General features: G+C 37.1%; 1 protein-coding gene across 1 annotated transcript; it reads left to right on the top strand.

Moving 5' to 3' along the window:
* The first annotated feature begins 3,678 nt into the window (after positions 1–3,678).
* On the top strand, positions 3,679–101,344 carry LOC111158920 (DTW domain containing 2). Its single transcript, XM_022521251.1, has 6 exons — positions 3,679–3,911; positions 24,238–24,328; positions 30,575–30,669; positions 33,322–33,514; positions 94,928–95,056; positions 101,009–101,344. Exons 1-6 carry the CDS (start codon positions 3,679–3,681, stop codon positions 101,177–101,179), a joined length of 912 nt encoding a protein of 303 aa, XP_022376959.1. The 3' UTR covers positions 101,180–101,344.
* The last annotated feature ends 42,835 nt before the right edge of the window (positions 101,345–144,179 follow it).

Here is a 144,179-nt window from a genome sequence, read left to right on the forward strand (position 1 = left end):
GGACAGGAAATTGAGATCAAGAGAAGTCTATACAAACCATCCTTGTTAAAATAATTCTGATCTTGCTTCAGCCTGCCCACATAGTTGAGTCACTTTTCCACAATTGGCCTTTCTTTGTTCAACCTAATGTAAAAGCAACTTCTTTGGGTCCTTGTCCCTTAGGAAGGCTCCCTGGTCATGAAAATTTTTTTTTTTTTTTTAGATTTTTTTTTTTTAATTGGATAGACAGAGATCACAAGTAGGCAGCGAGGCAGACAGAGAGAGAGGAGGAAGCAAGCTCCCCGCTGAGCAGAGAGCCTGATGCAGGGCTTGATCTCAGGACCTTGGGACCACGGCCCGAGCGGAAGGCAGAGGCTCAACCCACTGAGCCAGCCAGGCACCCCGAAAATCTTTTTTTAAGTAAATATGAATGCTTTTCTCCCATTGATCTGTCTTGCTGATTTCATTTTCTAAACCTATGAGATGTAGTAAAGGTAACCAACCATTTGCTTCTCCTACAAGTCAAAGAATATGGGTGACATCAAAAAGTTGATAGCCAGGAAGAAAATGACAACCACATGGAATTGAATCCTGCCAATATCCTGAATGATGAGCAAGGAAAGAGAGTCTCCTTTAGAGCCTCCAAAGGAAATGCAGCCTTCCCCCATGTAGATTTTAGCCCTATGAGATCTCTGTCAGATTTCTAATATACAAACATGTAAGATAATAAATGCGTATTGTTATAAGCCACAAAGTTTATGGTAATCTGTTACAGCATTGATAGAAAGCAAATAATGGCAGGAAATGCAGTTTTATTTCATTGACTGATGGATTGATTTATAGAAAGTGCACAGGAGTGGGGAGGAGTGAAGGGACAGAAAGAGGGAGGGAGAGAGAATCCTAAGCAGGCTCCATGTTAGCCCAGAGCCTGTATTAGGTCTCAACCCCAAGATCCTGAGATCACGACCCTGAGCTGAAATCAAGAGTTGGACACTCACCTGGCTGGGCCACCCAGGTGCCCTATCTTTATTTCACTTAAATCCAAGTTTATTCAATGCTGGATCTTCATCCTACTGCACTGGCAAGGTATTCAATCCCAGACATTACTGACACCCTTTCCCTTATCAGTAACATTTAAGGTCTCAAGGATCTTGTGTGGAAACCTCAGGGAGGCCCCTGGAAATTTTGTCCTCATTTGCTACCAGTGAGATGCCACTGTTCTTGTCTTCTTGGCCCCAAGTATTCTGGTGGTGGCAGCAGGATAGTTACAAGGCTGGAAATGGTTCATTCCCTCAAGGCACGCATGAAGTCATTCCCTTATTCCTCCTATCTGGATGTTGCCTCATCTCCTGGGAACCATGTGGGAGTGGGCGTGGGACTTTAGTTTTTGCTTTTACCAAAAGGACACTTACCATCCTTAACAACCTGCCCACACCCCCACCCCATGGCCTGATATTGTGATGTCTCTAATCAGTTTTTACCACTCACTGTTCTGAGGCCAACAACCCAGGTTACCTACTAGGAGCTGGGAGATAAACGATATATAAACTAACATATTAATAGATTATCTTGCAACAGTCTTGCTCTCATAAATCAGTAGTATACCTTAAAGGAACTTTTGCTCCCCTTCTTGATGTCTTGGCATTTCTTAGATGTTGGATCACTGATGTCTATTCTGACTCGAGTCTACCCCAGGATGGTGATCTCACATTAAGTAGCAGCTGCTTGGTAGGTGATACATCTCTTTGGGCTTCTCAAGGTCAGGGTTAACAAACCTGGATATTGGGTGAATATCTTGCTTTCCAGAGGACAGATGACTCTTTTCGCCTAACTCTGGCTGCATCCCTGCTACGTGGGAGTTTTCTTTGATTCTGGTCAACCTCAGGGAGAACAGATTTATCAGAGAAGCAAGGAGAGAGCAAGAGACCATTTATGTGTCTATAGCAATACCCTATGCAAGAAATGATGGGGGCTTAAACAAGGGCAGAAGTAGTAAAAGAGATAAATGATTGGATTTTGCCTACTTTGAAGTGTACAGCCAGTAATCTGATTAGTGGGAGTTAAAGGGAAAGTCAAATATAAGTAGGCTGTCAGGACTGATTTGCCCTCACACACCTCACAGTTGGGAGGAACTTTAAATGACTTAAGAGAACATTTCATGTCTTGAAACTAGAGAAAAGTGTCTAAAGGTTGTCACATGAGAATTTAGTTTTGGCAGTTAAAGAATTGGTTCTCCATCCCAAATCTGCAGCCAGTATTTCTTTATTTTCTGATTCACCTCTCTTTCTACAGTCTCTGGATTTTCATTATTTCCCAGTTTCAGCTGGCCTGTGTGTCAGTTCTTTCTTCCATCCTCCATCCCTCGCCCGGTAGGTCTTTCAGCTTTTTTCTATCTCTTTATAGTACTCCAAAAGAAAGGACAGGTGCTGTTTCCAGCAGAAAAGAATGCAAAATAATTAAAAACAATAGCTCTGTATTCTATTCATCAGCTTGGTTTTAAGATGGCTGAAAACCTAATATTGAAATAAGTACTTTGTTTTAAGAACTACAATACTGCTCTATTACTGTTAGTGTTGAACCTGCTTTGTTTTGTGTTTAATCCTTCATGGCTCTGGGATCGAATAATTATGACTGCAAAACTTAGATAACTGATGAAAACTAAGTTTTTTTTTAAATGCTCAACAGTGGTAGAAGTCACATACAGTATTAATAAATGAAAAGCATCACAGCCCAATTTTGGGCAAGTACTATTTCTGCCTTCATTCTAAGGCGGACTTCACTTTGGCTTTTCAAAACGCTCTAGGCTATATTGCTGTCATCCAGGAGCTGCAAATACTGGGGCAAAGTAGTTTTCTTCTTTCCTTTCCATTTCCTTCCTTCCTCTCTCTCTCTTTCCTAAAGTAGTTATCTTCTTTCTTCTTTTTTTAAAGTAGTTATCTTTTGATGGCTTCCCCCCCGCCCCGCCCCCATCCACCGTATCTCAGCCCTCCGACTGCTTCCTGATCTTAGGGGCCTCAGATAACTTAAAAACCGCATTTAAGAAACATTTGGAACACTGAGAAAATAAAATAAAATAAAATATTTGGTGTCTAGTGTAAAATGTATGCTTGATGCCAAGGAGGAATGCCAAGATATAAAAGACACAGGACAGAGCTCCCTGCCTGTCTAGAGAAGAGTTTGCATGAAACGGACCAGCTGCGAATCCAGCTGTCAGTCCGTACAGGCTCTCCTTTGCTGGCCTTTAGCGATCAACCGCATCGCTGCTCCAACTGTGGTATGCACGGAACCAGTTTAATTCTCAAAAGTGCCGTCCTAAGGTGGAAAATGCAGAATTCCATTTAACTGTCACTTTTAAAGGGGACACATTAAAGAAGGCGCGTTCGGGTTTGCTCCTGAGGGGTCCGCTGAGGGGTTTCCTATTTTCTGTCCCTGAGAAGCTTATCTATTCGCATCTGCTCCCCGGGACCAGCCACACTTCCCTTCCTGGTTCCCAGGTATAATGGCCCACCGAGCACCGACCAATAGGCTCGTCCCAATTCCGCAGCGGGGCGGGACCTCGAGCCTGGGCTTCGGGGACCCGCCCCCCCGTACGTGGCCTGCGTGCGTGACGCCGCGCGGCGCGAGGCGGTTTCTCCCAGCGTGTGGCGCCCCCCTGCGGCAGCGAGGGCTCAATGTGACAGCAGGACCTGGGTGCCGGCCATGGAGCCGCAAAAAGAGGCGCGAACACCCGGGGACCCCGTCGCGCGGTCGTCGGGGCCCTCAAGGTCTCAGACGCCTAAAGACGAGGAGCGGCGGGAGGGCGACACAGCGCCGGCGGAGGCTTCCCTGGACGCGGAGGCGGACGGCGCCTTGGCTGACAGCGCCTTTGCGGACGCACTGTGGGAGCTGCCGGTGGAGCCCGCAGAGCGGAGGCCCGAGTGCAGCCGCTGCAGGTGACCGCGGAACTGGGGGGCGGGGACTAAGGCCGGGGCCGCCTTTGGAGGAGGCTGCAGCGCCCCCTGCCGGGAAGGCGCCGGCTTCGCCGAGGGGATAGCTGCCTCTAGGGTCGTGGACCTTGGGTTGGCTGGTGACCTTGGGATCACTCTGTGGAAATTGCTGTCACAGCCCTTTAGTAAGATGCCGTTGATCCAGGTTCATGAGTATTTAGCCTGACTTCCTGCGAGACCCCGAGCGTGTCGCGGGATGAGCAGGCACGCGTTCGCTGTCAGGAATCTTGAGTCTGAAGGTGGAAGCCAGGTGTAATGACAATAATACTTAAAGTAACGAATCCTATTATGCCCAAGTGACGTAGTCATCGTACAGTTAAAAAAAAAAAAGTAAAAGTAATTAGAGAACAGAGATAACCAGTATTATTTCTGTTACGATTGCCTTTTGAATTCTGACTTCGTTTGGATTTATTGAGCACCTACATTGTGCCAGACATCTGTATGGGTGCTGGGAACGCCGGCATGGATCAAACACATGGTCTCTGCCCTCACTGGGGCACTTAGAGTCTTCACTTAGGTGAAGAGACAGTCTGTTAAACAGGCAACCATAGCTAACACTGAATGCTCGCAGTATGCCTAGTTGTTGCAGTGACTTTCGGGATGACCTCATGGTGTTGGGGTACTTCAGGATGTGGAGGATTGTTTTCCCTGCCTGTTTGCATCTCATACTGTTAGATAAACTGTTCTCTTTACCTTGTGGGTGTTCAGGAGTTACTGAATGTCTCCATCTATCACCCATCTTTCTGTTGCCTTCCACAGTTTTTTTTTTTTTTTTTTAAAGATTTTGACAGCAAGAGACACAGCGAGAGAGGGAGTACAAACAGGGGGAATGGAAGAGGGGGAAGCAGGCTCCTGCTGAGCAGAGGGCCCGATGTGGGGCTCGATCCCAGGACCCTGAGATCATGACCTGAGCTGAAGGCAGAGGCTTAACCCACTGAGCCACCCAGGCACCCCGCCTTCCACAGTTTTAACCCTTAGATAGTGCCTCTGCTTCCTCATCTGGGCATAGTTGTGCAGTTTGTCATCCCATCCTACACTCCCAGTAACCTCCCTGCGATGAAACCCAGTGGATCCTTTTCTGTTCACTTTTCACTAGACCTCTTGGCAGCATTCTGCATTTGAATACTGACTTTTTAAAAAAAATATTTTATTTATTTATTTGACAGAGATCACAAGTAGGCAGAGAGGCAGGCAGAGAGAGGGGGAGGCAGACTCTCTGCTGAGCAGAGAGCCCAATGCGGGGCTCCATCCCAGGACCCTGGGATCATGACCTGAGTCAAAGGCAGAGGCTTAACCCAATGAGTCACCCAGGCGCCCCTGAATACTGACTTCTTTTTTAAAAATGTATTCTTTTTTTTTTTTTTTTTTAAGATTTTGTTTATTTGAGAGAGAATGTGAGGGAGTGAGAGCACAAACGGGGAGAGGCAGAGAGGGAGAAGCAGACTCCCTGCTGAGCAGGGACCACCAACAAGGTGTTCAATCCTAGGACACTGGGATCATGACCTGAGCCAAAGGCAGAGGTTTAAACAACCCCAGCTCTCCTGCCCCCTTTTTAGAAGATTTTACTTATTTGACCAAGAGAGTAAGAGAACACAAGCAGGGGGAGGGAATACTAAGTTCTTGGAACACTGTGTATCTCCGGCTTCCTGATGGTTTATCTGACTAGTCTGTCCTAGTCTTTGCCTGTTCTACTCAAACTCTGAATGTTTGGGCTTCCTCAGTTCTTGATTCTAGATTCTCTTCTCTTAGAACCCCACACATTTTCGACAGGCGATCTTACCAGTTTTCATGGGTAAATTATCATCTCTACCCCAATACTTCTAGCCCAGCCCTTTGTCCCGAGCCCCAGACCTGTGCATTCATTTAACCAGTGTTTATTGAATGCTTTGCAAATTCTTGGTAATACAGTGGAGTGTGCACCTGCCTGGGATATTCAGTCTGTTACTGGCTGCAGATTATAAACCAGCAACCAAATATGCAATTACAGAATGGAAAATGAACAACAAACCAGCAGTGAAGCAAAGGAGTGGGACGTTGTGACAGAAAATCACAGGATGGTGTCAGGAAATATTTCTGAGGTGGTAGCATTTATACTGAGATTTGAAAGATGAGAAGGATCCAGTCAGGAGAAAGGCATTCTGTGAAGGAAAAGACGGACAGCCTGGTTTCGTGTGTTTACCACTTGATTACTTGGAGTATCCTTCCTTGGACGTTTTGATCTTTTCCCAGGATTGGATTGTAAGATCTCAGAGGAAGGGATCTTGAGTGTAAGAATCTTTTTATATCTCCCAAATGTCCTATTGAAAGTAGACACTCCGTTTAGACTTTTGAGGAGGATAAGTAATTTGTGTCTGTAAGGGACTGCATATATGAACAGAAGGGGTGTGTGAGTACATTTTATTTAAACACACTCCCTAGAGGTGTTAGGAGATAACACTTAACAATGCTGCAAAGAGGTCTCAATAGGGTACTGATAAATCCAAGGCTGAATTATTGTGCTAGCTTTGTCATGTAGTTTCTAGTTGATTCAGACCTGCTAATTATAAATGCTGTATACATTTTTTTTTTTTAAAGAAAATGAGTCTACTACATTTAGCAACGATTTGTAGTTTTTCTGATCTGCTCCCCCCTCCACTTAATAGACTTTATTTATTTATTTTTTTTAAAGATTTTGTTTATTTATTTGTCAGAGAGAGAGAGCAAGCACAGGCAGACAGAGTGGCAGGCAGAGGCAGAGGGAGAAGCAGGCTCCCCGCCGAGCAAGGAGCCCGATGCGGGACTCGATCCCAGGACGCTGGGATCATGACCTGAGCCGAAGGCAGCTGCTTAACCAACTGAGCCACCCAGGCGTCCCTAGACTTTATTTTTTAGAGAAATCTTAGATTCATGGCAAAATTGAGTGGAAGGAGAGGAGACCTCCTCTGTATCCTCACCCCCACCTGCTTCCCCCCCTTATCAGCATCCCCTGCCAGAGTAGTACATTTGCTAAATTAGATGAACATCATCATAATTCGGTGTCCACAGTTTTACATTAGGGGTTTACTCTTGGTGTTGTATATGTTTTGCTTTTGGATTACTTTATAATAATATATATCTCCACTATTATAGTATATCGTGGAGTATTTTCACTGCCATAAAAATTCTCTTTGCTCTGTCTTTTTATCCCTCTTTACACCCTAATCTAATCTGCTTTCTAAAAAATAAAAATGACTTGGATTTATAATTGTTTTCAATTATATTTAGTTAATATTTTAGGATTATGATTCATTCCAGTGTTTCTGCACTTGGCATTTTCTTTTTTTTTTTTTTTTTTAAGATTATTTATTTATTTATTTGAAAGACAGAGATCACAGGTGGGCAGAGAGGCAGGCGGGTGAGGGGGGGAGCAGGATCCCCGCCGAGCAGAGAGCCCAATGTGGGGCTCCATCCCAGGACCCTGGGATCATGACCTGAGCTGAAGGCAGAGGCTTTAACCCACTGGGCCACCCAGGTGCCCCAGCACTTTGCATTTTCTAGTGAAATTTTGTACCTTTAAAGCTGTTCTCACCCTTGGCATAGTATGCATTTTATTTATTCTAATAGGTTATATTACAGTTCTAGAAATATGGAGAGTATTTAGGTGTTATTAGTAATATATAAGCTAGTTGATACATCTTTATATTCTATTTCATTAAGCTTTTGGAGTTTTATTAGTTCCGTGGGTGAATATCTACATTTAGGCTTGTAATAGTTATACGTTAAAATTTTTTTTAAGATTTTTATTTCTTTATTTGACAGAGATCACAAGTAGGCAGAGAGGCAGGCAGAGAGAGAGAGGAGGAAGCAGGCTCCCCGCCGAGCAGAGAGCCCAATGCGGGGCTCGATCTCAGGACCCCGAGGTCATGACCTGAGCCAAAGGCAGAGGCTCAACCCACTGAGCCACCCAGGCGCCCTAATAGCTATTAAAACAAAAATGCATTCATTGAGTTGAGTGATCAGCAAGTTATAATTATTTGGCCATTTACTTAAAACCATATTTATTTCTCTAAACATACTACTATAATTGTCATAGCCTAGTGAGTTCCAAAAATTGGTTTTATTTAGGCAGTACAAACTCAGGTTAACTTCAGAACAGACTCTTACTAGTTGGAAATACAAGCTCTCATAAACATGAACAGGATATTTTTTAAAAGATCCCAAACTGATTTGTTGTTATTACTGGATACCTATTTCATTAGCAGTGTGTTCTGTTGAGGCACAGGGTAGAGAGAGGAGTATATTTGGAGAATGTGGTGGAAAGGAGGGAGAGGAGAGAGCTGTAGAGATTAATATTGGTTGTACTGAGAAGGGCCAGGTAAGTTATGTTAGGGAGGTTAAGAGGAATTCAGCCTAATGTACTTGGATCCAACACACCAAGCACTGGAATATTTTTTTATTTGGATGGTTGTCATAAGTGTGACTTCACTAGGTAACTTTTAGCTGTAATAATTTATATTCTGTTTTATTAAAAATTGCAGATGATTGGTGATACAATGTTAAAAGTCTTGACTGGGAAGAATTGGAACCTCATTCTAGTAAAGATGCTAGGATCTTAATTATACTCTCATGTCTTCTAGAGATGCTGCCATGAGCCTGAGGGTAAGAGTTAGAAACCACTGAGATATCACTGGTCCTTAGAATAATGGAATAATGTCAAAACATGCAGTATTTTTTAATTGAGGGAGGGAAACAGCAGCAGGGGCATGTACACAGACTGACACAGATAAGCTCTGAGATAGAATTTTTTTCCCTTCAATGCTTTCTTCTTTAATACATTTAGAAAATGTAGTACAATTAACACTGGCAGCTTGGGATGCGTAATTATTCTATCTTTTTTTCTGGTGAAAAGATTTACGATCTAGTCTCTTAGAAAATTTGAAGTGTTCCAGGTTTCTATCTTTTAACAACATCTAGCTCCTTTGTTCCATGGCTTAAGCTTTCTTTATTCTTTAGGTTTGCATATTTTGGAGAAACAACTGGTGGGGATAAAAATCAGGAGAGAGGGAAGGTGGGAAACTACAGGTGTTTAAGAAGAATGCAAGAGCCACACATGGGCAGCCAACAGATGTTTGTTTTGAACTAGTATTTTGTGTTTTTAAATTAGTTCTAACAGGTAAAAGTCCAGATGTTTTATTTTAAAAAATGCAGATTTCTGGCTTTTGTCAGGACAGGAAGACCTAGCAGGTCAGGGACCACCTTTTGGAGCAGTAGCTGGTTGAGCTGAGCACTGATCATGACGTTGGGTTGGGTGTGATCTGTTCAGGGCACCACAGCTCCTAGCTCCATTGCTTTTTCATTCTAGGTCTCATGTACAGCATTATGGCTGATCTGCTTAAACAGCAGGGTAAATCAGCCTACAAGTATGGTAGGTACAAGTGAAAAATGGTGATTCCCAAGGCAGTTAGTTTAGAATATATTAAGGGCGCCTGCATGGCTCTGTTGGTTAACAAACTTCCTTCGGCTCAGTTCATGATCTTGGGGTCCCAGGACCAAGTCCCACATTGGGCTCCCTGCTCAGTGAGGAGTCTATTTCTCCCTCTGACCTCTCCCATCTCATGCTCTCTCTCTCTAATAAATAAAATCTTTAAAAAAATAGAATATATTAAAAATGTTGAATTGGGGGGCGCCTGGGTGGCTCAGTGGGTTAAGCCGCTGCCTTCGGCTCAGGTCATGATCTCGGAGTCCTGGGATCGAGCCCCGCATCGGCCTCTCTGCTCAGCAGGGAGTCTGCTTCCTCCTCTCTCTCTGCCTGCCTCTCTGCCTGCTTGTGATCTCTCTGTCAAATAAATAAATAAAATCTTTAAAAAAAAATGTTGAATTGGTATCAACCCTTAGGTTTAGAAAACAGACTACTTTGGTAAATTTAAAATCAACTAGATTCTTCATGATGATTTTTAGAGTAAAAACGTAGATAGTTTGAAATTTTAATTCTTTGTTTGTATCAAAAGTATCATGTTCCCAAGAGAAAAGTATTAAGTTAATTTGTTCTTTCCTGTTGGTATAGAAAATATGTTTATTCTTTGAAGTCGTTCATTTGTAATATATGTGGAAAGCTAACTGATTTACAAATTACTGTGCTGGCTAATCTTGTGTTCAAAGTTGAACAAAGATGATATATGTCAAGAGGGAATTTTTTTTCTTAATCTTAATTAAGTCTCCAAAGAGGAGTGACCAATTTTAAAAAAGCACATTAGAGCTTTCTAAATGTTTGATTTATTTTCCCCAAGAAAGAAAAATAAGAATTATATCATTACCCTCTGATGGATAGTTGTTTTCTTCAAAGAACATCAAAGCACATTAATTTTTAAAGTACATTTGCCCAAAATTAATAATTCATTGTTCTGTTCATGCTTATATATAGAGAGAAAATATTCAGAAATAGTCTTGTCTAAAATTTGGTATTATTTAAAAAGGGCCCACAGGTTACAAAGTGCTTTTACGTGTGCATTTTTATTTAATACACGAGAGACAACTTTGTGATTTAAATAGTTATTCCTTTTTATAGACCCTGAAGGTGAGGGGACTAGTAAGAGGCAGACTGCGTTAGCTTTCATACTTCTGTTACTATACCACATAATAAAGGATTGTATTGAAGTGAACAGTATGACTACCCTTGTTTTCCTGCTACATATAAAAATACTTCCAGGGAGGTGTTTCTTTGTGGGTTTCGAATCCATAGATTCTGTTCTTTTCCCTTTTTCTTGGCTATTGTTAGTTATTTTGGGATGAGGGCTTTTTAATTCCTGTCTTTTTTAAGGTCGAGCTTTTATTTCTTGAATCCTTTACCTGGCTAAGTTCAGCTTCTTACTTCTGTTGGGAAGTCCTCATTTTTCAGTCACAAAGACAAATTTGAAGATGTTACTGATAGGAATTTATTTTGTTTTCCCCTGTTGAGTTTTTTGTTTGTTTACTTGTCTTCTGGTTTTCTCTACTGGAAGCCTCATGGGAAGGCTGTGGGGAAAAAGGCAGCAGTGAAGTGAAGTAACAAGTCTTCTAGAGTTACTCAAGGGAGAAAAATAAAAAGATAGAGAATGAGTCTCAGGACTTTGCAAAGGTTAAGAGGGATTATCCTGTGGATAAGGAATATCTGACCTGTTGTCTATGTAGACATGTTACTTGGCAGGCTGTCTTTCTTTCTTTCCTTTTTTAAAAAATACTTGTGCTAATATAGACATAATATTTAAAATTTTAATGGTTTTTAACTGTATAACTCAGAGTCATGACATATATTCATAATGTTGTGTAACCATCACTGCTATCTATACACCAGACTCTTTCATCATCTTTGGCATTAACTGTATACCCACTAAATAACCACTTCCCATCTCCCATCCCCCACTGCCCAGCCCCTGGTAACTTCTCTTCTAATCTCTATTTTTATGACTTTGCTTATTTCAGATCCTTCATATAACATACAATATTTATCCTTCTGTTTCTAACATTTTACTTAGAATAATGTTTTCAAGTTCCATCCATATTGTAGCCTATCAATATTTCTTCCCTTTCTATGGCTGAATTGTATGTGTATATCACTTTTGTTTATCCATTATTCATTTTCTTTGCTTCTCTATTACCCACTCACTTGTTGATGGACACTTGTGAATAGTACTGCTATGAACATTGCTACACCAGTATCTGTTCTAGTTACTGTTCTTAATTTTGGGGGGTATATATTCCTAAGAGTGGAATTTCTGGGTCATATGGTAGTTCTCTGTTTACCATTCTGAGGAATTTCCAAATTGTTTTCTAACTTCTTTTCCAACAGAGGTCATTCGATTTCTAACATCTGGGTGTGCTCCTGATATTCCTTTCCTGGAGACCTTCCATGCTCGTATTTCAGGTAGAGAACGGAGTCCCGGCTCCAGTGTGGTTTCCAAAGCCTGGTGTATCTCTTCCTCCACTATACCCATCCCATACCCTCTTCTCCAGCTACCTGGAACTAGTCCCCTTAAAACAGGTGCTTTTTATGTTCTGCTTTATGCCTTTGTTCTGTTATTCCCTTTGTATTAAGTGTTCTTCCCTCATGCCTGCTGTCTGAGATGCTACTCTGTTTCATGGTCCAGCTCAAATACTGTCTTACCTGTCTTTAAAGTTTGAATTGTTTGTTCTTTTGACTTAAGTCTGTTTCTCCATGGTTCTACTAGCTTCTTGTGGCTTGGCCTTTTCCTGCTCCTTGTGTCTAACCATATATCCTTAATTACTGTAGACATTTTGTACTGGAGAATTTAAAAAATTTTTGGTTTTGGTTTTTACCTTTTGCTTCTTGGTCATCTCTTTCAGACTCTTAGGTTTATTTGTTTATCACCAAGTGTCTTAATGCTAGCGCTAGGCCTTCTGGGGCTAGGGAAACTAGGTCCAATTATGTAGTATAACTTCATTGATCATTAAATGCTTATGTGGGATCCACAAAAACGGATTGCTTGAAGAGTATGCATTTTGGAATTAGAACTCTGTTTTCTTAAGAAGCTACTTAACCTTTCTAAGCCTTGCTTTTACCGCCTGTAAATTAGAACAATAATGCGACGCATCTTTGACAGGTTTTTGAGATTGAATGAAGGTATTTAGCATAGTGCTTGTAACTTAAAAGTGTGCAATTAACAACAAATTCTTCCTCCTTAGGGGGTGCCAGGGTGGTTCGGTCGGAGAGTCCAACTCTGGATTTCAGCTCAGGTCATGATCTCAGGGTCCTGAGATTGAGCCTGAGGTTGTGCTCTGTGCTCAGTGTGGAGTCTGCTTGAGATTCCCCACTCCCGGCCCACCCACCCCCTTACTTACGTGCATGCGCTCTCGCACTCTCTCTCAAATTACAAATCTTTAAGAAATAATTCTTCCTCTCTACTTTTCTCATTTGTTCTTTTATTTCTTTTTTGTCCTTTCTCCTCCTCTCTCTTCTCCTTCCCCCTTTTCCCTATTCCCCTCTTTTCTCTCTTTCTTTTCCTCCTCCATGAAATAATCATTATTATTTATGAAATTGGTCTCTTTTGCTTTAGTTAACTTTTTCCAGGTTAGAGTAGTTTTTCTAGATTCAGAGATTAAGGGGAAGTAAATAATTTTACATGTATTGTGCTGTAGGTCACCATAAATAAATTGCCTCATGATGGAGATTTTGTCGTCCTGGGGCTTTCAAAAGTATTCATTTTCCAGCTACAGATAAATGTTACATTGATGACAAGCACTCTTTGAATTATATCAAAATCAGTGGCTTATTCCATAACATCATTATATTCTCTTAAATATTTAAGTATTAAGTATTTAAGTAAATATTTAAGTTAAACCTGATATTTTCTCTTTCATATCAAAGAAAATTCTCTGGGGTACCTGGGTGGCTCAGTTGTTAAGCATCTGCCTTCGGCTCAGGTCATGATCCCAGGGTCCTGGGATCGAGCTCCGCATCGGGCTCCCTGCTTGGTGGAGAGCCTGCTTCTCTCTCTCCCTCTGCTACTCCCCACTGTTCTCTTTTTCTCTCTCTCTCTCTCAAATAAATAAATAAAATCTTTAAAAAAAAATTCTCAGGTCTCTTGAGAATTTATACAAAATTTTTATTTGTATAAAATTTTGAGGAATACTTCCTTATTGAATCAGCTACATAAAAATCTGTATTTTAAAATACAGTTTTTAGGAATGGAAAGGAGAGGAAAGAATAAACAAAATGGAAATGTTTCCTAGTAAAATGGGCTCTTAAGTCTATGCTATGCTTTGTAAAATTTCTCTAATGAGGATAGCTGGTCCTTGGGACCACTTTAGTGTTTGATTCCTTGCTTGTCAGGATGGACATTCATGCAATTCTCTTTCCTTCGTTAGTGGATAAGAAACAGGATTCTGATACACACAGACTTTGAGGCTTACTTTGATAAATCATGTGGATATTCTTTGTTCATTCAGTTATTATTCGTTCAATACCCAATTTCCAATAAATGCATAGCTTGGGCCATAGGAAATGATTGAGAAATTGTTTCCTCTAAAATTTCTAGTGAACTGAGTGTGAGAGCAAATTTATCTAACTAATATTTAAGAGAGATTATGAAAGTATAAAATAAAAGTTTGCAGAGGGAAGAGTGACGTAATTTGCTACTAAGAAAGATGTTTTGCTATTTTTTGGTAACAATTTATATTTCTGTAGGACAGGAGAAAGTGGAAAGTAAATAATAGGACAATTGAATATAGATGATTACTTTATGATTACTGTAAGGGCCTATTCAGCCAGAGCAGCCCCACCCCCGTCGAACTGCCATTTTGCTGTAAAACTTAAATTGACCTTGTCCCCCCCAGGGGAACTTATTTAAAAGCAAGTCCGGGAAACCAGTCCCAGGTAACAAAGTCCAAATACAAGGTGGGTCAGGCCAGGTGGAGGTATTCAATCAGTGGGGGGCGCATACTGTCTCCCTAGTTACCAAGGAGTATGGGCCCCGCCCTTTGGGCCCCTTTTGGGCACCAATTCTGAACTAGGCGATATGCTGGTTCAAATGTCTACTAGAGTAAATTGTAATTCAGTTGGTCACCTAGCATCACTGTGGAGTTTCCTGTGTGTGTTAAAAATCTCATTGGCCATCTGTGTGTGGCCAGGCCCAGCCACATGGCCTTTGCTCTATAAAAGTTAGTCTGGAAAGCAGGGAGGGGTCATCCTCTCTGGAGGGGTGCCCTGACCGGTCTGTTTGACGATCGGTCTGATTCCTGATGCTTGGTGCGAAATAAAGCTTTGCTTGACCTTCGCTTTGTATCAGTCTCGCTCCTTTAATCACGGAACCATTATTGGGGGACCCAATTTTGGGGGACCCAACAATTACTTAAGATTCTCAGTCTTAGTTGATCTGTCACTTTGCATTGCAATTTTAGTAGGAGCTTTATATAGCTGATGTATATAGTCATTTCTCTGAGTGTAAGGCTTCGTTGTCCTGACATCTGGCTCCTCTTAAGCCTTCTTTAATTGTAATGAAATTTACTAAAAATTTTTTTGATTATAGTTCCTATCGTTGGAACAAGTTTATTTCTAGGCCATTGATTCCTGAATTAGTTTGGTTATGTACCACAGTTAGTTAAAAAATTTAGGATGAAATTCTAGTAGCCAGACACATTTATCTATGTTTATTTGTACTTATTATATAATAATGTATGGGGTGCCCCATAAAACACACACACAGAAAAAGATTTTAAAAAGGAAGAGGCAATCGTGAATTAAACCACTTAAAAATGTTTCGCTTACTGTGATGAAGTCATGCTACCATTATCCATTATTTTGAGGCATAAGGCATGTGTTTGGTGAAGTTGTTAAAGATAGTAAGATGTGAATCCACAGTTCAGCTAATCTTTATACTGTTTTTTAAAGTTACTTAGTTGTAAACTAAGAAAACAGTAGAACAGATCAATGAAACAAGGAGCTGCTTCTTTGAAAAGAACCCACAGTCAAGTGGGAAGTATTTCCAGGTTGTTCCACTGTGGCTCAGTATTTGGAAATCAATCAATGTGATACAGCACATCAATAAGAGAAAGGATAAAAATCATATGATCATGTTATTAAATGAGGAAAAAGCATGTGACAAAGTACAACATCCATTCATGATAAAACCCCTCAACAAAGTAGGTTGAGAAGGAACATAACTAACAAAGGCCTTATATAAAAAACCCACAGCTAACATACTCAGTGGGGAAAGACTGAGAGCTTTTCCCCTGAGGTGAGGAACAGGTCAAGGATGTTCATTTTTACCACTGTTATTCAGCAGGTACTGGACATCCTAGCTACAACAGTCAGACAGGAGAAAGAAATTAAAGGCATCTGCATTTGTGAGGAAGAAGTAAAACTTTCACTCTTTGCAGATGACATGATATTATATGTAGAAAACCCCAGGGGCGCCTGGGTGGCTCAGTGGGTTAAGCTGCTGCCTTCGGCTCAGGTCATGATCCCGGGTCCTGGGTTCGAGCCCCGCATCGGGCTTTCTGCTCAGCAGGGAGCCTGCTTCCTCCTCTCTCTCTGCCTGTCTCTCTGCCTACCTGTGATTTCTCTCTGTCAAATAAATAAATAAAATCTTTAAAAAAAAACAAAAAAACCCCAAACACTTCACCAAAAACCTCTAGAACAAATAAATGAATTCAGTAAAGTCATAGGATACAAAATCAATGTGCAGAAATGTTGAATTTCTATATACTAATAATAAAGTGGCAGAAAGAGAAATTAAGAAAACAATCCCACTTACAATAGCACCAAAGATAATAAAATTCCTAGGAGTAAACTTAACTAAGGGGGTGAAAGACCTGTACTCTGAAAACTATAAAACATTGATGAAAGAAATTGAAGATAACAACGAAGAAATGGATTCCTTGCTCAAGAATTTGTGGGTGCCACTGTTAACACTTCATGTTAAGAGGAAAGCCTCTTTTTCGATCAGGATATCATGTATCCTAACATATTACCATATGACATATCAGCCCAAGGAGGAAGCGTTATTCCATATAATAAATATTAGTAACGCTTAATTCAAAGTAAAAGTGGTAATGACCCATTGGATCGTTTTATTTAATCCACTTTGGAAATCACCGCTGTAGACATTCCCTCTGGGGCACAGGTTTCTGGAAGGTCTCATCTAAAGAGATTCTCTTACAGAGTTACTTTCTCTCTCTCTCTCTCTTTTTTAAAAAAATTTTTTATTAACATATAATGTATTATTAGCCCCAGGGGTATAGATCTGGGAATCGCCAGGATTACACACTTCACAGCACTCACCATAGCACATACCCTCCCCAATGTCCATAACCCCACCACCCTCTTGCTGCCCCCACAACCCTCAGTTTGTTTTGTGAGATTAAGAGTCTCTTATGGTTTGTCTCCCTCCCGATCCCATCTTGTTTCATTTATTTACTTTCTCTCTTCTAACAGTGATTCTCTTTTCTTTCTAAGCTTAGCCTTCCTCTAATCCTAGAAGAAGTTATAAAACAAGGTAGTGATAAAAGCAACCCTGGTGGACATGAGAGTATATTTTTATATATACTTGAAGTAGTCAGACATGGTAGATGTTACCTGTTTTTATTCCCTTTAGGATGTGAAAATTTACTTAACATTGTATTTATTATATAAAAATCTAATTATAATATACATATATTTTTAAATTTTTATTTTTTAATTTCTTTTCAGTGTAATTATGATATATTAATAATGAAGAGCTGTTTCTTCTTTCATTGGTTATATTGAATGTAGTTTAAGAAATTTGAAAACTGGCTTATTTTATAGATTAAGTTTTTTAAAGTGACAGTAGAGGGCACTGTGGTATTTAGTTTTTCAAAGCTTATTTTAAAATTAGAAAGTTGTTGGCATTTTTTTGTGTAATGCAGTGTATCTATTCAACTAATCTATTGAAAAGCTATGAAACTCTTTGTTCTTTGCTTTTTCACTCCATTGGGACTATAAAAATTTTGTTGAGTACTAGGAAATTTGAGGTACACTATTTTTCTGGGTTCTACATTTGCCTTTGTATAGTGGATGAAAGAAATCTTTTAAAAATAGTAATTCTTGTGAACCTACTCACTAATTTTTTAAAGTTTGGCTGTGTGAGATTTTCTTGATTAAAATCAGTACTATGAGAAAAATAGCTTTCAGTGAATATAAGAATTTAATTAAACTTCTGGAAGATGTTTTTTGTAAGTCCTAGCATCTCTACTTCTATCATATATAATTTTATTTGCCTACAGCCTGTCAGAGATAGCATGCCCAGAGTGACAGATTACTCTCGTATTACAGCATTCACCGAGGAAGCCAGTAAGTCTTAGTCTGACAGGAAACCTACATATTTATTCCTACATCCTTAACGAGAAAAGAAGAAAAAGGTTATTTGATTACATTTTCTCAGGGAAATTATTTGAAAATTCCATTTATATTTTAAGAATGTAATTAACCTTAATTGGGTTGCATAGATTTTATTTATTTATTTTTTGGGGGGGTTGTATAGATTTCAAAGAAGATAAATCCCAATGATTGAAAACAGTATTTATAATACATTTGCAACGCATTGTAAATTTTTCTCTCTTCTACTCTTACAAAGCATTGCAAAGATAGAAGGGAGAAAAATCTCAACTCCTACTTAGGTCGTTCTATTATAAATTAGCTGAAAACTACTAGGCTTCAATGATTATATTTTTATAACCTTTGCCTCCAAATCAGGAGTTACTCCCCAGAACCTACATGAAAACCTGTGATGTGCTCAAGATCACATAGCAAGATAACGAATGACCTTGTCAGTGACATGTCTTAGTAGTTATTCCCTACACCTGTACCCAACTGACCAGTTGATAGTTCTTCAGATATTAATATTTGTTCTTCAGAGCTACATAAATTCTATAAGTAGCTTGGCTTTTATTTATTTATTTATCTTTTAAGATTTTACCTAAAGTGATCTCTCTACCCAATGTGGGGCTTGAACTCATAACCCAGAGATAGAGTTGCATGCTTTACTGACTGAGTCAGCCAGGTGCCCCTTGATTTTTTCTTTTTTTTTTTTTTTTTTATTTTTAAGATTTCATTTATTTGTTTATTTGGCGGAGAGAGTGAGAGAGAGCACAGGAGTGGTAGGGAGGGGCAGAGGGAGAGGGAGAAGCAGACTCCCTGCTGACCAGGGAGTCTAAGGACACTGGGCTCCTCCCAGAACCCTGAGATCATGACCTGAGCTAAAGGCAGACGCTTAACCAGCTGAGCCAACCAGGAGCCCCAGGCACCCCATGATTTTTATTTCAAAATGAATGTTTACTATTATAAATAATCAGTTTTGATGTGTAGTTATTTGGTATCTATTTTCCTGTCGACTGTAATAGTTCATGGGAAGTAAGGAACTTCTAAATTCTTTCTGGCACAGACAGAACAAATAAGCTCCATGAGGGCAGGAATTTTTGTCTGTTTCATTGTCCCAAGTGCCTAATGTCTGGCACATAGTTAGTGGACAGTAAACATTTGAATACAAATTTGTTGAATTTATAAATTATTTAATCCATTATCAATTTAAAATATTTAAAGCTTCTGGAGTTAAATTTGGTTGTAGGGAGACTTTGTTGTTCTTTGGAAAGGGTTTTAGAAGGAGGAAAACAGGTACTCTGCTACCTACCCAGTAGTTTGGTAAAGATGATTTAACACTTGGACAGCGAGGCACCAGTGCAGTGTTGGAGACCATGACGGAAGGGGAGATTATGAGCCAAATGGCTGTTAAAGTAACAAATAAGCACACATGTATATTGTAAAGTAACTCACTAAACATAAAGTTGATCAATTGGAATGCAAAGTGTTTTAAAGAACTGTACTTTTATTAGTTTGAGCTAATTGGAATTAAAATTAGGTTAATAAAGGGGACATGCTTTAAAATAAATAGGTAATGATGTTTTATGAGCCTGTCAAAGTAGAAGCCAAAATAATTAGTTTTAGCTTAAATCATAGTTATGGTGTGTACACATAAAATGTTCTTTTCTTTTTTTTAAGTAATTATTTTCTTCAGTAAATATTTTTGCTGCTTATGTGCTACCGCTTACCGGAATGATCACAAATTACAGCAAAGGGAGATATGAGATTCTGAATTTCATTTATAATATAAACTAGTCGTTCAAGTACTAGAGAAGAAATGAAGGAGAGTTCAATATTTGATATGTTAAAAAGTGAAGGTATACGCTAAGAAATTGTGTGGGAGGAGGAAGGCATCCCCGAGGTGGAGACAAGAGGGAATGCAAAGTTTGCTTCCTGTATTCAGCGGTCTTTACTGATAGCTTTCTGTGCTGGGTGCTGCTGTGAAAATTGAAAAGGCCAAGTCTTTGCCCTCCTGCAGCTTCCATTGTAGGAAAGGAAGGCCACCTTCAGATAACATAATGCCGATAGTACCAGAACACCTCTCTCCTACTGATTAGGTTGAACATTCTTTTTCTACTGCATTTTTACATTTTTAAAAATAACAGCTGTATTAAGATATGATTCACATACCATGACATTCATTCTTTTGAGGTATACAAGTCAGAGGTTTTTGTTACATTAGCTGAGTCGTGCAGACATCACCAGTATCACAAAGGTTTTAGCAGGGTTCTCTTTGAAGGTCTCTTTTCCAGATCTTTCTCTCAAGCTGACATCTTCTTTTAGTATCACATCCTGCTTGTTAGGCTCCACTAATTACCAGCTGATTGTCCTATGCTTTCTTTTTTTTTTTTTTTTTTAAGATTTTATTTATTTATTTGATAGAGATCAGAAGTAGGCAGAGAGGCAGGCACAGAGAGAGAGGGGGAAGCAGGCTCCCTGCTGAGCAGAGAGCCTGACGCAGGGCTCCATCCCAGGACCCTGAGATCATGACCTGAGCCAAAGGCAGAGGCTCAACCCACTGAGCCGCCCAGGTGCCCCTGTCCTGTTATTTCTATACAGTACCCTAGGCTATACATTTCTCAACAGTCTGATCCAATTACATTCAGGCAGGGATGGTTTTTGAGGTCACCCTTTGAGGTTTGCTCTGACGGTGGCTGTTCTCCTCTTAGCTCTTTTCCTTGGTTCTTTCTGCTGATCTAGCTGGTTTATCATATAGCTTGCTGGTCTTCATTATCAGAGGAGTTATTATCGGGGTGCCTGGGCGGCTCAGTCGGTTAGGTGTCTCCCTTCAGTCAGGCCATGATCCCAGGGATCAAGCCCTGGGATCGAGCCCCACATTGGGCTCCCTTCTCAGCGGGAAGTGTCCTTCTCCCTCTCGCTCTGCCAGCTACTCCTCCTGCTTGTGCTCTCTCTCTCTCCCTCTCTCTGTTGCAAATAAATAAATAAAATCTTTTTTAAAAGGGGGCAGAGTTGTTATCTTTGAGAGCACCCTTAGACTTGAACTTGCTCATGCTCTGTTTCAAATGAATTGGGTTCCTTTGGGAAGAGCTTCAGAGCTCTCTTTTCTTAGAGTCTGCCTCCCTTGGGCAAACTCTCCTCACTACTGTTCTGGGCACAGAGCTGAGCACTAGCTTCTGGCATGCTGCTTCTGGTGTAGAACTTCTGTCCCGTGAACAATCTAGGTTGACCACTCTTGGAGCTCCAGTGTTGCCAGCCAACCTCCTGCATGGTGGTTAAACTTGTGTTTTATAGCTGGAGGCTGTGTGGAGGAAGGACACTGCTGTTCTCTGGGCCACCCTCACCAGGAATATAGCCTCCTCTGCTTGGAGTTGGAGGGGATGAGAAATGCTCATGGCCTGCCTTTTTTGTGACATATGGGCTAAGCTTTATTAAGAGCTGAGAGGGAGCTCTGTTCTCTTGGCCACACCTACCTGGAGGGGAGTTTGTCAACTTGAGCCCGGGCAAGGTAGGAAATTGGTTATGGCTCTGACGCCGACAAACTGTACCAATACCAAGTTTTAGTAGATTTTCTTGAATAATGTTTCTTCCTTTGAATATGCCCCTAGGACAGTTTCCAGAGACTTTCAGTGATTTTTTTTGTTTGTTTTAAACTTTTAATTTTCATTCTAGTTAGCTAACATTGAGTACTATATTTGTTTCAGGTGTCTGATACAGTGATTCAAGAATTCCATATATCACCTGGTCTTGTCATGCTTATCATAAGTGTCCTCCTTCATCCCCATCACCTATTTCCCCCCATTCCCCCTACTCCACTCCCCTCTGGCAACCATTTGTCCTCTATAGTTAAGTCTGTTTCTTGGTTTGCCTCTCTCTCTCTTTTTCCCGCCTTTATTTTGTTTCTTAAATTCCACATAATAGTGAAATCACGTGGTATTTTTCTTTCTCTGACTGACCTATTTTCTTTAGCATTATACTCTCTCGCTCCATTCATGTTGTTGCAAATGGCAAGATTTCATTCTTTTTACTGCTGAGTAACATTCCGTTGTATATTCATACCACCTCTTCTTTATGCACTCATCAGTCCACGGACACTTGGGCTGCTTTCATAATTTGGCTATTGTAAATGATGCTACAAACGTGCGGGTGCATGTATCCCTACGAAGTAGGTTTTTTTGTATTCCTTGGATAATTAGCTAGTAGTGCGATTGGTGGGTCATAGGGTACTTCTATTTTTCAGTGATTGTTTTTTAAAAATGCTTTTGTCAGCTTTGCTTATTTCACTGGACTTTGGGCCTGTGAAGCACTTTCCCTTCATCCTAGAAGTGGAACTCTCCAAACTACTTAATTCTAAATCTTCCTAAAGTTCAAAGATGTGTTCCCAGGAAGGAAACTATGATTCTGGGTAACTGCAATTTATTAGTTTTTTCTTTTTTGAGTAACAGTTTGGGTGAGACATGAAAACCAGAGCTACCAAAATTTGAGCAGTTCTTTGCACTATCTCAAGTATCATACTGAGGACTTTTGTACTCACTATATAGGTGAGGAACTAAAGATGTTATTTTCAGGGTTTTTTTTTACCTAGTGGTTTTCTGCCTGCAGAAATCTGCAGTGTCTACACGGCTTGTTTACTTGACTGGATTTTGCAGTTCTTTGACTTTTCTGATATATGGATGTTTCCTTCATGGGATAGTTGATATTTTTTGCATTCTTTCATAGCCTGTCATACAGCTTACAGACATTTAAGGTAATATCCATTCTTAATATATATTTTTTAAAGTTTATTTATGTAATCTTTACACCCAACATGAGGCTTGAACTCATGACTCTGAGATCAAGAGCTGCATGCTTTACTGACTGAGCCAGCCAGGCACCCTGGTGATACTCATTTTAATTCTGAATTTTTAAATTGGCTTCATCTGTTATTAAATTACATTTTATAAGAAAAGTTTACTGACATCTGATTGTGCATTTCAGTCATATGGGGTTTCAAATACAAAATCCAAATCTTTGTACTTCATCTTCTTCATCTTTCTACTCAGTGAGTTATCTTTTTTTTCTAATTGCAGCCCTTGATCTCTTTGTCAGTATACATAGTTCCATCAACCACTCTCTGCTCCTCTCTGTATTTACTTGTGTTTACTCTTCTTGTGACCCCTGAAAGATGCTCTTCATTTCTCTTAATCTGCTTGCATTCCTGAATCGGAATCCATTGTATGGCAGAATAATCATACTGAATCATTTCAGACGTCAATGGGAAGGGAGCATGTTGGTTTTCCTTGGGGTAACCATCTATTCTAGGTTCAGTGGTGGAAAGGGGAGATGGGATCATCTTGTATGGTATATTTCTATTCTAAGATATCATTTAGATAATTTCTTCAGCAGGAACGTAGGTTTGACAGTTTCTTACAGAATGAGGTGGTAGATACAGTTGAACCAATTTACTCCCACTCTGTGGTTTATTAATGTAATAATTTCTTACCTTGGGGTATAACTCTACATAAGTTAAACTGAGAAAGGAATTGATAGCAGTCAGTTTTGTAGTAGTAACAGTATACTGTTGGGAATTCCCTTTTATACAACATTCATTTGTGTGCTGTTGTAATGGCAGGTAACGTCTGCCTGTAATAGTGATCTGTCATGAAATTTACTCCCATGATATCTGGCTGCTTGATGAATTTCATATTACAAACACATATCAAATATGGGATTCAATGGTAGAAGATTCTTGTATATTTCTGTAATACATTTGGAAGGACACACAAGGAACTGGTCATTGGTTGCCCCTAGGGAAGAGAATCCCCTAGTTTGGAGGATTGAGGTGGAAATACATACTTTATTCCATTTGAATTTTGTAATGTCATTAAGTGTTACTGAAACAATAGTAAAGCACTAAGAAGTAAGTAAAACAAAAACAAATAATAGGGAAAATAAATGGATAAGACATTCTGTAGCTACAATTTCTGCTAAATATAATCTGGTGGCCCATTAGGGTTTCTTTTTATGATGGTAAGCTCTTTGTGTTGATTAATTACCAAGTTTGATTAGAACTCTCTTCTAGGTGGTAATTATATTCTTATATTTTATCATCATTTTATTCCTTCTGATATCAGATGATTTAGAAGAGTTGCCAGGTTTCTCTTTGATATTGGATCTATTCTTGATTTGGAATGCCAGTTAGTAGAAGTGTTGCTTCAAGAATAAAAAGACCATGATGAGTATTCTTCACTTACGATAACTAAGACAGGATTTTTTGAGATACTTTGATTTATATAGATGGTGCAGAATTTACTTGAATCTTTTTCCAAATTCTCATTTCTAAAGTCTAATCGATTAAATTAATTCTTGGTGTTTCATTTAAAAGAATGCAGCTTTAGCAAATCTCTTTACATAAAGAAGAGGGATTATGTTAAAGTTTTAGGTTATTGTCTTATCACTGTATTTTAAACATTTACAGGTTTTCTTTTTTTTTTTCCTGCCCTGTAGCCGGCCTCAGAAAGTATGTTTGTGTCCATTTCTACCATTGCATCCTCTGCACATCTCTACTCATTTATACATAATTCAGCATCCAGCAGAGGTAAGATTTGTAAAATATATAATTTCAAATAGAATATTAGTATGTAAGAGGAAACACACTGATGAACATATTCATACCTTCCAGCTCTTTAACATTTCTGAAAATAAATTGATGATAAATGCTTTGTCTTTGGGAAAAAGTTTCTTTTATATATTAGTGTCATGCCATATGCTTTAGAGACCTAAAAACTGTTATCTCATAAAACCGTATTATTTCATAAAAATGGTAATTGAATAGCATAGAAATTTAGAACACCAATGATTCTGTGTGAAGAAAAAATGAAATTTTGTGAGTGAAGAACTAAGAAAATCATTGCTTTTTAAATTTTAATCATAGCCTGTATTTCTTAATGTTTCTTGTTAAAGTAGAAATGCCAGTATTTTAGTATTATGAAATGAACGTATAAAATAAAATTTTATTCCTGTAATGAGTAGAGCAGATATGTATATATTAAGTATATATGTTGTAGATGAGGATTTTTTAATTAGTACTTTCCTGTATAGGTGAAAACTGTGCATGTACTGGTGTGTATGTATGTTTGTAATTCATGATTAACTGCAGTAATGAAAGAAGGGAGGGAAGGATTTCATTGAGAACCATAAATGGTAATCATTATAAAACTACTTGATGCATGGTATAGATTGGGTTTAGATTAACTGAAGTTAAAATTCTTCTAGCATTTGGGAACTCAGGATATAATCTACTGAGTCAGACTTTTGGAGAAGGAATAATTTTTTTCTTAAATTTCTGAAGCCTTTGCCACTTTGAAATCCTTAACAAGGATTTGAAAGGTATCAGTCTGTCTTCTTCCTTTTCCAAATGATGAAACACTTATTCTTTTACTGCAAATTGTCGAATATTCCATTTGTTGGGCAGTGGTTTTTTTTTTTGTTTGTTTGTTTGTTTTTCTTTTAGTGTTACAACATGCTTTTGTCAGTATTTGAACAATTGAACAATTTGGTCACTAGCATTATTTTGCTGTATTTAAATTTGCAACGCTCTGCAGCTCAGAGTTGTAAAAAATGATAGTTTATGGACTATAATAGTTTTGGATAAAACTCGACTTTTGATGGTGAATGTTTTTTTCATTTTGTAGTATACGTGTGGCAACATCTTTGTGAATATGTCTCCTCAAGCAAGGGGAACAAAAGCAAAAAAATAGTGTTATAGTGGTTATCATTTTGTGGTTCCAGACATAAGATAGTATTTAAAATATAGGTTTTTTAAAAATTTGTGGCAATTTTAATGTTTTCAAGGGCCTCTACATTGGTAGTAAAGAAGAAAAACTGTCATTATTTGAGGTGACATGGAATTGCATAAAACCTTAATGCCTCTACCAAAAACTATAAGAACCAATAATTGAATTCAGTAAAGTTGCATGATACAAAAATAAAATACAGAAATCTGTTGTGTTTTTATACTCTAACAATGAAGTAGCAGAGGAGAGATTAAGAAAACAATCTCAGTTACAGTTACACCATAAAGAGTAAAATACCTAGTAACAAATTTAAACAAAGAAGTGCAAGACCTATAGTGTGAAAACTATAAGACATTGATGAAAGAAATTGATGGTACAAATAGAAAGATATACCATGCTCATGGATTGGAAGATTTAATGTTATTAAAATATGTATATTGCTAAAGGCATTCTACCAATTCAGTGCAATACCTTTTAAAATACCACTAGCATTTTTCACAGAACTAGAGCAAGTAAGCCCAATATTTGTATGTTACCACCAAAGACCCTGAATAGATAAAGCACTCTTGAGAAAGAAGAGCAAAAATGGAGGTATCACAATCCCACATTTCAAGATATACTTCAAAGCTGTAGTAATCAAAACAGTATTATGGTACTGGCACAGAAGTAGACATATAGATCAATAGAACAGGATAGAGAGCCCAGAAGGAAACCTATACTTATATTAATTAATGTAATTAATTAATTAATTTACAAACAAAGGAGGCAAGAATATACAATGGGGAAAAGAAGGTCTCTTCTATAAATGGTGCTGGGAAAACTGGTCACCTACATTTAGAACAGTGGAATTGGACCACTTGCTTATACTATACACAGAATAAACCCAAAATGGATTAAAGTCCTAAAAGTGATATCTGAAACCACAAAGCTCCTAAAAGAACAGATAGGCAGTAAGGTCTTGGGCACTGGCCTTAGCAACATCTTTATGAATATGTCTCCTCAAGCAAGGGAAACAAAAGCAAAAAATAGTGTAATAGTGTTGTTAGTACACCAAAATTAAAGACTTCTGTACAGTGAAAGAAACCATCAACAAAATGAAAATGCAATCTATGGAATAGGAGAAGGTATTTGTAAATGATAGATCTTATTGTTGGTTAATAAGGTTAATATGCAAAATATATAAGGAACTTACACAAGTCAACATCAAAAAACAAATAATCCAGTTGAAAATGGTCATAAGACCTGAAAGAAGACATACAGATGACCAACAGACACATGAAAAGACACTCAATGTCAGTTATCATCAGGAAAATGCAAATCAAAGCCACAACGAAATATCTCCTCCTCAAGCCTGTCAGAATGACAAGTATCAAGAAGACAAGAAATAGCAAGTGGAGAAAATGGCACCCTTGTGTACTTTTGGTGGGAATGTAAACTGGTATAACCACTATGGAAAATTATGGAGTGTCCTCAAAAAATACCATTTGACCATTAATTCCATCAGAGGGTATTTACCCACAGAAAATGGAAACACTAATTTGAAAAGATACATGCACCACTATGTTTATTGCAGCATTATTTACAATAGCCAAGATATGGAACAGCCAAAATGTCCATCAATAGATGAATGGATAAAGAAGAGGTGGTACACACACACACACACACACACACACACACACACACACACACACAAGTATTACTCAGCCATAAAAAGAATGAGATCTTGTCATTTGTACAACATGGGTGGACCTGGAGAGTGTATTATGCTAAGTGTAATAAGGCAGAGAGAGAAGGACAAATACCATATGATTTCCCTTATACGTTGAATCTGAAAAACAAAACAAACGAGCAAATTAAAAAAAAAAAACGAAAACATACTTATAAATACAGAGAACAAACTGGTGGTTGCCAGAGGAGAAGGTGGTAGGGGGATGGGTGAAACAGCTAAAGGGGGTTAGGAGGTACACATTTCCAGTTGTAAAGTAAATAAGTCATGGGGATAAAAAGTATAGCATTGGGAGTATAGTTATTAATATTGTAATAATGTGTGATGACAGGAGGTTACAGACTTACTGTGGTGAGCATTGTGTAATATATAGAATTGTCAAATCATTATGTTCTATACCTGAAACTAATAAAATATTGTATGTATGTCAGCTATACATAATAAATATTATGTATAAATATAATAATATTAATAAAATTCAGCAATTAAGATTAAATTAATAATAATTTCATTTATTAAATTAAGTAATTAAAATTAGTAAAAGGTAAAAAATGTAGGTGTTTTCATTGATTTGTGGAAGTTTTAATGCTTTCAGATATCTTATTCATTCATTCATTTGTTTTTCCTCTCCTTTGCTTCCTTTCTTTCTTCCTTTTTTTCATGATTAGTTCACAGTGTAGGTGATCCCTCTATAATTGTGTGTGCTACAGATGACTTTTATACAAGTATCTACAAGTATATCCATACTGTTTGTCCTTGTCATCCAAGGAGCTTTCCAGTTTTAATCTAACTCAATAATACTGGCCTTCCTTGTGCTTAATCTCAGCACACTTTTTTTTTTTTTTAATGAGCATTCTAATTTGACCACTCCCCCTAAAAAGTGATTGAAGTCCATTTAGATAGGCTTTAGGAGGAGGCTTTGGGAAAAGAAGATTTGATGGAGTAGATGATAAGGAGGTGATATGATGGAGCATTTCAAAGAGTACTTATATGTATGGAGAAGAGTATTTAAGAATAAAATGTAATGGTTATCTCAAAAGTGTGAAAAATATCTATAAGGAAGAAATGTTCTGTGACACGATGTGGCCTTCATTTGTGAATAGCGTTTATGTAGCCATAGTGATGTTAGCACTATTTATTGACTTAACTAAAAATATGAGAATATGTGATGTTAGGGCGTGATGGAAGAAAAGTAAATCCCTATTTATTATAAGAGTTGTGCTTATACAGTGCCTTTAGTTAAGAATAAGGGCTCAGGAGCCAGACTGCTTGAATGTAAAGCCTTAATAGCTCTGTAAACTGTAACCCTGGGCAAGTTAATTAACTTCTCTGTGCTTTAGTTTCATCATTAGGAAAATGGACATGATAAAAGATATACTTCTTTACTGGTTTGTTGCGAGAGGTAAATGAATCAGTTTGTCTATCCATCTCTCTATAATGTACTTAGAAAAATGTATATTAGAGTCAGCTATGATGATGATGATAAATGGTGGTTTGTAAATAATACTTAAAATTGATAGTAAGACACACATGTTTTATACAAATATGGAGATAACTACTAGAAGAAATAGTTGAGAGAGTTAAAGTGATTGCCTTTGGGAAGTGGTTGTGGGGAGTATATCTGGGAACATTATAAATCTTTTGACACTGCACTATTTAATTCTATATATATATATATGTATGCTGGTAGAAGTTTGGAGCGTGGTTTAAGTGGTATGTGTCATAGTCTCATAGTGACAGTAAGGAGGGAAGAAAATAATAGGACATATTGGAGACTGTCCCAGACCTCTCCTCTTACCTCTCCTCATCCCATTCTCCGTAGGAGCTGCTCCACATTGGTTCCATTCTCCTCACAGCTCTAGCTTGCTACATGTTCTTTTTAGTTGCAAATCCCAACAAATCTGACTCTCCTCTTTTGTTTTCCAAGTTTTAGGTAGATTAATTTAACTACTCTTGGCATCTCTAGATTTACCTTTTCATATTATTTTAATTAATATTTAATTTATTTTAATATTATTTTAATTTATTTTAATTATTTATTTAACACTTCAGAAACCTAGGACAAAAGAGATTAATGCAAAAATGTCCCTGAAGGATGTATTTTGTGTGTGTTGAATACTGTTACTACCATAATTTTTGTTTCTGTTATAAACATAAGTAATGTAATTATAAACTTATTTTGGGTACTTCAGTAAATTCATATGAAACATCACCCTTTGTGTGTTAATATGCTGTGTGTATTAATGTGCCATAATGGTCACATTATTTGCTGTGAGGATATATATAAACAGTGTTACATAAACTGATAAAGGTAACAGGGGTCTGTATGTAGGTGAACTGCTCAGAGAGGGCTCCCGGCAGTTATTACATCAGGCTTAAAATTTCCAGTCGGGCCAGTGGAGACGAGCCAGACAGTGACTGATCACTATAGACTAAAATAACCAAGAAGAGGCAGGCTCAGGCAAAGCAGCACATCAGCTGGGTATACTAGGATAAAGGATAGAATTCTTGTGACAGGAAAGGTGGTTTTTAGTGTTGAAAGCTAGGATGTTGGAAAAAAACACTGATGATAGTTAATGGAATTTACAGGAATGGTCACCAGATTTCTCTGCTCTAAGGTTATTTTATTTTTCCCCTTTCTATAACCTTTATTGTTTGGACATAGCCTGTAAATCCAACCCACATTAAGGTGAGTAGGAGACATTAGGCTCCACCTCCTGGAGTAGGGAGTACTTATGTTTACTACTTGGAATTCTTCTGTAAGGAATTTTATCTCTTCTCTCCTATTTATTTTTTTATTTTGGGTCATAATCCAGGTACTTTGCTATTTACTTTGTTATTCAAATTGTACCATTTTGGTCATTGGGAACTCTTTAAGATTGGCTTCTGTGTCAGTTTGATGGGCCCCATGACTTTTTCTTTTTCAGCACTTCCTTCTTTCCTGAACATAAAGATTTAGGCAATTATCTTCAAGTTGATGTACTACAAAATGTAATTATTACTGAAATAAAATTTGTCAGAATAAATGATTCAGTTTAGTTAAATGCAGATTTCATCTTTCATAATCTTAACTATTATTTACATTAATGTAATCTTCTTATTTGATTAGTAAATCTCTAAACACACCCAAGTGAAATAAAAATGTGTACTTATGTTTAATACTGATAAATTAGAGAAACTGTGGCTCTTTTTATTAAACTGTGATTTGTAATAAAAGTCTTGTGGAAGTTATATATCATGTAATGAATCATGTTCATCATGAGTTTTAAAAGTGTGTTTGTCTAAGTGAAAATCTATGTCTTAATTAATTTTGTAATTAAAGGAAAGCAAGGTGTTGCGGACAGTTCCCCTATTAGCAGCATGCCTCCCCCAGGACAAGTGTAAAGTCAAGATTGGTCGTCGCTTCAGTGAAGAAAGGTAAATTACCTTTTAGGGAAATTGAGAATAAGTCATAGCTACACAGATCTTTAAAAAGTGGTTTCTTTCACCTTATCCATCAGACCCAGAGCATGGTACATTGGAAGAGGTAAAAAAAATTTAAGTTCTGCCTTCTTCTTCAAAATAATACAGGACAAATCAAAACATGAATAAAAACACCCTCAGAAAACACAGGCCAAAATGTAATAAACAGAGGAATTATCTCAATTCTACAAGAATATATGTTGAGCCTAAAAGGCATATATGTACTGTTTATTTCATTTTAGAGGGATTGTATTAGATTTAGTTGTGTTTTTTCTTCTTTCTTTTCTTAAATTAACAATTATATATGATATACATTTATGTAAATGAACACATATTTATCCAATTCTAGCCCATTAAGGCTTTCCTAAGGCATGATGACTAGTACTGTATTTAGTATTCTTGTTATAGGCACATCACATTTAAAAAAATTTTTTTTAAAGATTTTATGTATTTATTGACAGAAAGAGAGAGCACAAGCAGGGGGAGTGGCAGGCATTTCCAGGAGAAATAGACTCCCCGCTGAGCAGGGAGCCCAATATGGGACTTGATCCCAGGACCCTGGGATCATGACCTGAGCTGAAGGCAGACATTTAACCAGCTGAGCCACCCAGGCTTCCCAGATCATATCTTTTTTAAAGGATGCCTTCTCCTGTCATGTTTAAAATAACTCTTTGATTGAGGCCCAGTATTTTTAGGGGCAGCAGCCCATTAGTTGATAAGTTCACTGAAGGTTCTATAATGTTCTTGGATCTTACTTCACATACAGTGTTCTTGGATCTTATTATATAACCCATTATCATAAATTTATATTAAATACTATGTATATATTTAAATTTTTCTGCAAATCTTTTATCTTTGAAGCATATTTTTTTTGCTTTTCTGCCCATTCACAAAGCCTTCACTAATTATTTTGATCCTACCTGCACAGTTAAGTGTATTTTTAGATGCAAAATTTAATTTCTTTTGAAAATACAGGGATTTGTTTTTCAGTCCACTTATGAAAATGCTAAGTAAGGCTAGTACTAGCTCCCATCCCAGGGAATTGACCAAAATTTTCTCTTCCCTTATTATTTTGGGTTCCTTAATTATTTAGTTTCAAATTATGAAAATAATATCATGTTAGAACTTTATAAAATCATTTTTTCCCTTCTTGGTAACTATTGTTTAGGAACACTTTTCTCATATAAAATTTTCTTTGCCTTGCCCTCAGAGATGAGATTTGCTCTGGGCTTGGTGTGAATTTTGCCATTTTGTTGGGAATGCACATGAGATCCAGAGCCCTTTGCATGGGGAGCGTGTGTATCATTTACATTGTGACATTTCTTTCACATAAAGTCTCTTTGTAATTTGTAGGTGGATGTAGGTATATCCAAACTTGATCCATCTGCCAGCTTGGATCCAGTTTATTTCATTGCAAAAGTGATGAGTATCTAAACTATCTGGGTCATTCCTGACATTTGGCTATCTAACAGCTCCACCAACGTGTTTGTGGATGAGAATCTTCTTTTAAAAAAAATTATTATTATTATTATTTTTTTCCTCACCGTAGCAAAACCCTCCCCAATGTTGTGGATGAGAATCTTGATGCGTTTTCAAATAGTTCATCCCATTTTGAATCTATTATATTAAGTAGTTTGTTTTTTTCCTTTGGAGCCTAATATGGTGCTTAGTCAGTAAACTATTATTCACTAATGGATTTTTAAACTAAAGCCAGTTGATATTGTTAATTAATTATTAATCTGGCAATTGAATGGTATTAATTTAAGTTTTTTTTTAAGAGTACATGATGTAACCATTCAGGAATGGTTAAGAGACCTACTGCTTTTGGTATCCTTTGTAAATGGAGTTTAAAAATACTTACCTTTAGGGGCGCCTGGGTGGCTCAGTGGGTTAAAGCCTCTGCCTTCGGCTCAGGTCATGATCCCAGGGTCCTGGGATGGAGCCCCACATCGGGCTCCCTGCTCAGCAGTGAGCCTGCTTCCCCCCTCCCCCTCTGTCTGCCCCTCTGCCTACTTGTGATCTCTGTCTGTCAAATAAATAAATAAAATCTTAAAAAAAAAATACTTACCTTCAATTTTTTGCCTCTAGTATATAAGAAAACAATTGGGTTTTGTGTACCAACCCTATATCAGGTGACTTTCTAAATTTATTTGCTACTTACTGGAATTGTTTTGTAGCTTCCCTAGAACTTTCTATTGAAGTAGTACTATCACCTGCAAATGATCTTTATGCCTTTTATTTCTTTTTCTTGCTTTATTGCAATAACTGGGAACCTCAGTACAATGTATATTAGGAGTGGTGAAAACCAACATTTCACTTTGATCCCAATCTCAAGGGACATTGTAAAATAAGATCTTGATGTACATTTTTGTAGATGCCATTAATCAGTTTGAAGATGCCATTTATTGTCTTTAATAGACTCTCTAACTTGTTTCCTTCCTTTCAAGGTTGTTTTGTTACTTGCAGACAGAGGCTGTCTGACTCTTTCTTACATCTCCAGTACCAAAATGCTTTGATGTGTATTTTTGAAGGAACTACAATAAGAATAGTTAAACTTCTTTTTTCCCCCTCACAAGCTAACAGAGGATTTTCTTTTTAAATTTTTAGAGATCCTGAACTTTCAGCTGTTTGTCGGAAGTCTGATACATTAATATTATATCCAGGGGCCGAAGCTGCTAATTTGGAAGAATTTATATTAGAGTCTCCTATTTATCCTTCCACAATCCTCATCATCGATGGTACATGGAGCCAGGCTAAGGACATTTTCTATAAGAATTCTTTGTTCCGACTCCCCAAACAGGTAAACTAGTATTTTAACGTAGAATAAACACAAATGTATAATTATGTATGTTGTATATATTTTCTGTGAGGAGCTACACATACGTTTTTTATGTATGGATTTGGTAATATTTATGTGTGTGAATGCATGTACATAGATATGTATATGTGTGTATGTGTGTTTGCTATGTATATGTAGAAAATTTGAAGCCTGTTCATCTTTTTCAATTCCTGTCACCAAACTTTACCTTAATTTAGGCATTTGGTTATAGTAAGAGTATCTCAGACATTTAATCGGTGAAGTCTAAGGATTAATTATTTCTATATCTATTAATGTTTTTGTGAAGTGTTATATTTAAATACTTCTGTATGGTAACTAAATTACCTCTTCTTATTAGGAATGACTTAATTTTTATGAAATACTATTTTGTCATTTATTATTATAATTAGATTATCCTTCAATTTGTGGATGATGGAACGTTTCCCATAGTGAGCCATTCTTGTATTCATTGAATGAACCCCACTTGATCATTTTATATTCTCCTTTTGATATTTTGCTGAAATTTTATCTGAGGCCATTGAATTATAATTTATGTATTTTTTATACTTCTATTATCAGGTTTGAGTACTAAGATAGTCTTAACTTCACCAAATGAATAGGAGAGATTTTAGTATTTCCTATGGCCTGGAATAGTTCAACTAATATTGGAATTCTTGCTTTTTAAAAATTAGAATGAACTCATTGGTGAAACCACCTGTTCCTGGTCTTTTTAAAAATGATAACTTTTAAACCCTTCTTTCAAGCTCTTATGGAAATTATTCAAGCTTTCTCTTTCTGTTTGGTTCAGTTTTTAAATAACTTTTTTTTAATAACTTTTATCTTTTTGGGGTAATTATTCCTTTCCCTTGAGTTAACAAATTGGTTGCCATATACCTGAATATATTCTTAAATACTTAATTTATTCTGAATTATGTCTTTTGTCCTTTCTAATCACTCTCACACACACTCTTTTCCCTATAAGCATACTCAAAAGATGTTTCTCTTTTATTTAGCCTTTAAAAGTATTAGCCTTTAGATTGTTTTAATGGCTATTGTACTTCATTTTTTCCTTAATCTGTGATTTTTATCTTGATCAGTTTCTTTCACCACTTTCAGCTCATTTTTCTGTTTTTGTAAGATTTTACTGTGTATTTTCTTCCTTTAGTAAGATTAGTGAGTTCCTTCTTTAATAATAAAAGGAGAGAAGACTGTAATATTTCTTCTTTTTCTGGGTTTGTTAATGGTAAGAAACCCGAATTGGAAATGAGGTCCATCAGACAATGGATGGGTTTGATTGGATCTCCTTAGGGGTCCCAGACTACATTTGCTTATGTGTCCCTTCAGGTTTTTTTTTTTTTTTTAAAGATTTATTTATTTATTTGACAGAGAGAGAGAGAGATCACAAGCAGGCAGAGAGGCAGGCAGAGAGAGAGAAGGAAGCAGGCTCCCCGCTGAGCAGAGAGCCCGATGTGGGGCTCGATCCCAGGACCCTGAGATCATGACCCGAGCCGAAGGCAGAGGCTTAACCCACTGAGCCACCCAGGCGCCCCTTTTTTTTTTAAATAGTTAACATATAATATATTATTTGTTTTGGGGTACAGGTCTGTGATTCATCAGTCTTACATAATGCACAGCACTCCCCATAGCACATACTCTCTCCCTGTCCATCACCCAGCCACACCATCCCACCCACCCCCTCCTTCGTAATATTTCTTCTTAATGTTACTTTCATTGTAGCTTATAGTTTTGGGTTGATGTATTCTTATATCTATACCACTGATATGATTTGTAATTAGTTTTGATTTCTTTTTACCCATGGATTATTGATGACTTCTTTTATTTTTTTAAGATTTTATTTATTTATTTTTGAGAGAGAGTGAGCAAGTAAACACGCACAAGCAGGGGGGAGGGGCAGAGGGAGAAGCAGATTCCCCACTGAGCAGGGAGCCCAGATGTGGGACTCAATCCCAGGATCCTGGGATCATGACTTGAGTCGAAGCAACCTATTGAGCCACCCACTTGCCCTATCAATGACTCTTAATTCTCAGGTGTTATAAGATTTTTGTCTCTGTTTTATTTTTATTTCTTATTTTGTTATGTTGTGATAAAAGAACACTGCCTGCAATATTTTGAATATGTTTATGATTTTTGTGTGGGTAAGTCAATGGCAAATTTTTGTATCTGTTTTGTGACTATAAAAAATTCACTATAAAAAATTCACATTCTCAAATTTTTCCTTGCACTTTTATTTTTGTCATACATCAGGTATTTGATTCTGAAAAAGGTATTTGAAAAGCTTCTGTTCATGTCTTTTAAATGAAGTTGGCTCTGCATTTCTAGTAGCTTTTGTGTTATATATTTATCTGTTCTGTTGTGTGTATAGCAACACATGCACTTGGTGACGAATAACAGTGGAGTCATGATTCTGAGATTCTAATCTCAGACTCTTTGTAGTTTTCATTCCCTTTGATTAAAATGCGGATACGGTTTTTAGATGAGACTCATCTACGCAAAACAGATGTAAAAAACAGCTGACGTGTTGAGTGCTTTGAATGAGCCAGTCATAATTCCAAGTGGTTTATGTGTCTTAACTTGCTTAAGTCTTCCCCAAAGTATTATTACTGTCTTAGGTAACACACGAAGAGGCTGAGACACAGACGTGTTCAGTAGCTTGCTTTAGATCACACAACTATTTCAGAGCAGAGCTGCGTCTTTAACCGATCTAGTTTTGAGCCAACGCTGTTGTCTTAACCAGAGCAGCGTACTGAAAGGGAAACTTCCATCAAGGACATTTACCGAGAATAGCTTCCGTAGGTTTATCTGGCTTTGTGAATACGCCATGATCCACAAGAACCAACTCCTAAAAGGCAGGGATACTGTTAGGTTGCTGCACATTTTAGACAAAATTTATGTTGACATTACAATTAGATATTGTCCAACATACAAAGAAAATTTATGGAAGTCTTATGTCTATAGGTTTGGTGCAAATATTTGAATTTTTTTTTCTTGCTTATGCTGTGTCTGCATCTTTCATTTTGTGGTAACTACATGAGTACCATAGCAATGAATTACAAAGTCATATTACAAAGATTAAAAGATACTTTAAAATAAATAATTTACCAAGTTCATTTTCTTCTTTAAATTGAGTAGCAGTTAAGGACATAGGTAAATGAAATAATTTTCCCATCCTACTATACCATATATTTTTTTATCACTTTTTCCTTTTCTCATTTTTCTAAGCTAGAAGCAAATATAAGTAGATATTTGTTTAGCCTCGAAATGGGCCTATTACGACCATCAGATAAAATAAAGTGCTTAAAAGAAACATTAGCTAGATTTGACTACGTGACAGAAAATATCACCATAAGCTAAAGTGAAAGGCAGATAGCTGGAAATCTGTGAATCAGATAAAGGCTTTGTAAGCTTAAAGTTCTTAGAAATGAACAAGGTAAAGGTGAAAAATCTCCAAAAAATGGGCCATTAGAAAATAAATGTATTTATAAAATACCTTGGTAATTATATAACAATGTGATACTAAGTTGTCAACTTTTATGTTGAAAGAGCTTCAAACTTTCAGAAAAATTTCAAGAATCATAACAAAGGTCCCTTGAATGCCCTGAAGTTTTACCATTATTCATTAATTGCCTTATCAGTCTCTCTGTGTGTATTTTATGCTTTTCTGAACCTCTTCAGAGTTACGGAATAGGTATCCAAATTTACTTTTTGAAATTGAAATGTTGCTAGCTCTAGCAAGAGCTCTAGCAAAAGTGTCTGTTCCTAAATATTTTTTCCTAAATTTTTTTTTTTGCCTGAAATAAAAAAAAAAATAGTGATTTAAAGCCCAACACAATTTATAAAAACTCATATATCCTGAGATAGTTTCATCTTAATATACATGGGAATATGGGTCATTTTAGGAATAATAATACGTATGCTTTTTGAGTGTCATACAATATATAGCCCAAATATATGAGTGTGGGTTGGTTAGACAAACCAACCCACTTTCTGGAAGTTGTTGCAAAAACCAGTGAAATCTGTATATTTACTCTTTCTTTAAAAAAAAAAAAAGTTTTATATGTATACATACACTTACCTATTCACAGATAGCTAAGTTGAGGTGAAGAGAGAATTGATTTTTGAATGTAACAACGCTTACCCTTAGACATCTATAAAATGATGTTGATAATTGTAGTGATTTTATAGTAAGTTCTGAACTACCTCTTATAGTTCACTTTTTGTTACTTTTGTAACACTAAAAAGATATGCTTATTTTTTTTTTTTTTTTTTTAAAGATTTTATTTATTTATTTGTCAGAGAGAGACAGAGCAAGCACAGGCAGACAGAGTGGCAGGCAGAGGCAGAGGGAGAAGCAGGCTCCCCACAGAACAAGGAGCCCGATGTGGGACTCGATCCCAGGACGCTGGGATCATGACCTGAGCCGAAGGCAGCTGCTTAACCAACTGAGCCACCCAGGCGTCCCCAAAAAGATATGCTTATTTTTAATATATTCTCCCATTCTTGAAAAACTTCCCATTCGTATATAATGATTTTTATTTAATTAGTAACTATTCCCCAGCTTTTCTGGAAAGAATTTTTGTTTTATTATGCAATAAACTTTCCTAAGGGCCCGGCTTTAATAAGTGAGTGTACAGTGAAGTTACAAGTAACATGAATTGTGCACGGGTAATTAACGACAGAGCTTCAACTCAAACTTGAACAAAAAAGAAAGTATACAGGTCATGTCACTAGGAAGCTGAGAACCAGTAGGATTGGCTTCTGTCTTGCCTGGGATCTGGTTCTCAAGCAGCTCTCTCTGTTTTTGAGGATTGCTGCCCTCTGCATTGGGTTTGATTTTTGACTTCCTCTGTTCTACTGGAAGAAATCTGTAGGAAGCAGCAGATTAGCCTCTTACTGGCTTAATTTATCTTTTTTTCTTTTTTTAAGATTTTATTTATTTGACAGACAGAGGTCACAAGTAGGCAGAGAGGCAGGCAGAGAGAGAGGAGGAAGCAGGCTCCCTGTTGAGCAGAGAGCCTGACGTGGGGCTCCATCCCAGGACCCTGGGATCATGACCCGAGCCAAAGGCAGAGGCTTTAACCCACTGAGCCACCCAGGCGCCCCTAATTTATCTTAACAGAAAGATGATTTCCTCCTTCCAAGGGCAGAATCCTGGATTGTCCCATTGTTGGGGGTGGGAGGATGGTGGTACAACTAATGACAGCAGGACCACATGAATCTGGAAATTGCTCCAAGGACGTGAGGTGTTGTTATCAGGACTATTTAAAAGCAGGGATGGGCAGACCAAAACCCATAGATAACCAGACCACTATGTATCAGTTGTTTACTTGTAAAAGCATGTTTGTTTATATATTTCTTGGCTTATTCAAAATTAGTGCTGTAGAGCAGTATTTTAATATAACTCTCTCTTACGGTTTTGTTCACCAAGGGAAAGACAGAAATGTACAATGAAAATGCAGTACTTGTCTAAATCTTCAAATGTATAAATAATGTATAAATTAATTAGATTTTATTTCTAAATGTAATTTGTCAGTTTTCTCATCTCATCAGTGCACATATACTCACACACCTGCTTTTTGCATAAATTTATCTTAGCTGTTAGTCTTGGTTTAGCTGCTCCATTCATTTTCTATAGTAGTATAAACATTTTGCTGCAAATACATAAGAAAAAAATGGCAGAAAGAAAAAAATCAACATTAAAACCCAAGGTATTGCTTTCTTTACAGAAAAAAATATATAGTCTTTTTTCCCTAAATAAGAGAATAACCATTTGTAAACTTTGTACTTAACTGATGAATAAAAGAATTGTAATACAAACCTGTTAAATTGGCCTCTTCTTAATCTGGATTTCTAATATATCCAGACCATTTGGCAGTGAATCTCTTCCCTCAGAAGAATTTTACACAGGAGACTCTTGATGTTGGATAGTAATAAATTCAAGATGAATATGGAAATGTTTGTAGAGGCTCCCACCTTTCTTCATAAACTTCTTTCCAGTGAGTTATTTGCATATCCTTGCTCTATTGCCTTTAAAACTTCCACTAAAGCTGTATTTCTCACTTGATAAGCCAAACACTGTTGGGAGAACCCAGGGACTAAAACATTTTCATGAAAGCTGTTTCTTGTGTCTACATAGACCTATTATGGACTGGATTATGTTACATATCTAATCTTTTGCCTAATTCAAATTCATCATTATCCTCTAAATTTTTAACTGATATAGACGATTGTATTAGTTTCAGCTGTACACATAATGCTTTGATATTTGTGTTTATTGTAAAAGGACCTAAGTCTAACATCTGTCAAGTGTTTTCTTTCTTGTGTTGAGAACCTTTTTTTTTTCTTTTTTTTTTTAAAGATTTTATTTGTTTATTTGACAGAGAGAGAGAGACCACGAGTAGGCAGAGAGGCAGGCAGAGAGACGGGGAGGCAGGCTCCCTGCCGAACAGAGAGCCCGATGCGGGGCTTGATCCCAGGACCCCGAGATCATGACCTGAGCTGAAGGCAGAGGCCCAACCCACTGAGCCACCCACACACCCTGAGAACTTTTAAGATCTATTCTCTTGGCAGCTTTGACATGTACAGTATGGTATTATTAACCATATTTGCCATGCTCTGTGTTACATCTCCATGACTTACCTGCTGGAGGCTTGTACCTTTTGACCCACTTCACCCATTTTGCTTCCCCTCCATCCTCCACCTCTGGCAACCACTGATCATTTCTCTGTGTCTAGGAGCTCATTTGTTTATTTCTTTTTTTTTAGATTCAACCTGTGAGTGAGGTTATGTGGTGTTTGTCTTTCTCTGTCTGACTTATTTCACCTTGTATAATGCCCTCAAGTTTATCCATGTTGTTGCAAATGACAAGATTTCCTTTTTTAAGTGGCTGAATAATGTGTATTGTGTGTGTCTGTTTATGTGTGTATCATTTTCTTTATGCGTTCATCCATCTGTGGACCCTCAGTTTGTTTCCATATCTTGGCTACTGTCAATAATACTGTCATGAACATGGGAGTGCAGGTGCCTTTTCAAGTTTAGTGTTTTTGTTTTCTTCAGATTATCTTTTAATTCTCTCCAGAATTTCATGTTTGTTTACTTCTATTACCAGCATTGGGAGTTGGCTTATTTTTTTAATACCCTTTTCCTTTTCAAAAGAAACAGGTTTTTTGTTTGTTTGTTTTGTTTTATTTTTTATTTCATTGAGTAATTTGTAAAAGATTCTGGAATACTAGCGCACAATACAGCCTCTTTGAGATACAGAGTCTGAATAGCGTATTTTACTTATTGTTTGTTAAGTGACTTCTGTCCTGTGTCTTTCAATAAATATGCTTTAAATTAGTGACACAACAAAGTAAGTATTTCATGTCATGGAATTTCCAGATCTTTGGGGCATAGTAAGAACAGTTGAATGTTAAATGCAGAATGCCAGGGGTTTATAATGCATCGATGATCTTTTTTGATCTTCACAATATCTTTCATGTTTTTGTTTGTTTGTTTGTTTTTTGATAGACTATATCTGTACCTCTGGATCTCTTCTGGCTCATGTGTTGGAGTGTTGTGTTCTCCTCATGGGTGATGAGGCTTATCTCCAAGTTGTAGATGGCATTGTATTTATATATGGAACTTGAGTTAACTTGCTTCTGTTGGGTATATCATTCCAGGTAGTAGAACATAAGTTGATAGGAATTATGACTTACTATATGTGAAAGGATAATTTAAAGAAAGTTACCAGAAATCTCTACATGAGGGGAGGCTGCCTGGCTCAGTCAAGAGAACATATGACTCTTGAAATCAGGGTCGTGAGTTCATGCTCTAAGTTGTGCCTAGAGTTTACTTAAAAAGAAAAATAAAAAAGAAATATGTGCATGAAATTCATCGCTTCCCTATTTCCATCTGTTCCTCATTGAGTTCTTAACTGTGAACTTACTTGCCTTCCTGGGAGAAATTCTCAAATCCTTTGGCAGGTAATAATATAATTTTTGAACCAGAAGGATTCTTGTTTTTTAAAAAGATTTTATTTATTTATTTAGCAGAGAGAGAGACAGCAAGAAAGGGAACACAAGCAGGTGGAGTGGAAGAGGGAGAAGCAGGCTCTCCACTGAGCAGGGGGGAATCCTGTGTGAGACTTGATCCCAGAACCCTGGGATATCACCTGAGCTGAAGGCAGACGCTTAATGACTGAGACACCCAGGTGCCCCTGAACCAGAAGGAATCTTTTTTAAGGATTTTATTTATTTATTTGACAGACAGAGATCACAAGTAGGCAGAGAGGCAGGCAGAGAGAGAGGAGGAGGCAGACTCCCTGCTGGGCTCGATCCCAGGATCCTGGAATCATGACCTGAGCCGAAGGCAGAGGCTTTAACGCACTGAGCCACCCAGGTGCCCCCCAGAAGGAATCTTAAAGATTAATAAATTCTTAGCATTTCAGAAGGCAGGAAGCTAAAGGCCAGTAATAAATGACTCTGCTGAAGTCGCAGCCAGTTATGGGGAGATCCAGGGGTATAATCTGCTTTTCCTGCATTCTAATTCAGCATTTCAGGCTATTCCTAGAATTTGCTAATTAAAAAAAAATTGTGTTGAATTTACTTTAACAATAACCTAAATTTATGATTTTATATCACAAATCATTTGTCTAATGTAGTGCCTTAAATGTAAGGCATTATTATTCTCAAGTGGAATAAGTTAGGTAGAGGTATACAACAGCAGACTATGGAAGGAGGTGCTCTGCCTTCCTTGTCAGAGTGTGGTTCATGGACCAGCAGCATTGGCATCATGCAGAATATCAAGTTCCACTTTGGAATTACTCAGGATCGATATTTTAACAAAACGTCTGGGTAATTCTTCTATACATTAAAGTTTGAGAAGCACTGCTGCACTAGGTATTTTAAAATCGACATGTAATTCACAACCTTTAAAGGTAGGCCTTTGTAGTGTACAGGTCAGTGGATTTTAGTATATATACAAAGTTGTATAACTGTCACCATTATCATATTCCACAATATTTTCATGTTTTTCAGTTCCTTTCCCCCCAAAAGCTCTGTACCTATTGTTAGTCCCCTTTTTCCTTCCCCCATTCACAAATGCAGGTGACCCACTGCTCTGTTTGTTGTCTCTGTAGATTTACTTACTGGGATATTTTCTATAGACAGAATTATACAGTAGGTAGCCTTTGTGTCAGGCTTCTGTGACTGAACCACAGATATTTCAGAGTTGACCTGTGTTGTAGCACATGTCAGTATTCCACTCTTTTTTATGGCTGAGTAATATTCCAGTATACGCATATACCACATTTTGTTTATCATTAGTCCGCTGATGGACATTTTGTTTGTTTCCACTTTTTGGCTCTTGTGATGATGCTTTTTTTTTTAAAAAAAAATTTTTTTATTTATTTATTTGATAGAGCGAGAGAGAGCAGAAGTAGGTAGAGCAACAGGCAGAGGGAGAGGGAGAAGCAGGCTCCCTGCTTAGCAGGGAGCCTGATGTGGGGCTCAATCCCAGCATCCTGGGATCATGACCCGAGTCGAAGGCAGAGGCTTAAACCACTGAGCCACCCAGGTACCCGAGATGAGGCTGTTATAAATTATTTGTCTGTAGGTTTTTGTGTGTCTGCCTTTTTTCAGTTCTTTTGGGTACATACCTGAGAGTAGAATTGTTGGGTCATTTAGTAACTGTTTGAACTTTTTGAGGAACTGCCAAAGTATTTCACAAGGCAGATGCACTATTTTATATTTCTTCTAGTGATGCTTGAATGTCTGAATGATTCAATTTCTCCATTTCTGGGCCAACCTTACTTATGTCTTTGTGTGTGTGTGTGTGTGTGTGTGTGTACACGCACGTGCACACACACGCACACGTGTGTGTGTGTGTGTTTCCCTAGTGACTAATGATGTTGAGCATCATCTTTTTATGTGCTAATTGGTCATTTGTATATCTTTTTTGGAGAAATAGCTTTCAAGTGTTTTCCTGATCTTTAAATTAGCTATTTTGCTTTTTTTTTTTTTTAAGATTTTATTTATTTGTTTGAGAGAGAAGGAGATAGAGAGGGTGCACTAGTGGAGGGCAGGGGCACAGGGAGAAGTAGACTTCCTGATGAGCAAGGAGCCCTATGGGAGGCTTGATCCCAGGACCCGGGGATCATGACCTGAGCTGAATGCAGGCACTTAACGGACTGAGCCACCCAGTTGCCCCTTGTTATTTTGTTTTTCTTATGATTGAGTTGTAAAGCATTTTTTAAATATTCGTAGAATGCCCCATATTAGATATATGACTTGCAAGTACTTCCTCTTTTCCCTGGGGCATTCTTCTACTTTCCTGATTGTGTTCTGTGATGCAAAAAAGTTTTTAATTTTGGTGAAGTCCAACTTACCTGTTTTTTCTTTTGTTTCTTGAGTACTAATTGTTTAAATGCTTACAGAAAAAGAAGCAAAAAGATTGGAGGCCCTAAGTATAAAAGTCAAAGAAGATTTCAGATTTGGGAGAAGGGCTTATGAATCTCTGGACACCAAATGCTAGAAATATTTTCAGAAGCTGAGAAGCTTTTACTCTGTTCTTCATTAATTTAATTTCCCAAACTTTCCTGTATTAGTTATTATATGTCACTTTTCTAAATACAAATATTGACTCATTTAATTGTCATGATAATTTAATATGATTTCCATTTAGTAGAAGCAAAAACTGAGACACAGAGATGTTAAGTAACTTGCCTGAGCTTACACAGCTAGCATGCAAAGGCCTGGTAAAGAATTCTGACATATGTGTTTAAAGTTTCTATGTCAAATACAATGTTGATATTAAGGGGATGAAAGAATTAATCTATAATCTTAATTACAGAGAAGGATTTAGAGGCTCCTGTCTGAGAGTGTGTGGAGGAAGAAGTGTTAGGGCCAGTTTGGAAAATGGGAGCAGTTGGGGTAAGCATCCAATATTTGACCAATATGTTTTTCAGTCACTAGTATGATTTATCTCTGGCAATTAATTAAATAGACTTTATTTTTGTGATTTTAAATTAGACTTGCCTATATGATATTTTACATATATTTATATACCTTTCTTAAGGGAGATTAGAAAGAGTTACACATATTTTCTCATATCTAGGTGGTAATTATCATGTAACAGGTGTTGAATGTCAGTGAGATATTGAAAAATTTTATTATGGCCCACATGTTGTTCATACTTTTTGGACAACTCAATCCACAAAAAGACATAATTTCATGAGTCAAAGAGTCTACCTTTAAAGGAGGAGAGGGAAACTGATGATTCTTGATAGGTGTGGCAATACATACAATACTATTAACTGTTGAAAGAAATTGGCAGTTAAAGCAATAGTTAGGGACGCCTAGGTGGCTTAGTCAGTTAAGCATCTGCCTTCCACTCGGGTCATGATCCCAGGGTCCCGGGATCGAGTTCCACCTGGGACTTCTTGCTACGTGAGGAGCCTGCTTCTCCCTCTACCTGCTTCACCTCCTGCTTTCTCTCTCTCTCTCTCTCATTCTCTCTGACAAATAAATGAATAAAATCTTAAAAAATATAAATAAAGCGGTAGTTAATAATTCCCTTTGCCTCCCTTCCAGGTAACCCCCTAACTGCATTTCCCTCCTTGCAACTTTTTAGAGTTAAAAGTATCTTGCGTTTCCTTCCAAAAAAAAAAATTTTTTTTTTGGTGCTCATAAACAGTGTAACAGTCTATACTCAACTTCCAAGGTATGTGCACCATTCATGTGTCCTTTCACTGAGGCACCAGTGCTCTGTGCTCAGAAAGCCCTGAGCGAGCAGAAACATGAAAATATTCACAGAGCGTTGTTTCCCAAGGCTAAGATATAAATTCTGAGTTCTAAGTCTCCTATATAGGGCTCATAACTGGGAAATTCCCAAAGATGGTAACCATCATCAGCCAATCTGTGGTATTTTGTTACAGCACCCTGAGCTAAGACACACCTCTGTCAGTTAACAGGGAGAAATGCCCTCATGAAAAGGCAAACGGGAATGCGATGCATATTACATTGTTATTTAGAAATGCTTTTTCAGCTTTTTACTCAAGTAGTTCTTTTTGCCCATTTCTTCTTTTGTTACCTGTGCTTTTGGTATCACATCCATGAAATTTTTGCTACATCTAATGTCGTGAAGCTGTTCCCCTTGTTTTCTTAGGAGGCTTTTGGCTTTGGGTATTATTTACATCTTGAATCCATTTTTATTTCTTTTTCATGTATGGTGTAAAATACGGGTCCAACTTTAGCTTTTCCAGTACCATTTGTTGGAGATTGGCCATTCCCCATCTTCCTGATCATCTTTGTCTCATTGTTTTCTGACATATTTAAATGATTTTTTTCTCATGCATGTTTTATTTTTTTCCTCAGTTTCATTTCTGCTTTTTAGAATATAATATTATTTTTATTCTTTTTTAAAAATAATAGTTTTAGTATTTTTTCTCCTAACTTTTTTCTTTTATTGTCCTATTATTTCAAAAAGTACGTGTTTAATATCCTTGAAAAGACAGAAAAGTTGTGGTCTAAATTTTTTTTTTCTCCAGAATAAGTCTTCTCATGTGTTCTCTTTGTCAATTGTTTATATGTTTGCTCATTTATTCACTTATTCATTGGTTCACTAACTCATTTGTGCAACATGTATCTGTTGAAATGCTTTCTCTACTCCACAGTCTACTCTGATTGCTTTTGGTTTTGTTAGTGGACTAGAGTAGACCTGATCTATGTCTTCATGGAGCTAACAGTTTACAGAGATTGACAATAATCTATTAGGTAACCACAAACATTTAATAATAATTGTGGTGTTCCTGCCCAACACCCCCCACCCCTTTTTGGTGTAGGGTTTACTGCATTGGTCTTGGTCTAGAATTTCTTACAGTTTCTTTGCTTGGGATATGGGTATTCTCATAAGGGCATTTTCTTTAGATAAACATAGTGCAGTCTTAATTTACCTGGAAGCACTATCTTGAAACTTAGCTTACAGCTTTGGGGATTAAGTAGAAAAAGGAAGCAGGGTTATCACCTTTCTTCATAAAATATTATTACATTGGAGATGGTTTACTTGATAATTTGGACATCTTAACACTTAAGATATAGTATGTGGTATAGGATGGAAGTCACTAGAAGAAGCAAATGCCCTTAAAAATCTGTATCTAACTTAGAAAACTTTTTATTTAAAATGAATATATCATGATAATCAATTGAATAGTATACAAAGTATCATTTTATTTTGTATTAATGGAAAAATACCGTTGCTGGGGGTTACCTGAAAACTAAAAAATAATAGGTTATATGATATCTTAAATATTTATAGGTGTGAACACAGCAGTTACATTTTCCTTATGAATTGTTACATTGGCAGTATTTTCATTGTAAAGTCATTTATCAGGAACGGCAAAAACAGTCAGTAATAACAGAAATTGAAATTTTTGTTTCTCAGGCATTTCTTTTTAGAAATATATATAGTGGGGGTGCCTGGGTGGCTCAGTGGTTAAGCCTCTGCCTTTGGCTCAGGTCATGGTCTCAGGGTCCTGGGATCCAGCCCGCATCAGGCTCTCCTCTCAGCGGGGAGCCTGCTTCCCCGCCCCCCACCCCGCCTCCCCTACCTCTCTCTCTGCCTACTTGTGGTCTCTCTCTCTCGCTCTCTCTCTGTCAAATATATAAAAATTTTTAAAAACTTAAAAAAAGAAAGAAATATATATAGCAAGATAACTTTCTGTAACGATTTGTTATGGTATCTTCTTTAGATACTAAAAGAGAGTGTGATGTGGTAGTTCAATTGCCATCTGCCCTTGTTTTTCTTTGTTTGCATTTTTCTTTTTGTGCTGTGTTGGCATAGAGCAAGTACACAGTCTCCAGTGGCAGTTTGTTGAATTGTCCTTTATCATTTGCATTATCTTGCACGCATGATAATTCTTCCGATGCGTCTGACTTGTGAACCCATTGTCAGCACAGTTTCCTTGTTTGGATCATTGTGGTGAATAGATGCATAATCATCGTGTTCTGGCATCATCCTTTTCCTGTTTAAATTCTGGTTTGTAACTCTTATGGAATAAACTGTGCATGTTTACAGTGTACAGTTTGCTAAGTTTTAACACATGGTTTGCACCTGTGCAACCATCATCAGAGTGAAGATAGTAAACATGTGTCCATCACTTAACAGATTTTCTCGAGCTTTGTCATTCTTTTTTTTTTTTTTTTTTTTAAGATTTTATTTATTTATTTGACAGAGAGAGACACGGTGAAAGAGGGAACACAAGCAGGGGAAGTGGGAGAGGGAGAAGCAGGTTCCCCACTGATCAGGGAACCCGATGCTGGGGTCGATCCCAGGACCCTGGGATCATGACCTGAGCTGAAGGCAGACGCTTAACAACTGAGCCACCCAGGCGGCCTGAGCTTTTGTCATTCTTCATTCCCCTCTTCTCCTGTCCTGAGACAACCGGTGATCTATCCGCTACTATCAATTAGTTTGCATTTCCTAGCATCTTATATGAATATAATTACACATTAGTACCTTTTTTTTTTTTTTTTGGTATGACTTCTTTCACTTGGCCTAATCATTTTGCAGTTTATTCTCTTTGGTGTGTATCCAAAGTTCATTCTTTTTTATTACGCCGTGCACTTTGTTTATGTGGGCATCTGTTGATGACCTTTGGGTTGTTTTCAGGTTTGGGCTATTACGAATAACATAGCTGGTGCATCATTACAAATCTTTATATGGAGGTATGCTTTCTCTTTGAGTGGTTTCCCCTAGGAATGGGATGCTTGGATTCATGTAATAGGTGTACGCTAGACTTAAAAAAATTTGCGGGTGGTGGTGGTCAGTTTTGGAAAACTATCAAACTGCTTTCCGAAATGGTTTTGCCATTTTGCATCCCTTCAGTAGTTTATGAGATCCAGTTTCTTCACGTCCTTGATAACACTTGATATGGGCAGTCTTTGATGTTTTAGCCATTATAATGATTGTATAGGGATATCTTTTGTGGCTTTGTTTTGCATTTACCTGATGATTAATGATGCCTAATGTCTTTTCACCTGCTTATTTGTGGTCTGTCTTTGGTAAAGTGTACATCAAATCTTTTGCCCATTTTAAAATTGGCTCCTCTGTTTTCTTAATGAGTCTGGGAGTTCGTCCCCCCCCCGCCCCCGCCTTCTTCCACTGCAGGCCCTTGGGTCTGAGAGTTCTTTATGTATTCTAGGTACAAGTCCTTTATTATATATGTGATTTGCAAATATTTCCTTCTAGTCTGTGGCTTGTCTTTTCATCCGCTTAGCAGAGAGTCTCTTTGGAAGTGCAGAATTTCTTAATTTTGATGAAATTCAATTAATGCATTTTGAAATACATGGGGTTGATTTTTAAGTTAAGGAACCCACCGGAGAAGTCAGCTTATTTTACCTTTATGCATGAAGAATGGAAAGAGATAAAGTTTCCAAAATTTTTATGGCTAACAAAGCTGTGCTCCGGGTATTTAAATCTTCAGAAATAGAAATGAGAGGTAAAATTCTATTACCAGGGCAATCACTTATCAATCAAGACAACCAATTAAAAAAAAAAAAAACAGATTTGTTCAGTAAAGGCTTTAGTCCCAGGACATGCTAGGAATCTTTGGCTCCAGATGACTTGAGAGACTCCTTCATTACAAATAAGCAGTTGAAGGATGGTTTTATCACAGAAAATAGAACATAGAACAGGGTGATGATTACATTTGTAACTTCACAGCCTCTATACTAGACTTGTATCCTTGTGAATGCTTTCAGTTGTGTGTTATCAGGACAGGTCCTCGGACTCCGAATGTTTTGCCCTCTGCAGAATGAGCCTGAGCATCTCTTTTTACCTTGCTGAGATTCCTTTCACTGGCAATGACTAGCTAGGAGGGCTTGTGTTCTCCAAGATAAACCAGAAATTCCATTAGTTACTCGGTCCTTGGAGGAAAGAGCAAGGCTGAGAAATTTAAATATGGAACTAGGGTTTTTTTTTTTGTATGTGACATATTTTGGATCTTTTGTTTGTGACAAATGTATGATAACTTATGTAACCATTCCTTTTACTGGACATTTAAGGTATGAGTACTAAATTTTAGTGAACATCTTTGAACATAGTAGCTTTTTGAACGTGTGAGAATTTTTATTAGACTCTTAAAAGTGGATTTGGGGTCAGAAAGTATGTACATTTTGTATTTTGGAAGATACTGGCAGAGCAATCTCCACTAATAGTCCAGGAAAGTGTCTATGGCCCCATACTCTGAGCAGTCCTGGGTATTATGTCATCATTTTACCTTTTGCTAATGTGATGGTATAAAGTGGTATTGATTATTATTTCAAATGTCTTTTTAATTGAATCACTTATTCTTGCTATAATTCCAAATTTAATATAGACGCTAATGGTATGCATCCAAAGGTGTTCATTATAATCCTAAATAAGGCAATAGATTTTGATTCTGTATTCTTTGTGACATAATTCCATCCTAATATGTATGTAAAATTATCTAATATAAATGTTACATTTTAAGGCAAAATGTTTTTTCTCTTTAGCTCTTTTATTTCATTTGATTAAATTTCAAATGTGCATTAATAGATGGGATTATGATGATGATAAATATGGCAGAGATTATTATTACTATTATTATTTTTTATTTTTTTAAATTTTTGGTATATAACTTTCTGGAAACCTCAAATTTATTTTTAATGGGATTTTTGTCTTCGTAATGACAGTGCATGATGTTTACTCAACTTTTTAAAAAAGATTTACTTACTTGAGAGAGAGAGCGGGCATGCGTGTGAGTGGGAGAGGAGCTGAGGGAGAGGGAAAAAGAGAATCTCAAGCAGACTCCCTGCTGAGTGTGGAGCCTAAAACAGGGCTCGATCCCACAACGCTGAGACCATAACCTGAGCCAAAATCTAGAGTTGAATGCTCAATCAACTGAGCCACCCAGGCACCCCTGTAACACTCAACTTTTAAACCACATGTAGAGGTGTTCACCATCTCCTTTAGATAGTTAGCTAGAGATTTGGTGGTCCTGACACTTTCCTTGAAAATTCTGATAAGCTTCAGAGGACCAGATCATACTTGGTATTCTCAAAGTATTTTATAGCCAGACTCAAGTGCTGCTGAGTTTTTACTTGGTAGAATTGGAATCCTTCTAACTTCTTAATAGTGATGAGTATTCCCACTAGATTATGGTTTATAAGTAATGTTTTATGAAGGCTGTTTATTTTTCTTTAGTTACTGTGATGTACAGTGTCCATTTCTCTCATAATTTATGTCTTTATCTTTTGAAAAGAAGAAATGTTATCAACATTCTTTGAACTTATGAAAACACATTTATAATCCTTACCAATTATGTAGCAATTAGTTTTCAAAGTTATTTAAAATTTATCTCGTATGTTTCCCAGGAAAAAAACTTTTAGGCAATATTGTTCCCACTACGTTGTAAGAATGCTGACTGAGGTTTTATCATTTTGGCCAGTGAAGATTAGTAACCACATTTTTGGTGAAAAAAAAAATGGAGTTTTATGATGTACTGTTTTTACTATAATAAATTTAAAGATATTTTTGATGAAAGCAAAGATAAATTAGTAATAAAAACCAGTGTCCATTATAGTATGATAAAATATACAGATGCACCCAAAGGATATAGTCTCATGTCAAATATATAGAAAGATCATATAGTGATGCAAATATCTATTTATATGGCATAAAAGGATATAAACAAATTTTTGACGACTTATAAGCTTAGAGCATCTGGTCCTTTGATGTCATTAACAACTTTGCATGCAATCCAGATCTCGGGATCCATATGGCAATCAATTGTGCGTACACCAAAGAAGATGTCTCAGAAACTATTATGGACTTACGAGTTCTAGTAGATTTTAAGTCTACTGTGAATAATGTGTTGATTACCATATAAAGTAACAGGCATACTTTTACCAAATGGATGCTTGTAGAGGTGATTGTGATTGAAAACACTATAGTTCTTGGTTTTATGCTCTCCAGTGATCAGAAACATTTTAAACTATAAACAATATGTCCTCCACGTGTGAAAAAGATCCATCGAGAGAATTATGTTGAAGAAAAATAATGATAAATGTTTAAATATAGCTCTGAGTTTGACAGTAAATACTCAGTCTCACCTGAAAATGTTTTTTGTTTTGTTTTGTTTTGTTTTGTTTTTGTTTTGGTCTATTAGAAATCTGGGTACTCTTACCAGTTTATGATTTATTATTTGATCTTTATTTGAGTATAAATGGGTTACAGTTGTCATATATTCATGTGGTTTATATTTTAGCTGTGCATTCCCACAGATGAACCTACTTATATTTCATCCATCCTATTAATATTTTTTGAGTCCCTACTTTGTTTTAGGTAGTGTTCAATACAAAGGATATATTTAAAAAACTCTTTTTGCCTTTGAACATTTGATAACTGATATTTCAAGTAGCACATTTGCAGCTTTTCACTGTTTATAACTTCATCAAGTTAAATAATTATATTTTCATGAATTATTTTCTCAAGAGAACCACTGGATACAGTGATACATATTGATAAAGCATAAGGTAAGAGAAGGTATATTGTTATGTGATCATATAGACAAATTCTTATAATATGTTTCATGGTAAATTGCCCCAAACAGAAATAATAAAAGGGAGATAATTATAAATCATTAATAACAACTTAAGATTATAGTGAACCATCACAGTTTAATTTTGAGTTTAGCTTGTGTTAAAAATAAATATTCCTAATGAAGTCATTTTGATCTCTTGATGATCTGAATTTGTAATCCACTTTATGGATAATTAGGGCACACTTAAAGAACTTGTCTAGCTTATGTTGACAGGTCTCAGACACAGTTTACAGCCCGTTGTCATACTTAATCAGATACAGTATATCACTTTTGTTTAAACTAATATGGTATACTGCCATAAATGCATACCAGCATATAGCATTTTCCCCAGTTACATAAAAGGTTTGACTTTAGGCAAGATAATGAACTTTACACAGAGAATTGTATCATACGCATTTTGGTCTCTGTTTCAGCTTGATTCTCAGTGAAAATCAAATTGTTGAAAACTGAACTGGATTGTATAATCCAAAATTAGCTTTTCCCCAAATTTGATTGTTTTATGCTACTATTTATGTGTCTAAACATATCTGTGTGTTTAAACATAAACTATTTATGTGTTTAAACACGATTTAACATTTGACAATGTTAGATTGTTGGACATACTTATGGTGCAATGTGTGTTCTCAGGCATTTGGACTCCTCCCCTCCCTTTTATTCAGTGTTTAGAATTTTAAGAGAGGTCATAGGTTGTTGATAATGTGGTTCTCAAAAAAATGCAGGCATGAGATGTGGTGAACACTGGGTGTTACACGCAACTAATGAATTATTGAACACTGTATCAAAAACTAATGATGTACTGTATGTTGGCTAATTGAATTTAAATTAGAAAAACCAAAAAATACAGGCAAAATATCTTAGAAAATATATAAGCTTGTATTATAAGGTATGATAATCTTTACTATAAATAATTATAGATTTAATTTTATTTGCATATTATATTTTATAATATAGTTAAATCCTGGGGGAAATGTAAGATATATGTGAAAAAATACTTGGGTAGTGATAACGATTTTGAGATCCTTTGAGTATTTTTTCCATCACTGGTTTTTGCTTATAATCTATTAACTCTGTTATCCAGTCCATCTTAATAAGGCAAAATACTTTATCTTTTCATATGTCAGAATTATGACTATGCTTCCTGGGTGGATAAAAGTTTTTCTTTTCTGCAAACTGAGGAATCCTTTTTTTCAGTTCATTGCTGCAATTTGCCCTCATTATCTTCATAGTAATACCATGCCTGCTAAGCTTGCACAAAGTTTTTCAGCATTATTTTATTTACAGTTATTTGTTTAGAGATGTTCCTATGACAATAAGTAACTTGAATTTGCTTTTAATGTATTTTAAGTGGAAACATTTCTAAGGTCTGTAGGCTAAAAAGTATAAGAATGTTCATATTAACAGAATTTACAAAAGCCTCAATTCTCATCAGCAACAGAATAAATTGTAGCATATTCATTGGAATATTCCACAGTGATAAAAATTAAACAATGAGTAACAGGGTGAATGAATTTTATAAACATAATATTGATATAAGAACTGGCAGAACTATGGTTTTAGAGGTCAAGGTAGAGATCAGTTTCTTTTGTGGTGGTAGGAGGGAAAAATGGAAGGAAAGGGGCATGTGAGGTTTCTGGATTCTGGTTATGCTCTGTTTCTTGATTTGGGTAATGGTGTGTTCATTTATGATTTGGGCCAACGTCTCTGTATATCAAACTTTATACAATACAGTACTTTATACAATATAGTAAACTTGAAGAAGAAGTTTGTATATATAGTTGATTCTCGATATTTGTGATAGTTAGGTTTTATAAAATTGCTTTGAACACTGAGTTATTGAATACTGAGCCATTGGCCATAGGGAAAATATGGGATTAGTTTTCTACAAGCCTCTGGTCACAACAGTTTTTCAGTCAGTCAATGTATAACCTTGTTTTATGTGTGTTTTTGTTTACAGACACCTTATTTAATACATACCTTGATTGATGAACTGAACTTACGGCCAACAGCACTATATAACTCATGCCTGAATGAAGCTTATCTAGCACACATATTATCTCTATAGGGCACATCACAGCCTTCTTGTGCTTAGCAACACTAGAGAGCACTTTATTACTATGCTGGGGGCCATTTTAAACGGTGAAGTCACCAAAAGAAAGCACAAAAATACACAAAATGTGGCACTTAATACACTTGAGAAAAGGATACTTGTAAGCAGTATGAAAGTAGAAAAATATGGTGAAGCATCACTGTGTTCTACCTCAGCTGGGGTAATGTGTGCTTTGGGCAACTGCATTTTCCATTTTTCTATGCATGAGCATGTTTGCAAATAACAGTGAACCCTAGAGTACTGATCTTTACTTAAAAATTAATTTTAAAAACCAGATGAATTTACAAATACAGAATCTATAAATAATAAGGTTTGACTCTATGTGATTCCTGCTGTTACCTGAGTAAATATTTTTAGGTCAAGTATGCAAGAGAGCTAAGAATAACTTTTTGTCTCCTTGAACTAAATATTTTTAATGGCAATTTGTGTGATTAAAATTAGAACAATTCTGGGGCCTGGGTGGCTCAGTTGGTTAAGTGTCTGCTTTTGGCTCAGGTTATCATCCTGGAGTCCCTGGATCGAGTCCCACATCAGGCTCCCTGCTTGGCAGGGAGTCTGCTTCTCTCTCTGACCCCCCCCTCTTCTCATGCGCTCTCTCTCTCACATTCGGTCTCTCTCAAATAAATAAAATCTTTTATAAAAAAATAAAATTAGAACAATTACTTTTTTGTATTAGATTACTAGTTTTCATAATAATCCTAATTTTTTATGACAAGCTTTATTAGATTTAAAATTTTACCTTCTGATTTTATGCTGCTCAGGAGTTCATTGTAACATTGCAGGTTTGTTTTTGCCCAGTCGCAAATGACCATTAAATTACTATTTTCAAGTAATGTAATGTGTATTTTTCAGAATAAATTTTTATCAAGGTTAACCTTTAGGAGACTTTAAATATATCGTATACAAGGCTGAGGTTAAGAATTAATTTTCAAATAGTAATTTTACTCTGCAGTTATTTGCGATGATGCATATTTCAAAAAGTAATTATTTTTGGTACATTTGGTTTCACAAACTGAACCTTTTTAACCTCTTTTAAGTTTTTCATAGGAATAGAAGCTGTGTCATTTTAGATCAGGTCAGGCCAGTGGCTTGTACAGCTTAGTATACTGTTTTTTGACAATGATGTGATCTCTCATTCCAGTTATCTATTGCTGTATGTACACTAAGCAATTCACATAGTAGGCTCAAGACTGCTATTCTTAGTAACATGCTTGCAAGAGTGGCTAGCCTCTGGGAATGTGAATGGTAAATAGTTTCCTACACAGATATAAAAGTTTCCATAAATGATAGTGACTCGCTGTGCTTAAACTCTATGCAAGCGATGTGGTATTTGGTGACTGTGTGCTGTTCTCTGGGGGTCTGAAATTTGGTATGTTCCAGGCAGAAGGTGCCTACATACCTGACTTCCAGTAAAGACCGTGGGCACTGTGTCTGTAATGAGCTTCTCTGGTGGACAGCAATTCACACAGGCGGCCATAGCTCGGTGCTGGAGGACTGAAGTGTGTCCTTTGTGACTTCACTGGGAGAGGAGTTTACGAAGCTTGTGGTTGGTTTCCTCTGTGCTCCCCTCTGTATCTTTTCACCTGGCTGATTTTTCTTTATATTATTTTGCTGTAATCTCAGTTGAGTTCTGTGAGTACTAGTAAATCACTGAACCTGTGGGTGGTTTTGGGGGACATACAAATCCTACAAAATTTGATATCTTATAAACAACCACCATTGTATTGCATCTCACAGTTTTGTTGTTGAGGAATTCAGTCATGGTTTGACTTGGTGTTGGCAGAGGTCACTTGGTGGTTTTCATCTAATGTGTACTCTGGACTGGAGGATCTGTGAGCTTTCTGCACATATCTGGGACTTTGGCAGTGATGGATGAAAGGCTGTGTTCAGCTAGGATTGATGACTGGAGTGCCTATATGTGAACTCTGCCATTAGCCCTGACATGCCAATTAAGAAATCACACTACACTGAGTAGGCGGATCATTCATTCATTTATTTTAGACTTCTGAAGTAAAAAACAAAACAAAACAAAACCCCATAGGTTTTTTTTTTAAAGGTTTATTTCTTTGAGAGAGAGAAAGAAAGATGGAGAGATGGAGAGAACCTCAAATAGACTCCCTTCTGAGCACAGAGCCTAGTGTGGGGCTCAATTCCACAATCCTGAGATCATGACCTGAGCCAGAGACTCAGATGCTCAACTGACTGTGCCACCCAGCCTGTGTATTTTAAAAAAGATCTATTTATTTATTTAAGAGAGAGAGGGAAAGCATGGATGAGTGGGAGAGGCAAAGGGAAAGTGAGGGAGAATCTCAAGCTGATTCCATGCTGAATGTGGAGCCTGACATGGGGCTTGATCCCAAGACCCTGAGATTATGACCTGAGCCAAAACCAAGAGTTGGAAGCTTAACCAGCTGCGCCACCCAGGCACCCGAAGATAGCCTGTGTTTTTATTCTTAGCTAGAATACTTGAAGTAATATATTTTGTGTATCACCACATATTTTATGAAGTTGTTAATTCCTTTTATGTTTCCCAGACCACCTTCTCCAAGTTAAGGAATTTCTTTGTGTTCTGCTGAATAATTCTGTATTCGTGTTATCTATACCCTATGTGATGTTATTAACATGTAATATATTCTCTTGACTCTTGTATTTATAAGCAGAGTATGTTTTTATTATATCCTCTTTAGAGAAAAACTCTTTTAGTTGATTTTATCCTATTCCTTCCCAGATTCATTTTTTTATTTGAAAATGAAAAATCTGACCTGCGTGCAGTATGATAGGCTCAGATGCACCATAATGTTTATTCTCTAGAAGAACTATGGAAGCATGAATTCCCTTTGCAGAAAATATTATTGCTTTTTATGACTAGAAATTATTCTTACTTAATATGGAAAATTGCTCAACCTGTGATGAGAAATGTTTCAGGTTTGTCATTCCAAGAGACTTCATGGAGCCTTTTTAAATGGATAACATTGAAACATTCTTGCACGGTCTCCATAGTTATTATGTATTTTAGCTCATAGTTTGATATTTTCACATATGAGTTCCTTGAGAACTCCCAAGTAAATGTTATTCAATTCTAATTTATTTATTTACTTAATTATTATTATTATTTTAAAAAAGATTTTATTTATTTATTTGAGAGGGAGAGAGAGAGCGAGCAAGTGAGAGCAGAAGAGCAGGGGGAGGGAGAAGCAGACTCCCCAGTGAACAGGAAGCCTGATGCGGGGCTTGATGCCAGGATGCTGGGATCATGAGCTGAAGGCAGGCACCCAGCCGATGGAGCCACCCAGGTGCCCTCAATTCTAATTTATTTTTAATGATCATGTTTATTGTTCAGTATTAACAATAAATGATGTCTCTATGGGATATTAATGCAAGTTAGAAAATAATTTAGCTTGTATTGTGTAATATCATTTTAGCAAATTGTAAGGTTGTTTGAAAGAGTATTATTAGTGGTCCAATGTCATAGATAAGGAAGCTGAGGCTTAGGGTGTTTTACTAAGCTTGAAAATATAAGAACTGAGATGGGAATGGAGGTCTTATGACTGCAAGTCCCATTGCTTGTCTTTGCTGTCCTTGAGAGCCCATTCAATTTTAGGAGCACCAGTGCTTCCAATCTTAGTCTTAGTGTTTGGATTTCTTGGGGGGAGGGGATCACCTTGATCAGGATAGGGTAGATATTAGGCACTTTACTTTCATCAGCTTTGGACAGTTGGTGTTTTGAGCTTGATATTTGGATACTTAGGGTGAACCCTGAACATATATGGTTGCATATAGAGTGCTTTCCCTCACTGAGAATGGCTCTGTGTAGATGACTGAATTTCAGCCTTGATTTCTGATTTAGCATTCCATTTTCCCCAGGGGGATATCCCTACCTTCCTAATTCTTGCTCTTAGAAATTGGATCACAAAAGCTCCGCCCAGTGGTTGGAATCTTAATCCAAAGAAGGATCATGATGGTGCCCCTCTGATTCTTCTGACCTGTCTGAATCAGTAGGTGGAGGGCTTTTGGCTACTTACCCACCACTCCAGTGCCTCTAAAGCCAGGGTCCTTTACACTGTAGGTCTGCTCTGCTGGGGCTTGCTCATAACCCACCTTCTTCCTCTTACTCATTAGCATATATTGAAATTGATGCCATAATAAGGGTTTTCAGATTCTTTCCATCCAAGTATGCTTGTTCCTTAGAAGAATGCTAAACTACTAATTAGATGTAGAATTTTTGCACTTACCATGTATTCATAGTATCTTCTCAGATGTTCTCATGAAAATGACATTGAGAATTTGGAATCTCTTTAAAGTAATAATTTTCAGTCTGGAGTTGAAAGTACGGATTTATTAGAGCCTGAGGTGTACATTAGTGGGTCATTTCTAGGTAGAAGCTAAGTCAAACCAGGCTATGGTTAATGTTATCTAGAATGAGAAAATAGGGTAAAAGGAAAAGACTGTTTGAGATTGGGCCTTGAGGAGTATTTAATGGCCAGGGGAGCAGTTTGGAACCACAGAAGAAACAGACAAGGTATAGACAGATAGAAGGAACACCACGGGAGTCTGGTGTCTTGGGAACAAAGGAAGAAGAGTGTTACTAGAGTCAGATGCTCCTGGGAGATGGTTAAGATGAGAACTGAGAAATATGCATTAGTTTTAGTGACCTGATGCTCATAGTTGGTTTTAGTAAGAGTCTTTACTATTAGAGTGATGGGATGGAAATCAGGTAACATAGCTTAAGGGGCAAGTGGAGGGTAAAGAAATGAATCCTGTTAGTGGAGAAAACTACGTTAAATAGTTTGGGAAGAAGAGAAGTGGGATAGAAACTGGATGGAATTGTGAAGTTACTAGGTGTTCAATTGATTACTTTTTTCAATAGGAGATATTTAATAATTATAAGCCAGTAGGAAGTATTTCGTTGAGGGAGAAGTAAAGTGTGTCGTAGGGAGAAAGGATGTTTGATATTTGATAGTACATAATGTTTCCAAGGATTTTGCAAGTTTTCTGTTTTGTTTTGTTTTTCTATCATAGGCTTTCATTTCTCTAGGGTAAATACCTAGGAGTAGAATTTCTATGTGTTTTGTTTAACTTTATAAGAAATGACTAAACACTCACCCAAAGTGGTTATACCATTTTATTTCCTCTTCAACATTATTGAGGTTTTGCCTGTCCACATGCTTGACAATACTTGTCAGTGTTTTCAATTTTATTTATTCTTATTTTTTTTAAGATTTTATTTATTTATTTGACAGACAGAGATCACAAGTAGGCAGAGAGGCAGGCAGAGAGAGAGGGGGAAGCAGGCTCCCTGCTGAGGGCCCGATCCCAGGACCCCGAGATCATGACCCGAGCTGAAAGCAGAGGCTTGATCCACTGAGCCACCCAGGCGCCCCAGTGTTTTCAATTTTAGCCAGTGTAATGGCAAAGTAATGGTATCTCTTTGTGGTTTTGATTTACATTTCCCTGAAATTAATGATTTTAAGCATCTTATTGTGTTCTTATTTGCCACCTCTATTTCTTATTTAGTGTAGTCCATCCTTTCCTATGGAGGGGGATTATTTATTTTATTATAGAGTTGCAGTAGTTTTAAATATTTTGCAGACAGGGTTGTTTTTTTTTAAATAAGATTTTATTTATTTATTTGACAGAGAGAGAGAGTAGGCAGAGCAGCAGGCAGAGAGAGAGGGGGAAGCAGGCTCCCTGCTGAGCAGAGAGCCCGATGTGGGACTCGATTCCAGGACCCTGAGATCATGACCTGAGCCGAAGGCAGAGGCTTAACCCACTGAGCCACCCAGGCGCCCCTGTCTTTGCATTTCTTAATGCTGATTTTGAAGAGTAGAAACTTTTAATTTTAATCAAATCCAATGTATCAGCCTTTTTTCATAGTTAATGTGTTTTATATACTAAGAAATGTTTTTCGGTATACCAAGAGGCTACAAAGATTTTTCTTGTACTTTTTCTTTTCTAAGTTATATAATTTTAGCTGAGTGATATATTTTGAGCTTATATTTATGATCCGAGTTAATTTTTTTTTCTGGTTGGTGTGAAGAAAGAGTCAAATATTATTAAACAAATGATACCTAGTTCTAGCACCTATTTGTGGAAAAGTGGTGTCATTCTTTTGTTGAATTACTGTGACTCATTTGTTGAAAATGCTTTGACCATGTTTATATCAGTCTGTTTCTGGACTATCTGTTCTATTCCATTTATGTTTGTGTCTGTCTTTAACATTAATACAGTACCGCCTTGATTTTTGTGGTTTTGTAGTTAGTCTTGAAATCAGAGATTATAAACCCCTCAACTCTATTCCCTTCTTCTTTTCCTTTCCCTTCCTTTTTGTTTTCATTTCCTTTCTTTCTTAAAATTGTTTTGGATTTCCTTTGCATTTCTGTATACATTTTATTTTTTTTATTAAATTTTAAAATTAACATATAATGTATTATTTGCCTTACGGGGACAGGTCTGTGAATCGTCAGGCTTACACACTGCACAGCACTCACCATAGCACATATCCTCCCCAATGTCCATAACCCAACCACCCTTCATTTTTTATTTTCTAACAAAAGCCTACTGGGCTTGGATTGGGATTGTATAGAATCCAAGTGGGGATAGGTGGAAAAAGTGAAATGGCTTTTTCCAATCAGATTTAAGTTTTAGAAGCTTCATTCTTCCGACACAGTGCTGTAGTGGGCTGGAAGAGAGCAGGATTAAAGACAGAACAATATATAGTCCTGGTGGTAGATGATGAAGACTAGAAAAAAGGCAATGCTGGTACACTATAGATAAGTAAATTCTTTTGAAATCTGTATTGGTTTTCTGTTGCTGCCCTAACAAATTACTATGAATGTAGTAGCTGAAAACAATACAAAGTTAATATTTTATAGTTCTGAAGATTAGAAGTCTGGAACAGTTCCTAGACAAAAATCAAGGTGTCGGTCTACCATGTTTCTTTCTCGAATTCCCTCCCAAAGTGCTTTCTTTTAGGACACTTTGTCATTTTGCTTTTATGACTGATGGTCAGTTTTGAGTTAATTTCTGTATAAGGGTGATGTAATTACAGATGTAATTTCTGTATAAAGGTGATGTATAAGGGTTGAGATTCAGTTTTCTCCCCCTATGAATATCCACCATTTGTGCCACCACTGTTTGTTGGAAAGATTACCTTTTTTTTTTTCTGTTGAATTACTTAAGTATCTTTTAGAAAAAAATCAATGAAATCTGTATGTGTAGGTCAATTTCTCGATGCTATATTTAGTTCCATTGATCCGTGCCTTCCCTTATTCTCATAATACACCATCCTTAATACTGTGTTTTTATGCAGTAAATGTGGTACTGTAAATCATTCAGCTTTTGTTCTTTTTAAAAATTGATTTGGCTAAAATTGATATGTATTTTCACATAAATTTTAGAATCTTGTCAGTTTGTTACAAAATTGCCTGCTGTATTTTAGTTTGGATTACACTAAATCGGCAGATTAAAAAAAGAAATCTGTAGATCAATTTTGAGAGAATTGACATCTTAGCAGAAATGAGTCTTCCAGTTCACGAACATGAATGTGATGTATCTTGCTATTTTTTTTTTCTTTCTAAATTTGTTTTAGCAAGTTTGTGGCTTTTGTGTTCAGGTCTTACACATATTTTGCTGTATGCATCTATAAATATTTCATGTTTTTGATGCTATTATGACACTGTATTTTGTGGATTTTTAAAAAAGATTTTATTTATTTATTTGACAGGGAGAGAGTGAGTGCAAGTAGGGGAGCAGCAGGCAGAGGGAGAGGGAGAAGCAGGCTCTCTATTGAGCAGGGAGCCCAATGTAGGCCTTGATCTTAGGATGCTTTGGCTCATGACTTGAGCCAAAGGCAGCTGCTTGATGGACTGAGCCACTCATGCACCTCTGTATTTTGTTGAATTAATTTTCAAATTGCTGCAAATGTATAAAAATACAATTCAATTTTGCATATTGACCTTGTTTCTCACAGACTTTTCTAAATTTAATTATTATTGGCAGTAAGTTTTTAATAATTTCTTATGTTTTAAAAAATGAACACGATCACATGGAAGTCATTTTTTGATGGTGAAACAGTAGAAGACATTGTTATTTTTATTGTGGAAGTTGTTAGAAAATTATGAGGAAAACACTAAAAAGAATTTTCCCCCAAATGAAACATTTTCATTTAAGCCTCAATACAATTGCTCATAGGATAGAAGACTTGCCCCATAAAATCAAAGATCAGTTGATCCAAATTTTGATAAATTGCAGATATTTTTATTTAGCTTTAGATTTCCTGTGATAAAGAAAACATAACACAATTAATACTTTGGGTAGAAAATACTTTGGGTGAGCTCAAATGTAGAAAGAAAGGTTATCAATTTGTAATCTAAAAATTGAACTCAGAGCATAGATATTTTTTGAATCTTTAAAATCTGTCAGGAATTTAAATATGAAAAAAGCTTATTTCGTGTTATGGAAAGTAAACAATTCAGATTTTTTGGAATTTTCAAGCAAGAAATGTGTATCTTTGCTGTTTTACTACATCATATTATACATATTGAAAACACTTGTACCTTGGTTTTTTAAAGTAGTCTCTCTAAATGATGTCATGGATACAACTGTTAAAAATAATTTTGTATAGGGTACCTGGGGGTGGCTCAGTCGGTGACTCTTGATTTTGGCTCAGGTTCTGATCTCTGGTCATGAGATTGAGCCCTGCTTCAGGCTCTGCACTGAGCATGAATCTTGCTTAAGAGTCTCTCACTCTCCCTGCCCCGCCCCCCACACATGTGTTTTCTCCCTCTCTCTTTCTAAAAAAAGAAAAAGAAAAGAAAAAAAAATTCTGTATATATGTATAAATGCTATGAATTATCACTGGCTTATGGAACTATTGAAAGAAATCAAGGACACTGAATTTAGTCATTTTGTGTTATTTGCCAACATTTGTTGGTTGCATGGTAGAAGAATTTTATAAAGAATTTACTATATATTTTTTAAAGATTTTATGTATTTGAAAGAGAGAGAGAGAGTATGAGGGAGAAAGAGAGGGAGCAGCAGGCTCTCCCTGAGCAGGGAGCAGGGAGCCCCATGCAGAGGTCCATCCCAGGATCCCGGGATCATGACCTGAGCCTAATACAAACACTTAACTGACTGAACCACCCAGGCGGCCTCAAGAGGTTACTATATTCTAAACTCCAAGTCAGAATGTTTGTGAAATGTTCCAAAATCATAAACAAACAAACAAAAAAATGCCATTGCAATTTAAGTTTATACATTATTATGCTATTTCATAAGAATTAGATAAATTTGAAGCTCAAGGAAAGGAAATAACAAGAAAAAATTGAAGAATGCTTTGTTGACATTAGAAATTTATTATTATTATTTTTTAATATTTTATTTATTTATTTATTTGAGAGAGAGATCACAAGTAGACAGAGAGGCAGGCAGAGAGACAGAGAGAGGGAAGCAGGCTCCCCGCTGAGCAGAGAGCCCGATGCGGGACTCGATCCCAGGACCCTGAGATCATGACCTGAGCGGAAGGCAGAGGCTTAACCCACTGAACCACCCAGGCGCCCTGACATTAGAAATTTAAAGTTACTTTTCAATTTATGCAATATGCCCCTGAATTTGACATTAATAAACTGAGTTAATACAAGATTTAGTGAGTTTACTCACTAGACAGTCATATTTTTTAAATTGATATGCTTTTACTTCTGAGTTAAAACAAAGATTTAAAAAAGATGAACCATTTTTGTCATTGTGGATGCAAATATTGAAGGAATGTATTTATGTGGTACATGAATGTGTTATTTGAAAACTTTGAAGTATGTTTGGAGGAACTTAGTTATGTGAACTACTTTTTAAACTCTATTTGTAAAATCTAAATACCAATTAAAAGTTCATAATTAAAATTTATCCTCCTAATTAAGATGATATAAAATAAACAATGAATTTCAAATTGGACGTAGTTTTAAGAATACAAAACCTCTTAATTTTTATAGTGATTACATTTTTTTTTAGATTTTTAATTAACATGTAATATATTATTTGTTTCAGTGGTACAGGTCTGTTATTCATCAGTCTTAATAATCCCCAGTGGTCATTACAACACATACCCTTCCCAATGTCCATCACCCAGCTGATTAAATGTTAAAATAGTATTTTATTTTCGATCTTTGTGGTTAAATATATTATTAAATTAATTTTACCTTTTTCATTTTGCTTTTTAAAATGTGACTATTAGAAAATTTAACATTAGGGCGCCTGGGTGGCTCAGTGGGTTAAGCCTCTGTCTTCGGCTCAGGTCATGATCTCAGAGTCCTGGGATTGAGCCCGGCATCGGGTTCTCTGCTCAGCAGGGAGCCTGCTTCCTCCTCTCTCTCTGCCTGCCTCTCTGCCTGCTTGTGATCTCTCTCTGTCAAATAAATAAATAAATAAATAAATAAATCTTTAAAAAAAAAAAAAGAAAGAAAATTTAACATTAGATATGTAGGTTGGAGTATATTTTCATTAGACAGCCCTGAGCTAGATCATTTTGTTATCTTGCCTGTAGGAAGTTTTGTGAGTGTTTTCTGGATGCTTGAGGTTAAGAGAGGTTTGAGTTAAGGGCGGTTTTGTCTTAATTCAGTCACTGGTAATTTCTTGATAATCCTGGTTGCATCAGTTACTCTCTTAGTAATATATTTTATTATTAATAAGTAATGGATTTTCTTTATTAAGTATGAATACTGTGAGCCAGTGAATCTTACTGGGTTGCTAGCATATGTGGAAGTATGTACTAACATGAAATGAATTTGTGTTTGTATACACTAATTCCTGTAACTTCCAGTGAGTCCTATTAGGGTACTGGTGGTGTTTAAAGCCTCCCAATTGCTTGCATTCTTTCCGAGGAGTACATTATTCAGAGATGTTTTGCATAGCCACAGTTGAGAGTTGGCTGAGAGGCCATATATGCACTGTAGACTTTCTTGCAACAGCTGTCACAGTTGGCAAAGGTAATGCTGGAGAAGTACTGCATTAAATTGGCCCAGTGGACATAATTAATTCAGAGAAAGAAGAGTTGTTTGCATAGCAGGCATGCTTGGCATAGTTTGGCAGCTGGTATGATTATGTGCCTCAATTAGAAGGCATGGTGGGTAAAACTGCCTCTGTTTATGAAGTGGTGTGGATTGTGTAGTGGGAACAGACGGCTAAAAAATACTTGACCTTCTAGTACCTTGCCATCCTAATAATGAAAATAAATTTTTTTGAAGAATCGGAAAATTTTTATAAATTTGGAAAGCATCCTGAATACAAATGAAGAATTGTGCCAAATTTAGTCAGAAGAAAGAAGGCATATTTTAAAATCTCTTTCATATAGCAGTTACTCATGAAATCTCATTCTTGATACAAATTGTTACACAAATGTATAAGAATTTCTGATTCTGCAGAATTTCACATTTAGCCCTCTGTGTATTTTTGCTCTATTCATTTACCTCCTTAATAATGAACTATGCACATTTTTTTTTAACTATGCACATTTTAAAAACTACTTCCTACCTGTGCATTTATTTGACTTCTGAATTAGAGAGAGTAAATAGGCCACAAAACTTGTGAAATGAGGCTTTTGAACTTTGGTGACTTGCTTTGATTTATATCCTCAGGATTGCATTCTACTAATTTTCAAAGACATGTAGAAATTTAAATGAATTAATTCAAAATCTAAGAACTTTAGAATTTACAAAATGTAAATTACTGAAGAATATATACAAGACTATCTGCTTAAAACTTTATTGTATGTAGTGCAATGAAATGTGTAGGAGGATAGGCCCTAAGGCATAATACGTGAGACCCCAGGTCCTGATGTCACATTGGCTTTATCTCGGGCTATCTAAGTTCCTTGCTGTCTGACATGGCAAGTTACTTCTCTGCTCTTAGATTCCTCATCTGGAAACTGGAAGTAATGATAACATTTATTTGGTAGATGGTTGTGAGATTTAATTAACATTATAGATGCAAAGCATTTAGCATAGCTCCTAGCTTTTAGTGAGTACCTGCCAAAGAGTATTTTATTGCATATGTACATAATGAAATTTAATTCCTTTTCTTGGATAACTGGGACCTGACTATTTTAATCATTTTTTCTTAATTAATCGATTGCACTTTACATGGCGTTATTACTAAATAGCAACAAAATGAGATACCTATTCCTGATCTCGAATTTCGGTAGAAAGCTGAATAAGATACTTCATTCTTTTCTGAAAAAATTGTGTTTTCTAAGGGATACATGTTAATCTTCAAAAGCAGTGACTTAATCACTTTGTTGCATCACGGTAATTAAATAATTGTTAAAAAGACTATATCATCATTTTTTTAGAATTTAATTTTTAGTAAAAATAATATATTGATATGGCTACAAATTCAAAAGATATGGAAGAGCATACATTGAGAAGTCTTCCTCTCACTTCTATGCACTATTTACCCAGTTCCCTTTCCCAGAAGTGACAAGTATGTCAGGATTCTTATGTATTCTTCCAGATTTATTTTCTTGATGTACAACTAAATACATATATCCCCCCTTTCTTAGATATGTGGTAAATGCTTGCTGATGTGTTCCTTGCCTTTTGCATTTGGCAATGTATTTTAGGCAATATTCTGTATCTGTCTTTCTGTTTATTTTTTCCCTTAATTTTCAGCAATATCTTTGTAGAGATCCTGTGTTGGTTTCTTTTTGTTTGTTGGTTTTTGTTTTTGTTTACCCATCTTTATATGAAGTGAATTTTTCTTGATCTATTACTTGCAGGAAGCACCTGTGAGGGAAGGGCCAGAGTCCTGGGAGGAATTTTCTTTGTTATTTTGGGTTTGTCCAAGATTTCACTGAAAGTGCATTTACAGAAGAACCAGTGGTCTTCGACTCATATCAAAGTTCGAAACTTCTGCACTTTGAAAGTCACTGTTAAGAGAAGGAAAAAACACGCCACAGAGTGAGAAAATGTTTGCAAAGAATAGATTTGAGAAAGAACTTGTATTTGGCATATATAAAGACATCTAAAACTGAATAATACAAAAAGCAAACATCTCAATTACAAAATGGGCACGAGTTTTAAACACTTTACCAAAAAGATAGCTGCATGGTAAATATGCACATGAAAAGATGCTTAACCTCATCAGTCACTAGAAAAATGCAAATAAAACCAAAATGAGGTACTGTGATACACCTATTAGAATGGCTAAAATTCTACACCATGTTTGGCAAAGCTTAGAGTCACTGAGACTCATGCAGTCCTACTGGCACCAACTACACAATGATGCACCCACTTTGTAAAAATAGTGTGTCGGTTTCTTAAAAAACTGAAAGCTACGTCTAATATATAATCTAGCCATTCTACTCCTAGGTATTTACCCATGAGAAATGAAAATAAATGCCTGCATAAAAATTATATATGAAAGTTCATAGTAGCTTTATTAATAATAGCCCCAAACTAGGAGCAATGCAGATCTCTGTCAACAGGTGCATGGATAAACTAAGTGTGGCATATCCATCTCATGGAAAACTCACGCACTGTAAAAAGCAGTAAAACTACCCATAGTCATTGCTACCTGAATGAATCTGAAATTATTCTGAGTGAAAGAAGATAAATACGAGGACATACTATATGATTCCATTTATATAACATTCTAGGAAATTAAGATTGAATGTATACTGTCATAAAGGAGACCCTTGCAGACCTGGATGGGACAGATGGAGTCAGGAGTCAGGGAGGGACAAGAAGAGATTGCAAAGGCTTGAGAGGGTCATGGTTATTAGTTCATAATCTTGATGATGGTGATGGTTTCATGTATATATACATATATACATATGTCAAAGGTTTTAAAATTGTATTATTTAAATACATGTAATTTATTCTCTGTCAATTTAACCTCAAAGAACAAAAAAAATAAGTGAAGTGGTTAAAAGTCCACATTGCTAGAGTGATCAGCATTACAGTCCCAGAGCTCAAAATTCTTGCCAGGTGTGCCCACATGCAGATGATCCTGTCAAGAGAGTCACATTACAGTGTGTCCAAGTTCAGCCATTCCCCTTGGGGCCCAGCCTTTTATACACAAAGGGCTAGAGCAGTATAATGTTGTGGGTGTGTGCAGGGACCCGTCTCACGTGGCCGGGTGTGCTCCATCTGTCTCAGCGTTGAGCAGTATGTACTGTGATGGTATAGATCTGTACACTTGGATGTGAACACAGTCTTAATTGATCGTCCTCAGCCTTCCTGGAGAGTCAAAACCTGGTCCACGCACATGGCTGAATTTAGTGCCAGGTACCCAGGACAAGAGTCAAATTAATAGGAACTCTCTGTGAATCATTTAAACAGGCCCCTGGATCAGCTTTATTAAGGTTCATGCCTGCATCTCATATTCTCACAGAAACTTTTAGATCACATGTTGTCACAAATTTTAAGTTAAAGAGCTACCTAGGAGGTTGAGTAAATGGCAGATCCAGGACTTGAAAGCCCTTGTTTTTCCCACCCTACCATGAAGCCATTCCAACCTGTCAGAAGAAATTTTTGCTAATAACAGCATTTTCAAATTGGTCTTCCCTAACTTTTTCCTTTTGGAGGGACATTCAGAATAGATCACCACTTTTTAAAAATATATAAACACTTTATTTTTTCTATTGTTAATTTGTATTTTTTGATTAATATTAACTTCTTCCCTAAATTTTCACCCTTATGAAAGTATTAGAATCAGGAAATGATTATATTTTCTTACTGATACTATGCTAAAAAATTTAAGTCTAATAATTATTCTACTTCTAAAAATCCTCAACTAGCTTTTTTTTTCTTTTTACATTTCTTATTACCTTTTAAAAAATTACTACTCCTTTTTTCCCTGATGTCTTTTATTCCAGGGATTTATTCACCCCATAACTGGAATCCTTTATCTAGCTTTTTTAAGTTGAACTTTTTATTTTAATTTTTATTTTTAATACAGCAGATTCACATACAGTAATAAGAAATAGTTAAGAGAAACATACATCTTTTTACATCTTGTAATTTCAGTATAAGCTGAAAATAGCTAAAATAATATTGGATAGATACAGAACTTATAATACACAGTGTCATCTCTTGCCACTAGCCCTTTAAACTCTGTGTCCACTAATAATAGATTCTTTGTGGTCCCCTGACTTCTGTGTGAATTTTCTTACCTCACAGTTTTACACATTTCCTGTGTCTAGAAGCCACATCCCCAGTACATTCCTCTAATTAACGTATATTTGTCCTATACGTCCTACTTTCAGCTCTTTCTCTAATTGACTCCCTTGACATGTGTCTGCAAGATGAGGCTTTTTGTCCAGGTATTTCCATAGCAACCTGCAGTGAGGTCCACATGTTCTCCTGTCCCTGGGACCTAGTGCATGCTATCATAATTGCCCATTTATTTGTCCATGTTTTCCTACCCTGCATGATAATCGAAGAGCATATTGTCTGGTGTTCCACCCTTGTATTCCCAATAACTGTTAACTCCTTAAAGGCATGTCCTTCTGTTGCCTAGTGTCCAGAATGGTGTCTGTCATGTACAGGAGCTGAGTTGATATTAAAGGATGGATGAAAAATAATGGAGCAGAGCTGCATAGACAAGGATATTTTAGTTGAATAGTTATTTCACTGGATAAACACAGTCTATAATAAAACAGAAGCTAGACTAGAATGTGTAGTGGTGGCTGTTTGGATCTGGTGTACTAGGGAAACCTTAGTTTTTAAAAGGTTATTTTAGGGGCTCCTGGGTGGCTTAGTTGGTTAAGTATCTGACTCTTGATTTCGGCTCAGGTCATGATCTCAAGGTTGTGGGATTGTGCCCTGCTCCAGGCCGCACGCTGGGTGGGGAGCCTTCTTAAGATTCTCTCTTTCTCTTCTGCTCTCCCTCTGCCCCTTTCCCCACTTGCATTCTCTCTCTCTCTCTCAGAAATAAATAAATAAAAGGCTATTTTAACTGCCCATAGAAATGATATAGAAAGTGTTAGAGGATATTTGAAGAAATAAATTTTTCTGAAACGAAGAGCCTACCCACATGATTTTATAAAACTTTCAATTGCTTAGAGATGAGTGGTGAGATATGTTAAGAACCAAGCTCTTTTCATTTAGCTAAAGTAATAGAGTGCCCTTTTAGATAAAGTAACAGAGTGCCTTACACTACAATAAATTTAAATATGTACGTGATGTTTTTGTATGAGTATGCTAATAATTTAGTTCTACTTTAATTACACTGAGCTCATGTAAGAAGGAACTGTTTTCTAGTGTTATTGATGTTCCTAGACATTGATTTCCAAAAAAGGGTAGGAGAGTAATAGTATGACACATAATTAATATCTGTAGACCTCCTCTTAAGGACAACAACATACCTATTTTATATTATTTCTTGAAATAGCCAAAAAGAATGAAGAAACTAATATTTTTCTGGTTCTGTGGGTGAGTTTTTGAAGTGTATGCAAAAGGAACTTCATGTCAGATATGTATATAAATATGCAGTTCTATTAGTGCAGTTACAGGTGTACATTCCTCTAAAATTTTAGAACTTCTGGAAAAATTTTATTGACAGTATTCTAGATCTGGCAAAACAGAAATGGAGCATGTTCATTAGTTTTTGTGTTTCTCTTTGCCTGTTCCTTTCTTATTGGGTAACTGCAAAGGTGTATTTACAGAAAAAGAACCCTTATAAATTACAAAAATCTGATACCTAATCTTGAACTATACTATTTGCTTTCTTCTACTCATTAGGTACAAAACTACAAATATTTGTCAAACTCAGCACCAGCATCTTCAAGTATCATTTTTGTCATCTGTTGATTTTTCTCTCTTTCCTGTGAAAAGCTTTTGAAGAAGTTTTATCCTCTAAGACCAGTAGTGTTAGATTTTCCTTCATTTTCTAAAAGAAATATTGAAGTTCTGGAAAAATATGAGTTTCAACTAATACTGGTAGTCATTAGAAAGAAATAGTATTTTCAAATTGGTAATAATCTTATAAAACATGTCATTTTTTATATAAGAACTTTCAGAAACTCAAATTTCATTCTTTCAAGTAAACAATGAAGATTTAAAAAATAGATCACAGTATTTAGAGTCATTGGAATCTGTGGTAAAAAGGGAAGCAAATAGAGTTTTTGTTTCATATTCTTGTAAAATTCATGTCATTTAATATTTAACTAGTTGTTCTTTCTATGTACATTTGAACATATGAGAAACAAACGGTAGTTTGCATGTTAAATGTTTTGCTGCAGATATAAAGTGATTATTCCAAAGAATACGTATACTAGAATGCATTCAAAATCTAATATATAACATTGAAACTAAAACTATGAGATTAATTCTCTTGCACAGTTACTAAGGAGGTAATATGATCACATCATTTGCATGTAGTATGTTTTGCTGATGGCATGTGAGCGTTAAGGTGATTGAAATGATTTTCAGTATGCTGTTGTAAACCATATAAAAGTACTAAAAATCATTCTTGTTTTTAGTTTTTAAGGAAAATCGTCAAACAAAATACCTACTTAAAATAGGGAGCCTAAGGTTTTGGTTCATATGGAAGTTTAACTGTGACTTTTGTTGGTTATTTTAGTGTCCAGCAGTTTTAGACTAGCCTATGTGAGAAAAGACCATGACATGTATGTGAAGAACACTACTTTTTAATGTTGCAGAGAACTAATTAACTGGAGCATTTTGTTTTCAAATTATGAGTACTCTGAAAGAAGTGTAGTGCCATTTGAATGCATTGTAGTACATGATTATTTGCTAGTAGTGTGAGTTTGTAGATGACTAAAATCCCAGCAGATATATGCAAATTGAAATATGTGAATGGAAAAAAAAAAACCTGACATACATTTTGAAAGAGGAAATAAGGAAAAATAATAACAACTTAGTTGTGTCTAGAATGCAATGAAAAAACCCATTCCATTTGATAATTAGGCAGCATGCTTTAATGAGATTTTTAAAAATTCCAAAGAGAATCCCAACTGTTACCATTTGATTGAGATAAATGTTTCTGAGCTCATTAATTTTTAACACAGGTTGTTTCTGATGTTGGGGAATCTAAAATTCTGTTTGTTACAAGACATGTCCTAATTTTAAAAAGATATTAAATATGGGAGGAAATGTGTGTCTAAGAATCAATGAAATACATGATTATTGTTCACAAGCAGAAGGTAAAAGAACTTGTCCAGAGTTACAAAAAGTGATTGACACTCTGGATGTGAATTAAGCTCTAGTCTGAGTTTAGAATTCTTTCTTTTAACCAGTAAAATATGGGGCCCCACTTGTAGACATGTTTGTATCTCAGTGCATAAGATAAACAAAAATGACAACCAGACCCCCTGCTTCATGGCATTCCACTGAATAAATGTAGTGTGGTTTATGTAGTCATTTCCCTATAGCTTTATATTTAGTTTGTGTCCAGCTCTAGTAAACATCCTAATGCTCTAGTAAACATCCTAATGCATTGTGTACACAAGTATTTATCTGTGGTAGGTAACTAGATGTGAAATGGCCAGGTCAAAGAGTATTCATGGTCTAAAATCTGATGGGAGCTCTAAAGTTGCCTTGCATAGCTGTGCTGATAAGTTGGAGGATCTGTTTTTCCACTTCCACTGAAATGGTGATTGAATCCTACCTAAACTGACTGTAGAAAATAATTTCCTAGTGTTTGCATTTGCATTTCCTAATTTACTTTGGAGAGTGAGCATCATTTATCATCATTATTATTGCTATTATTAGTTTTAAAAGAGGGGAGTTCTTGGGATTTAGGTTGTAGACGGTAATGGCTCTGTTGCCTGGGGATCAGGCTATGGAGGAGGGTTCTAATATGGGGGGGAGTAGCCTAGACTCATCAGCATTGATGAATTATCCTGAAGATTGCCCTAAATCTAGGTCTTACTGATCTTTTTATGGTTACTTCTGAGTTTGGTCCTCGTGGATCCGCAGTAGTTTTCTCCAGCGGTTCCGGGATGGGTCGACTTCATTTCTGTCAGTCAGCCCATTCACTTTTTAGCTAATGTCTATTTTAGCAATTTCTCATCAACTGATATTTTCTTGGTCTTTAAAAAATTGTGCTAAGATTCTTTAAAACTCCAGAATTTTTTTTTCTTGCACAATTGAAACTCTGTACCCATTAAACAATAGCTTCCCATTCCCCTTCTCCCTCATCCCTAGGCAACCCCTATTCTGCCTTCTGTCTCCGTGAATTTGACTACTGTTAAGTACCTCATATAAGTAGAATCATACAGTATCTGTGTTTTTGTGACTGGCTTATTTTACTTAGCATAATGTCTCCAAGTTTCATCCATGGTATAGCATATTCTGTGTTGTAGCATCGATGTTTTTGCTTTTCCTTCCTTTATAAGGCTAAATAGTATCCCATTATTTATCTACCACATTTTGTTTATCTCTTGATGGACATGGGTTGTTTCTACCTTTTGGCTATTGTGAATAATGCTGCTGTGCACATAAGTACACAGATAGTTTTTCAAAACCTGCTTTCAATTCTTTTGGGTGTGTATACACAAATGGAATTGGTAGATAGGATAGTGTTAAAACTTGTACATGGAATTACAGTCCTCAAATGCAATCTTTACAAAGTCGTGAATGTAAAAACATTGCTATGTCCCTTTCCATGGAATAGGTTCTGTACCTTACAAAGTGAAAATCATTTTGCATTTTCTTACCATCTTCTGAATAGAACTTTATAATTAAAATATATTTTAATATATTTTTATATGTTTAATATATCTTAACATATTTAAAATATATTCAAAGGCTAAACATGGACAGATTCAGTCAAGTATTTTTCCCACTTTTAATCATGCTAGTATAAAATTTTTAATTTAGCCAAAGAACTGAAATGTATTTGTGTTTTCCTAAGTTTTCTTTACTATATTTCCTTCACTATATTTCCAAAGTGCATACACACACACACACACACACACACACACACACACCTCTACACATCTACACACGTTCGTAAAAGTATTTTTTATAAGCCAGTGTCTTTGATTTTTAACTAAACTGGAAAAAGCTGTTAATTTTGAATATGCTCAGAGCATGTAATTTGTGACCTAAGCATGGAGAAAAATCTGTATATGTCTGTCTTTGAAGATTCAAATACTTGTAAATTCTGATCCTTGGCAATAAGCAAGTCTGTATTTTATTAATCCAAAACTATTTACTTACTTTCTTTGTAAATTTACCTACTTTCTTTTTAAGGTTCATGGTAATATTTATTTCCTCTAACTGGTGATGTTTTCCTCCTGACTTGAAAGATTTAAGACCCCCCCCTTTTAATAATGTTGAAAAAGTAGCTAAAACATCATGTTAGATTTGAGTATTTTTGTTTTAGTATTAATTTTTTTTTTAAGAGAAGGAGTGTGTGCAGGCAAGGTGGGAGAGGGAGAGGGATAGAAGGAGGGATAGAAGGAGGGGAAGAAAGAAAATCCTAAGCAGGCTCCTTGCTCAGTGCAGAGCCTGAAGCTGGGGTCTATCTTGAAACCCTGAGAGGATCACCTGAGCCGAGATCAAGAGTCAGATGCTGGGGGCGCCTGGGTGGCTCAGTGGGTTAAAGCCTCTGCCTTCGGCTCCAGTCGTGATCTCAGGGTCCTGGGATCGAGCCCCGCATCGGGCTCTCTGCTCAGCGGGGAGCCTGCTTCCTCCTCTCTCTCTACCTGCCTCTCTGCCTGCTTGTGATCTCTGTCTGTCAAATAAATAAAAATCTTTAAAAAAAAAGAAAAGAGTCAGATGCTTAATTGACTGAGCCACCCAGGCACCCCTACTGTTAATATTTTAAATTAACATTTATGGAGCTCTTTGTGTTTTTGCTAAATATAATTAATTTTTTTGCATAAAGAAATTCTTCTTCATCTGCCTTTTTGCCTATTTTTATAGCACAATTCATTTTGAAGATGTGCTTCATCATTTTATACAGTTGATAGTTATTATAGGCTGTAGAATTATCCCTAAGCTATATTGTAAGTAGGAAAAAAGCCCCCCAAAAAACAAATTAAACAACAGTGTATCTAGTGTAACGCCGTTTATGTAAGAATGGAGGTGGGTGACCAGGAGACCATATGAAAGCGAGCATCTGTGCATTTGCTTTACACACAGAGTATCTCAGGAAGCACTCTCAAAATAAATACAAAGTTAACATTAAAAGAAAGCCAGTACAAGGTAAACAATCTTCAGCTTCAGAGAACAGTGCCAGTAGATAGATTTAGTTTTTGACATTGAAGTAGTTCATTTTCCTTCTGAATTTTTAAAGTTTTGTAGCATGACAGCATGTGTAATGACAGTTAAAAAAAATTCTGTGGCTTTTTTTAGTCTTACTTCTTTCACTGATTTTTATGTCATCCTTTTTTAAACCTCTTTTTGGAAACAGTTTACAGAAAATTTACAAAGAAATTGTGGAGAATTCCTGTATACCCTTCAGCCAGCTTTCCCTAACTTTAATGTCTTATATAACCTGGTGCATTTGTCAAAACTAATGAAATGATACTGCTACAGTATTATTAACCATAGTACAGACATTTTTCACATATCACCAGTTTCTCCCCCCATGCCCTTTTTTCAGTCCAGGATCCAGCCTAGCACGCCACGTTTCAATCTTTGACACTTTTGTAGCCACTGGCTTTCATGGTCACAGGTAATTCGATTAATTGGTAGTTTTTGTTTTCATGAGATTGACTCTTTTGAAGAGTCCTGGTCAAGCATGCTCAGTTTGGGGTTATCTGATGTCTTCTCAGAGTTATACCATCATTATGGATTTTGATACCACAACAAAGGTGGAGTCCCTTTCTGTTTTATATCAAGGCATACTTGTCAGTGACGGTGTTAACCTAGATCACTTGCTTATTTATGGTGGTGTCTGCCATCTTTCTCACCTGTCAAGTCACTCTTTTTCCATTTCTTTTTTTTTTTTAATTTTATTTATTTATTTGACAGAGAGAGACAGTGAGAGAGGCAAACACAAGCAGGGGGAGTGGGAGAGGGAGAAGCAGGTTCTCCGCTGAGCAGGGAGCCCGATGTGGGACTTGATCCCAGTATGCTGCGATCATGACCTGAACCAAAGGCAGATGCTTAAGGGCTGAGCCACCCAGGTGCCCCTCTTTTTCCATTTCTGTTGCCTGCTCATTGGAAGTGAATCACTGAGTGCAGTTTAGGTTCAAGGGGAGGGAAATTAAGCTCTGCCTCCTGGAAAGAATATCTAAATACATTATTTGGTATATTCTGTAGGACAGTATCTACAAGTCTTGCCTTCTCTCTCATTTTGTTGTTGTTTGTTTAGTCATTTATTTATATTAGTATTGACTCGGATATTTGTTTTATTCTTTGAGTTAAAATCCATTTCTATCCTTATTTGTTTTGTTGCTCACAGTGTTTCAGCTTTGGCCATTATGAGTTCTTTCTTGTTAGTTCCTGTGTCTTTTGACATGGCTCATTCCCTCTTTTTTTCCTCTCTGTCTTTTCTTAAGTACTTCCTTACTTTCTGTCACTAGAAGGCACTTTCCTTCCCCAGTCCTAAAATTTCTCTAGCTCAGCCCTTTCTCCTAGGATCCCTGGCTCTTGCTGTTGATAAATTGTATTAAGGAACCATGCCATGGTCTATAGGTATGCTTGCTGCTACTGGGGTGTCGGTTTTCTGGGCCCTCTCAGTTAACAGCCCCAGAAAAGATATCTATGTATACTAACTCATGTCTGTGCACTTCTCTCATTATTTCTGGATGTAGCTGTCTGCATATGTATTAAAGCAGATGAGTTCATAGCGCTGTCTCCAACTCTAATCCCTCACCATGAGATTCATTCCTGCCTTTCCCCCTTATTCATATATAAATTCTTTCTCTGACCTTGAGAAGCCTGGCTCCCATTATCTACATTTCATTTATTTGTTCAAAAAGTACATAGGCAGAATAGTTTCATGATTATTGACTCTTTTCCTCATAAGAAATACATTTACCAACCAGAGTACTATGTTTCTATGCAGTTCTTTTTTGTCTTTAACCTAATGGTATCAAGTTAAAATACCATTTTCCAAAGTTACTTTGGTCAGCTCCATTTTTTCCATCACCCTCAGGGAGATTATTTTACATTGCTGCTAATCATTAACTTTTGAAATTATGATGCCGTATAAAATAATGATGTATGGTTTGTTAATCTGAAATACAGGCAGAAAAGTATATAAGAAACCTTTTGTCACTCTTTTTTTTTTTTTTTAAAGATTTTATTTATTTATTTGACAGAAAGAAAGAGATCACAAGTAGGCAGAGAGGCAGGCGTGGGGAGGGGGAAGCAGGCTCCCTGCTAAGCAGAGAGCCTGATATGGGACTTGATCCCAGGACCCTGAGACCATGACCTGAGTTGAAGATAGAGGCTTAAACTACTGAGCCACCCAGGGACCCCCTTTTGTTGCTCTTATTTCAAATACTATTTTAACATGGATCCATTGTGAGATTTCCAGGAAGTATGGATACTTGTTTTGTTTTTATGAGTAATTATTTTAAAAATGAAATTATTTTCTCATTCATAACACATCTTATACATTTAGAAGTCCAGATGTAACCAAAAGTCTGAAAGATATTACCAATTAATAATTATTTTTTCTAAAATAGGAAAACAGTATTACTCTCAGATGGAGTTATTATTTGCTAGACTTTAGAGAACCTTAAGGATGAAGAAATCTGTCCTGTTATTTGTCCACTTCACCTTGTTTAGTCCTAGCTAGCCTCTCATGAGTGATGGAGTATAATAGCTGAGGACTGAGGGCAAGGCAGATGAGTTAGGAGAATAATGAAGAAAGACACTGTTCCATTTGTACGTGTTTTTAATTAAAATTAAATTATATTTTAATTATTTATTTTTTAAATTTAATTATTTATATATATTTTAAAATTAAATTAAATTATATTTATAATAAAATTAAAACTTTTCTCCATTTGCTTCTCACCCTCCTGGGGACCGTCTCAAGCATATTCTCATGATGATGGCAGATATAGAAGAGGAAGCAAGGAAGTGCTCAAGTGCTCAGTCTAGTGCTACTTATTCCCTATTATGGAGGAAAGACCCTTCTATGTACTCTACTCAATACTCTGTCAGTTGTGAGATTTTCTTTTCTCAGTGGAGGGAGCAGACACATACTCAGCCCACTGTGTCTGCCAGGAGCCACTACCTCTCATCCTTTTAGGTGACTTTGATGTTGAAGATGCCGTCAACACAATATGGAAAGCAGAAACTATCAGGTAATTATCAGGTAATAATCAGGTAAAAGGTCGATAGTGGCATGCAATGGATAGATGGTATTTGTGATATATGATACAAAGTATCCTATGAATTAAAGGAATAACACCCAATATTATAAAAATAGGGGTGCATAGGGGCACCTGGGTGGCTTGACTGGTTGAGCATCTGACTCTTGGTTTTGGCTCGGGTCATGATCTCAGGGCCATGAGATCCAGCCCTGTGTGGGGCTCCGTGCTCAAACTGGAGCCTGCTTGGGATTCTCTCTCCTCCTCTGCCCTTCCCTCCATACACCCACTCTCTGCAGCTCTCTCTCCCTCTCAAAAAAAAAAGGAGGGGTACACATATGTGTGTGCATACACATAGCAGGTTATACTTAAGTAAAAAACAAAAAAACAAAAAACCAAGCTTACACACATTAAATACCAAATAGGAACAGTCACTTACCTAGTTAGGGGCAGAATAGAGAGGTGTCGTTAAAAAAAAAATTTTTTTTAAGATATTTATTTATTTATTTATTTAAGATTTTATTTATTTATTTGACAAAGATCACAAGTAGACAGAGAGGCAGGCAGAGAGAGAGGGGGGAAAGCAGGCTCCCTGCCAAGCAGAGAGCCAGACGCAGGGCTCGACCCCAGGACCCCGAGATCACAACCCGAGCCGAAGGCAGAGGCTTAACCCACTGAGCCACCCAGACGCCCCGAGGTGTCTTAAAAAAATTTAAACTTCTCTATTTTACTTGCAGCTTTAATCAACTTTCTGACTTTTAAAATTACAAATTGCTCAACATAGATGCACAACTTTGAACATTAGCGGCATTAATAGTATTAACTCTTTCCACTTATAAAGCATTTCACATTTCACAGAATGCTTTGCCATACTCATTTTCATTTGATCTTATGACTCTAGCAGGCACAACAGATTAAGGACAGTGAGAAGTTTTATGGCTCGGCCAGAGTCACAAAGACGTACTTAGGGATCCTAGGATTAGAGCTGCTTATTCCCAACCTTCTACTTCACATGGATATCTTTCCAAAAACATTCACAAACTTATTATTTCAAGATAATATCAGGTTGTGAGCATGCTAAGAGGTATAAGATAGCCTGTCTTCGGGGCTCTCTGCTCAGCGGTGAGCCTGCTTCCTCCTCTCTCTGCCTGCCCCTCTGCCTACTTGTGATCTCTCTCTCTCTCTCTGTCAAGTAAATAAATAAAATCTTAAAAAAAGAAAAAAAAGATAGCCTGTCTTCATGGTGCAACAGGCAAGTAGTAAATCGAGATTCCTCTAATAGCGTGGGGTTCAGAATGAGGTCATTTTTAATAATGATCACCTTTGTTCCACTGGTTCCTTCTCCTGCCTAGTAGTGTCTGACCACAGTCACCAGCAAATCATTCATCATCGGTGGTAGCTGAAAATCCCTGAGTAGTGTCCTAACTGAGCTCCCCAAATAGTTTGATCAGCTACCCATAATTATTCCCTTCTTATAATTCTCAAGTTCTATTTCTGGATCAAGCTTGTGCCATTTTTTCCTTTTAGATATATCTGTATAAATCTCTCTTCCTCTCTATTTTTTCCCCTTCAGGGATCTCTAAGTCTCCTATATACATGTATTTCTGTTGGGACTTTCCAAAACTTTCTTTTAATTAAAAAAGTGCATATATTGACTTTTCTTCATTTGTAAAATGGATAATAAAGTTCTCAGCCTCATTGGAGTGAAGGTAAAGGATATAGGGGAGCTTTTTAAACTGATACACTAAGTAGAGGAAAGAAGAAATACAAAATACTCACAATGAAAAAACTATTTTATACCCACTAGATTGACACATATTTCAAAACATATGATAATATTAAATGTTGGTGATGATATGGAGCAAATGGAACTTTTATTCTCTGCTGAAGGGTGTATAAGGTAGAACTACTTTGGAGCACATTTGTAATTGTTTAATGCAGAAAGTATAACCCAATACTTTGTTATCAGCTTTACTCCTACATGTGTACCCTGGGGAAGCTTCTATACTAGGACACATGGATTTTTATTATTTTTTTTATAATAGCAAATAACTTTTTTTTTTAGCAAATAACTTTAAATAACTCGTTTGTTTCAATGAATACATAAATTGTGACAGATCTGCAAACAGGGTTGCTGTCAGACAGAAAGGAGAGTGAAAGAATGGCAGCTGTAGGAATCAATATGGATGAATCCCTGAATTAGAATATTCTTTTTTTTTTTTTAAAGATTTTATTTATTTATTTGACAGACGGAGATCACAAGTAGGCAGAAAGGCAGGCAGAGAGAGAGGGGGAAGCAGGCTCCCTGCTGAGCAAGAGCTTGATTCGGGGCTTGAACCCAGGACTCTGGGATCATGACCTGAGCTGAAGGCAGAGGCTTTAACCCACTGAGCCACCCAGGCTCCCCTGAATTAGAATATTCTTAAAAATATGAGTCACAGAAGAAAAATTACCTTTTCTATAAAGCTTGAAAGTAGGCAAAGTTGAGCAATGTCTTATTTAGGATACCTAAAAATAAGAGAATGATAAAAAATTTAGAGTAGTGGAGGTCAAGTTGGTTAGGAGAACTTCTGCTCTTTTCCTGTGAACATTTTTAAGTGAGATGGTTGTGTGGATCTTTCTCTGTATCCATCAGTCTGTCTGTCTGTATTTCGGTGACTGTGTGGAACATACTGAGAGCAGGGTCCTGGGAGTGTCAGTTATTTCGGTTTTACTACGTTTCTTAAAGATTAATTAGAAGATTCAGGGATATTAATTTCAGTCTTATACTTCATAACTCAGATATTATTTCCTCTTACAGATATTAAAAATTTCATAATTACATATTAAAATTAAGATGTTGGAAGAATAAATACTATATAGTAAATAGTCATTGTCTCTGGTAGTGAAATTACAGGGTACCTTCACTTTTTTTATTATGCATTTCTAAATCTCATACGTCTATTATAATGAACATGTTATTTTTTATATTTAGAAAAGACATTGATGATTGTAGAAAGTAAGCCCAAATGCAAAATTTTTCTGATGTGTTGCTAATAAACATGGTGAGCTTGAGTTACATGCTATCCTATTAAACTCTAATGTCAGACTAAATACTAAAGATACTTGTTATTGAAAGTCATTAGACCCAGTATTTTCTTTTCAGACTTTCAGATAAGCATCATCATCTTTCATCAGAATTTTAATGCATCCAAATTTGGGTTAGTGTTTTCTATACTGGTATAATGTATAGCTAAATTTAGGACTAATGATGACTTTTGAGTACTCAAAAGACTATTAATATATGTTCTGTTGTTACAGATAGAGTACTTTAGTATCCACTCCTATGTAGTATAATTAAACAATTCCAAAAACCACTCACACTGAGTAAAAGTTTAAGTTGTACAACAGAAGTTTGCATGATGCTTTTTCACTTTTAGAATTTTTAAAAATAACCTATAACCAAGTGAAAATGTGTTACTTTGAAAAGTTAGGGTAAAGAATATAAACCTTGTAATTTTAAAGGAGTAGAATCTAAATTCTGTGGCTATTTATGGTAGAATACATATATGTGAGTGTGCGTGCATATATATGTGATTAGACAAATACAACAGTTGTAGAAAAAGTTTTTCTGACATCTGTTTTCCTTCTTTGACTGTACAATTAAAAAATTACGTGACATTTATTCCCTTTAGAATTTTTTTCTCCAAATGAGTGCTCTAAAAATGTCACTTTGAATTAAAGCAAAATGTTTGGAAGAGATAATTTATTTATGTTCTTGATGTAGATTTCGATAACATGCTGAGTTTATTCTGGTTGAATTTTTCCTTTATCCCAAAAGGGGATAAAATTATTTAGATTTAGATTTTCGATTCCTAAAATTATTTAGATTTTGCATTATAGAAAACGGTATTAGAATGCATAGAAGAAAGTGATCCTTTTAATATTCCAAGAAAAAGATTGGATAAGCAGTACATATTTTATAACTAAAACAGTTCATATTTGGTTCATAAAATCTAAGCACTTTCTAGAAATTTCTCAGCTTAAATGGAGGTGTATTCCTTTTTTTTTTTTTTTTACAGTAAGAACACTTGGCTGGATTGCTAGTTCGTGTAGGATTTATGTGTCATCAGTAGGCTCTCCTTGCCTTATAAACTTACTAAATTCCCTCAAAAGAGATAAACTATGATTAATAATATTTGCTTCCCAATTCCAGCTTTCCTATGTAAAAGTTAATAATTGGCTAAAGTAGTTGTTCATCAACTTCATAAGTTTAAATCAGACACAAATCCCTAATCTCTTTATATGGATCTTTATTGTCTATTTGTCATTTCCACATCTGATTCACTAGTAAACTCACAAACCCTCCTTAATCTATGCATTCACTTCTGGGTTTGAATAGACAGCTAGACCTTGTTTTTTTTCTAATGATGACGATCAGTGTTCTTAATTCACCCCTATTTATTAAATATTAGCCAGTGGGATGGGTGTAGTTCTTGACATTAAAATATAGTGGTAAGACAGGTAGACAGTCCATGTCCTAATGGAGCTTCCATTGTGGGTAAACAAATAGCAGCTGGCATCAGTAAATAATTGCAGATTAAACTATTAAATTTTGTGGAAGAGTGCTTTAAAATGGGGATTTGATTGAAAACTGGAGATTCCTGAAGACCTCTCTAGCATTTGAGAAGTAAAGGACAAGTAATAGTAAGGCAAGCAAAGAGAAGGGTAGAGAAGTTTCCGTACTTGGTCTGGGTGGTATATAGTGACAGAGATGGGAGAGGGTAGTGTTGATGACATGGGTGATTTATAGCCCATGTGAAGGATTTTACTTGTGGCCAGCTAAGGTTTTTAATTGGAGTAATAATGTGTTCTGCTAGTTTTTTAAAGAATTGCTTACTTGACCGTCACATAGAGAATGACTTACAGGAAGACTAAAGTGGAAGCAAGATGTCCAGATTGCCATCTGCAGAGATTCAGGCTAGAAATGATGGTGACTTGGAAGTGAGTGCTATCATTGGAGAGAAGGTTATTTAAAAATTAAAAGTCGTGCTAGCAGTGGCACAGACTTTGTGTGTCTGTCACCCTGGCTTAGAATGTTGACCTTGTCTAGTAGAAAAAGAACTAATTACTGTAGATGGAGTTGGGTTCTAGATATTGCCAGTAAATTAAATATACACAAACAGCCTTTATATGGATTAAGGAAGTGATGGGAATCTTAATAAGATAATAGTAAGTTAAACTACAAGAGAAGCTTTCATTAAGCAGATGGTGAAAAACAACATAGCAATAAACCACAATTTGTTAAATATTGCATATCATCATAGCGATACATTTTTTGTAACTAATGCTTTCCACAAAGACAAGTGGAATTAACATGCCATTGTTTTGATTAACCATCTAATAAAATTTTCTTTTAAATCACTTGGAAAGATGAATGATGGGCTTTGGGAAAATTCAGTTTTAATTTGGAATCAGAATTCTTTTCTTACTGAATAGTGAGGAAATCCCTGTTTGGTAAGAATACTCCACTTCCTATTCTTTTCCCCTATTCTTCTCATTCTCCCTTGCGGTTATCATGGTTTCACCACTTTTTGGGTGGGGATTCTTCAGCTTTATACGTGTTGCTGAACATGAATTCATTTGTCAAACTCAGTATCTAAATTTATGGACGTATTTTTCAAACTACAATGTTGATAGAATTATGCCATCTTGTCTTGATACTATATCATTAATGGTTATCACACAGTACTCTATGGTGTCCAGATTGTGTTGGGATGGATTCATTGAAGAAATACGAGTTCACTTTTTGGATTTCACTAGCTCTCTGAAATAGTCTAAGAGAATTTATTAACAGAACAAGTATAGGCATCATGGCACATCTCAGGATGTTGACGACACTTGCATGGGCAGCAGTCTTCATAAAATTAAATTCCACAATGCCACACGCTAGACGCAGATTGTATTCCTCTCTAGCACTTTTTTCAGCTCTCAGACAGGATAGTTATTGCCTATTTGAGTTTCAGAAACTAATTTATCAATCGGCAGGTCTTTATATCCCTAGCACTCTGTTAGGCTGACAGGAAGATAGTGATTCAGGGTCACCATTTGCCTGCTTATCGGTCTTTAAATAAAAGTGAAATAATAATATGTCTGTGTGTGTATCTATTTGATTTTGCCTCTGCAACTTTTTCCACTTTGTCTGTTCAGTGATGAATGGAAACATACGTGAGGTTTAATCTGGGTTCTCACAGTGTTTACCCAAGTGATGGGAGATAATGGGAATCCAAGAATTTTAGAACTTGAAAGACTCTAAGAGAGAGATTTAAATCAATTATTTTATTTATTTATTAGGGAAGTGAGACCCTAAAAAGTAAGTAACCTCCCTGAGGTCACACAGCTAATTACTAACAGCTATTCTCTGTTTTCTAGTTTGATTTTAGTGTTTTGTATAGCAAAGAAGACTTCTTATAATAAGGGAGGAGCATTTATTGAACTAATGCTTATTGTGAGAATTTTTAATAACATGTTTTATTTTCAAATGTTCACAGAACATGTTTACAGTCAAGAAATACTTAATGCTCATAAAGCCACCATTTAAATCAAGAAATAGAATGTTGTTGGCACCCAAGAAGGCGTGGTCCCCCATTCTACCACATGTCACTACCTCTTTCGCTACCTTCTTTCTTTCTTTCTTTTTTTTTTTTTTAAAGATTTTATTTTTATTTATTTATTTAACAGACAGAGATCACAGGTAGACAGAAAGGCAGGCAGAGAGAGAGGGGGAAGCAGGCTCCCTGCTGAGCAGAGAGCCCGATGTGGAGCTCAATCCCAGGACCTGGAGATCATGACCTGAGCCGAAGGCAGAGGTTTAACCCACTGAGCCACCCAGGCGCCCCACTACCTTCTTTCTTACCTCCAGAAGTAACAGTATCTTGACCTTTATTATAATTATTTCTTTGTTTCGTATTTATATATATACATATTCCTAAATGTTATAGTTTTGCCTAATTTTTGAACTGTTTAGAAGCCAAACCATATGACGTATGCTCTCTTGTATATTGTCTTTCTTCACTACTATATATTTAAGACTCATCCGTGTTACTGTTCATACCCATACTTTGCTCATTTTCGTTGCTGTACAAAATCCCATTATGTGGATATATGACTGTGTGTTCTGTTGTTGGTAGACATTGGGGTTGTTTTCAGCTTGGAACTGTTATGATCAGAGCTGCTGTGAATGTTCTTGTGCACAGGGCATGATGCATGTATGTGAGAGTCCCACCCAGTATATACCTAGAAATGAACTAGATGGATCATGGCTTAAGCATAATTTCAGTTTTACTAGATTGAACCAAATTGTTATAAAGTGATTGTAACTGTTTATGCTCCCACCAGCAATGTATGGCTATTGATCTCTCTAACATTTGGTAATGTCAGTGTTCTAAATTTTTTGCCCATCTGATGAGTGTGTAGTAGCTTCTCATTTTGTTTTAATTCTTGTGTTTATTTATGTGGTTTAACACACTTTTATTATATTTATTGGCCATTAGATGTTCTCTTTGTTGAATTGTGTAATAACATCTCTTAGCCATTTTTCTTTCAGCTTTTTGACTTTTTCTTATTGGTTTCTAGGAGTTCTTATGTATTCTGGATCTGAGCCATTTGGCAGTTGTATATATTGCAAATATATTGTCTTTTCTCTCTTTTTATACTGTGTCTTGGTAAATGGAATTTTATATTTTAATGTCGTTGAATTTCTCCATCCTTCTTTTTCATGGTTAGTGTTTTTTTGTGTTACAACATTCATTCTTACCTCTCCCTCATATTCTCTTATGTTCTTCTAAAAGTTTGCAGTTTCATCTTTTACATTTGTATTTAATCTACCTGTAATTGATTTTTCTGTTTGGTGTGAGCTATGGGTCTAATTTCATTTTTTCCTCCCATATGGCTGCCTGGATTATTGCACATTTATTGTCCCAGCACCACTCACTGAAGATGCCAGAATAAAACTCACTGTGCTGGGGTGCCCCCTCTGTCATCTATCACCTGTGCACCTATGTGAGAATCTCGGTCTAGGCTTTCAGTTCCTTTCCATTATTTTATACGTCCCTGTGCCCCTCCACCCTGTTAATTAATGTTGCTTTACACTCGGTCTTACTGATAGAGCAAGTTCTTCTACTGTGTTCTTCCAGCCTATCTTGGTTCTTTCCCCCCCTTGCATTAACATATACTTTCAGAATCAGCTTTACGAAATCACACTTTACGAAAAACCTCTTCAGATTTCTACTGAGATTCCATTCACTCGTAAGTCAGATTTTGAGAATTAACATCTCTCCAGTATTTGGTTTTCCATCCTGTGAATGCTGTGTATGTCTCCTTTTAGTTAGTTTTTGCCATGTTGCTCAATAAAATATAGACTGTAATTGAGACAGTGTTCTATAGATATTTAAAATTCTACATAGTTGGTCCAGTGGTACACAAAAAGTTAAATAATTAGTTATAAATATACCCAAGTCTTAGAAGTTCTGATACTCTGCAACCTGTCATTTCTTACTATTTAGGTATCTTGTACTCTGTATTGTTCACAGGAACATAGCAACCTGTTGTTAACCAACTCATTTTAATGTCTGTCTGCACTGTAATGAAGTCAATTAAACATCACACATAAGTCACACACATGAAGAGGTATAGGAAGATGAGAAAATAGCAGAAAGCATTAGGCAGATAAAACAATCTTGCAAGTTCATGCAAGAAATGAACATTTTTTTAAAAAAGTGATTTTCAAACATCTTTATAAATTATTGGTCTATTATTTATATAGTATTGTGTGGGAATATTTTAAAGAAATATCTAAAGATATGGGTACAAGATCTAATTATTTTGCTGATGATGGCACTTTTAATGATGCTCAGATCACATACTTCAAAGTTGAAAGAGTAAAAACCAAGTTGTTTTTTGTTTTGTTTTTTTTTTTTAAAATAGGATTCTTACTAGGAATATTTTATTTACGTGGCAAAGTGACTTGTTCTTTTCCAGCATTCAGTGAAACCTCTCTTTTCTTCTTCTTCTTTCTCCTGTCTCTAAGACTGCTTTTTCTCTATCTACTCCCTAGCTTTTCTTCTTCCATCCTGTAGAAGTTGACTTCCGGCTCTGTCCTAACTCGCAACTCATTCTACACCCTTGGCCTGTATTGCAGTAAATGGGAGAGCTTCAGGCCTGTTCATTCAACTATGGAGAAAGCTTTTTGACTCACCACCTTATCAGTAAAACCACCCTCCTCACCCTCTTGGCCTGTAGGGACTGCTTACTGTAGGGCGACGTTGCTAAACACTTCGTAGAGACTAGCTCCTTAAAGCACAGGCGTCCCCTGAGGTTGTTAAAGTTTTAGGCTCTGAGAGTTGGAAAAACTTGTTGGAGGTCATACAACTATTATGTAGATTTAAATTTAGGTGTGTCTAAATCCCCACCCCATGCTTTTAGTTGTGCCTTCCACCCCGCAATTCGTACACACTATTTTAATTCGAAGTTACAGACGAAATAAATGTTTTTAATCAATAAAATGCACCATTTCGCTCACTAAATTTTAAAATGTAAGTCTTGTGTGACAAACCAACTTATGAAGCAGTAGTCTAATATGTGCTTTATTTCACACCTCAGCTAATTTATGACTCATTTTTCTTTTCTCTCTCTTTTTTTAAAGATTTTATTTATTTATTTGACAGAGAGAGATCACAAGTAGGCAGAGAGACAGGCAGAGAGAGACGAGAAGCAGGCTCCCTTCTGAGCAGAGAGCCCGATGCAGGGCTCGATCCCAGGACCCTGAGATCATGACCTGAGCCGAAGGCAGAGGCCTAACCCACTGAGCCACCCAGGCGCCCCTATGACTCATTTTTCTATAGCCATTTATGAAGCCATGACGGCTTTTGAAATGGATAGAACTGCTAATTGTTAAATGAAGTTTATCTTTGGTGAAAAATGTTTGACTAGCAAGGTCTTCTAAAATTGATTATTGTTTAGGTAAGACTAATTCGTCAGTTTCTCATATCCTAAGTTTCTAGTTTAAGTTTCTTAATAAAGGATATAAACTGATAGAAACCTGATATGAAAGAATGCATGTCTGTAAGTGTATTTAAGTTGGACATTTTGAGTTTCAGTGGATATCACAAAAGTTAGTTTCTATAGCATGTGTTCAGCAGAGACTTGTCTTTAGTAACTGTTGTTGGAAAAAATAGGAATCAGGACAGCAGAAAATAATGCAAAGACTTATAATCTATAGTGACATTCTTTCTTAGCATTGTTGCGTAGCATAAAATTCTATTAATTTACTGAAATCACTCTAAAATTATCTCCAATTATCTTTTTTTTTTTAAGATTTTTTTTTTATTTGTCAGAGAGAGCACAAGCCAGAGGAGTTGCAGGCTGAGAGAGAAGCAGGCTCCCTGCTGAGCAAGGAGCCTGATGCAGGGCTCCATCCCAGGACCCTGAGATCATGACCTGAGCTGAAGGCAGATGCTTAACCGACTGAGTCACCCAGGTGTCCCCATCACCAATAATCTTAAGGAATTTTTTGTTTTCATGCCCCCACTAATTTTTTTTAAAGAAGATGCTTAACATTTCAAATAAAATTTTGTTTTACTTAATTATGAGAGATTATTATATTTCAGTATTGTTTTAAACTTTAGGATAATTCTGTGAATTCAGAAATTTTAGAAGAATAATCATGCCTAAGAATAAGGAGATCTAAAGATTACTTCCAACTCTATGGTTCCATGAATCTTTGTGTTTGTACTTTGCTTCTGGATATATTTACATACACACAGTTTCCAGTGACTTCAGATATGACTAAACTGGGAGTTTTGTGAAAGACAGTGGTAGATTAAATATTTTTATTAACAAGATGAACCGGTCATCAAGATATTTGGCTAAATATTTCACTCAAGAGAATTTTAATTTTTTATCATTATTTAGATTTGCTTAAAATTGAAGTTTCTAAGTGCTTAATTTTTAGGCTTATAAATTGTGTATTTGCATTTTTAACCTTAAAGTTTTTGCATTTTGAAGAATCAACACAGAACTTTATTTCTCATTTTGATGTATAACAAAGTGCTAAAATTTAAGCCACATCTGTTATACGGTGTTGTTTAGTTTTGTTTTATTTTGTTTGTAATTTTGGAAATAGGTTTTCCCATAGAATTTTTGTTGTGCAATAATGTTTCTCAGGCCAACTGAGAAAAAAAAAATAACTTGACCAATCATCTATTTAGGAAATAGCACTAATATTACCATTTCATCTGTAGCTAATGCCCATTTCAGTTTTATTTTCATCAAATTTTCTGAGTTTCAATATTAGTCCTGGAATTCAATGAGCACTGGGTATTTTATGCAGCTGATGAATTATTGAACACTACATCTGAAACTAGTGATGTACTATATGTTGGCTAATTGAATTTAAATTTTAAAAAAAGTAAAGAATTTTGCAGGCTTCAGAGTGTGGCAGGGTTGGAACAAGGCATGGACGCTGATATTTATGAGTAACTTTCATGCTTGTATAGGAGAAGACCCTTCCTTTTATATCATTATTTTCAAACCATGATCAGAAGAACCCTAAAGTTCTTGAGGGGTGCCTCAGTCTTGCTTTCCACAGGAATAGCTTTGTTTTTATTTGTTTCATGTGTTGAGGTTTGCCTTGACCTTTAATTATTAGCTTGGTGATGGAGTTCTGCTCTTGAATAGGACTTTATGGGTTCATGTGTCTGCTCCACCATGCCTGATTTTAGAACCTTGAGTTCATTACTGCACCCTTTGTGCTTTCGTTTTGTGCTCAGTACAATGGAGATCATAACAGGACTGAATTCATAGGCTTCCTGTGAGTATGGAAAGTGACAATACGTGCATATTATCTAGAAGGGCACTTACTGTCCAGTGAGTGCCTGAAAGTTTGAACATAAGTGGCTAAGTCTGTGTTAGAACTGGCAACTGTCTGATGCCAAAGTTAGACTCTTACCACTATTAAATCACACTGTTGAATTAAGCCGAGGGAATGAAAGGAATGAAGGGGATTGAAAGATTGAGGCAAGGAGAAAAGATTCAGTGCCTCTCTCTCAGAGGTTCGCTTGCATTGCAGGCTCAGATGATGAATCTTGCTGCTGAAGGAGAAAGGCTACTGAAGCAAGGAGGGTTTTTTTGTGTGTCCTCCAGTGGTGAAGACTTCAGGATGCTACTGAAAGGGAGCTTATTTTGGCCTCTTCTAGACTAGAGTTGTTTCAGGAAACAACTGTAAAGTAGACTGCTTTTCCTAGAAACCTGTAACAAGGAGACTGATTAAGTGATTAGAAAGTCTTGTGATTCTTAGTAATTGAGAAACACAATAGTTTTATATAGTAATGAAACTAGGCTTAAAATGCCTGAGTACAGATAACAAGTAGTCACCATCAAATTATAAAAATATAACATTTTTGGGGCCTGGAGGTACGAATTAAAATTTTAATTTTGGGGGTGCCTGGATGGCTCAGTCATTGAGCGGCTGCCTTTGGCTCGGGTCGTGATCCCAGGGTCCTGGGATCGAGCCCTACATTGGGCTCCCTGCATAGCGGGAAGCCTGTTACTCCCTCCCCCACTTGCCCTGCTTGTGTTCCCTCTCTCATTGTGTTTCTCTCTGTCAAATAAATAAAATCTAAAAATAAAAAAAAATTTTAATTAAAAAGTAAAATTTTAATTTTGAGGTCTTAATTTATTTTGTTTGGCAGAAGAACTAACCAATTTATGTTATAGAAAATTATTTTAAAAATGCTTGTGTTGAAAAAAATAAAAATAAAAAATAAAAATGCTTGTGTTGTATTATGCAGAGAAGCCAGAGCATGTTCTTTCCTTGGATATTTACTGATTTTGTGGCCTAAAAGCTATTACTAAACCCCCTGTACACGCCACATCACCCAGGTTTTTAATGACATGTCCCTTGTGACACAAACAGCTTAAGATGCGCTAGGAAGGAGACATTTGAAAACACCCTTCTTAAAGGGATCTAGCAGTGGTTGTCGTCATCAGACTGTTACCTAGTATTCTTGTATGTTAAATATACATTTAAGGTTTAATGGAAAAGAAGAAAGAAAGGCCTTGTAACAAAAGAGTTTCCAGGATTTCAAATTTTAGCCATTTCAGAGAATCAATGGAAAAGATCTAATGCTAACCCTAGAAATAAGATCTGTAAGAGCTGGCTGTTTCTAAAACGGGAGTTGTATTAGAGGTTCACAATCCATACCAGTAGGATTCTAAGCCAACCATTGATTTTCCTTTTCCTATAGGAGAAGTTATGTCAAGAGCAGTCAAACAACTTAAATCCAAAGAGATCAGGCTTCTAAAAATATCAAAATTACTGAAGCATTCTTTGGAAATTGCATTCCTATATAATAATTATATATTAGTATTATAGCAGTTATATGATACATTAATTATGTTCTGATATATAATTATAGTTAATACTATATATTATATATAATCTTAGGATTGATTGCTAAAAGATAGGTTTCAACAACATCAGGTCCATCTATGTGATTTTTATAGGTGAGGAGGAACTGAGCATTGAAATGATTTGAATGAGATTAATTGATTAGCTTTTGTCAGGTTGGATATAATAATCCTGGTCTTTCAATAGAGCCTCATACTTTAGTAACATATTAATTTTTTCTATTCTTAAATGGTTATTTTTGCCTTGGATTTTCTTGAACTTTTAAGACAAGGCACTTTCTGACAAGTTATTTATTATGATGCCTGTGACTTCTCAGGAAGATGGATCAACAGGATTTCTTTTTGTTCCTGCTCATTTACTCACTGAATCAAGACTGACGAAGGTGATACAGCACAAAAGCTTAATAGACCCTGTGAGAAGATCCCATTCACATGCTTTTAATAACATGTATGTTGATAATATGACAGATCTTAGTTATTTATGCTTTTAGTAGATCTGGTTACTGGATAAATCCTGGAGAGATGATTATGAAGGACATTCTGAAGTCTTCTAGCATTGGTAAATTCCAAATTCTGAGATTTTAAACAGCTGTGGGAGCCACAGAAGAAAGTAAAATTCCTCACTGAAATAACAAACTTCTTTTTTATCTTTAAAATATTATTTTATTTTATTTTTTTACCAACTTCTTTTTTAAAAATCAAATCTGTTCCAAGGGTGCCTTGGGTGGCACCCTTGGGTACACAGTTGGTTAAGCCTCAGACTCTTTTCAGATCCTGTTGGGATCTCAGTGTTGTGAGATTGGGCCCTCCATTGGGCTCTGTGATCAGTGTGGAGTCAGCTTAAGATTCTCTCTCCCTCTGCCCCTCCCTCCTGCTCTCTCCTCTCTCTCAAATAAATCTTTAAAAAAAAAAAAAAGGAAATCAAATATTTTCCAATAAACAAAATTCACTGTGAATTGTGCATGTTTCCCGAAGTTTTAGTTGTAATCAGATATTTATTACCAATTTCTCCAGGGATGGACTTGAGTGCTGAAAGCAGTAGCTGGCTGTACTCTGTTTTCTGGTTGACCTGATGACATAGCAAAGCTGTTAGTAATTACAGTTAATCAGCACCATGAATTATGCTTACAGTTATGTAATCATAGGCTTTCTTTTTATCGTTACACATTTCTGAACTGTTTTCCTCCATCTCTTTCCCTCTCTGCATCTGTTTCCATCTTTTACATTGATAGTAATGTAGAGTAATTTTAATATGATCATTTCTAAAACATTATTAAGTATACTTTAAAGGATTTATCCCAAAATAAAATAAATTCTACAGTAAATCTTTTATGATGCCCACTTTGCTTTTCTCCCTTCCTCTCTCCCCTTTCTTCCCCCTTTGTCCCCGCCTCCTTCCTCTTTCTGAGGATAGAAGGGATACAAATTGTAGAGAATTATTTGAATAAAATGCATTCAGAGTAGAAGAACCATATTTCTCATTAGGGGGGCGAGGATGCATAAGAAACAAAGGAAGAGAGACGGCTGGGTTTAGTTGGTGAAGTGTCTGCCCTCCGCTCAGGTCATGATCCCTGGGTTCTGGGGTTGAGTCCTGCATTGGGCTCCCTGCTCAGCAGAGCATCTGCTTCTCCCTCTCTCTGCAGCTCCCCCATTTGTGTTCTCTCTTTCTGACAAATAAATAAATAAAATCTTAAAAAAAAAAAAAAAGAAAAGGAAGAAGAGGACTGAGGGATAAGGTTCCATGAATGAGAGAGTTTTAATGCTTTAAAGAAATGAGAGACCCATGGAACTTCAGGGATGTTAGAAAATGAGAGAGAACATCTGATTTTATTAAGTTGCTGTGTGTTAACACTTAGACACCACTACTTCATTCCACATGCTTACATATTTTATGAGTAAAAACTGAGATACTCATCTACCTACGCATCTTGAAATGTGATTCTGTAGAGTGTGGGCTAGGAATATGGTTTTGTGAGTGTAAGATTACTTAAGTTTCATTTAATTAAAATAGGAATCAAAAGGCCAGAATGTTGACATTTGATTTTCTGTTGCCTTTCTCATGTCTGACTCTGTCAGTTTTCAGGTCTCACTCAGCTAAAATGTGTGTGTGTGTGTGTGTGTGTGTGTGTGTGTGTGTATGCTTACTTGCCCGCACACAGACATACACCTGTTAATTTATATTAAGAAATAATGGAAGACTAAATCATAAAATAAAATAAAAAACCCCAACTCTCAGTTCTCCAAAGTGATTAAATTATTTTCACTTCCTCTGCAATGTATGAGTTTCCTTTGCTTCATATTCTCTCCATTTGGTGGTGGTAGTCTTTTTGATTTTAACTGTTCTCTACAGAGTGTGAAATGTTATCTCATTGTGATTTTAATTTGTGTTCAGTCATGTTAAGCACTTTTACATGTACTTATTTGCCTTTCTTATGTTTTCTTTTGTGAGGTGTCTTTTCATGCTTGTGCCCATTGGGAAAGGGTTATTAGTCTTTGTACTTATGATGTGTAGGAATTTGCATGTATTCTGCATATATTTTCAATGTCATATATATGTATAACTGTCCTCTTTTGCTATTTAACAATAATAATATCCAAAGGATATTATGTATGGAAGATAGTGATACATTTAATATTTCTTTTCTTTTTTTTACAGTTTTATTTATTTATTTATTTATTTCAGGGAAAGAGATAGAGAAAGTTTGAGTGGGGTGGGAGAGAGGGGCAAAAGGGGAGGGAGAGAGAGAATCTCCAGCAGACACCCTGCTGAGCATGGAGCTGGACCTGGGGCTTGATCTCATGATCCTGAGAGCAGGACCTGAGCTGAAATCAAGAGTTGGACGTTTACCTGACTGAGCCATTGACTGTGCCCCAATACATTTAACACTTCTAAGCCGGCAATTTTGGAAGGAAATTAGTATTTAAAACACAGACTTTATGATTTTCAATTTAAAACAAAAATTACATCCTGTTATTCTGTTTTCATTTCAGGTGCAGTTAAAAACTAGCATTTCTAGTCAGTATGTAATTCGGACACAACCAACTAATAGGTGCCTTTCTACACTGGAATGTGCAGCTGCTGCTCTTTCCATTTTGGAGAAAAATAATTACATACAAGAGGTATGTCTTTGGAAGGTTATATAGTTTATGAAAGGAAGCAGTTTTGGTTAGATTTTATCTAGAAAATTTAGGAATGCATAACTTGTTAAATTTGCAGCTCAGGTGTCAAATTGAATGTTTCTGGTGATAGAAATTTATAACCTTCTTTCCCTCTCTGGTGTTTTTCTGTGTTAGTTTAGCATCCAGATTGCATTATTTAAATATTCATTCTAAGCTGTGCAAACAGCATTTGTAATAAGCTAAATTGCTTTTAAGTAGCACAGCATTAAATACAGGGGGTTTTGGTTAGATTTTTCTTTTATTATTTTATATTTGTCTTTTAGCATTTTGTGTTTCTCGTACACAGCTTTTTTCTTTCTAATTCAAAGAGTATTTTAGAGCAGCCCCCCCCCCCTTTTTTTGCATTGGTGCTTTTATCTGAGAAGTTGTACCAACTTTTTGTTTCTCTTCGTCACTACTTGCTTGGGGTATAGAAAAGATAATTTTCTGAGAAAAAAATGCCTGCAGAATATGAAAAGGCTATAACCTACAATCATCATTTTATTTAATTTCCATGAAAGCCTGATGATTTTGTATGTAATTAATAATCATCAGTAAAGAATGATGTTCATTGAGCTCACAAACATCTCAGTCTTTTGGAACATGTTTTGCACTTCAGGCAAAAGAAAAAAGAACAGCAAAATAAGACTTAAATTGTTAGAGTTTTTTAATCACTGAAGATTTTTGATAAATAAAACTCAAGAAGAAAAGTCAGAGGATAATGACCATAACTAGATGGAGTTTTATAACTCCTCTTTCACACACACACACACACACACACACACACACACATAGTACTCATCCCTGTCTTCTCTCTCTTTCTCTCTCTCATTATGCGCTCTGGGTACTATTACAAGAGTGTGCCTTAGCCGTGAAGGAAATTTCAGTAATGGACAAAAGCTCAGGTCAGAGTAACTGGATTGGTTACCAAGAGAAAGAACCAAAGATGTCCAGAGCAAGGAGAGTTAAAGAATGCCAGAAGCAAGCCTTGACTTGCCTTTTCCCTCTCCCCTACCCTAAGCCATGGGAAATGTCAGAGTTGGAGGCTTTTCTTCTTATGAAAGAAGTAGGCTTTCATGAGTAGGCTTTTTTGTGTGTGTATCTTTGTAAGTAGAATTTGTTTTGGGTCTAGGCATTTTTCTTTCTCTGTTCTCTTTTCTTTGAGGAAGAAAAAAATTTCTTGAGGGACTGTACATCTTTCTCCCAAATGAGCAGAGTGTTTTCTGACTTTTCTCCCTCTACTCTAACCTTATCACCTGTTCCCATGTAACTAGCTATCAACAAAGCACTTTATATACCCCTATACTTGTTTTTCTGTTTTGTTTATATGTTCTTGAGCAAAAATAATATATTCTTTTTAGGCATCTTAAAAGAAAGATGAAACTGAGCACTGTTATTTAAACTTGCTTTCTGTATAGTCTCTGTATTTTCCTTTTTGTTGATTTAAAACTCTGCAACCAGCTGACATCAGACCAAGGACCCATTAAAAGCTCCAATCTTGAGGGAAAAATGTAATATTCTTTGGCTGTGGATTTGGAACTTTATTTCCTCTCCTTCTTTGGGGTTCTGAAAAGAATTGTCCATGGGCCTACATCTCTTATTTCTACATTGGAATTGGATCTTTTACTTCAGTTCTGAACAGAAGCTTTATTGTTGTTGGTGGTGATTTAATAATGTCGTTGTAATGCGATGGGTCTAGGGGTTTTGATAGTTTTTGTACTGCTACTGCTAGTGCTGCTACTGCTCCTTCCTTCCCAGCTTCATAAGATACATGATTCTGGTATTAGTTAATGCACCATTCCAGCAGGAAGCTTGTCTTATGCTCTGAGTATAATATCCAACAACAGGCAAAATTCAGGATACAGAATGGCGACAGGATCCCTCCTATCTTCAGATTTTGTTATTGTTGTCTATGGGTCAAATGGCATGCGAAATCCCAAAGTAATAGTGAGGTCCTATAGTTCTCTTTCTGTTTGCTTTGATCATCAAAAGTAGTCATACTTCAGTAGCCAGGAGAGGAAAAATGGTGTTTGACAATCAGATGTGTGAGTTGGGAGGTGCTGATAAGATTCTTGGCTAGAGCATGAGCAGAAGAAATGGATAATGGAACATCCCAAGTTGCTTATTATTACAGCTGGCAAAAAATTAGCTTTCTCAGTGGGGGAATCCCAAGTCTAGCCTGTTCAAATCTAGCTACAGTTTTTAAAAAAATACATTAGTTCATTCTTATGAGAAATGCAGTTACTATCTGTTCTGAACATAGGTGCTTTCTCTCTTTCCTGAGGGGGAAAGCCATGACACATGTTTCCCCAGTAACCTTTTATTAGGGGCCCCCTAATGAAATGTTAAGACAGTGGGGCGGAGTAGTAATTTTTCAGCTGGCTTTATTCTGTGTGGGTAGATAGGGCTTCTCAAAATGAAGAACTTGGCATAGAAGAGCATTCTTAGTCTGCTGGCTCATCCTTGCTCTTTATTCCTGAGCAGCTTTTCAAACACTCACAGTGGCTCAGGGTGAGCTTTGAAGCAGGCTTGAACGAAACCTCCATCACTTATCATCATCGCTTTTTGCCCGTGAGCAATTCACATAATCCCCTTGTGCTTGTTTACTTCCCTATAATGTACCCAAAATAGTTACCTCTTAGTACTGTTGTGAGAATTGAGTGGAATAATGTATGTTAATTGTGTGACACAAGGAACTCAAGAAGAATTAATCCCCTTGTTCTTCCTTGTCCCCGATTCTTGCCAATAAATTAACAAAAAATTTGAGCTGAAAATTGGTGGTTTTCATTCAGCTACTGTAATACTTACCAGGGCTTTTCACACCTTGGAGGTCTTGAGCTTAGGGATCTTTTTTATAGTAAAACGTTTTCTACTTCTGAAGTTTTACCTCAATGAGCCTGTATAGCTAGATGGGGTAAAGCTTCGTGCACAGCCTAAGTGCCTTAGCCCTGCTCGACAGCAGTAGCTGGTCAGTCATGGCCCCTTGAGAACTGTCACTTTATACCAGAGGACAAAAGGTTTTATAAAACACTGATTCCTGTCCCCCACCCCCCAAGTAAACTTTTAGAAATGAACTTATTTTGAAAGTGGAGGATTTTGGATTTTCATTGTTCCTCTGAACCAGTCTGTTTCTCCTGTAGCTTCGCATTGCCTGGGGTATAATGTTTGTTTATACAGAAGCCTTGTCACTTACTGCCATGTGGTGTGCTAAACACATTAGATGCTTCCCCTTAGCGTAACCTAATAATGACCCTGTAAGGTTGACATTATTTCCCTCCTTTTACAGATGGAGAAAATGGCAAGGAGAAGTTATATGACTTACCTGGAGACACATAGCTAGTGATGATTACACCAGTCAGGATAGGCTAGATGCGACTGTAAAATCAGAACAGCATCACACCACAGAGGTTTATGCGTGTGTCACACTGTCTGTGCTGTGGGATCACTGGGGGCTTGTGCTTGCTACAGTCCCTTAGGGGCCTAGGCTGGTGGAGGCACCATTTAGATATGTCATTCTCCTCTCATCAAGGAAGGCGTAAAGGGAGCTGGTGAATCATACATTCTTTTAAAGCTTCTGTCCAGAGGTGACACCAGTATTTATGCTCACATTTCATTAACCAAAGCAAGTGATATGGCTACATCTAATTTCAAGGATGGAGGACTGGTGTATTTGTGAACAGCCCTACTGAGTACCACACAGATGGAGTGGGGATCTAATCTAGATCTGTCTCCACAACTCCTTCTCTTAGTTACCTCAGGAAACAGGTAGAATCTTCTTTTCAGGAGGTAAACATTGGGGGCCTTTACCAATAGGAATATTAGGGTTCTGTCCATCAAGAATCTGATAAATATCATAAATAGCAACAGAACCTTCAGTTGTCTCAGTCTGTGTAGTCCTCAGTTTGTTTTCTAGGGATGGGTTTCAGGATCCCGTCAGTCTGAGCTGACTCTGTAAAGAAATTTCCACCTTCCCTCTCTTATTTGAACAACTTAAAGGAAATCATGATAGCATATATTAGGGGCTATCTACACTAATGGCGTGCAGAGTTTCTCCAAGAAGTCTGTCTCTTTCCCATTGGTGTACGTCAGGGATTACATGGGGTTGCCTGTGACAGAGTGGCTCCTATAGTGCTTGGACCATGTATGTATGCTTCTTTTTCTCCTGGGTAGAAGGGATGGTGAGGTGAGCAGCCCAGGGCTGGGCATCACTTCTGTCTCTCTGCCCATCATCGAATGGATGTATTTGACTTTAACCTTTGTGTTTATTGCCTAGGAGTCACATGATAGTTATCCCACCCCCACAGTTCAGGCAAGAGGAAAGTGCAGGAGCCTCTGCCTGTCAAGTCTGTCCCATTTTAAAGAGTATCTCTGGAAGCCCCACACAGAAACCCCCCCCCCGCCCCCCACACACATATCATTACACGGAGTGTCAGTAGCCAGTTAGCATTACCAGCTGGGTACATTGCTACCTGGAATAACATTTTGGATTTTTTTTAATAAGAAAAGAATAAATATGGAGAGGGAAATGCTGGTGACTTGTCGCAGTGTCTGAGTTCAGCGTCAAAGTAGAGAGCTGATGTTAAGCTCTTTGCTGCCACTCTCTGTGGATGAGGGACGATACATTTTTACACAGACGTTCTGACATTTTGGTAGATAAATTTATCCATTTTTTTTCTTTGTTCCTTTTATGTCTAAAAAAGAGTTTGCTTACTCAAGTTTGCTATTGTTACTTGGGAGATTTAGATCAGGGATCTCAGGCCCAAGGAAAGACTCTGACTCAAAATATGTTTTAAACATGTGACAGAGTGGGATTTTTTCTTTTTTCTTTTTTTTTTTTTAAATTTTTGAACTTGAAAAACTTGAGGTTGGGCTTATACTCTAGTTGTGTTTTAACCGCCATCATTCTTTGTTATCATATGGGTTTCCCCCTACCCCGTACATGTTTATGTTATATGACTGGCCCTGTCGGTATTTGGATTTAGACAGGTACGTATATAGTTAGAATTATTTTCAAATGTACCAAATACCAGGGTATTTAACTTGCTGTGGTCCCCGGACCAATGTGAGAGAATTAGTAAACCTCTTACCCATTGCTGCTGTCATACGATTGTTCTCAGGCAGCAGGAAACATACATCAGTCTGTGATTGAAGCTGAATTAAGGGAATTAAGGGGCACCTGGGTGGCTCAGTTGGTTGATTTTGGCTCAGGTCCTGATCTCAGGGTCATGGGATCAAGCCCCAGATCTGGCTCCCTGCTCAGTGGGGAGTCTGTTTGTGTCCCACTCTCTCTGTTCTTACCCCTCTCATGCTCTCCTCTCTTTCTCTCAAATAAATAAATAAAATCTTAAAGAAACAATTAATTTTTATCTAAAGGTCTCTTTTACTGTTACACATTAAATTATTATAATGCAACAATTTTTTGAGATATTTGAATGTTAATGTATAAAATTGAATTTGGACTTTATCATCTCTATGCTTGTGTCTTTTTTTTTTCAAGACTTTATTTATTTATTTGACAGAGCGAGATCACAAGTAGGCAGAGAGACAGGCGGGGGTGGTGGGGGCGGGGGAAGCAGACTCCCCGCTGAGCAGAGAGCCCGATGTGAGACTCAATCCCAGGACCTTGAGATCAGGACCTGAGCTGAAGGCAGAGGCTTAACCCCCTGAGCCAAAGTGCTCCTCTGCTTGTGTCTTTTTACTAGAATTCCTTAGCACTATGTAAGGTATGAATTAAAAGAAATTTATATTTGGAAATCATCACATATTTAGTAGAGTGTCTATTTTTGTAGTCAAAAGCCAATGATAGTAAAAAGAAACATAATAATCCCTGTTTATGAAGAAAAGACTAGATATAATATTGTGATTTGTTACAGACACTATTTTAGTATCTTTTTTTTTTTTTAATCTTCACAGACTTTGCTTCGTCCTCTTCAAGCTTTATGCTCTTTCCAGCTTCAGCACGGTGCTCAAATTCGCCTCAGCAAGGAACACCTTCTGAAGAATGGATTATATCTTAAGCCAATGCCAAAGAACAAACGCAAACTCAGGAAAATGGAACTGTTAATGAACAGTGTTAAAATTTAGTACAGTTGTTTCATGGTGCTAGTTAACGATGTCTTCCACTGATAAGACCAGGTTAAGTTTTCAGAAAATTTAAGTCCGTGGGTTTTTGACTATCTGAATAATGAGATTGGCATATTAAACTTGCCCAGAAGAAGGAAGTAAACCAAATAACCATAAAAAAGCAAATAAAAAAAAAATTTCACTGACTCCATAAAAAGCAAGGTTTCATAGTGTATTTGTTTTAAAAACTGTGCCTCTAAAACATTTTTTCAGATCCTTGTTTGAAATGTGATTAGTTGTTGAGTGAGTTTAGAAGTTCTTTTTTACAAAATGGAAAGAAATTATTGTACCTGATCGGGGCAGTAGTCTTTTCATTAATTTATAGATAGGTGTAGATCTATAATAGAGGGCGCTCACATCAATATGCAATCCTGTACATAAACTTTATAGTTTGTAATAAGTAACAAAAATAATGATCATCAGGTAGTTGAGATTGAATTAATTTATTTCATAGAATACTATAACAGAATAAGGAAACTAAATATATTTTTTAGGGGCTAAATTTGAATTCAGCTATTTTGATTTAAGTGTTCTACTAATTGCCTGAATTGTTTGGTGTTAGAGTACAATTGGAGTATAAAATTATATTAGCTTCAGGTGTTCACCATAATAACTCAGTCTTTATATACATTGCAAAATAATCACCACACAATAAGTCCAGTCAACATCCCTACATATTTATGAAATTTTTTTCTTATAATGAGAACTTTTAAGATATACTTCTTTAGCATCTTTCCAATATGCAGTATTTGCAGTTTTGCAGAATTATTAACTATAGTCACCATGTTTTATTTTACATCCCCATGACATATATTTTATAAGTGGTAGTTTCTTCCTTTTGCCCACCATTCACCCTCTGCCTCCAGCAACTGCCAGTCTATACTCTATATCTATGAGTTTGGTTTTTTGTGTTTTTTTTTAATGATTCCACATAAAAATGATATCAAATGATACTTATCTTTCTCTTTGTGACTTATTTCACTGAGCATTATGCCTTCCAGGTCCATCCATGTTGTCAGAAATGACAAGATTTCAGTCTTTTTTTTAATGGCTGACTAATAATCCATTTCAGTTATCCTTTGATGGCTGTTTAGGTTATTACCATATCTTGGCTGTTGTAAATAATGCTATAGTGAACATAAAGGTATATCTTTTCAAGTTAATCTTTTTGTTTTGTTTGGCTAAATATCCAGAAATGGAAATACTAGACCATATGATAGTTCTATTTTTTACTTCCTGAGGATCCTCCGTACTATTTCCCATAGTGGCTGCACCACTTCACATTCCTGCCAACAGTGCACGAGGGTTCCCCCTTCTCCACATTTTCCATGTCAGCCCTTGTTATTTCTTGTCTTTTTAATACTAGGCATTCTGACAAGTGTGAGATAATATCTCTTTGTGGTTTTGATTTGTATTTCCCTGATGATAAGTGATAGCAAGCGTCTTCTCATGCACCTGTTGGCCCTCTCTATGTCTTCTTTAGAAAAATGTTGATTCAGATCCTCTGTACATTTTCCCCCATTTTTAAATCAAATTGTTTGTGGGTTTTGGTTTTTTTCCTATTGAATTATGTGAGTTCTTTATATATTTTTGTTATCAACCCCTTATCTGATATCTGATTTGCAAATATTTTCTCCTATTCCATAGGTTGCCTTTTCATTTTGTTGATGGTTTCCTCTGTTGTACAGAAACTTTTTAGTTTGATGTAGTCCCACTGGTTTATTTTTACTTCTGTTACTTGTGCTGTTGGTGCCTGATTTAAAAAATCATTGTTAAGATTGATGTCAAAGAACTTACCACCTTTTTTTTTCGTAGTTTTATGGGTTTCATTTCTTGTATTCAAGTCTTTAATCCATTTGGAATTAGTTTTTGTGTGTGGTATAAGATGGTGGTCCAGTTTCATTCTTTTGCATGTGGCTGAAGCTTTTCCCAGCATCATTTGTTGAAGAAACTGTCCTTTCCCCACTGTATATTCTTGGCTCCTTTGTCAGAAATCATAAATCAATTGGTCATGCATGTGTGGGTTTATTTGGGAGCCCTGTTCTGTTCCATGGATATATTTGTGTGTTTTTATGCCAATACCATACTATTTTGATAACTATAGCTTTGCAATGTACTCTGAAATCAGGGAGCGTGATGCCTCCCTCTTTGTTTTTCTTTCTAAAGGTTGCTTTGGCTCTTTGGGGTCTTTTATGGCTCCTTACAAATTGCAAGATTTTTTGTTCTCTATCTATGAAAAAATGCCGTTGGAATGTTGATACAGATTTCAATGACTCTGAAGATTGTTTTGGATAGTAGCCCAAATTCTGAAAGAGGTGCATGTAATTTTGGCATAGCATGCATTTTTTTTTAAATTTTATTTTTTATAAACATATAATATCTTTTTATCCCCAGGGGTACAGGTCTGTGAATCGCCAGGTTTACACACTTCACAGCACTCACCATAGCACATACCCTCCCCAATGTCCATAATCCCACCCCCCCAACCCCCCTCCCCCCATTAACCCTCAGTTTGTTTTGTGAGATTACGAGTCACTTATGGTTTGTCTCCCTCCCAATCCCATCTTGTTTCATTTACTCTTCTCCTACCCCCTTAACCCCCCATGTTGCATCTCCTCTCCCTCATATCAGGGAGATCATATGATAGTTGTCTTTCTCCGATTGACTTATTTCGCTAAGCATGATACCCTCTAGTTCCATCCACGTCGTCGCAAATGGCAAGATTTCATTTCTTTTGATGGCTGCATAGTATTCCATTGTGTATATATACCACATCTTCTTTATCCATTCGTCTGTTGATGGACATCTAGGTTCTTTCCATAGTTTGGCTATTGTAGACATTGCTGCCATAAACATTCGGGTGCAGGTGCCCCTTCGGATCACTACGTTTGTATCTTTAGGGTAAATACCCAGCAGTGCAATTGCTGGGTCATAGGGTAGTTCTATTTTCAACATTTTGAGGAACCTCCATGCTGTTTTCCAGAGTGGTTGCACCAGCTTGCATTCCCACCAACAGTGTAGGAGGGTTCCCCTTTCTCCGCATCCTCGCCAGCATCTGTCATTTCCTGACTTGTTAATTTTAGCCATTCTGACTGGTGTGAGGTGGTATCTCATTGTGGTTTTGATTTGTATTTCCCTGATGCCGAGTGATGTGGAGCACTTTTTCATGTGTCTGTTGGCCATCTGGATGTCTTCTTTGCAGAAATGTCTGTTCATGTCTTCTGCCCATTTCTTGATTGGATTATTTGTTCTTTGGGTGTTGAGTTTGCTAAGTTCTTTATAGATTTTGGACACTAGCCCTTTATCCGATATGTCATTTGCAAATATCTTCTCCCATTCTGTCAGTTGTCTTTTGGTTTTGTTAACTGTTTCCTTTTCTGTGCAAAAGCTTTTGATCTTGATGAAATCCCAATAGTTCATTTTTGCCCTTGCTTCCCTTGCCTTTGGCGATGTTCCTAGGAAGATGTTGCTGCGGCTGAGGTCAAAGAGGTTGCTGCCTGTGTTCTCCTCAAGGATTTTGATGGATTCCTTTCTCACATTGAGGTCCTTCATCCATTTTGAGTCTATTTTCGTGTGTGGTGTAAGGAAATGATCCAATTTCATTTTTCTGCATGTGGCTGTCCAATTTTCCCAACACCATTTGTTGAAGAGGCTGTCTTTTTTCCATTGGATATTCTTTCCTGCTTTGTCGAAGATGAGTTGACCATAGAGTTGAGGGTCTATTTCTGGGCTCTCTATTCTGTTCCATTGATCTATGTGTCTGTTTTTGTGCCAGTACCATGCTGTCTTGATGATGACAGCTTTGTAATAGAGCTTGAAGTCCGGAATTGTGATGCCACCAACTTTGGCTTTCTTTTTCAATATTGCTTTGGCTATTCGAGGTCTTTTCTGGTTCCATATAAATTTTAGGATTATTTGTTCCATTTCTTTGAAAAAAATGGATGGTACTTTGATAGGAATTGCATTAAATGTGTAGATTGCTTTAGGTAGCATAGACATTTTCACAATATTTATTCTTCCAATCCAGGAGCATGGAACATTTTTCCATTTCTTTGTGTCTTCCTCAATTTCTTTCATGAGTACTTTATAGTTTTCTGTGTATAGATTCTTAGTCTCTTTGGTTAGATTTATTCCTAGGTATCTTATAGTTTTGGGTGCAATTGTAAATGGGATGGACTCCTTAATTTCTCTTTCTTCTGTCTTGTTGTTGGTGTAGAGAAATGCAACTGATTTCTGTGCATTGATTTTATATCCTGACACTTTACTGAATTCCTGTACAAGTTCTAGCAGTTTTGGAGTGGAGTCTTTTGGGTTTTCCACATATAGTATCATATCATCTGCAAAGAGTGATAGTTTGACTTCTTCTTTGCCGATTTGGATGCCTTTAATTTCCTTTTGTTGTCTGATTGCTGAGGCTAGGACTTCTAGTACTATGTTGAATAGCAGTGGTGATAACGGACATCCCTGCCGTGTTCCTGACCTTAGCGGAAAAGCTTTCAGTTTTTCTCCATTGAGAATGATATTTGCGGTGGGTTTTTCATAGATGGCTTTGATAATATTGAGGTATGTGCCCTCTATCCCTACACTTTGAAGAGTTTTGATCAGGAAGGGATGCTGTACTTTGTCAAATGCTTTTTCAGCATCTATGGAGAGTATCATATGGTTCTTGTTCTTTCTTTTATTAATGTGTTGTATCACATTGATTGATTTGCGGATGTTGAACCAACCTTGCAGCCCTGGAATAAATCCCACTTGGTCGTGGTGAATAATCCTTTTAATGTACTGTTGAATCCTATTGGCTAGTATTTTGGCGAGAATTTTTGCATCTGTGTTCATCAAGGATATTGGTCTGTAGTTCTCTTTTTTGATGGGATCCTTGTCTGGTTTTGGGATCAAGGTGATGCTGGCCTCATAAAATGAGTTTGGAAGTTTTCCTTCCATTTCTATTTTTTGGAACAGTTTCAGGAGAATAGGAATTAGTTCTTCTTTAAATGTTTGGTAGAATTCCCCCGGGAAGCCGTCTGGCCCTGGGCTTTTGTTTGTTTGGAGATTTTTGATGACTGTTTCAATCTCCTTACTGGTTATGGGTCTGTTCAGGCTTTCTATTTCTTCCTGGTTCAGTTGTGGTAGTTTATATGTCTCTAGGAATGCATCCATTTCTTCCAGATTGTCAAATTTGTTGGTGTAGAGTTGCTCATAGTATGTTCTTATAATTGTCTGTATTTCTTTGGTGTTCGTTGTGATCTCTCCTCTTTCATTCATGATTTTATTTATTTGGGTCCTTTCTCTTTTCTTTTTGATAAGTCTGGCCAGGGGTTTATCGATCTTATTAATTCTTTCAAAGAACCAGCTCCTAGTTTCATTGATTTGTTCTATTGTTTTTTTGGTTTCTATTTCATTGATTTCTGCTCTGATCTTTATGATTTCTCTTCTCCTGCTGGGTTTAGGCTTTCTTTCTTGTTCTTTCTCTAGCTCTTTTAGGTGTAGGGTTAGGTTGTGTACCTGAGACTTTTCTTGTTTCTTGAGAAAGGCTTGTACCGCTATATATTTTCCTCTCAGGACTGCCTTTGTTGTGTCCCACAGATTTTGAACCGTTGTGTTTTCATTATCATTTGTTTCCATGAATTTTTTTCAACTCTTCTTTAATTTCCTGGTTGACCCATTCATTCTTTAGAAGGATGCTGTTTAGTCTCCATGTATTTGGGTTCTTTCCAAATTTCCTCTTGTGATTGAGTTCTAGCTTCAGAGCATTGTGGTCTGAAAATATGCAGGGAATGATTCCAATCTTTTGATAACGGTTGAGACCTGATTTAGGACCGAGAATATGATCTATTCTGGAGAATGTTCCATGTGCACTAGAGAAGAATGTGTATTCTGTTGCTTTGGGATGAAATGTTCTGAATATATCTGTGATGTCCATCTGGTCCAGTGTGTCATTTAAGGCCTTGATTTCCTTGTTGAGCTTTTGCTTGGATGATCTGTCCATTTCAGTGAGGGGAGTGTTAAAGTCCCCTACGATTATTGTATTATTGTTGATGTGTTTCTTTGATTTTGTTATTAATTGGTTTATATAGTTGGCTGCTCCCACGTTAGGGGCATAGATATTTAAAATTGTTAGATCTTCTTGTTGGACAGTTCCTTTGAGTATGATATAGTGTCCTTCCTCATCTCTTATTATAGTCTTTGGCTTAAAATCTAATTGATCTGATATAAGGATTGCCACTCCTGCTTTTTTTTGATGTCCATTAGCATGGTAAATTCTTTTCCACCCCCTCACTTTAAATCTGGAGGTGTCTTCAGGTTTAAGATGAGTTTCTTGTAGGCAACATATAGATGGGTTTTGTTTTTTTATCCATTCTGATACCCTTTGTCTTTTGATTGGGGCATTTAGCCCATTAACATTCAGGGTAACTATTGAGAGATATGAATTTAGTGCCATTGTATTGCCTGTAAGGTGACTGTTACTGTATATTGTCTCTGTTCCTTTCTGATCTACTACTTTTAGGGTCTCTCTTTGCTTAGAGGACCCCTTTCAATATTTCCTGTAGAGCTGGTTTGGTATTTGCAAATTCTTTCAGTTTTTGTTTGTCCTGGAAGCTTTTAATCTCTCCTTCTATTTTCAATGATAGCCTAGCTGGATATAGTATTCTTGGCTACATGTTTCTCTCGTTTAGTACTCTGAATATATCATGCCAGCTCTTTCTGGCCTGCCAGGTCTCTGTGGATAAGTCTGCTGCCAATCTAATATTTTTACCATTGTATGTTACAGACTTCTTTTCCCGGGCTGCTTTCAGGATCTTCTCTTTGTCACTAAGACTTGTAAATTTTACTATTAGGTGACGGGGTGTGGACCTATTCTTATTGATTTTGAGGGGGGTTCTCTGAATCTCCTGGATTTTGATGCTTGTTCCCTTTGCCATATTGGGGAAATTCTCTCCAATAATTCTCTCCAATATACCTTCTGCTCCCCTCTCTGTTTCCTCTTCTTCTGGAATCCCAATTATTCTAATGTTGTTTCGTCTTATGGTGTCACTTATCTCTCGAATTCTCCCGTCATGGTCCAGTAGCTGTTTGTCCCTCTTTTGCTCAGCTTCTTTATTCTCTGTCATTTGGTCTTCTATATTGTTAATTCTTTCTTCTGCCTCATTTATCCTAGCAGTGAGAGCCTCCATTTTTGATTGCACCTCATTAATAGCTTTTTTGATTTCAACTTGGTTAGATTTTAGTTCTTTTATTTCTCCAGAAAGGGCTTTTATATCTCCCGAGAGGGTTTCTCTAATATCTTCCATGCCTTTTTCAAGCCCGGCTAGAACCTTGAGAATCGTCATTCTGAACTCTAGATCTGACATATTACCAATGTCTGTATTGATTAGGTCTCTAGCCTTTGGTACTGCCTCTTGTTCTTTTTTTTGTGGTGAATTTTTCTGCCTTGTCATTTTGTCCAGATAAGAGTAGATGAAGGAACAAGTAAAATACTAAAAGGTTGGCAACAACCCCAGGAAAATATGCTTTAGCCAAATCAGAAGAGATCCCAAATCGTGAGGGGGAGAAAGGGGATAAAAAGAGGTTCAGAAAGAAGAAAAAAAAAAAAAAGAAAAAAAAAAGAAAGAAACAATTAAAAAAAGAAAACCAATAAAGAAAAAAGTATAAAAAGAAAAAAAAAATATATATATATATTAGATAAACTAGTTAAAAAACGTTAAAAAAGAAAAGGGTAAAAGTTAAAAAACGTTAGCAGAAGAAGAAAAATAAATTGAAAAAGAAAAAAAATTAAATTAACTGCAAGGCTATGGAATCATGGGGAGAAAGCCATGAGTTCCATGCTTTGCTTTCTCCTCCTCTGGAATTCCGCTGCTCTCCTTGGTATTGAAACTGTACTCCTTGGTAGGTGAACTTGGTCCTGGCTGGGTTTCTTGTTGATCTTCTCGGGGAGGGGCCTGTTGTAGTGATTCTCAAGTGTCTTTGCCCCGGGCGGAGTTGCACTGCCCTTACGAGGGGCCGGGCTGAGTAATCCGCTCGGGTTTGCTTTTGGGAGCTTTTGTTCCCTGAGCGCTTTCCGTAGAGTTCTGGAGGGCGGGAATGAAGATGGCGGCCTCCCGGTCTCCGGCCCGGAGGAGCCGAGAGCCCGGGGCCCCACTCCTCAGTGCGCCCTCAGAGAACAGCGCCGATTTACTCCCGTCACCCTGCCTCCGGCCGCGCTCCGAGCTGACCGAGCCTGCGACCGGTTCAAGGTAACCCCGAGCTTAGAGCTTACTCCTCGGCTCTGTCTCTGTAGCCGGCTTCCCTGTTCTAATACCTGTAAGCTCTGCGACACTCAGACACCCCCGATCCTTCTGTGACCCTGAGCGACCTGAAGCCACGCTGACCCTGCATGGGCTTCACCCCGGTTAAGCCTCCGGAGCGATGTCCCTCAGCAGAACAGACTTTTAAAAGTCCGGATTTTGTGCTCCGTTGCTCTGCCGCTTGCCGGGAGCCGGCCCCTCCCCCCGCGGTCTATCTTCCCGTCGCTTTGGATTCACTTCTCCGCCCGTCCTACCTTTCAGAAAGTGGTTGATTTTCTGTTTCTAGAGTTGCTGTTCTTCTTCTCTTCGATCTCCCGTTGGATTTGTAGGTGTTTGCAATCTTTAGATAAGCTATCTAGCTGATCTCCCGCTACCTGAAGTAGTCTCAGCCTGCTACTTCTCCGCCATCTTGACTCCTCTAGCATGCATTTTTATTTGTAATCACTCTGGGTAAGGTTAGATTTTTTTAACATTCATCTAAAAGGTTTATTGACTGTAATTAGTTGTATTGAAATTTTCACATGGAAATAACTGAAATAGCATATAATACAACTATACTTTCACGAACATATTTTTCTAACTAGGGCTATTTATATCTTTTTTGGTGGCAAGAACTTTTAATTTCAGAGATTAAATTTTCCCTACCCTCTTGGGAAAATATTTACTAACATCTTATATAGTATTAGAGGCATGTATGTAATATATGTTTATATCTAACTTAAATCTACCGCAGTTGGAGTCACATATTGACAAGAAGAGGGGCTTTGCTTTGTTCTTTATTTATGACTTCTAGAGTGTGCTGTATCGTGTTAAGTTGTAAGGAAGAACTAAACTTGTGATATAAAAATAAGCTTGTTATGTATGTGTCTGTATATGTGATATATGAATGGTTATTTCTGACTGTTTTCATACTTTTTTTTAAATTGTTAACCTGGATTAGACTCTTCTTAAAAGTTTTAATGCTAGTCATAATGAGAATGCTGATGAATGTTTGGGGAAACTATGCAGAAAATATTTTAAAATACTGAACAAAAGTTAGATTTCTTTTTATCTTGTATTACTGAATTTTTGGATTTAAATAGCTCATTTATAATCTAAGACACCTACTATTGAATGACTTCCTAGGTATGATAGAAAAGAAATAATAATAATGTGTAATGGTTTCCTAAAAAATAAGTTAAAATCATCTTACAGTAATATTTTCAGGTTAAAAATAAAATTTTGCAAATTTTTTTATCCATTTTTATTGCCTCTTTAAAAAAGAAATCATTGTATAAGACACCATATAAATCTTTAAATTGTACTTTATATTGATTTTTTAAAGAATGATTACTATCTTTATCTATTAACTACAGCATTTTAGGGTAATTTTTGAACCCTTACAAAAGCTTAAAATTTAGTATTTTTCAAAACTTATAAAAAACTTTTAGAGAAAGTATATATAGTTTTTCAAGTTATTTTTCTGACCTCTTATTTTATTAATTTTTTATCTTTACTGACCTCTTGACAAGGTGATTTCACTTAATCTTTTCTGGTATTCACTGCTTCTTTAGTCACTTGCTCTCATTAGGCAGTTTTAAGAACTATAATTGATAGTTTTAGTTACTAAAAATACTCAAAATAGGTAGAATTATATGATTTTAACTGAAAATTTTACCTGGCTTATAAGTTTTTTTTCTTTTTTCTAATCGTAGTTGTCTTTTTAATTCAGATGCTTTATATTTGCTTGATTTGCCTGGAGTAGTTTCAGTTTTTGTGGATTTATAGCTAATAGTCTTTACTTGCACCCTCCAATTGCACTTTGATGTTGCGTAGATTGTTTCGTGAATTGTTATTTGAACCATGTAACTCAGAGGACAGGATTTCTTTATACACAAGATGTCATGCATTTCATCAGCCCCAAGTGTTGGGTTGAAAATCATCATGTAATGAGTGGTGTTATTTTCAGAGTTTCTGGCCTATGTGAGTATAAAGCATTGAGAACTATAGTGTATGAAGCCAGTCACAGTGCTTGGCAGATTTCTGTAGGTTGGATTACAAGATTTTTTATGTGGAACATGAGAATTATTTTAAGAAAAATTACGTTCCCCTGTTTTAAGACTCACACCCAACTTTCCATGACCATTACAATGTTAGGGTTTTCCCCCAAGATTTTAGAAGAAGCAAGCTCCTTGCTACCACCATTGTTAATGAATTATATGGAAGAACACTTCTACACAACTTCTCCAGTTTGCTCATCACATATTCCCATTTTCTGCCCTAAATTGGCTCTTTAAAACATGTGATTGTGTAGATAGTCCTTTCCATTGAATGCTGATGAATTTCGGGGAAGTAAATTGTTGACCCTTGGATAAAATTGTCATTGGTATAGAAGTAAATGTTTTTGATGCCCTAAGTAAAAACAAAACAAAACAAAGCAAAACAAAACAAAGCTAGATTTGTCTTGGTGAACTCACAAGTTTTATGTAGTGAGCCTTTTACTATGTAGATTTATTCCTTAAATATAGGTATGAATGGATATCCTCATAGGTAAATAATACTATGGTTGAGATGTAATGAAACTTTGCATTTAATTACATCCCATAGCATAGAATGAATCACTGCCTCTTAGTTTTCTCAATCTAAATTTTTATCTACTGGATTTGCTTAGCATATTCTCCTTCCTTTTTCTTTTTTTTTTCAGCCTTATTGAGGTATCATTGACAAATGAAATGCACAATATGATTTGATGCACATATGCATTGTAAAAAGATTCTCCCCATCAAGTTAGTTAATTGACATATCCACTACCTCACATAGTAACCTTTTGTGTGTGTGTATGTGTGTGTGTGTGTGTGTGTGATAACATTTAAGTTCTATCCCTTGGCGAATTTCAGTTATACTGTTCAGTGATCAGCTATAACCATGTTCTCCCTTTTTCCTCATACTTCCTTCTTCCTGGGCTCCTCCTCTCCCTTCCTCCTCACTCTCATGATCCTCTCTCCTTTTCTACTATCCTTATCCTGTCTACTAGTTTTTTTATGTGTACAAATTATTTGTGTATCCTTGTATAAGTTGTTTTCTTATAAAAGATCCTGTAGTGGTCTTAATAGATTATAGTTTTGTATTTAAAATTTGTGCAGGAAATCAGGCAGTGCTCTGTGATTTACTCTGTGCTGATGATTTGCCTCCCTTATTCCCTTACTCTACTAAAAAAAAAAAGCACACTAGAGAAAGATGTTATTATTAATTAGTCTTTAATTTTTTCACTTGAATCAACAAATATGAATTTTTTAAAGGAACTTTTTAATATAGGAATTTTTAAAAAACTGAGGTAGATATCCTTTGATTAAGAAAGTAATTTAGTTTTGTTACTTCAAGATATGTTAAGAAATTAAAACATTGTTCTTTATTTAGTTATTTTAATTGAGGTATAAATGATGTATAACATTAAATGCTTTCAGGTGTACAATGTAATGATTTGGTAGATATTTGTGGACACCATGAAATGATTAGGGCAATAAGCCTAGTTATCATACGAAGTTATACATTTTTTAAAAGATTTTATTTATTTATTTGACAGAGATCACAAGTAGGCAGAGAAGCAGGCAGAGAGAGGGAGAGGAGGAAGCAGGATCCCTGCAGAGCAGAGAGCCCGATGCAGGGCTCCATCCCAGGACCCTGGGATCATGACCTGTGTCGAAGGCAGAGGCTTTAACCCACTGAGCCACCCAGGCTCCCTATACATTTTTTTTATTCTTGTGATGAGAACTTTAAGATTTACTCTCTTGGTGACATTCAGATATGCAATGCAGTATTTTTGACTGTAGTCACTATGCTGTAGATTACATTTCCATGACTTATTTATTTAATAACGGAACGTTCTATCTCTTGAACCCTGTTACCTATTTTGCCTACTTCTCCCCCTCCCCCTCTCTGGCAACCACCATTCTGTTCTGTGTTTGTTTTGTTTTGTGTATTTGTATTTTAGATTCCTCATATAAGTGATATCATGCAATATTTGTCTGTCTTTGTTTGGCTTATTTCATTTAGTATATTACCTTCAAGGTCCACTTATGTTCTTGCAAATGGCAAGATTTTGTTCTTTTTTTTAATGACTGAGTAGTACTCCATTGTATAAATATACCATGCCTTCTTTATCCACTGGTCCATTGATGGGCACCTGGGTTGTTTCCATATCCTGGCTATTGTAAATAATGCTGCAGTGAACATAGAGGTGCATGATCTTTTCAACTTAGTGTTTCTGTTTTGTGCAGATAAATACCCAGAAGTGGAATTTCTGGATTGTGTGGTAGTTCTACTTTTAATTTTTTTGAGGAATTTTGAAACATTTTTAAAAGTACATCTGCTTCAGGATTCTTTTGCATGCTAATAGCATTTACTCATTTCTGTCTATAAATATGTTATTTACAAGGTGAAAAATCTCTTATTACATTTTTATATGTAATTTTATAGGAAACGTTAGTTGATATGAAAAAGGCAATAATTTGCAATATGGTCATAAGATTTTATAACCATAATTGCCAGTCATTTTGGCTTTATTAAATAGTTTTACTTCCAGCATTACTTCTTTCTTAATAAAATCAATGAAGAAATTTTTAAATGTACATGAGAAACCTTGATTTTGGATCTAAAATGTAAGTTTCCTTTTTTTTCCATTTCTGGAATAGCTGATGTTATAGAAATGAAAACAATGTTTTAACAGCATATTTTAAGACTTACTTGTTTTGTAATTCTCAGAACTCTCATAAATTTGAATTCTGTGTGGCAAATTCTATATGACAAATACTTTCACTCATGACATATATAGTCTCTTGTAAAAGAAAAATATTCACTTAGTGAATAAGGTAAAAGTAAAGATTACTTGAAATAATGAGTATCTTTAAGGTAAAATACATTAATAAATTGACTGTTACTTTAATTTATGAAGTGTTTATTCATTAACTTAAAGTAGGAAAAATGGATCATGCCGTCATTTTTTGATTTTTCACTTGTGCTAATGGATTTCATTACTCTGAAAAGTATTAGTACTTATTTTAGCTTAGAGTTTGTTAATATCTTTAGGGATGGGATGTAATAATAGTTTTTACTTAGAACTAGACATTTGTGATTTATAATTAATATTCAGTTAATTATTAACAATGTTAAACTTAATTTCCATTTTAAAAGAAATAGTTAAATTACTAATGACTTAATAGTTATTTTCAATAATGGTTTTACTATTTTTTATTCATAACAAAAGTTATTTGAAATGTTTTTGAAAATATAATTGCTGTGTTTTATTTTCTTGGTGATTCTCAATAATATCATTATTAAAATATCATTAATATTTAATTTGAAATACATGAATTATTCCCAGTATTTAGCGTTGAACAACAGAGTCTGTGGGATAATATATCTGCATGCATCTACCATTATTTTGAATAACGGACGTGGTGATGAAATATGCTTGGGCATCCATTAAAGGTTTTAGTAGTATATAGTAAAAGTGTCTGTAAGTTCTATCTTTTATGCCTGTTAGTAGATAGATCTTTGTTTACTCAGTCCATTAAACCACTTATTTAGTAGATATTTTTTTTTAGCCTTTACTCTTTGTCAGGCCCTATGTTAAGTACTAGAGCAATGTGGAAGAGAGTCTATGTCTGAGAAGTTGAAGTGCTGGTAGGTGGAGACAGACCACAATAAGATAATTTCAGGTATTAATAACTGTTATGGTAGAGAGTCCTAGAATAGAGTGTGATGAGATTTTAGTCATAGTTGGGAAAGGCCTTGCTGGAGGAGGTGACATTTCAGTTTTGGGCTAAGTGACAAGAAGGAAGCAGCATGTAAATAACTCCTTTTTTTTTTTTTTTTAAGTTTTAATTCCTGTATAGTTAACATACAGTATTATATTAGTTTCAGGTATACAGTATAGTGATTTAGCAGTTCTGTATGTTACTCAGTGCTCATCCTGTTAAGTATACTCTTAATCCCCTTTACCATTTCATCCCTCCCTCCACCCACCTCCCGTCTGGTAACCATATCTTTGTTCTCTGTGCATAGTTAAGAGCCTGTTTTTTGGTTTGTCTCTTTTTTCTTTATTTTGTTTCTTAAATTCTAGATATAAGTGAGAGCATAGGGTACTGTTTTTTTTTTTTCTGACTTATTTTATTTAGCATTACACTGTCTAGATCCATCCACATTGTTACAAATGGCAAGTTTTCATTCTCTTAATGGCTGAATATTATTCCATTGTATACATGTACTACATCTCCTTATCCATTCGTCAACTGATGGACACTTAGGTTGCTTCCATAATTTGGCTATTGTAAATAATGCTGCAGTAAACATGGGGGGGGCAAATATCTTTCTGAATTAGTGTTTTCCTGTTCTTTGGTTAAATACCCAAAGTGTGATTAGTGGATCATAAGGTAGTTCTATTTTTAGCTTTTTGAAGAGCTTCCATACTGTTTTCCACAGTGGCTGCACCTGTTTCCATCCCAACCAACAGTATATAAGGGTTCCTTTTTCTCCATTTCCTTACCAACCCTTGTTGTTTCTTGTGTTTTTAATTTTAGCCATTCTGACAGTTGTGAGGTGATAACTCATTGTGGTTTTGATTTGCGTTTCCCTGATGATAAGGGATATTGAACATCTTTTCGTGTGTCTTTTGGTCATCTGGATGTCTTTGGAGAAATATCTTCTGCCTATTTTTTAGTTGGATTATTTGTTTTTTTGTTATCGAGTTGTACAAATTCTTTATATATTTTATACTAACCTCTGAAGGAATTTTTTAAAAAATTCTTTATTAACATATAATGCATTATTTGCCCCAGGGGTACAGATCTGTGAATCATCAGGCTTACATACTTCACAGCACTCACCACAGCACATGCCTTCCCCAATGTCCATAACCCAACCACCCTCTCCATTACCCCTCCCCCTGGCACCCTCAGTTGTTTTGTGAGCTTAAGAGTCTCTTATGGTTTGTCTCCCTCCTAATCCCATCTTGTTTCATTTTTTCCTTCCCTAACCCCCAAACTCCCCACTTTGCCTCTCACATTCCTCATATCAGGGAGATCATATGATAATTGTCTTTCTCTGAGAGACTTGTTTCCCTCAGCATAATATCCTCTAGTTCCATCCACGTTGTCGCAAATGGCAAGATTTCATTTCTTTTGATGGCTGCATAGTATTCCATCGTATATATATACCACACCTTCTTATCCATTCATATGTTGATGGACATCTAGGATCTTTCCATAGTTTCGTTATTGTGGACATTGCTGCTATAAACATTCAGGTGCACATGCCCCTTTGCATCAGTACAATTGTATCTTTAGGGTAAATACCCAGTAGTGCAATTGCTGGGTCATAGGGTAGCTCTATTTTAAACTTTTTGAGGAACCTCTATGCTGTTTCCGAGTGCCTGCACCAGCCTCCATTCCCACCAACAGTGTAGCAGGGTTCCCTTTCTCCGCATATTCACCAGCATCTGTTGTTTCCTGACTTGTTAATTTTAGCCATTCTGACTGGTGTGAAGTGGTAACTCACTGTAATTTTGATTTGTATTTCCCTGGTGGCAAGTGATGTGGAGCACTTTTTCATGTGTCCATTGGCCATTTGTATGTCTTCTTTGAAGAAATGTCTGTTCATGTCTTCTGCCCATTTCTTGATTGGATTATTTGTTCTTGGGTGTTGAGTTTGATAAGTTCTTTATATATCTTGGATACTAGCCCTGTACTTGATATATCATTTGCAAATATCTTCTCCCATTCTGTCAGTTGTCTTTTGGTTTTGTTGACTGTTTCCTTTGCTGTGCAAAAGCTTTTGATCTTGATGAAATCCCAATAGTTCATTTTTGCCCTTGCTTCCCTTGCCTTTGGCAGTGTTTCTAGGAAGAAGTTGCTGTGGCTGAGGTTGAAGAGATTGCTGCCTGTGATCTTCTCAAGGATTTTGATGGATTCCTTTCTCACACTGAAGTCTTTTTCTTTTTAAAGATTTTATTTATTTATTTGACAGAGAGAGATCACAAGTAGACAGAGAGGCAGGCAGAGAGAGAGAGAGAGAGAGGGAAGCAGGCTCCCTGCTGAGCAGAGAGCCCGATGCGGGACTCGATCCCAGGACCCTGAGATCATGACCTGAGCCGAAGGCAGCGGCTTAACCCACTGAGCCACCCTGGCTCCCCTCACACTGAAGTCTTTCATCCATTTGGAGTCTATCCATTTTTGTAGGAAAAATAAGAAAATGGTCCAGTTTCATTTTTCTGTATGGGGCTGTCCAGTTTTCCCAGCACCATTTGTTGAAGAGTCTTTTCCATTGGACATTCTTTCCTGCTTTGTCGAAGGTTAGTTGACCATAGAGTTGAGGGCCTATTTCTGGGCTCTCTATTCTGTTCCATTGATCTATGTGTCTGTTTTTGTGCCAGACAGCTTTGTAATAGAGCTTGAAGTCTGGAATTGTGATGCCACCAACTTTGCCTTTATTTTTCAACATTCCTCTGGCTATTTGAGGTCTTTTCTGGTTCCATATAAATTTTAGGATTATTTGTTCCTTTTTTTTGAAAAAAAAAAAAAAACTGATGGTATCTGAGAGGGATTGCATTAAACATGTAGATTGCTTTAGGTAGCATAGACATTTTCACAATATTTGTTCTTCCAATCTATGAGCATGGAATATTTTTCCATTTCTCGGTGTCTTCCTCAATTTCTTTCATGAGTACTTTATAGTTTTCTGAGTACAGATTCTATGCCTCTTTGGTTAGGTTTATTCCTAGGTATCTTATGGTTTTGGGTGCAGCTGTAAATGGGATGGACTCCTTAATTTCTCTTTCTTCTGTCTTGTTGTTGGTGTATAGAAATGCAACTGATTTCTGTGCATTGATTTTATATGCTGACACTTTACTGAATTCCTGTACGAGTTCTAGCAGATTTGGAGTGGAGTCTTTTGGGTTTTCCACATAAAGTATCATAGCACCTGCAAAGAGTGATAGTTTGACTTCTTCTTTGCCAATTTGGATGCCTTTAATTTCTTTTTGTTGTCTGATTGCTGAGGCTAGGACTTCTAGTACTATGTTGAATAGCACTGGTGATAATGGACATCCCTGCCGTGTTCCTGACCTTAGCAGAAAAGCTCTCAGTTTTTGTGCATTGAGGATGATATTCACTGTGGGTTTTTCATAGATAGCTTTCATGACATTGAGGTATGTACTCTCTATCCCTACACTTGCAAGAGTTTTGATCAAGAAAGGATGCTGTACTTTGTCAAATGCTTTTCAGCATCTATTGAGAGTATCATATGGTTCTTGTTCTTTCTTTTATTAATGTATTGTATCACATTGATTGATTTGCAGATGTTGAACCAACCTTGCAACCCAGGAATAAATCCCATTTGGTCGTGGTGAATAATCCTTTTAATGTACTGTTGAATCCTATTGGCTAGTATTTTGGTGAGAATTTTTGAATCTGTGTTCATCAAGGATATGGGTCTGTAATTCTCTTTTTTGATGGGATCCTTGTCTGGTTTTGGGATCAAGGTAATGCTGGCCTCATAAAATGAGTTTGGAACTTTTCCTTCCATTTTTATATTTTGGAAGAGTTTCAGGAGACTAGATATTATTTCTTCTTTAAATGTTTGGTAGAATTCCCCTTCAAAGCCATCTGGCCCTGGGCTCTTGTTTGTTAGGAGATTTTTGATGACTGCTTCAATCTCCTTACTGGCTATGGGTCTGTTCAGGTTTTCTATTTCTTCCTGTTCAGTTTTGGTAGTTTATATGTCTTTAGGAATGCATCCATTTTTTCCAGATTGTCAAATTTGTTGGTGCAGAGTTGCTCATAGTATGTTCTTATAATTGTTTGTATTTCTTTGGTGTTGGTTGTGATCTCTCCTTGTTCATTCATGATTTTATTTATTTGAATCCTTTCTCTTTTCTTTTTGATAAGTCTGGCCAGGGGTTTATTAATCTTATTAATTCTTTTAAAGAACCAGCTCCTAGCTTCATTGATTTGTTCTACTGTTATTTTTTGGTTTCTGTTTCATTGATTTATGCTCTGATCTTTATTATTTCTCTTCTCCTGCTGGGTTTAGGCTTTCTTTCTTGTTCTTTCTCCAGCTCCTTGAGATGTAGGGTTTGGTTGTGTATTTGAGACCTTTCTTGTTTCTTGAGAAAGGCTTGTACCGCTATATATTTTCCTCTCAGGACTGCCTTTGCTGTGTCCCACAGATTTTGAACAGTTGTGCTTTTATTACCATTTGTTTACATGAATTTTCAATTCTTCTTTAATTTCCTGGTTGACCCATTAATTCTTCAGTAGGATGCTCTTTAGCCTCCATGTATTTGGGTTCTTTCCAACTTTCCTCTTCTGATTGAGTTCTAGTTTCAGAGCATTGTGGTCTGAAAATATGCAGAGAATGACCAGTTGAGACCAGATTTGTAACCCAGGATGTGATCTATTCTGGAGAATCTTCCATGTGCATTAGTGAAGAATGTGTATTTTGTTGCTTTGGGAATGTTCTGAATATATCTGTGATGTCCATCTGGTCCGGTGTGTCATTTAAGGCCTTTCTTTCCTTGTTGATCTTTTGCTTGGATGATCTGTCCATTTCAGTGAGGGGAGTGTTAAAGTCCCCTACTATTATTGTATTATTGTCAATGTGTTTCTTTGATTTTGTTATTAAGTGGTTTATATAGTTGGCTGGTCCCATGTTAGGGGCATAGGTGTTTAAAATTGTTAGATCTTGTTGGACAGACCTCTTAAGTATGATATAGTGTTCTTCCTCATCTCTTATTATAGTCTTTGGCTTAAAATATAATTTATCTGATATAAGGATTGCCACCCCAGCTTTCCTTTGATGCTCATTAGCATGGTAAATTGCTTTCCACTCCCTCACTTTAAATCTGGAGGTGTCTTTGGTTCTAAAATGAGTTTCTTGTAGACAGCACATTGATGAGTTTTGGTTTTTTATCCATTCTGATACTCTTTGTCTTTTGATTGGAGCATTTAACCCATTTACATTCAGGGTAACTGTTAAAAAATATGAATTTGTATTGAATATGTATGAATATGTATCACCTATAAGGTGACCGTTACTGTATATTGTCACTGTTCCTTTCTAGTCTACTACTTTTAGGTTCTCCCTTTGCTTAAAGGACCCCTTTCAATATTTCCTGTAGGGCTGGTTTGGTGTTTACAAATTCTTTTAGTTTTTGTTTGTCCTGGAAACTTTTTATCTCTCCTTCTATTTTCATGATAGCCTAGCTGGATATAGTATTCTTGGCTGCATGTTTTTCTCGTTTAGTGCTCTGTAGCATGTCAGTTCTTTCTGGACTGCCAGGTCTCTGTGGATAAGTCTGATGCCAATGTAATATTTTTACCATTTTATGTTACAGACTTCTTGTCCCAGACTGCTTTCAGGATTTTCTCTTTGTCACTAAGACTTGTAAGTTTTACTATTAGATGATGGGATATGGACTTATTTTTTTGATTTTGAGAGGGGTTTTGTGTGCCTCCTGGCTTTTGATGCCTGTTCCCTTTGCCATATTAGGAAATTCTCTACAATAATTCTCTCCAATATACCTTCTGCCCCTCCCTTTTTCTTCTTTTGGGATGCCAATTATTTTAATATTGTTTTGTCTTATGGTAACTTCTCTCTCGAATTCTCCCCTCATGGTCCAGTAGTTGTTCGTCTCTCTCTCTCTTGTTTTTCTTTTTTTAAGATTTTGTTTATTTATTTGACAGACAGAGATCACAAGTAGGCAGGGAGGCAGGCAGAGAGAGAGGGGGAAGCAGGCTACCCACTGAGCAGAGAGCCCAACGTGGGATTTGATCCCAGGACCCTGAGATCATGACCTGAGCTGAAGGCAGAGGCTTAACCCACTGAGCCAACCAGGTGCCCCTGTTTGTCTCTCTTTTGCTCAGCTTCTTTATTCTCCATCATTTGGTCTTCTATATCACTAATTCTCTCTTCTGCCTCATTTATCCTAGCAATAAGAGACTCCATTTTTTATTGCACCTCATTAGTAGCTTTTTTGATTTCAGCTTGGTTAGATTTTAGTTCTTTTATTTCTTCAGAAAGGGCTTTTATTTCTCCAGACAGCATTTCTCTAATATCTTCCATGCCTTTTTCGAGCCCAGCTAGTGCCTTGAGAATCATCGTTCTGATCTTTTGTTCTGACATATTACCAATGTCTGTATTGATTAGGTCCCTAGCCTTTCGTACTGCCTCTTGTTCTTATTTTTGTGGTGAGTTTTTCTGCCTTGTTATTTTATCCAGATAAGAACATACAAACGAGAGAATAAAATACTAAAAGGGTGGCAAAGACTTCAGAAAAATGTATACTAACCAAATCAGAAGAGACGCCAAATTGGGAAGAGAAGAAAGGGGTAAAAAGAAGTTTAAAAGAAATTAAAAAAAAAAAAAAAATATATATATATATATATATATATTAGACTGTTGAATAGAACATAGCCCACCACTCAATTTTGGGTGCATTTTGGTCTCTTAGAATATACTACCTCCCAAAATTTTAAGGAAAGAAAAACTTACATATATATATAAATAAGGGGAAACATGATGAAGGGATGGAATATGACTGTAAAGGTGAATATTGAAAAAAATTTTTAAATGGAATTGATAAGATAAGTTGGTTGGAAAAAGAAAGAAAAAGAAAGTGGAGAGAATTTGCTCAGGCTGGAGACTAGAACAAAGCCTTGTGCTAGATTTAGGGTATATTTTGATCTATTAGAAGAAATTGTATCCCAAAAATTTTTTAGAAGAAAAAACTCTATATGTATACAAAAAATAAAGTTAGATACAATGAAGTATAAAATATGACTACAATAATGAAGGTTTAAAAAGATTTTTTTTTAAGGAAGGTATTGTTAAGATAAACTAGTTAAAAAATGTTACAAGAGGAAAGAGGAAAAGTTTTCAAAAATTAGAAGAAGAAAAAATAAAATTAAAAGAATTAATTAACTTTGCAAGACTAAAGAATCATGGGGAGAAAGCCACGAATTCCATGCTTTGCTTTCCCCTCCTCTGGAATTCTGCTGTACTCATTGATCAGTGAGCTTGGTCTTAGTTGGATGTTCTTGCTGATTTTCTGGGGAGGGGCCTGTTGTATTGATTCTCAAATGTGTTTACCCAAGGCAGAATTGAGCTGCCCTTGCCAGGGGCCGGGCTAAGTAATCTGCTCGGGTTTGCTCTTGGGAGCTTTTGTTCCCTGAACTCTTTCTGTAGAGCTCTGGAGGACTAGAATGAAAATGGCGGCCTCCCAATCTCCGGCCCATAGGAGCTGAGAGCTCAGGGCTCTACTCCTCAGTGCTCCCTGGGAGAAAAGCAGTTGCTCCCTCCCTTCTCCCTGGTTTCCTGCTGTGCTCCAAGCTCACCTGGCCTGTGACTGAGCATTTTTGTCTCTGGCACACAGCCCCGTTTGGAGCCTCCAAACCCAGCAGATTCCCGCCTCCAGAGAAGGAAGGTGAGTCTCCCCGGATCTGCCACTTCTGGTGTCCCTGCTCAAAGAGCAGTGGTCCGACTGTGCCATGGATCACAGTTTAAGGTAACCCCAACCTGAGAGCTCACTCCTTGGCTCCGTCTCTGTAGTTGGCTTCCTCACTCTAATACCTGCAAGCTCTGCGACACTCAGACACCCCTGATCCTTCTATGACCCCGCGGGACCTGAGACCACACTGTCCCTGTGAGGGCTCCACACCCGCTTAGCTTCTGGAGCCATGTCCCCCAGTGGAGCTGACTTCTAAAAGTTCCAGTTTTGTGCTCTGCTGCTCCACTGCTTGTGGGGAGCCAGCCCTCCCCCTGTGGTCTATCTTCCTATCGCTTTGGATTCACTTCTCTGCACGTCCTACCTTTCAGAAAGTGGTAGATTTTCTGTTTCTAGAATTGTTGCTCTTCTTCTCTTCGATCTCCTGTTGGTTTGTAGGTATTCAGAATGGTTTGATAACTATCTAGTTGAACTCCTATGACCTGATGTCGTCTCAGTCTGCTACTCCTCCGCCATTTTGACTCCTCCTCCTGAAAGAAATTTTTAAGAAGATTTTTTTTTTTTTTTAAGTAATCTCTACACCTGTTGTGGGGCTGAACCTCACAACCTTGAGATCAAGAGTGCATGTTCTACTGACAGCCAGCCAGGTTCCCCAAAGAGTTTTTGAGAGAAATAATAGGTCAGTGGGTTCAAAGGAGAGGACTGTTTTTTGGAGAGATACAGGGTATTAAGGATAGCTATCTGGGTAGATTGGTGAACTTGTTTGAAAGCAATAAAAAAGGGACAATTTTTTATCGAATTGCATTTTTTCCCCCTGAAGAAGGTGGCAAAGTTACCAACTGAGCACGAAGGGAGATACTCACATAGACCTGTATATGGAGGGAGAAGACGTGAAATACTTATCTAGAGAATGGACTTAACCAGGGGGGGGAATAGGGTTGTTTGGCATTGTGGTGTGCCCCTTTCAGATACAGGAGTATGAATTTGAAGTTGATATGGTCAGCATGGTTGTGTGATTTGTGTTTGTGTATGCACACACCCCATTCTGCTGTGGTGCATAATCCTAGAGTGAGCACTGCATTGAATTAGGGTGTTATTAGATGAGCTTAAGGGAAGGAGAGAGGATAAGCCAATGGACTATAATGCTAGACCATAGAATCTAGGCTGGATAAGGAGGGGAGAAGGACATCTGGACCATGGATACTTGAAAATTGGTATGGTCATTTATTGGAGGTCTTAAAGAATCAAGAGGCTATAGAATTGTATGGAAAAGTTTTGGGATATGTAAGTCACCAATGATAAGACTAGTGGTGGAATGTAGGTGCTAAATTCATCAATGAGTGAAGGGAAGTGAGTGGAGGTTAATAGTAATGTCAACAAGGTGGGTAAGGTGGGGCACCTGGGTGGCTCAATCCATTAAGCAACTGCCTCCGGCTCAGGTCATGATCCTAGGGTCTCAATCCCAGGATCAAGCCCTGCATTGGGCTCCCTGTTCAGCGGGGGACGTCTGCTTCTCCCTCTCCCTCTGCCATTCACCAGCACCACCACCCCTGACTTGTGTGTGCTCGCTCTCTCTTTCTCTCAAATAGATAAATAAAATATTTTAAAAAACAAGGAGTGAAAGGGGTAATAAGGTCTAATAATTGCAGATGGGTACTGGTTTTTGATGAAGGAGAGAACAAGAGAGTTGGATGGAAAGTGACAGTGGCCATCAAAGAGGAAACGAGGAAAGTGATGGGAAAAGCAGCCTCCACTTCATAGGGGTTGCAGGTGAAGCGGTGTCCCAAGGGGACAGCAAGTTGTAGTTATGGTGAGGGAAACATTCAGAGGATAGCAGAGGCTACTGATAATTAGGTTGATTGTCTCATTTATTATATAAATGAGGATAATTCCATCTTTTGAATGGGATACTGGGATATAGTAAAGAGATAAAGTAGTGTGCAAACTAATATGTAGTCACCCTGTTGATGACTGAAAGTGAATTTTAAAAGCTACAGTGGAGGGGCACCTGGATGGCTCAGTGGGTTAAAGCCTCTGCCTTCGGCTCAGGTCATTATCTCAGGGTCCTGGGATTGAGCCCTACATGGGGCTCTCTGCTCAGCAGGGAGCCTGCTTCCCCCCACTTCTCTCTCTGCCTGCCTCTCTGCCTACTTGTGATCTCTGTCAAATAAATAAAATCTTTAAAATAAAAATAAAAATAAGCTACAGTGGAAAGATTTGTTCATAGTGTGTGTGTGTGTGTGTGTGTGTGTGTGTTCCAAACCACCAAGCAGTTAACTTAATTCTCTGTGGCACTGACCTAGTTCCATAAATTTAACTCAGTTCTGATAGTACCTGGAATTAGCTAGCTTCAGATCCCACAGACTAAGGTCTTGGTCCTCTAGGACCTCCCCTCCCCAACCCCCACTTCAGACACCAATCTCAACCAACCAACTATAGATTGGAATTTCCTATGACCTTCTCCTTAGGTTTGATTAATTTCCTAGAGCACCTCACAGAACTCAGGGAAATAATTTACTTACTAGATCATCAGTTTATCATAAAAGAATATAACTCAGAAACAGGTAGATGGAAGAGATGCATAGGGCAGGGTATGTGGGAAAGGGCTCTAAGCTTTCATACTGTCCCCATATCTCCAACCTTGGAAGCTCTCCCAATCCTCTCCTTTTGGATGTTTATGCAGGCTTCGTTACATAGGCGTGATCAATTAATTCAGTGGCTGTTGGTTATTGATGTAGCCTTCAGCCCCTCTCCCTTCCCTGGTCTTTCTTTTACTGGCTTATTTCATATAGCATAAGGCCCCCAGACTCATTCATGTTGTTGCAAATGGAAGGATTTTATTTTTTATGTCTAAATAATATTTCATTGTGCATATGTATCCATATACGTACTCACACACACCACATTTTCTTTGTCTGTTCATCCGTTGAAGAACATTTAGGTTGTTTCCATATCTTGGCTGCTGTGAATAATGCTACAATAACATGCGGCTATCACTTTGACATTCCAGTTTCAATTCCTTTGGATATATCCACAGGAGTTGGATTGCTGGGTCATGTAGTGGTTCAGTTTTTAGGTTTCTGAGGAACTGCCATGCTGTTTTCCATAATGGCTGTAACATTTTACATTCCTACCTGCAGTGTAGAAGGGTTAACTTCTCACCATCCTCAACTGTATTTGTTCTCTATTGTCGTCTTGATGATAGCCATTCTAACAAGTGTGTTGTCAGTATCTTATAGTGGTTTTGATCTGTGTTCCCTAATGATTAGTGATCACTAGTGAAGCAAGACCCAACTGTATGCATTTTTTAAGAAGCCTTGGACATGATTAATATAAAGACAAGTTTAAAATTAAAAGGATGGGAAAATGTATACCATGTAGACCTTGGCTTTCTTCATTTTCTAATTCACCTTATTTATCATTCACTCAGCAAGTATATATTTAACACCTACTAAGTGTCAGACAATGTTTCAAGGACATTGATATACATTAAAAAATGCAGCTATTTGAATTTTCCAGTGTTCTGGATTTTATTTTTTTAAAGATTTTATTTATTTATTTAACAGAGATCACAAGTAGGCAGAGAGGCAGGCAGAGAGAGAGGAGGAAGCAGGCTCCCTGGTTTGCAGGGAGCCCGATGCGGGGCTTGATCCCAGGACCCTGAGATCATGACCTGAGCCGAAGGCAGAGGCTTAACCACTGAGCCGCCCAGGCTCCAGTGTTTTGGATTTTAGATGGTGATAGGACATTTATAGGATATAAACGCTTTTACCTAAAAAAAAGAAAAGGCTTGTTCTTAGAAGAAAAAAGCCAACTTGTACAACCAACTATCCAGTTAGTTCTCTTTTTGTAGTTACAAATGTCTACCAGAAAAAGAAATACTTTTAATCACAGTGGCAGGCATCAGTAGTTCTTAGTAAATTCTTTTTTTTTTTAAGATTTTATTTATTTATTTGACAGACAGAGCTCACAAGTAGGCAGAGAGGCAGGCAGAGAGAGGGGGGAAGCAGGCTCCCTGCTGAGCAGAGAGCCTGACATGGGGCTTGATCTCAGAACCCTGAGATCATGACCTGAGCCAAAGGCAGAGGCTTAACCCTCTGAGCTACCTAGGTGCCCCCTTAGTAAATTCTTTAATACTTTCTGATCTCTATAAGGAAGGACACAACAACAGTATATATTTTACATATCTTGTTTGATTAAAATATTTGTTTCAGGGGCGCCTGGGTGGCTCAGCAGGTTAAAGCCTCTGCCTTCAGCTCAGGTCATGATCCCAGGGTCCTGGGATCGAGCCCCGCATCGGGCTCTCTGCTCAGCAGGGAGCCTGCTTCCTCCTCTCCCTCTCCGCCTGCCCCTCTGCCTACTTGTGATCTCTGTCAATAAAAATGGATAAAATCTTTAAAAAAAAAATTTTGTTTCAGTCCTTGTGATCTAGTCATTAATTCCTTAATTTATCACTTTAGAAACCATGTCACATCCACTTCCTGTTTGAATGGAGAATAAGATGCTGATTTTTCCTCCTGAGCCTAGGATGTTGCTCTCAACGTGTGGTGTGCATCTCTGTCAGAAGTGAATAAAAGCTTCATTAGATGTTTCTTATAAAGAAAATTAATTTTCCTTTCTTAACCTACTTCGCTTTATTATCATCGGAGTGTAATTCAGAAAAGGGACTGTAATAAATTTTGACAGGGCCTTCCTGTAGGGAGGTTGTTCCAGATAACTTGCTGATTGCTACAGGAAAAAGCCTTGCCTAGTGCATAATTCAGGTAAGATAGTAGCAAGGGATTGGGTTGACCAATGATTTCAGTGAGGAAATTATGTTGGAATCAAAATATTCTATGTAAAATGTATGATATTCTTAATGCTCACGTTTAATATTTAATAAATGCAGTCCTGAAGGATAGTCTTTGAACCACAAGTTCAGCTACCTGACTGGCATTTCTGTATGCCACAATTAGAGCTGTCAAAACAATCTCTTTTAAAATAGAACCAGAAGGAGCTTGAGTGCTTGTTATCTGGAGTTGTACCAGCCTTACTTGATGTGCATACAGAGATTCTGCCAAAAGGTGAGGCTAAAAAATATTTTCTGGTTATAAGAACTGCTCTATACGTAACATACACCAAAGGAAGTGACACATTTTTCAAGGCTAATGGGGAGATCTTTTTCTTTAATTATTTAGATATTTATGAATAGGAAGGCATAGCAAAAAAAAAAAATCTACAAAAAAACATGTAGGTAAACATTTCTCAAATATATTGATAGAATATGGAAAAGAAAATAGGGTGATGTAGGAAGAATCCTAAAATAATTGTCGGTTAATGAGCATTCCTATGTCAAACAGAATTGCTTTCAATCTTTTCAGTTAAGACTGCCTAAAGTAAGTCAGTGAAGTAAGATAAGAAATGGCTCATAGATCTCTCATCTCTTCTTTCAGCAAAATGTTTTCTCAGATGATTAAAATATGAATCTGAGTTTCCTAATTCACAAGTAAAATTCTCACTGTGCCTTGTTAGGATCCCTCCAATCAACCATACAGAATTCAAGTATTTTAGAAGATACATTTCTTGCACCCACTTCTTGTTCCTCTTTAAGCTTATTTGCCCATTTATTTGAAAAAAAAAAGAAAAAGTAGGAAAGTTCTCTGTCTCTTTCTCTCTTTTTTATTCTTAAAGGTGACTATGCCTGATTTTATTATAAGGCAGGCTTGTGATTGTCAGACTTTAAAATTTCAATAGAAATTCTGCAAGAGATTCTGTGGCATCACATACATGATGTCACGTGGATCTTCTCACTCCTGTTAGGTAGGAAATGAATGACAAAGTCTATATCGTAATATCATGGATTCTGCTCTCAAACTGTCTGACTTGCTCAACCATCAGGTTGTGCAAAGAGAAACATTGGTTCCTGCAAGTTGTGGAATTTATTTTCTTTTTTCTTTTTTTTTTTAAAGATTTTATTTATTTATTTGAGAGAGAGCATGAGCAAGAAGAAGGTCAGAGAGAGAAGCAGACTCCCCATGGAGCTGGGAGCCCGATGTGGGACTCGATCCCGGGACTCCAGGATCATGACCTGAGCCGAAAGCAGTTGTCCAACCAACTGAGCCACCCAGGCGTCCCTTTATTTTCTTTTTAAAAGCTAGTATTTATTTATTTTAGAAAGAGAGAGCAAGCAAGTGGGGGGAAAGGTAGAAGGAGAGGGAGAAGAGAAAATCTCAAGCAGACTCTGCTGAGCACAGAGCTGGACACAGGGCTTGATCTCATGGACCTTGAGATCATGGCCTGAGCGGAAATCAAGAGTTGGACACTTATCTGACTCAGCCACCCAGGGCCCCTGCAATACGTAGCATTTAAAAGTGTGTATGCTGCCTTCTGAAGGAAAGGGTAAATTTATTATTAAAGGGTTTTATGCTTACTGCCTTACTGTTCACTCCCCAGGTACTCCCCCCACCCTTTGACTTTATACTGTGACCATTTCCAGCTGAGTGCTGAAGATGGACCAGCTAATAGTTGGTCATTGCTCTAGAGTGCAGGGCTCGGCCCCCACCCGAGGAGAGCTGTTAGAGAGTGAAGCTCTCAGGACGAGCAGAAGAGGAGCCCTTCAGAGCATCTGACAGGTACATTAACAGCTACCCCACACAAAGGAAATCCTGTGGAGCCTGCAGCGGGCTGACTCTCTCTCCTCCTCATAGAGATGCTGCACAGGATCATAACAATGCTGGGGTCTGTGTCAGGAGTAGCCTTTCTAGATGCGGGGTTTTCCTTATCGTATCTTTGGAGCTCTTGATGGAACACAGATGTGCTCTCTCACAAATGATCATCACACATGGCTAGGAAAGAAAAGAAATAAATATTCCCTGGTCTATAAAGACCCTCATAGACTGGAGGTAGCAGGAGAGAAGAGGGGCATGAAAGTAGTTCAGAGGGGAGGGAGTTCAAGCCCCCAACAATGCTGCACTTAGAGCCATCAGTCTTGAGAATATGAAGCCCCTCCTGGGGTCACACAGATTCCTTTACGAATTAATTACTCGTGGTAGAAAGTTTGATAAAATGATTGAAGGGATGTCTTAAAAAATACACCTTTCTATATGTACATCCCAAGGAGCACTGTCCCCATCAGAAAAATCAGGTTAGGAGGCTATACATATATTCTGCAATATTCTTGGAAATGTTTCCAGAATATTCTTAATGTTAAGAAAATTTTTTCTTGATTTATTAAACTATTCAAAAACTTCAGCTCAAAATAGTAAGAAAGTAGAAATCAACCTAGTTTTACTGAGCAAATATGATGAATAAATTATAGTTTGTTTCTTTTGAGTTAAAAAGAAAATCCAAACACTTCACCATTTCTGTACATCAAGCCTAATTGCCCATGTAGCATGAATTCTTCATGAAGGATTCTAGTGATTGAAAGAAAAAGTCAACATTTACATTACTTAAGAGTCAGGCCCTTCGACATTGTAAGGAATTTCTTCTGATTTTTTTTTAAATACTAACGTTTACTATTTTCTGTAATATTAAGCTTTTTTTTTTTGGCCAAAAAAAAAAGAAAAAAGAAAAATCAAGTCTTCATGTTTTCTTTAGTCTATGACAAAATAATTGCTAAACCTTTTACATGTTAATTTTATTTCACAATTATCTTTCCTTTCATCTAAATTCAACTCCTCAATAATCCACTCTCTCTTAATGAACTGTCTTACCTTTTTAGCATTTTCTCGTTGAAAATTTTCATGAGTCTTGCAGATAATTGGACAGCTTACCATTTCCTGTGTAATGGTGGTTATCTTTTCTTCTTTCTTTAAAACTTCTGAAGAGGCCAAAGACCTCTACCTTAACATAATTTCATCTGTGAAACTTTTAACAGGTCAAAATATCTTTCTAGAAAAACTTACTATTTTTTGACCCGTAATTTTTTTTTTTTTTTTAAGATTTTATCTATTTGAGAGAGAAAGAGAGGGAGTGCATGCACAAATAGGGGGAGAGTGAGAAGCACACTGCCTGCTGAGCAGGGAGTCCAATGTCGAATTCAATCCCAGGACCCAGAGATCATGACCTGAGCTGCAGGCAGATGCTTAACCGACTGAACCACCTAGGTGCCCCATTTTTTGATCAGTATTATAACCAGCGACTTTTCTGAGGACCTCAAACAGCAGAAATGTACAAAACAGTAGCAAGACTTTACTAACTGATGTTGAAAGTGTAGCTGCAAGTTGTAATGTTGTAGCATTCCTTTAATCAGGCTTCCCTGTAACTGAAATACTTACTATCCCATTCTTGGTTGTGAATACCCGCTCATTTTCCTTCACTGGACCCTGTTCTGTCACTGATTACTCAGAGTTCTGACCAAAGGGAATTGCTAGAAGATGCATTTGTGGTGGCTATATTTCTGTCTTCCCTATACCCCCATTTTACCTTTAGCCCTAGGGACCTGGGCTGAACCATATTTAAACCTCAGAGACTCTCATCCACCTCATCTAAAGCCTAGACCTTGCTTTCTCCCTGCAACCTCATCTAGGTCCATTTAAAATCCTTGCAAGAGTGGCTGCCTAGAGCATACCCAGGCCTGTGATAGCATCTATGGGAGGAAAACCTGGAGGAAGCGAGGAACAGTAGAAGTGAGTTGCTCCTTGTCTTTCATCTTCTGGAGCAGAGCACAGAGATATGAGTGCCGAATGGCAGGCTCTGGGCTAGGAGCCTAGGCAAGGGAATGTAGGATTCCGAAGATCAGTTATTAGGGGAAGGCATCAGCCCTTACCCTGGCGCGATCAGGAGCTGGGTTCCAGCTGTATAATGTGGTAGAGTCTTGGCCTCCAGCCATGTTCTGTCCCCGTTGCATTCTGTTGGCTACATCACCTGTCTGCAGAAGGCCAGCTACCTTTCTGTAGCACCTCCCTGCATCTTAGCCTCCTCCTCTACATTCATCTCTCACACACTAAGGATGCCATTGTTGGAAGACAGTAGGGTCTAATCATGACCCTACATTCCTCATACCACTGTATCTCGTCAGTGGTCCTGCAGAAGGTGGTTTGTGGCACATCACTTTGTGGGTCTTCTTGCTTAGATTTTGTCACAAACTCTTTCCAGAGAATTGTTTCCTGATGGTAGAGTTGGGCGGGCTATGAGGAATGATGTATTTTAGATTATGTTGATATGACAAACTGGAGGCCCATGAAATAACTTGTTTTGTACAACCTGCACACTGTGCAATGAATAAAAAAAAGTTGCTAATGTTTCACATGGGGAATCTCTCTGAAAAACCCAAATATATACTTCTTTTTAAAAATGAATTATTTATTTATTTGACAGATAGAGGTCACAAGCCGGCAGAGAGGCAGGCAGAGAGAGAGAGAGACAGAGAAGCAGGCTCCCCGCTGAGCAGAGAGCCCGATGCGGGGCTTGATCCCACGATGCTGGGATCATGACCGGAGCCGAAGGCAGAGGCCTTAACCCACTGAGGCACCCAGGCGCCCCCAAATATGTGCTTCTTTATCACAGTTAAAATATTTGGCCTCCCTGACCTTCACAGCAGCAGTTGGATGGTCATTGTGGTCTGCTCCATTTAGAAAGGTCAGTGTCCAGTTCTCCCTGGCCTACCACAGTCACTTGTGTTTTCTCCCTGGCTCCTGTTGTCATTTCAGCTGCAACTTTAGTTTTAGAATCCATGGGGTATTTCCAGATAACCTTATAGTTAAAGAGGATACCAAGAAAGGTGCTTTCATACTTCCAAGAATATTAGATTATTTCCTGTAGGTATAGCTGCTGATATAGGTTTGCCCTCTCCACATCTGCCTGATCAGTACAAAAATGGAAGAGATTAACAGTCATAAGAATATTGTTGCTAAGATTGGTTTTCCATTTTTACTGTGGGCATGGAAGTTTGCTAGAACTATTAGTATAAACTTGTAGTTAAAAACTATGTATTTCAATATGAACTGTGTTGCTTGTCTCAAAATCTTTGCTCCTTAGAGCTGAGGCAGGCTCAGTGAAGAAGTAGCCTGCTGCTTTTGTCTGCACTTGAACCATTTTATGCAATTTTCATTCCAACTAGAGTACTGGAGGAATTTCCTTTGTATACGAATGATGAACAGAATGCTTTGAAGGAAGAGCATCTGTCTGGAAGAGACACCAAGGAATGTGTAGTAACCTATTGAAGAACAAACAAATGCTTTAAGAATTCATTAGTGTATCATAAGGGACAACAGGAAGAAGGAACAGCGGGAAAGTGGAGCTCTACAAAGCCTTGGATCTAACTGATCCTGGATTTGGAAGCTGCTCACTTTCCACTGCTCTTTATACCTTCCTCCAGTGTTTGCATCTGAGTGGGAGTAGGGGATACTGATGGTGTATGCTGGTGATTAAAACAGAAGTGGTTGTTTCTTTTGCTTTCCTGTAAACCTAAAAAGTTTATATGTGAGGTCTTGGTGCTTTGTTTTATTTTTATTTTTATCCCTAAGTTGAGACAAGGTGTTAAAAGCATATGTTACAGAGTGAGCAGCTGAAGAAGTATTCTAATTCTGGAAGGGAATGGAAGTGTTTAAGTGGGTGGTTTTCCTGCCGAGTATCAAGAGGTAGAGGGCTTAAGAGAGAATATGGGAGGAGGAGCAGGGTGTGGGGGTGGGGAGTGGGAGGAAAGGAGAGGAAGGGAAAGAATGTGCATTTGCATCCTTGTCTGTGTGTGTGTGTGTGTGTGTGTGTGTGTGTGTGTGTGAAGGATTTCAAGGAAGAATTCGGTTTGAATTGGAAGTAACTCAAGGTTACCTGTGAGTTCCAGGCTGAGTACAAAGTTGAAATGCCAAAGCCTTCTCTTGTCTGCTTTTCCACATACCTGCTCTCTTGGCTCCAGCTGATGTTGGCAGGGGTTTTTTTTTGTTTTTTGTTTTTGTTTTGTTTTTGAGTTTTTCAAGGAATTTCAAGGTAATTGGTCATATCAGTAAGAATCACTCAAAAGATGAGGCAAATCAGTTTCATTGACTTTTTGAAAACTTTATCTGAATTTGAAGTGGCATCTAACAGGCGACTGGCGCAGACCTGTTAACAGATTGTAGACCATTCATTTCAGGGCTGTGTATTTCAGAGACGTCTGCAAGCCCTGCAGAGAAGCACCCATTTCCTTTTGATTTTCAACTTCTGACAAATCATTAAGTTGCATTCATTTTAGAATCATCAACGGCCACTCACGACGAAATCAAAGATATATAATTTGAGCTCTTAACCAACTGAGCCACCCAGGCGTCCCTATAATTTGAGCTCTTAATATGCAAATTTTGTTTATAAAATAGTTTTAAATGATTATATTCTTGCACAGCATCGCTATTTGTAACTTGAAGATATAAAAATATACTCATGGGGCATCTGGGTGGCTCAGTGGTTTAAAGCCTCTGCCTTCAGCTCAGGTCATGATCTCAGGGTCCTGGGATAGAGCCCCGCATCAGGGCTCTTTGCTCAGCAGGGAGCCTGCTTCCTCCTCTCTCTCTCTCTCTCTCTGCCTGCCTCTCTGCCTACTTGTGATCTCTGTCTGTCAAATGAATAAATAAAATCTTTAAAAAAATATATACTCATAAAGCCTACCTGGTTAGTTACAAAACAATCTAAAATAATGATAATACATTAATGATAAACAGTGTAATTCAAGGTATGTCAGCCTGGTCCTTGTGTTTTTATACTAAACATTAAGGGAGGGGGGAAGTCTTGGAAGTTTAGAAGCCAGTGTTTAGAAAATAGTTGTTCATCTGAATGTAGGTGCTTGATGGGTGCCTGGGTGACTCTGTTGGTTAAGCGTCTGCCTTCTACTGAGGTGACAATCTCAGGGTCCTGGGATGAAGCCCCCAAGTCAGGCTCCCTGCTCAACGGGGAGTGTTCTTCTCCCTCTACCCCTACCCCTGTTCGTGCTTTCCCTCTCTCTGAAATAAATAAATAAAATATTTTTTAAAAAATGTGGTTGCTTGAATAGAGAAAAATGTGAGACAGAGGAGACCTTCTAAGTCCTAGATCATCTTGATGGAAGCTTGGAACCTGAGAGATGAATCATCTCATGTTCCAGAGGAATGCTTTGGAGACCCTATAAACTCATGTAGAAATCATCATGGTTGTGAACCCATATTCAATTACAAGGACCAGATTTTCTCAACCAGCTTCTAATGTAATGGTACACTCTCTTTAACCTATGCTTCTGTTGTCCCACAGTAAATATTATTAGGTGAACGACAAGAATGATAAATGATTCATTTAGATGCTAAGGTTCTGGCTCAGTGTGATGGCAGTTAATAATTCAGAGAAAATATTAAATTTCTGAATGCCCAAAATGCTGACCTAGTTGGGTAAACTAAAATTTCATACGATTGAGAAGACAGTTTTAAAACCCCATGAAAGCCCTATTTTTTGGAATGGAGTCCTCATAGGGAAAAGAAAGAAGAATTTGAGGAAGTCACTCTATGTGCTTCACCCCCCGCCCCGTTTTTGTTTGGGTGAAATCAGATTCATATAATCATCAAAGCAAGTTCTGCAAAAATGGGGTAAGACTTTAGGGAATGGGAGGAAGTCATAAATCATTCTGTCTAATTGAATACCTGTGGAAGGGAGGAAGCACCAATTCTGCTCAGTTTGCCTTGTTTTTAATAGGGCTTTTATGGTTGATTTATGTCAAATCGCAGAGCTTTTCGGACTCTGGGTTCTGGAGCTCCCTCCTCCCCATGCCCTCCTCTTGGGGTTGCTGCTCATTCAGTGGTTCTGGGGTACCTGATAGCAGAGGTCAGCAAGTCCCTGCTCAAGGCCCCAGTCAGGTCTCCCACTTGTTTTTTTAAGGCCCCAGAATAAGGAATGACTGTTACATGGTTGGAAAAAAAATCAAAAGAAGAATAATATTTAGCAACATGTCAAAAATTGTATAAAGTCCAAATTTCAGTGTTGACAACCATGTTTCTTTTGGCACACAGCCACGTTCCTTCATTTACATATTGCCTGTGGCTGCTTTTTTGCTGGGACAGCAGCACAGATGAGTGCTTGCCATGGTTGGAGAAGCCTAAATTATTAACCACCTGGCACCTCACAGAAAAAGTTTGCCAACCCCTGCCCTTAGAGCAGAGGACTTCAGAAGAACACCCTGATGTTTTTTCTCAAAATCTGGGCATCAGTGATATGAAATCACTTGAGGTGATTATAAAAATACAGATTTCTGGGTCCCAGTGCCATACTTTGACTAAATAGAAATCCATGGAACCCTCCAGACTATGGAGTCTGCATTTTTAACTAGTGCTCCCGGTGGTTTCTCTGAGCATTATGGAATCAGAAAGTTTGCTTCATACGGGGAAATGAAACTGGGTTTCTGGATGCCTAGAACTGACTTAGTCCAGGTAGACTAGTTCTACCCGAAATGTCATTTACGGATTGAGATAAGCTGGCGCATTCTCTCTGAATTCTACATTGTTCTATGACTCGTCTCTTGCAGAGCTCCTAGAAACCTTGCTATTGAAACCAGATCTTATTTGTTTTACTATATAAAGTGACGGTGTCTAACAAGGAATGTGCATACTGTGAGTCCATAATCTTTTGTCTTCCAGGAAGGAAATATTAGAATCATTAATTTACTCTAACTTATTTGTGTGTGTGTGAATGAAGTACATGGACAAAGCTTAAAAATTATAAAGTTTATAATAGAAATATAGTGTTTTCCGTTTATACTCATTACCACCCTCATTCCTTTTCCCAGGGCTATTTCTTTTGCCATTTACCTCTGTGTTTTTGAATTGTATGCCCATACTGCTATTCCTTGATTTTTCTATTGTAGACATTATCATTGACTTCTACCACGAAAGATGAGGATTTTCTTCTCTTTTATTCTGCTTACTCATGCTCTTGTCTTACTTCCACTGTCCCAATAGGATTATGTATAAAATTTTTGTTTAATTTAATATTCAGTGTTTAGAGTATTATGGTAATGGTTGCTCTCTAGACCTGCTACATACTTATCATCTCATCTTGAAATTCCCCTTGCCTCTTTTCTTTGTCGTATGTCATACCTTCCTTTTTTCTTACTTTTCTCTCTCATTCTGGTGGGCCCCATTTTCCTTTAGCTTCCTGATAGAAGGTATGTGGGAGGGCAGCTTTTCAGGAACTTACATGTCTGAAAATGCCTTGATTGATAGTTTTGATAAGTATAGTACTGTGGTTTAGAAGTATATATTTTTTCTCATTAAGGCGCTGTTCCATCTACTTGTATCTTCCAGAGTTCCTATCAAGAAATCTAACGCCATGTGGTTTTCCGGTCCCTTGTTTTTCTCTAGAAACTTTCATAAATGTTTCTTTTCCCTCCCAGGGTCTGAAATTTCAAGATGACATGCCTTATTGTAGATACTCATATCCTTCAGGATTGGAAACTTTTTGCTTGTATTATTTTTGTTTTAGTTACCTCTCTTTATTCTCTCTTTTTTGAACTCCTATTAATTAGATATGGGAACTTTTATATTGATTTTAAATTTCTTACTTTTCCCCCCCATTTTCCATCTCTTTGTTTTTAAGTTCTACTTTCTGGTATATTTTGTCACCCTTTTAACTTCCAGTCCTTATATAGAACTATTTTGTGGATAGCATTTTTATCTCCAAGATATCTTTCTTTTTCTGTTAATATTTGTTGATTATAACATGCTGTTCTTGATTTCATGGATATAGTCTCTTAAAGCTCTGATTACTGTTTGCTTTTTGTTGTTTTTGTTCGCTTTTTTTTTTTTTTTTTTTTTTAACCTGTGCTCTGTTCTGTGTGCCTTCTCCCCCCATCCCCATCTTAGTTTTAATTTCTGGTTTTTATGTCTGAGACCATTCTTAAATTTTTGGTGGTTTTGGTTCTTTGTTCACATATCAGAATGGGACACGAACAAGCTTAATGAGACTTCTGTGTGTACGATTGAAGCTTATCCGCTGGTGAGGTTCATAATGGGGTAATAAGGCAATGAGCAGGTCTTTTCACTCTGGAATTGCCAAACAGTGTAGGTATTCTTTGAGCAGTTCCATTTCCTTGGAAGGACCTCCAGTTTTATGCATGGTTTGAATAAATTTGATCTCTAACAGTCAGTAGCTGAGTAAAGTAAAGGGGCTGGAGGTCTCCCTTTTCTGTATGTAGAATTTAACTTAATCATTCCCAGTACAGTGCCTCACCCGACCACATAAAGCTTTCTAGAAAGTAAACTGATTGTCTTTTGGCAGAGAATGTATAGGTTGGGGTGAGGCATGAGGGGAGTCATTTGGCTACACAGAGTGGCAATGTTTGTTGGGTGGCATTGCATTCTTTATTTTTTCTAGATGATCTTATTAAAAGTTCATATTGATCTCTGCCTATACATTGTAAAAAAAAAAACATGTGTATATAATTTATAAATAATGAAGTTGTGTTCAAAAATAGTTACTGGTGGAGGTATTAGATGGAACACCTTTATAGTTAAATTTTTGAAAAATATTTGTATATAAAGATAGAAGTTGAACCAAGGCTTCCTTCAATCAGAAATATTAAAAATTTTGCAAGAGCAAAATGAACAAAATTCAGTTATATAGCTTTGTATTCACACAAAAGCAAATGTATGAGATTAATCACATGCGTTTCCAAAAGTGTCATTGGGTGGATATTTCAAGAATCATATTTAGCCCCAATTTATAGGAGAATTTTCTAATAATTAGAGCTATTCAAATATGAAATATGCTGCTTTGAGATTTTATATTTACTTTAATAATTTGCTTTTTTCCTCCCTTTTTCCTTTCATCATGTTTTATGTCCCATCTCCAGAGATGCTGTACATGAAGTTTCTCTTTTGGGTGATTTATTAAGCTAGAATAGTTCCACAGTCCCTCCTAAGTCTAATATTCTGTGATTTAAAATCAGATCTGAAGTTATAAAATACCATACTGGAGTCAGCTTTGAATAAGCAAAACAGAATTTGGAATAATATTTACGCGTGAAATGTATTTTGTAGTTTTAACTTCATCTTTACTGTTTATGGCTACAGATTTATCTGATTGGGGTGACTTACTGAAGGTGTTCCTCAGTAGGGCTCACACAGAGCCCCCTGACACTTTCAAAGCAAGGGCTCATCTTGGTGGAAAAGGCATCCATCTGTTTTACCGGGCAATCTTTCAGGTGGAATGAAAGTAATTAGGTGTCTGGGTTTAGTAGTATCATATTAAGTCTTATCTTGAGGACACCTAAGGTTTATGTAATACCCAGGCATCAGTCAATTAGACCAAGAAAATAACAAGTCAATTTTATGAGTCTACACGAGTCAGGCATTTGGTTATCCTGAAAAAACAGGGGTCTGGCTCCTTTCACTGAAGCTTTCTTTCTGCAATCGATTAACTGCTGACTCCTGTTCCATTGACCCTCACTAATTTTGTTGCGTGGGCTTTGTCATTCCTTATCTGCCGCGTGAGGGAGACTCCTCTGTAAATATCAGCAGCTGATGAGGTTAAGCGGGGGAGCTCCATCTTTTCTGCGGCTGGAGTTCACAGTGTGTGTTGGAGTGGTCTGGACCTTGCTGCCTCGTGTATTTGCTAAGACCCAATTACAAGTTGGGAATCTTTTATACATTCCACAAATTGCTGGATGGCCAATACCAGTATAGGTACTTAAAAATCAAGATTTGATTCTGGGGTACCTGGGTGGCTCAGTCGGTTACGTGTCTGCCTTCAGCTCAGGTCATGATTTTGGGATCCTGGGATTGAGCCCCGCATCGGGCTCCCTGATCAGTGAGGAGCCTGCTTCCACCCCTGCCCCTGGCTCACTCCCCACTCGTGTTCTCTCTCTCAAAAATCTTTAAAAAAAAAGTTTGATTTCGTCTTCACTGTATTCTTTTATTTTTTACATCATATTCTCACTAATGTAAAATCCTGCCTTCATGTGAAAATGCAGTTTAGTGTGACTCAATAAAATTACTCTTGCCAGCTAAGAATTAGCTGGTGCTATTTCATTCTACTCAGTTTCTTCATGTTAAAAAATTCAGTGGCTTGTAGTGGCTTGTAATCCTTCAGTTAGTATGAACAATTAGTACATTCCCTTAAAGTTTCATGCCGCTGGTTTCATGTTACATGTTGGCTGTCACTTGGCTCTCTCTCTCTCTGTTCCCTGAATCTTCAAAAATTTGTTTGCTGGGTTAGGTCATATCAGATTCTTATTAATAATTTTAAGAAAAGATTTCTAAAATGTACCCGAATTATGTAAGTTAGATTCAAGACACAGAATGACGAATCCTCTGGAATGAACTAGTTGCAGAATGAGCTGTCCTTGGTGGGATGCAGCACTCCTGAGTGCCTCTCCCCACCTCAGTACCTTATCATCTCAGGTGGAGCAGAAACATGACATTTATATACCACAATGCGTTTAGATCTAAATACATTGGACATTCTAGAAAGGCAGAGTAGTAAAGGCTTAAGGGTAGAGACTCACTTCTATTCTTTACTTGCCCACATAATATCTGTAAAAACAGAGTTACTAAGAATTTATTTAGTCCTTAACTGAATCTGAAGAATTCATCTTTTGCTTTTCTCCTGCCTGTACTCATCCTGGATAAAACCATGTGCAGGTTCCTGAACATCCTGTTCTGTTTCTCATCTGTACACCATCATTGTTTCCTCTAGCTTTTAGAATCTTCTTAGTCGGCCTGCTCATTTTTTTTTTTTTTTTAATTTATTTTCAGCATAACAGTATTCATTGTTTTTGCACCACACCCAGTGCTCCATGCAATCCGTGCCCTCTCTAATACTCACCACCTGGTTCCCCCAACCTCTCACCCCCCGCCACTTCAAAACCCTCAGATTGTTTTTCAGAGTCCATAGTCTCTCATGGTTCACCTCCGCTTCCAATTTCCCTCAACTCCCTTCTCCTCTCCATCTCCCCTTGTCCTCCATGCTATTTGTTATGCCTGCTCATTTTTTAAGGCAAAGTTCCCGTGAAATTTCTGACTAACCAGAGTAGAGGACTCCTTCCTCTGTGTCTATACCTATCAAATGTTATAACCATTGTCGCTGTATAGGCTTTTTTGTTGTTGTTATTATTAACATGTGAGTCTCTCCTTCAGGACCATGCATTTTCAGTGCTCAGTACATGTTAAACGAATGCTTTTTTTTAATGCTTAGAATACACTGGATCAGTTATCTGTTGCTGCATAACAAATTCCCAAGACTTGTGGACAAAGGCAATACTGATTTGCATGATTTTTCCATTGGTCTTACTAGTGCTTTATGTGACTTTCTGATTTATGTGACTTTCTGTGACTTCATGTGACTCTCTGATTTGTCTGTTGGCAACTTGACTGGGGCTAGAGGTTCTACTGTTGCCTTACTCATGTGTCTGGGGCCTCTGTTGGAATAGTTGGCGTGATTGTCTCTCTCTGTGTGATTATCCCTCTGAGCTTCTCCATGTGAGGGTGGGCAAGTGCTCATGGACAGGTGCCTGTGGAGTCTCCACAGAGTCATATTTGCTGATATTCCCTTGGCCAAAGCAGGTCACATGGCCAAGCTCAGTGTCAGTGTGGGAAAGGACTGAGCAGGGTCTGTGCACCAGGATGCTCATGAGAGATACTGGGGGCCACTAACGTAATAGTCTAGCGTATGGACTTACCTTCCCTGGCTAACTGTTGAAGAACTTTTGTTCAAAGCTCCTTTTGATCATTTTTCTCCTCCAAAAGCTCCTTTTGATCATTTTTTTCTCTGTGTCCTCTCTGGGGCTTTTCTTATATATTTTTTTGGTTGCACCTGGGGTTGTGTTCAGTTATTTCCCGGGGAGCAGCAGTGAGGTGCTCATCTAGAACTTGGAGACTGTATTCATTTATACTTCACCTTGTTCCAAGAAAATATAAGGCATCAACTTGGAAATAGAGGATGCGGGATCACCTTGGAAACTTTAACTGTCCGACATATAAGATTTAATGCGCATTGTCTCCCAGGTCAAGTCAGTCCTTACTGAAGGTATTAATATATCCAAAAGAAATATATTGTTTTTCAGATTTCAATTTTGAAAAGATAAAAACATATACCCCCAATAGTCTGTGCTAGGAAGGGTTCAGGGAGAAGGGCACTCTTGCGTGCTGTTGAATTGAAATGGCAATTGTTCTGTGAAGCAGTCGGGTGGTCTGTGTTCAGACCTTAAGAAGTTTGTATTCAAGTCCAAAGATTCCACTTGTAGAAAATCATTCTAAGGGAATAATCAGAAGCAGTTCTGTGCAAAGGTATTTACCGATGCATTGTTTGTGAAGAGTAAAGGGAAACATCCAAATTGGGAAATGATGAAATTACGGAACAGTTACGTAAAATGGAATATTATGCAACCAATAACAACTGGTCTGTGGGAAGAAATTGTTACAACTTGGGAAATTGTTCCCGATGCAAAATGCAAATGATTCAAAAGTAGATGAGGACTGACACAATTCTGCAAAACCATATATGTGTGTGTGTGTTTTCAGTGATCAACAGATGTATTACACACACTGTGCTTGGTACTGGGGCTTGGTTGGAAAAAAGACAGGTTCACTTCCCTCACTCTGCTTACAGATTAATGGAGAAAGTAGATGCTGATGCTGTTGGGGAAATAGCCAGATTAATACTGCAAAAGGACCAAAAAGAAGAGAAAGTGAGCAAGAAACTTGTTGGTTTGAAAAGACCAAGTGAGTTTTGAAGGGGTAAATTTTGGGGGGCTGGGAGAGAATTGTAGGAGCGAGACACTAAGCAAATCAATCAAATGAGGTAAAAGGGTTTTTATGAATTTCTGCTAAATATATTCCTGCTTTGTCTTTTTCTTTTCTTTTTGCAGAAGACTACTGGAAATATTTAAGTTACTTGTCAATTATTTTAGATGCTGAACCAAAATGTCTTTGTGGGACATGAAACATTCTGACGTGAAACATTCCAGATCCCTTAGCTTATCATGGGACACATGTAAATATATGTAGATGTGTATATGTCTGCAAATATATACAGAGATCTATCCTCTATCTGTGCAAATGTTATAAAGATTGTCGGGGGGAGAGCAGGGGAAGCATTCCAAAATCTAGGAGATCACAGGTAATTTTAATTTTGTTCTTAATTTATCTGCCGCCAGAGATAAATGTACATACATCAAAGTTACATGTATTTAAACTTTAAAAGAGTTGGTAAGGAAATGGGTTGGTCAGCAGGGAAAACATGCCCTTGCCTTGGCTGTGGGGAGGGTGACTCTTGTCTTAACTGCCCAGGTATCCTTGGCAGGTCTCACCAGTGTGGCGATGGGCTCCTCAACTACTCCGGTCTGAAGTCATCCAACACGTGTTCCATTCACGTGATGTCTCTGTCTTAGGCTCCCTACTCATCTAAACACGCTCCAGAGCATAACCGAGGTGGAGAATGTATGGGTAGAGCTGTCTCATGAGGCAGAGTGAGTGGGGCGCTCACCACCTCAAGCCCTCTCTGTCCATAATACTCCAGACAATGCAAATTCCACTGTCAACTTGTGAATTAGAATTCCTGGTTAAGCCCAGTTAATATGAGTTAACGTCCCAGTGACGGATTCACGGTCCGTGCGCTAACAGAATCAGATACCAGAGCTTTCCGGAGAGCACAGCAGACCTCCTTCTTGGAAGGTTCCCAAGGTGGGGCCATCCCCGGAAGCTGCTTGGCAGTTAGCCACATGACCCTTCCTGTTAACACTTGGACCTGAGTATGTTCATTTTCCTAAATATACCACACTCTGTGCTTCAACTTTCCAGAACATGGTTTTCTTCACCAGAAGGAGAAACCTTTGAAGGCAGATATTCTTTGTCATTTTTTTTTGTGTGTACTTAGCCTCTAGCACAGTGCCTGGCCCAAAGGATGCATTTAATTAGTATTTATTGAATGAATACATATACATTAACTGAGGTTATACATTAATCATCAGACATGTTTCACCACATACACAAAGACAACTGTCGATAGATTTCAGCTCTGTTTTTATCTCATCCCCTCCACAGTTCTCTATGTGAGCCCTGTTGCAGGGTTATTAAAGTTGGGTGATAGTCAAGGATGTGTTAGGTCATAAAAGCGGATACTCTTTGTTTCTGACAAAGCCTCACTTGTGAGAAATGAGGGGATTGAAGGGGTGGGAGCTTGAAGGGGAGTAATCCAGTGTGGTTCAGGTAAGAAATCAGTCTGTGAATAAAGCTTAAGTCTATAACAATAACATTTTCTTTTGTTGTTTAAAAAGTATACCGTTCCATACAAA

Source organism: Enhydra lutris, unplaced genomic scaffold, assembly GCF_002288905.1.
Source record: "Enhydra lutris kenyoni isolate GAN:26980312 unplaced genomic scaffold, ASM228890v2 scaffoldscaffold64, whole genome shotgun sequence".
In the NCBI taxonomy this organism is placed as follows: Eukaryota; Metazoa; Chordata; class Mammalia; order Carnivora; family Mustelidae; genus Enhydra; species Enhydra lutris.

Bases quoted from the DNA above. Each gene is read 5' to 3' on its own strand.
- LOC111158920 (XM_022521251.1), top strand. From the start codon at position 3,679: ATGGAGCCGCAAAAAGAGGCGCGAACACCCGGGGACCCCGTCGCGCGG. The intron at 3,912-24,237 runs GTGACCGCGGAA...CCTGCCCTGTAG, and splicing joins CCCGAGTGCAGCCGCTGCAG to CCGGCCTCAGAAAGTATGTT. The intron at 33,515-94,927 runs GTAAACTAGTAT...TTTTCATTTCAG, and splicing joins TGTTCCGACTCCCCAAACAG to GTGCAGTTAAAAACTAGCAT.